At 46.7% G+C, this 144,179-nt stretch overlaps 2 protein-coding genes across 4 annotated transcripts; both read left to right on the top strand.

The window, feature by feature from the left end:
* Nucleotides 1-5,476: 5,476 nt before the first annotated feature.
* LOC136633342 (ribonuclease inhibitor-like) lies at nucleotides 5,477-27,724 on the top strand. Its single transcript, XM_066609015.1, has 5 exons — nucleotides 5,477-5,751; nucleotides 11,637-11,807; nucleotides 13,587-13,757; nucleotides 22,178-22,348; nucleotides 26,229-27,724. Exons 1-5 carry the CDS (start codon nucleotides 5,477-5,479, stop codon nucleotides 26,314-26,316), a joined length of 876 nt encoding a protein of 291 aa, XP_066465112.1. The 3' UTR covers nucleotides 26,317-27,724.
* A 37,398-nt stretch (nucleotides 27,725-65,122) lies between these two features.
* LOC136633338 (class I histocompatibility antigen, F10 alpha chain-like) lies at nucleotides 65,123-129,610 on the top strand. Of its 3 annotated transcripts, none has more exons than XM_066609001.1 (8): nucleotides 65,123-65,263; nucleotides 99,406-99,666; nucleotides 106,491-106,769; nucleotides 111,012-111,284; nucleotides 122,357-122,449; nucleotides 126,858-126,887; nucleotides 128,107-128,149; nucleotides 128,584-129,610. In XM_066609001.1, exons 1-7 carry the CDS (start codon nucleotides 65,206-65,208, stop codon nucleotides 128,145-128,147), a joined length of 1,035 nt encoding a protein of 344 aa, XP_066465098.1. In that variant the 5' UTR covers nucleotides 65,123-65,205; the 3' UTR covers nucleotides 128,148-128,149; nucleotides 128,584-129,610. The 3 variants fall into 3 exon arrangements, with proteins under 3 accessions (XP_066465098.1, XP_066465096.1, XP_066465097.1); XM_066608999.1 differs by having other exon boundaries at nucleotides 122,351-122,449; XM_066609000.1 differs by lacking the exon at nucleotides 65,123-65,263 and adding an exon at nucleotides 84,701-84,816 and having other exon boundaries at nucleotides 122,351-122,449.
* Nucleotides 129,611-144,179: the final 14,569 nt, after the last annotated feature.

Raw genomic sequence — 144,179 nt, 5'->3', positions numbered from 1 at the left:
ACACACACGTGACACACGTGACACACACGTGACACATGTGACACACGTGACACACGTGACACACACACATGACACACGTGACACACGTGACACACCTGACACACGTGACACACACACTTGACACATGTGACACACACGCGACACATGTGACACACACATGCGACACATGTGACAGACACACACACGTGACACACATGTGTCACACACACACGTTACACACACACACGTGTCACACACACGTGACACACACACGTGACACACACGTGACACACACGTGACACACACTTGACACACATGTGACACACACATGTGACACACACATGTGACACACACACGTGACACACACACGTGACACACACACACACGTGACAAACACACACACGTGACACACGTGACACACACACGTGACACACATGTGACACACACACGTGGCACACACATGTGACATACGAGACACACACACGTGACACAGACACGTGACACGTGACACACACACATGGCACACCTGACACACACGTGACACACACACGTAACACACGTGACACACACACGTGACACACGTGACACACACACGTGACACACACGACACACGTGTCACACACGACACACACACGCGACACACGTGACACACACACGACACATGTGACACACACACACAACACATGTGACAGACACACACGTGACACACACACGTGACACACATGTGTCACACACACACGTGACACACACACGTGTGACACACACGTGACACACACGTGACACACACACACGTGACACACAAACACACGTGACACACACATGTGACACACACACACGTGACACACACACGTGACACACACGTGACACACACACGGCACACACACACACGACACACGTGACACACACACAACACACATGACACACACACATGACACACACGTGACACACACACACAGGTGACACACACACGTGTCACACACACACGTGACACACACACACGTGACACACACATGACACACACACACGTGACACACACACGTGACACACACGTGACACACGTGACACAAACACACGTAACACACACGTGACACACGTGACACACACACGTGACACACACGTGACACACACGTGACACACGTGACACACACACGACACACACACACGACACACACACACGACACATGTGACACACACATGACACACGTGACACACACAACACACGTGACACACACACGTGACACACACACGTGACACACACACGTGACACACACATGTGACACACACACGTCACACACATACACACGTGACACACACGTGACACACACACGTGACACACACACATGACACACACACGTGTCACACACACACGTGACACACACACACGTGACACACACACACATGACACACACCCGTGACACACACACATGACACACACACGACACACACGACACACACACACGACACACACATGACACACGTGACACACACACGTGACACACACGTGACACACACAAACACGTGACACCCACACGTGACACCCACACGTGACACACACACATGTGACACACACGTGACACACACGTGACACACACGTGTCACACACACACGTGTCACACACACACGTGTCACACACACACGTGTCACACACACATGACACACACACGTGACACACACGTGACACACACGTGACACACACGTGACACACACGTGACACACATACGACACACACACACGTGACACACACACGTGACACACACGACACACGTGACACACACACGACACACGTGACACACACACGTGACACACACGTGACACACACACGTGACACACACACGTGACACACACACGTGACACACACACGTGTCAAACACACGTGACACACACACACGTGTCACACACATACGCACGTGACACACACAAACACACACACGTGACACACACACACGTGACACTCACACACGAGACACACACACGTGACACACACACACGTGACACACACACGTGTCACACACACGTGTCACACACACGTGACACACACGTGACACACACACGTGACACACACACGTGACACACACACGTGACACACACATGTGACACACACACACGTGACATACACACACACGTGACACACACACACGTGACACACACACACAGGTGACACACACATGTGTCACACACACACGTAACACACACACACGTGACACACACGTGACAAACACACACGTGACAAACACACACGTGACACACACACACACACGTGACACACACGTGACACACACTTGACACACACGTGACAAATGTGACAGACACGTGACACACGTGACACACGTGACACACACACACGACACACACACACGACACACGTGACACACACACACGACACACGTGACACACACGCGACACACGTGACACACACACACGTGACACACACAAACACGTGACACACACGTGACACACACACACGTGACACACACACGTGACACACACGTGACACACACACGTGTCACACACACACACGTGTCACACACACATGACACACACGTGACACACACACGTGTCACACACGTGACACACACGTGACACACACACGTGACACACACGTGACACACATACGACACACACACACACGACACACGTGACACACACGACACATGTGACACACACATGACACACGTGACACACACAACACACGTGACACACACGTGACACACACACGTGACACACACGTGACACACACACACGTGACACACACACACGTGACATACACACGTGACACACACACATGACACACACACGTGTCACACACACACGTGACACACACACACGTGACACACACACACATGACACACACCCGTGACACACACCCGTGACACACACACGTGACACACACACGTGACACACACGACACACACACGACACACACATGACACTCGTGACACACACACGTGACACACATGACACACACACGTGACACACACGTGACACACACAAACACGTGACACCCACACGTGACACACACACATGTGACACACACACGTGACACACACGTGACACACACGTGTCACACACACACGTGACACACACACACGTGTCACACTCACACACACATGTCACACACACATGACACACACACACGTGACACACACACACACGTGACACACACGTGACACACACGTGACACACACATGTGACACACACACGTGACACACACGTGACACACATACGACACACACACATGGCACACGTGACACACACACGTGACACACACGACACACGTGACACACACACGACACACGTGACACACACATGTGACACACACACGTGACACACACGTGACGCACATACAAGTGACACACACACACGTGACACACACACGTGACACACACAAGTGACAAACACACGTGTCAAACACACGTGACACACACACGTGTCACACACATACACACGTGACACACACACGTGACACACACACGTGACACACACACGTGACACACACACACGTGACACACACACGTGACACACACACACGTGACACACACACGTTTCACACACACATGACACACACACACACGTGACACACACACATGTGTCACACACACGTGACACACACACGTGACACACACACGTGACACACACGTGACACACACACATGACACACATACACATGACACACACACGTGACACACACATCTGACAAACACACGTGACACACACACACATGTGACACACACACAAACACGTGACACAGACACACATGTGAAACACACACACGTGACACACACACGTGACACACACACGTGACACACGACACACACGTGACACACACGTGACACATGTGACACACGTGACACGACAAACGTGACACCAAAACACGTGAAACACACACGTGACACACACACACGTGACACACACGTGACACACACACGACACACACACACAACACACACACATGTACGTGACACACACGTGTGACACACACACGTGTGACACACACGTGACACACACACGTGACACACACGAGACACACACACGTGACACACACACGTGACACACACACGTGACACACACACGTGACACACACACACGTGACACTCACACACGTGACACTCACACACGTGACACACACGTGACACACGTGACACACACATGACACACACGTGACACACGACACACACACGTGACACACACACGTGACACACACACGTGACACACACATGTGACACACACACGTGACATACACACACACGTGACACACACACACGTGACACACACACACAGGTGACACACACATGTGTCACACACACGTGACACACACGTGACACACACACGTGACACACACACGTGACAAACACACACGTGACAAACACACACACGTGACACACACACACACACGTGACACAGACACACACGTGACACACACACATGACACACATGACACACGACACACACGTGACACACGTGACACAAACACACGTGACACACACACGTGAAACACACGTGACACACACACTTGACACACACACGACACACACACACGTGACACACACACACATGACACACACACGTACGTGACACACACACACGTACGTGACACACACACACGCACGTGACACACACACGTGTGACACACACACGTGACACACACACACGTGACACACACACTTGACACACACGTGACACACACACAAACATGACACACACGTGACACACACACAAACATGACACACACATGTGACACACACACGTGACACACACACGCGTGACACACACGTGACACACACGTGACACACACACGACACACACACGTGACACACACGTGACACACACATGTGACACACGAGACACACACATGTGACACACATGTGACACACACACGTGACAAGCACTTCTTTTTGATTATTTTTTCAGAAATTAAAAACCAGTTAAAGCACTTTTTTTCTCCCCTGTCCTCCTGCACACAGGACCTCCGACACATCCTATACATCTTTGGAATCATGTCACCCCTAGGCATCCTGTTGTCCTATCCAGCCGAACTGACGAAGGGGTTCTTCCCCGAAACGCGTATTCCATTGCTGGTTTTTAATTTCTGAAAAAATAATAAAAAAGAAGTGTTTTCACCATCACACATTGGACTTTGATCTACATCTTCTAGTAGCTTAGAGTGTTGCGCCTCCATACCAGTTCTTTTCACATCCTTTTCGCTACACTTACGCCCACACTGGTGGAGCGTCATCTGGTTGGCAGCACCTCCACCATTCAAAATACTCAATCATTGAAAACTCTGTGTACTCCATAAATATTCCACTACCCTCACTGGGTCTTGCTCCACCCTTTTTTTTCATTTCTTTTACTCACATATGCCATAAAGTGAGGACATTACTCGGGGATTCTGTATTTCTAGACCATGGATTTGGTGTCCCGGAAACTATTATAAAGCTGCCACCATTGCTGACATCCACCACACACTAGAGGCGGCTTCTAGTGATGACATTTATGGATGTTAGTAGCAGCCAGGGACATTTTCTCTCCATATTCACCATGTACAGATTTTATACTAACAGTCTGTGGACACGTCACCCTCATCTCATCTTCTTCTTACAGTTTGGCTGGTACTCATCTATCAGACACATCCTGCACCCAGTTGGCATCTGGAATAAGGAATAACCAGTCCCTGAAGATACTCGACTTGTCTAATAACCGTCTGTATGGTCCTCAGTTCAGTGACTTGATGGACGCTCTGTCCAATCCACCCTGCGGGATAGAAAAATTAAAGTGAGTGTAAGAGACATGTACAGGTTGAGACATGTGGAGTTACAAGTTATACATGTACAGGATGAACCATATGGGAGGCACAAGTTATACATGTACAGGATGAGCCATATGGGAGGCACAAGTTATACATATACAGGATGAGACATGTGGGGGGGGGGTGCAAGTTATACATTTATCAGATAAGACATACGGAGGGCATAAGTTACACATGTACAGGATGAGACATGTGAAGGTCACAAGTTATATATGTAAAGGATGAGCCATGTGGGAGGCACAAGTATTACATGCATAGGATGAAACATTTGGGGGGAACAATTTATATGTACAGGATAAGACTCCTGGGGGTACAATTTATACATGTGCAGGATGAGACATGTGGGCAGCACAAGTTATACATGTACAGGATGAGACATGTCAGGTTACACGTTATACATGTACAGGATGAGACATGTGGGCGGCACAAGTTATACATGTATAGAATGAGACATGGGGAGGGTGTACAAGTGCTACATGTACAGGGTGAGGCTCACAGGAGTACAAGTTATACATATACAGGATGAAACATTTGGGGGGAGCAATTTATATGTACAGGATGAGACTCACGGGGGTACAATTTATACATGGACAGGATGAGACATGTGGGCGGCACAAGTCATAAATGTATAGAATGAGACATGTGGAGGGTGTACAAGTGCTACATGTACAGGGTGAGGCTCACGGGAGTACAAGTTATACATGTACAGGATGAAACATTTGGGAGGGCACAATTATAAATGTACAGAGTGAGACTCATGGGATTATAAGTTATATACATTTACAGGATAAGACATGTGGGGGGCACAAGTTATACATGTACAGGATGAGACATATGGAGGATGTACAAGTGCTACATGAATAGGGTGAGGCTCACGGGAGTACAAGTTATACATGTACAGGATGAAACATTTGGGTGGCACAATTATATATGTGCAGGGTGAGACTCATGGGAGTACAAGTTATACATGTACAGGATGAGACATGTGGGGGGAACAATTTATACATGTACAGGATAAGACGTGGGGGGCACAAGTTATACATGTACAAGATGAGACACTTGGGGGGCACAAGTTATACATGTACAGTATAAGACATGTGGGGGGAACAAGTTATACATGTACAGGATAAGACGTGGGGGGCACAAGTTATACATGTACAGGATGAGACACTTGGGGGGCACAAGTTATACATGTACAGGATGAGACACTTGGGGGGCACAAGTTATACATGTACAGTATAAGACATGTGGGGGGAACAAGTTATACATGTACAGGATAAGACATGTGGGGGGAACAAGTTATACATGTACAGGATAAGACATGTGGGGGGGCGTACAAATTCTACATGTACAGGGTTAGACGTATGGGAGTACAAATTATACATGTGCAGGATGAGACGTGGGTGGCACAAGTTATACATGTACAGGATGAGACCTGTGGAGGACAAAAGTTATGCATGTACAGAATGAGACATGTGAGGGCACAAGTTATACATGTACCGAATGATATATGTGGGAAGTACATGGGTTTGTCCTATTTTATTCTCCACACAATTGTTATGTCTATGAGATATGTGACATCTCTACTAATGTCTCTCTCATCTCCTCCTATCACTTCTGTCTATGGTGTAAATAGGCTGAACTGGATGGACATTGTCTCCATTCGGCCTTACATACTATGTTACTATGTAATTACAGGGGGCTGCCACAAAGTCAGAATATGACCAATGCTATCAATATGCCCCTCATTGCTTTCCTAAGGGGACATCACACCCAGAAGAAAGAGGGATGATGCAGCACCATGGAATGAGGGAGCATTCTGTATGAATAATCTAGTAAAATCCAAGAAGGTTAAACTGATACCCAAACACAAAACGGGTTTCAGAATCTTCATGTGTTTTTAATTATATTGTTTGACTAATAGATCCTGACAACCATTTAAAAAATATTGTAGCAAATCAGAAATTTACAATAAAGTCACATGACCAGAAACATCACAGAAAAGTGATTCTACTGCATATTCATAAATGAGCCTGACACATGGGATGTTCTCAGAAAATAAGGCCTGTTGCAAACAGAACACCCTGAAAACCAGGATAATATATGCTTAACTTATGGAAGGTCCTTAGAGGAATATTAGAAAGATATGGACATCAGGTACAACTATTAACATGTTAAATTAATACTGATAAAAACTGCACAAAATAAAGAATAGCAAATAACAGCAGCAGATTGTCAATATACAGAAGAGAAACAAAAAGATCAGCAATGGAAAAGGTTATAACTAGAGATGAGAGAATCAAACCTGTAGAACCTGACTTTGCTGAAAATTCGGTTTCTGCCAAACTTGAAGTCCAAATACTGAACACTTGTGTGGTGGTTAGCACTGTTGCCTTGTAGAGATGAGCAAGCATGCTCGGATAAGTTAGTTACTCGAGCGAGCATCGCTCTTCTTGAGTAACTTCATTCTCGTCCGAGCAGGCTTGGGGGGGCCGCGGGGGTGAACAGGGGGCGTGCTCGCTCATCTCTATTGCCTAGAAGTGTTGGTTCGAATTTAGGGACATCTGCATGGAATTGGAACACGATGTTATCTTTAGTCAGATTTGAACATGGTACTCAACCACTGCATGGCAACAGTGCTAAATATTTAGTCACCATTCTTCTTACTGTAGAAAGAGAAACACAAAGAGAAAATAGGAACTCTATGCAGAGGTTGTCATTGTCAGATCTGAACCTAGGAACACACCTCTGCAAGGCAACAGTGCTGACCACTAAATCACCATATTTCGTCATCCTTCTTTCTGCAGAGGAAGAGAAGCAGAGCAAGAAGAAGCAGAAAGAACATATAGATGTTGTTCTTGGTCAGATTTGAACCTGGGACTCCATTGCTGGAAGGCAACAGTGATAAACACTAAAAGACCATACTCCTTTCTCCAAAGGAAAAGGAGAAGAACTAGAAATATAAAGAGGGCATACAACCTCCATGCAGATATTGTCCTTGGCCAGATTGAACCAAATACTTCAGCATGGCAAGGTAACAGTTTAAACCTCTAAACCATTGTGTTCCCCCTTTCTTTTCTGCAGAATGACAACAGAGAGAAAAAACATAAAGGGAGAATGAACATACAAACTCTATTGAGATGTTGCCCTTGGTCAGACTTGAAACTAGGACTCTAGCACTGCAAAGCAGCAGTGCTAATAATTGAGGTACCAAAAGTCTCTTTTTTCTTCTCCGAAAGAGGAAAGCAAAGGAGCAAAGGGCACAAAGAGTACATACAAACTCCATGTAGAAGTTGTCCGATTAGATTTTAATCTACAACTCCAGCACTACAAGACAACAGTGATAACCACTTAGTCACCATGCCGCTGCTACTTTTCTTCTCATCCTCCTTTCTCTTGCCCCTTCTTTCTATTTCTCTCTTGTCCTGGAGAAGAAGAAGAAAGTGAATAAGAACAAGGAAGGGGTGAAGCAGAAGGAGGAAGAGAAGAAGAAAGTGAATAAGTAGAAAGTTGAGAAGAACAATGAGAATGGAAAAGAGAAGATCTCCTGTTCCTTTTTCTTTTCTGTCATGCAGAGCTGGAGTCCTAGGTTCAGACCAGGATGGATGAACACAGAACTTAAACACACGCTAAGAAAGAAGAACTGCAATGTTTATGAAATGGAAAGATGGGGGTGGGGGTATCTATTGAAGAACATAATGCAGCTTGCAGAAACTCTAGGGCAAGTGTCAGAAAAACTAAAGCCAAGAATGAATTGAAGCTTGCAAAAGAAGCCAAAAGCAATAAAAAAGGATTTTGAGAGTATGTCCAAAGCAAAAGAAAAGTCAAAGATGCTATAGGATGTTTACAGGATGAAAATGCTTAAATGGTTAAAAATTATGTTGAGAAGGCAGAACTCTTAAATCCCGATTAAATATGTTTTCTTTCAGAAAGTAAATGTAACATCAGCTGATTTTCCCTGTGCTATTGAAGGGATAAAATAATGCAGGCTATTGATAAGCAGAGAGATGGTGAGGGAACATTTAGCTAAATTACATGAATTCAAGTCTCCATTTTGAGATGAATACTAGGGTACTAAAGGAAGTAGCTGATGTTATTGCCAAACCACTCGCCATAATCTTTGAAAATTCCTGGAGAATAGGAGAATTCTCAGAAGGTTGGAGAAGGGCAAATGTTATCCCTACATTCAAAAAAGGGAAGAAGGTGGACCCAGGAAACTACAGACCTGTGAGCCTGACTTCTATACCAGGAAGGATCTCTCAACAAATTATTAAACAGCATATATGCAAGTTCTTGGATGAGAATGGAGTGATTAGCCAGAGACTGCAGTGGTTTTGCTATCTTTAGGGTAAAAATACGGCTGTATAACGGGACAAAAGGAAACTACTAATTTCAATAGGCGTTCAGTGGTTTTGTTTTCACTATTGGGATTAGTCAGCTGTGAATACTATAGCCGAGAAAAGATAGGACATGTTCTATAAACCCCACACACAGTGAATACATCATGTAGGGAAGATTGGGCAGCATCTATCTTCCCACAGTTATTTTAAAAGTCCTGAGCTCTGGCGCAGATTTTGAAAAGCCGATGAAGGAGAGGAAATTCCCCTAGTTCAAACGCAACTTCGCTTCGTACTGCCAAGCATAGTTCCGCCTTCAGGAGTGTGGTTTGGCCCTTAGGGTGACTACCCACTAGCGGTTTTTTTTTCTGCTGCAAATTTGCTCCTATTTTTTCTTCCAATTGTCAATGGGACTTTCTAATGTTCAAAACGCAAAGTTGCGTTGCGTCGCGATGCGTCACGTTGCGGTTTTAACATTAGGAAGTCCCATTGACAATTGGAAGAAAAAATAGGAGCAAATTCGCAGCAGAAAAAAAAACGCTAGTGGGTAGTCACCCTAAGGGCGCCCACCCACTGGTGTTTGCAATTTTCGTGCGTGAAAAATGCAGCGTTTTCCGCGCGTTTTTTGCGGCATTTTTGCGGCTTTTTCGCGCCTTTTCCGTTAATTTCCATTGACATTCATGGGTGCATTAAGAGAAAAATAAGGACACATATGCAACTGACAGTTCCTATGTTAAAAATTACAACGGACTGAAAAAAAACGCAAGTGGACAGGAACACATTCAATTCTAATTGCTCTTGAGAAAAAATGCAAAACGCAAAGGAAAAAAAATCGCCAGTGGGTGGGCGCCCTTAGACTGAATGATTGTCATTAAGATAATCGTTCATATGATTGAAACAATGACATGCAGGCAACAGTTGAATATTGAACAAGACTCGTAACATTATTAAGTTTCAGCTGGCAGAAAAATCAGCGCCACCTTGTTTACTTACTGGGCACTTTAAACACTGCTCATTCAGTATTACACATAGGAATGTGAAACACTGAATGAAAAGTGAGCGAGTACTGTATGATTCTCAATGAAAATCATGCAGTCTAAACACGCTGGCTAAGTGTAAACAAGCTGGTGACATCATCACCAGCCTGTTCACACTCGGGCAGCGTGTTTAGACTGCATGATTTTCACCAGCTGACGTTACCAGCTTGTTCACTCAGGCAAATGAGATTTGTCCCATTGAAAAGGGGTTACTCACAGAAAAAAAGGCCAAAATGCACCATTTGATAAACTGCAAGGCAGGCTCAATCACCAGTAAACCCTGGTAGAATGCAGAAGGCCAGGTTGCAACATGAGTAAACCTTGCCGTTGGCCCGCCAGCTTATGTAGCTTCTAGTGATGACATTTATGGATGTTACTAACAACCGGGGACATTTTCTCTCCACATTCACCATGCACAGGTTTTGTACTAACACTCTGTGAACATGTCACCCTCCTCTCATCTTCCCATTCTTACAGTTTAGGTTATAATTATCTACCAGACACGGCATGCACCCAGTTGGCATCTGGAATAAGGAATAACCAGTCCCTGAAGATACTTGACCTGACTGGTAGTCATCTGTCTGGCCCTCACTTCAGTGACTTGATGGATGCTCTGTCCAGTCCAGCCTGCAGGATAGAGAAATTAAAGTAAGTATAAGACGTGTACAGGATGAGACATATGGGGGGCACACTTTATACATGTACAAGATGAAACATGTGGGGGGCTCAAGTTATACATGTACAGGATGAGACATGTGGGGGGCATAAGTTGTACATGTACAGGATGAGATGTGGGGGAGCACAAGTCATATATTTACACAATGAGACATAATGGGGGTATAAGTTATACATGTACCGGATGAGACACATGGGTGGCACAGTAAAGAGGAGTCATTCATAGATTGAGTGTTGCCTGTTTACACTAAGCGAGAAGCAGTCACTTCTTTTCAGTGATCTGAAACAGAACAAGTAGCAACAACTGAGCGACACCTTGCTCATTTCTGCGTTGGGGCGATTGAGTGATTATTTGGGCTATCAACCCATAAGAAGGTACCTTTATACAGTGCTGTGTGTACACGGGACAATAGACGACACAAATCGCTCATTTGAGTGATTTGGGCAAGTATTGGTCTGTGTGAAGCTACCTTTATAGAGCACCTATAAAGTCTTGGGAAAATCCATGAAGTAATAGGAAACCAAAATAAAATCTTCCTCCAATATCTATAATTAAAAGGTAAAACATTTCTGTAGAGCAGAGACATCTTCAGCTCTCTACACACACAAGTGGTCATACACATTAGATGGAAGTAAAGTACATGATTGGACAATCGCTGAATGAATGATCATTTTACAGACTTGGCCATACGTTTTAGTTTATTTTGCCCATCATAGTCCATCAAACTGTCCGTACATGTTTAGTGACTCTGGTTGATGGACAAAAGCTCTCTTGAGGGCATTCTTCCAAAGAAAGATCTTTTGTCTAAGTACTGAGTGAAAATCTTAAACTTGTACAACTTCTTTCTGCAGGATGACTGTCAGCTCAATTAATTGTTCCTTCTTAAATTTAACTCAGCAAAAGAGTGTTTAGGCTGAAATCATCTTTTTAAATTATTTTTAGCATTTCTAAATCAAAAGCTGGCAGATAATGGGCTGGTAACTGGTCTTTCATCTGCTCATCATAATAATGACAGCTCTGGAGGAGGATATAAACATTAATGCAGCCTTGGCTCCATGTGTGCCTCAAACTGAAATCTACGCCAGCTATGTGCTCTCCACTATCATTTACACTAGAAATTGGCTGATAGTAATTATGATGGGCTATGGTAGGCCACATCCCGACTACTAATCATTCCCACAAAAACTGCTTCCATGATATTAGTGTGCCAATACAGTATATTTATTAAATCCCAAACTGCGTACAATAAAGTTACCGTATGAACATGCTGACATTGTGGAAGATTTTTTGTGGGCATGCAGAAGGTGGGATGAATAGACCAGGCAATTGATATTCTGCTCCATTCCTCTGGTGAGCGGCAAGATGAGACATCTGGTACTATGGGCCTCCAATATGAATTTTACTTGTAGATCCTGGACAACCCAGTGTGACACTGCGTAGAGCTCTACAAATGTTTGGATCACCTCTTATGGGCATGAGGCTTGGTGGATGGACAGTGCAGGGATGTTATAGGGATGATGCTCCCCAGTATTGGGACTCTATTTCTACACCATGGATTTGGTGTCAGTTGATATATCATATAGCTGCCGGAATTCCTAACATCCACCACACACAAGAGGCAGCTTCTAGTGATGACATTTATGGATGTTACTAGCAGCTGGGAAGATTTTATCTCCACATTCACCATGTACAGATTTTATGCTAACACTCTGCGGACATGTCTCCCTTATCTCATCTTCTTATTCTTACAGATTGACTGGTAATAATCTACCAGACACGTCCTGCACCCAGTTGGCATCTGGAATAAGGAATAACCAGTCCCTAAAGACACTTGATCTGTCTGGTAATCATCTGTCTGGTCCTCACTTCAGTGACTTGATGGATGCTCTGTCCAGTCCAGCCTGCAGGATAGAGGAATTACAGTGAGTATAAGAAATGTGTACAGGATGAGACATGTGGGGGTGATGAGTTATAAATGTACAGGATGAGACATGGAGGGCACAAGTAGAGGATGGGATGTGGGGTGTACAAGTTATATATCTCCACAGAGATTCAAGCTTCAGAGCATAGTAGTTCTGTAGAAACTGTTTGGGTAAGAATATAAGGAGAGAGCAAGAGAAATTAATTGTAGGAATTTACTATAGACCCCCTGGACAAATGGAAAATATGGATGAACTCTTTCTACATCAGATTGTCAAGTTCTCAAAAAGGTACAATACAGTGGGAACTTTTAACTATCGAGACGTTTGTTGGGAAACTATTGCAAAAGTAATGGGTCCAACAAATTCTTATTCACTGGCAACTTTATCATTCAAAAGGTAGAAGAGAAAACAAGGGGATCTGCTATCTTGAAACTAATTCCTAGAAACAGAGAGGAAGTGATTGAGGAAGTAATAGTGGCTAGGACATTAGAAGGCAGTGATCATACTATCATTGAATTTTGAATAACAAGGGGAGAAAGACCAGAGAGGACTAATAAAGGCCCATTTACACGGAGCAATGATCACTCACAAATCGCTCAAACGACAGTTTAAGTGACAGCTTTGAGCAATCATTTTGCATAAACTATTAACAAGCTACTCAGCTACTTAACAGCTTATTAGCATGCAAATGAAGCCTTTAGCTGAATGCAGTTAATAGCTGGAGGTCTTTTATCTGCATTCAGCTCCTTTGTTCTCTGGCGGGTTAAATAGTTGAAACAATGTTATCAGCACTACCCGCAGAGAACTCAGCATGCGGTCCTAATAAGACCTCACAATGATTTTTAGGCTAGCTTGAACTTAATGATCAATTAACAGTTCACAAAAAGTGCTTGATTGCCGCGTGTTTAGACGCAACTATTATCGCTCAAAAGATCATTTAGAGCGATTTTTCAGCAACCATCGCTCTGTGTAAATGGGCCTTTAGACTTCAAAGTTGGATCTCAGAAAGGCAGACCTTAATGGACTCAGAAAAAAAGTTAGGAAAAATCCAATGGCTTGATGTTCTTAATGACAAAAATGACCAAGAAGGTTGGGAGATATTGTGAACTGAAATTCTCAATGCAGAATCATTAACAATCTCTAAAAGAAGGAAGAATAGGAAGCATTTAAAGAGATGAGGATGGATGAACACAGCTTAAGTACATGCTATAAAGGAAGAACAGAGGGGAGCATATCTAAAAAAGAATATAATGGGGTCTGCAGAAACTATAGAGCAAGTGTCAGAAAAGCTAAAGCTAATAAAGAATTGAGGCTTGCTGTAGAGGCCAAAAGCAATTTAAAAGGATTTGGGGGGTATGTCAAAAACAAAAGAAAAGTCAAAGATGTTTTAGGATGTTTACAGGATGAAAATGGTGAATTGGCTAAAAATAATGTTGAGAAGGCCGAACTTTTAAATTCAAATGTTGTTTTCTCTTAGAAAGTAAATGCAACATTAACTGATCTGCCCTGTACTATTGAAAACATAAAGGAATGCAGGCTATTTATAAGCACAGAGATGGTAGCTAACTTACATGAATTTATTCTCCGGTTACAGAAGGATTACATCCTAGGGTAAAAAAGGAAGCAGCAGCAGTAATTGCTGAACCACTCGCGATGATCTTTTCCTGGAGAATAGGAGAAGATTGAAGAAGGGCAAATGGTGTTCCTATCTTCAAAAAAGGGAAGAAGGTGGACTCAGGAAACTACAGTTCAGTGTGCCTGACTTTTATACCAGGAAACATCTCTGAACAAACTATTAAATAACATATATGCAAGTAATTGGATGGGAATGCAGTAATTAACAAAAGCTAGCATCGATTTACTACAAACAAGTCATGCCAGACTAATCTAATTTCCTTCTATGAAAGAATCACCAACTGGGTTGATCAGGGAAATGCGGTGGATATAGTACATCTTGACTTTAGTGAAGCATTTGATAAAGTATCTCATACCATCCTTATTGAAAAAATAACCAAATATAGGATCGACAAGGCAACTGTTAGGTAGATTCACAACTGGCTAAGTGAATGTACTCAAAGTGTTGTCATAGATGGCTAAACATCCAATTGGAAGAATGTCTCAAGTAGGGTACCACAAGACTCTGTCCTGGGCCCAGTGTTGTTCAACATTTTTATAAATGATCCAAATAAGGGAGAAATGAAAGAAAAGTAATTGCATTTGCCAACGGAAAAAAGCTAGGAGGAATAGCTAACACTAGAGAATAGAGAGAGGATTCAAAAAGATCTGTACAAGCTTGAAAGTGGGTAGTGACTACCAATTGTATTTAACAGGAGAAATGCAAAGTCCTACACTTGGGCAAGAAAAATAAAAAAGCACATACAAAATGTGAGGAACTGGGATAAATAGCAGCACATGTGAAAGAGACTTGGGTATACAAATAGATCACAGACTGAACATGAGTCAGTGACACAATTCTGGGATGTATTACGAGAAGCATAGAGCCTAGATCACATGAGGTAATTATCCCCCTCTACTCTTCCTCAGTCAGACCTTATCTGGAATATGGTGTCCAGTTCTTAGCACCCTAATTTTAAAAAAAAGGGTGATAAACTGGAGCAAATTTAGAGAAGACTTACACGGATGGTGACCAGTCTGTAATCCATGACTCATGAGGAATGAATAAAGGATATGGGAATGTTTTGCATGCAAAAAAGAAAGCTGTGAGGAGACTAAATAGCTGCCAATATCTGTCAAAGTGCAGAGGGATCAGCCCTATCGCATTTACACAAGGAAAAACTAGGAATAAGGGTATGAAATTGAAAAGGAGCAGACAGATTATATTTTAGAAAAAAGTTTCTGACAGTGAGGGTGATCAATCAGTGGAAAATGTTGCCATGGGAGGTGATGAGTTCTTCTTCAATGGAAGTCTTCAAACAAAGGCTGGACAAATATCTGTCTAGGATGATTTAGTGAATCCTGCACTGAGCAGGGGGTTGGACCCGATGACTCTGGAGGTTCCTTACAACTTTATGATTTTTTAATTTTATGTACAAGATGAAACATGTGTGAGGCACAAGTTATACATGTAGATAAGACCTGTGTAGGGCACAACTCATAAATGTGCAGGATGAGACGTGGGATATACAAACTATACATGTACATCATGAGACATGAGGAACACAATTTACACATATACAGGATGAGACAGGTGTGGGCACAAGGTATAAATGTACAGGATGGGACATGTGGAGGCACAGGTTATGCATGTATAACTTGTGCCTAATCACGTCTCATGCTGCACATTCATAAATTGTGTCTCCCACACATCTCATTCTGTACATGTACAGTATAAGCCATGGAGAGGGCACAAATTATGCATGTAAAGGATGAGACGTGTGGGTGCACAAGTTACACATGTAGAGCTTGAGACTTAGGGGTTAAAATCTATACATGCACAGGATTAGACATATGAGAGGCATAAGGTATGCATATATAGGATGAGACATATGTAGGGCACACGTTATGTATACAATGAGACATGTGAGATCCGCAAGCTATATACGTACATATATAACTTGCACCCCCCACATGCCTCATCCTGTACATAATGAGACTTGTGGAGGGCAAAAGGTTAACATCCACATGATGAGATATATAGGGGGGGGGGAGATATACATGTACTGGATGAGACATGCAGGTGGACCAAGTTATACATCGATATGATGAGAGATGGGGGAAGTACAACAAATACATGTACAGTTTGGGACATCTGATGGACACATGCATGAGATATATTGGGAAGGGGAAGTGCATAATGAAACATTTTGGTGCCAAAAGTTATACATGTATATGATCAAATAATTAGGGGGCACAAACTATAGATGTACATGGCAGGACATGGGGGGCAAAAGTCATTCAAGTACAGGATGAGAAATGCATGGAAAAGTAATATTTGGACAGGATAACACATGTAGGGGACACAAATTACAGATGTACAGGATTAGACAGGGCAGAGCAAAAGTTATATATGTACATGATGAGACATGATGAAGCAAAAGTTATTAATGTACAGGATGAGACATGGGGGTCACAAGTTATACATGTATCGTTTGAGACATGGTGACACAAATTATGCATGTACTAGATCAGTCATGGGAGGGGCATAAGTTATATATGTACAGGATGAGATGTGGGGGGCGCAAGATTTACATGTAGATGATGTAAAATCGGGGTGGTGCAAAAGTTATACATCTAGAATTAACAAGTTGGGTACGCTAGTTATACATGTACAGGATGAGACTTGGGGGAACACAAACTATATATATATACAGGATGACACATATGAGGGATACACGTTATGCAAGTATAGGAAAATATGTGGGGGCACAAGTTATACATATAAAGGAAAAGATAAGGAGGTGCACAGGTTTTATATGTACAGGATGTGATGTATGTGGGGCATAAGTTATGTGTAGGATAAGACATGAGTGGGCTACAAGTTACATATGTACAAGATGGGATGTGGGGGACAGAAGTTATACATGTACAAGATGAGACAGGAATAAGTACTTGGGGGGCACAAGTTATCCATGTACAGGGCAGGTGGGTGCACAAGATATACATGCACTGGTTGAGACGTGTGGGGGCAGAAGTCATGTATCACAGGATTAGACATGTGAGGGACACTGGGTATAACTGTACATGATGAGACATATCGGGGTGACAGGTTATACATGTCCAGGATGAGGGACGGAGGCACAAAGCATGCATATACTAGATGAGATATTGGAGGGCGCAAGTCATGCATTATAGGATGATGCATGTATAAGTTGTGTTCCACTCATGTACAAGATGAGACATGTTAGGGGCACAAGCTATATATGTACAGAATGAGATATGTGGGTGACACAAGCTATACATGTAGATATTGAGACTTGTGGACGGCAAAAGGTTAATATGTCCATGATGAGACATGTGGGGGGCATGTTCTACATGTACAGGATGAGACATGTGGGGGATACAAGTTATACATGAATAGGATGAAACATGTGGGGGGTACAAGCTATACATGTACAGGATGAAACATGTGGGGGGTACAAGTCATACATGTACAGTATGAGACATGTTTGGATCCCAAGTTATACATGTACAGAACGAGCCATGTGAGGGGTGCAAGGTACATATATCCCATATATCAATGAGATAATCCACTGGCTGCACTGTGATATTTGACATCTCTAATAATGTCTTTCTCATCTCCTCCTATCACTTCTATGGAGTAATTACAGCTGGCGCTGCCCTAATCACTGGTGTGAATATGCCCCATGTTATCAATATGTCCCTCAATGCTCTCCTTAGGCGAAATCGCATTTATGTTGGGGTCATATTCTTTAACCTATAAGTGAACACATCACGTAAGAGGAGTGACTGTACAGGCATTGCAGAGATTAATATAAAGCCACAAAGATAAGTTACCTTTACACAATATGATTGTCAGACGATAGTCATTAACCCCTTATGGACCAGGCTGTTTTGTACCTTAAGGACCGGACACTTTTTAGGGATTTTACCCATGTGGTGGTTTTACTGCCTTATTTTTTTCCTTTAGCTACCAAAATTATTTTTGCTGCATTTTTTTTTCCGTGACATATAGAGCTATTTTTTTTTTCACTGACCTTTTTTTCTGTTTTTTAGTTTTATTGGGGGTTAGAAGCTAAAAAGTATGATTTTTTTAACATTTATAGTTGTTTTTTCAAGTTAGTATATCTACGCTAAAATAAAGAATAGGAATGGGTTCCTTATTTTGTTTTGGACGTTCTGATATATAACGTGTTTGCTTTCAGATTGCAGGACGCATATGATGACGGTTTTGGTTTGCGTCAGCTTTGGGTAATTTTCTTTTTTATGTATATATTTTTATTTTATTCTACAATTTTTTTTACTTATTCATTTAACTATTTTTTTTACCATCTATAACCCTCATAACATATAAGATGTAAGAACTCTGGGGGTCATTCACATAGCTTTTTTTTATTGCACACTTTTTCACTGTAGTTGGGGCATCCATAGGAGCCCCAGTTACAGGGGGAAAAAAACCCTCTGTAGTTACAATAGTCACTAATAGAGCTGATCAGGGTCTGCTAGGACCCTACAGCTCTGCTGTGCCAGGGGGCTCCCAGTGGTCATGTAATCATCGGCTCGCCTAGTAGAAGCTATACCTCCACTTTTACTTGCTAGTACATAGTGCTCATTGAGGGCTGTATACCCAGGAAAGGAGAAGTCAGAAACTGTTAAAAACTGCTTTTCCCTTCTCCTCCAGGTTCTCAGCTGTGACTAACACCTGAGAACCCAATCTGCTCCTGATTGATTGTAGGAGCAGAGGCTCTAATCTCACACCGTAGTTTTGCTATCGGTGGGATTAAAGCCCAGGGCCAAGCGCCGTATATTTACCACGCTTGGTCCTTAAGAGGTTAAAGTGATTGGGGGTGGAGTGGGTCGGAGATCATTTCAGCTGCCTGCCTTCATGCACAGTTAAGAGGAGTCATTCATAGATTGCGTGACTCCTGTTTACACTGAGTGAGAAGCTGCACAGCAGTCGTTCCTTTTCAGTGAGCTGGAACAGAACAAGTAGCGACAACTGAGCGATTTCTTGCTCATACCGTGTGTACAAGGCCCAATAGTCAACAAAAATCACTCATTTGAATGAGTATTGGTCTGTGTGAAGCTACCTTTAGAGGGGACCCATGAATTCTTGGGAAAATCCATGAGGTAATAGGAGAGCAAAATATAAACTCTTCCTCCAATATCTATCATTGAAAGGTGAAACATTTCTGTAGAGCAGAGATATTTTCAGGTCTCCACATATAGAAATGACTGTACATATTAGATGGAAGTAAAATGCATAGTTGGACAATCGTTGAATGAATGATCATTTTACACACTCGGCCATACATGTTTTAGTGCATATTGGACATCACAGTCCATCAAACTAGCCGTACATGCTCATGTACTCCGGCCAATGGACAAAAGTTCTTTTTTGGAGAAGATTCTTCCAAAAATAATTCTTTTATCTGAGTACTGAGCAAAAATCTCAAATTTGTCCAACTTCTTTCCACAGAATGACTTTCAGTTGAAATTATTGTTCCTTCTTAATTTAACTCAGCAAAAGAGTGTTTTGGTTGAAATAATCAGTTTTCATAATTTTTAGCCTTTCTAAATAGAAAAGTGGCAGGTAACGAGGCACATTTACTAAGATTGGTGTTTCATCTGCTCGTCGTCATAAACACGTCACTGGAGAAGGATATATAAATTAGTGCATCTCTGGCTCCATGTGTTTCTCAAACTGAATTCTATGCCATCTATGTGCTCTCAGAGATTTCCACTATAATTTACACCATGAATTGGCTGATAGTAATTCAGATAGGCTATGGCAGGCCACATTCACACTGCTAAGCCCTTCCCTCTGAACTCTGCATGTTTCAAAAGTGGAAAAATGTAAAAGTAACAAATGTTGGTGCAAACATGGTGTGTGTCTTCTTACAGTATGATCACATTCAGTGCACTATAAGGACTCTGGTTCTCCCCATCGCAGTATAATTATGTCCGGCCCCCTACTCTCACACAGTATAACTACATGTAGCGCTCTTTCACCTTACCATAGTATGACCACATCCGGCTCTCCCCACCTTGCTGCACAGTGTAATCACATCTGGTCTTTCACTTCATAGTACAATCAAATCCATATCCTCATACCCATTTCCCCTGCAGTAATCATTCGGAGCTCCCAGAACAAGGGTCATCCAAATTGGACCAGACTTTAATTATTATCAATGGCTAGCACCTTAATCATTCCCATCTGCTTCCATGAAGTCAGCATGTCCGTACAGTAACGTTATAAAATCCCAAACTGCATGCAATCAAGTTACCATATGGACATGTCAACATTCTGGAAGATTCTTTTAGTGGGCGTGCAGAAGGTGGGATGAATTGAGCAGAGAATTGATTTTAGCTGCATTCCTGTGGTTACTGGTTAGAAGGGACATCTGGTGCTGTTGGGCAATATGAATTTGACTCATAGATCCTGGACAACCCAGCATGACACTGCTCAGAGCTCTACAAGTATAGATATCACCTCTTATGAGCATCTCTCCCCGGGGCTCGGTGGACGGGTAGCGCAGGGATGTCCTAGGGATGATGCTCCTCAGATTCTGTTTTTAACCCATGAATTTGGTGTCAGTGGACACATTATATATCTGCCGCCATTCCTAACATCCACCACACACAAGAGGCGGCTTCTAGTGATGACATTTATGGATGTTACTAACAGCCGGAGACATTTTATCTCCTCATTCACCATGTACAGATGTTATACTAACGCTCTGTGGACGCATCACCCTCATCGCATCTTCTGACTCTTACAGATTGATGGGTAATAATCTAGCAGGCACATCCTGCACCCAGTTGGCATCTGGAATCAGGAATAGCCAGTCCCTGAAGATACTTGACCTGTCTCTTAACCATCTGTCTGGTCCTCACTTCAGTGACTTGATGGCCGCTCTGTCCAGTCCAGCCTGCAGGATAGAGAAATTAAAGTAAGTATAAGACGTGTACAGGAAGAGACATATGGGGGGCACACTTTATACATGTACAAGATGAAACATGTGGGGGGCTCAAGTTATACATGTACAGGATGAGACATTTGGGGGACATAAGTTGTACATGTACAGGATGAGATGTGGGGGAGCACAAGTCATATATTTACACAATGAGACATAATGGGGGTATAAGTTATACATGTACCGGATGAGACACATGGGTGGCACAGTAAAGAGGAGTCATTCATAGATTGTTGCCTGTTTACACTAAGCGAGAAGCAGTCATTTCTTTTCAGTGATCTGAAACAGAACAAGTAGCAACAACTGAGCGACACCTTGCTCATTTCTGTGTTGGGGCGATTGAGTTATTATTTGGGCTATCGACCCATAAGAAGGTACCTGCAGGATAGAGAAATTAAAGTGAGTATAAGGGTATGTTCATACGGGGTGGAAATGCTGCAGAATGTCAGAAGCGAATCATCCCAAGGGATCCTTACAGGGTAATATGGATCCTATACTTCAAATTTAGCAAAATACTTCAGTGGCGATTAAGGTGATAAATAGCGATAATAGTGATGAATCCTACCTTCTGTAGACCCATCCATATGTTTAGGTAGGATTTGTCATGAATACTGCTGGCTGTCAATGGGAGCTCCCTCTTAAGGGCTTTTAGCCACTAGCATTTTTTTTAACGCTGCGATATCGCTGCGTTTTTTCAACTGGACTTTCTAATGTTAATATTGCATCGTACAAAAATCGCAAGTTTGTGCTTCAGCGATTTTAACATTAGAAAGTCCCATTGGAAAAAAAAGCAGCGATATCGCAGCGTTAAAAAAATGCTTGTGGATAAAAGTTCTTAATGACAGAAAATCCCAACACGTTTCATCCAGTACACAGACTCATCAAGGAACCAATAGAGGATGAAAGCAGCACCAAGTCAATGAGTAGCAGAGAAACATTTAGTAAAAAAAAACAATTATTCAAAAAAAGTTTCTTAAATTGCATATAATGGCTGCACAGCACCCCATGGAGAGTGACAATGCCGAAAAACAATTATACAGCATCTAGTAGATACAAACCACAAATCTAATAAAGTCATATAACAACCAACTCAGTAAACCTGCAGGTATGTGGCAGTAGTGAGCACATTGCATATGCTAGTGCTTCATAGAAAAGTCACCATAATGGCCAAGATGAGCTGCATATGGCAGCAAACAACCGCATATAGCAGTAAAAATAGAATAGAAGAAAACATCCCTACATGTGGCAAAGGAAGTATAATGGCAACTCCACTCCGTAGGGTTGCACCATTTGTGTGATCACATGTCAGACACATCACTTCCGGGCAACTAGGTGACATCAGAGCTGGGAGACATGAGTTTGTAGCAACCCGCATCTCATGTTTTCGAAGTGCCATTGAATTCAGTTATTGCATGATAAAGCCCCATACACACACAAGGGCATTCCTAGGCTGGTTCTCGCATCCGCTGGTCAACTCACATTAACAGCCAAGATCAAATTAACTGGGAAATTGTCAAATTCACCATCAGTGATTTTACAAAAAGCACCGAAAGTTCAATCATAGTATGTAAGGTGTAAATCCAAACATCTCTCATAGACAGTCCTAGTATTTCAACTTTTACCTGTTCATGATGACTGTTTCCACCTCCTTGGTTTTCAGGTAGATGGTTTTGCTTATTATATGTGCCATCGGCTGCTTGAGTTCATGGTTTTATTTTGAGGGTTTTAGTTCCTTTTTACAGTGGGTGGTCTGTTGCAAGACAGCATCTAACATGATGACCCGTTACAAGGATGATTTTCTCACTGTGGGCCCCAGGGATCCCTGATGGTGTGGTTTTTCTGTGAGACTCTTTTTGTTTTGTTATGGATAAATTTGGCGTTCCCTTAACAGCGAGTAAAACAGAAGGTCTATTGTTGGTGTTATCCTTTTTGGGTATCGAATCCGATTGCATCAAAATCTTTTTTCGTCTTCCTGTAGTGAAAGTGGTTAAACTGCGGGTCAAACTTGACACCTGTTTAGCCACCAAGAAAGTGCAACTCTGTCAGATATAACGGACTCTATGTATTTGCGCACAGGGTTATGCCAATGATTCAGAAGTTGCATCACCTGACCCGCAGCACTGCACTTGCTAAAGGCCGCCAAGTACTAGATGAAAGGAATTGAGGGGGAGCGCTGTATATACTAAAATCAGCTGCATATTTTGAGTCTAAATCCGCACCCCTGGTTTGGTTACAGAAATGCTGCGGCTCTTGCGGACTGATTTTCCATTGAGGTAAATCTGCAACATTTCCACTATAAGTGAACGTACCCTAAGAGACGTGTGAAGTGTTTTTAGGTGTTTCATTACTCTCTGTTGGCCTACAAAGACTATCTGGCCACGGAGTATTTTCTGGCAAAACATTGTTATAATTAACAGTGAGAAATGTGGAGTTTTTCCATGGAACACCGTGGAAATCACCCAAAGGAAGGCTGCGCAGGTAATCACATGCTATGATTGAATTGTGGCTAAAACCACATTAAAGAATACATTGTAAAATAACTTGCGATTTTGCTAGTTTTTCAATGTGGTTGCAACTTTTTTTAACTACAGTCACATATAAAACTGCAGTAATACTGTGTGCAGCTTCTTTATATGACTTTTTCTTGCAGTTTTAGCCACACTTCAGCTACATCGCCCCTATCATTCTTTAGTTTTCTAGATTTCACCCACTTGCAGAATTTCAGGTCTAGATGAATTGGTGGAGGTCCTCGGGCAAAGAATTTGGTGAAATCCACCATAATTGTAATATCCCTCAAGAGGAGCTGTCCCGCCCTTTTGTCAGGGTTTGTGCCTGCAACAAGAAGGCAGCAGTTGGAGCCGCATTATGGAGATGCTGCTTGATACCAAGGAGGCCAATAGTCACCTCTGCCAAGGAGCTTCTTATTTGCATCATTTTAGGCTCACACTATGAAAGCATCACTCAGTGCTGGATCATCGCATGACGGCACCAATGAGGATAAAAATGAAAGTGTGTTTAAGAAATGTACAAAGTAAAGAAAAAAAGGGACAAAAAAGGGCACACTTGGCGGCTTAGTTATATTTTTTAACGTGACTCGCCACTAAACCATCTCCTTGCTGTAGAGAAGTGTTCCTGGCTATTGTTTTTCCTTTCCTCTTACCACAATGTACTTTAGAAGAAATAAATAGTGTCTTGCCAAGCACTTAGGTTCGGGAATCATGCACTGAGCGGACTGGAAGTCCATTTGTCACTGCATTCCCATGAGAGTCTCAATGTGGCAAAAAGTATTGATGACCCATCCTCAGGATCATCCGTCTCGCTGTCAGTGCAGCAGGGACTGACATCATCATCAGGGATGTGAGCAGAAGTGCCATAGCAGGCTTCACTCCCATTGACATTAATGGGAGCTGAAGCCTCTTATTACACTTCCGAGTCTTACCCAAGTGTCAGAACAGGAAATTCCAGAAGTTTAATAGCCAGCTTAAGCTCACAGTGATTTCTCTATGCTACGTCCACTCCTGTCACCGTTGATGACATCCATTCCTGCTGAACTGACAGTGAGCCACACGATCAGCTGTTTGCCGGTGATCCAAGCTGCAATCCCTTGGTGATTAACTATGCATGACCTATGCTGAGGACACTTCATCAATAGTTTTTGCCTGGAAAACCCCTTTAGGCCTCTTATAGAGCTGGTAAATGTTCATACTTAAGAGGGGGCATTTAAAACGTTGCTATGTGGTGGAGACTTTTCTTCTTACACTCAAGTTTAGGCAAATCAATTCACTGACTAATCTGAGGTTCTGAGAAAATCCTCACTTTAAAAAGTAACATATTATTTTTGTTTTTTTTGTTCTAGCTTGTTGTCATGCAGACTGTCTAACAATGAGAAGAAAAAATTAAGTGAGCTGAGTACACACAAACCGAAAATGAAGATCTCCAACTAAAAAAAAATCTGTGCCGAATAAAGGAGCTCATGTGCTCCAAGCGAGAGCTCTCCCTTCTGAACTATCCAGCCTTCTGTACAACTCTCCTGATGAACCTTAGCCTTTTTCCCAGCTCCTGCAATCCAGTTCATGTTTTGTTTCCACCCTGATTGCTAATTGGACATGCTATAAAAACCTAGCCCTGTCCCTCTCCCAGTACATGGTTATTGAGCTCCCAGCCTGTGATCAAGTTCCTCTTTTTCCTGCACCTTTATTTCCAAACAATTGCTCTGTGTACAGACTCCTGGCTTCCCCTGACATGGCTACCTGCCTGCTCCTCTTGTACTGCAACTGACATTACCCAGATACTCACCACTGGCTTCCCCACAACTCCACTTCCTGTCTGCTTTTCTTGTTTTGCAACAGATACTGACTACTGGCTACACCCTGACTATGCTACCTGCCTGCTCCTCTTGTACTGCAACCAATAGTACCTGGATACCGACCCCAGGCTTACACTGACTACACTACCGAACCACACCAGTTATGACAAGGAGACTCCAACCCAGAACCAGATCGTTACAATCTGTCTCTATGATGAGGAGACAACTTTTGATGGTTACTACTTCTTCAGAGCTTCAGTATGAAGTATTTCATGGTGCATTGTGGGTAATATCACTAATATATAATCTACACATTGTCATTATCACTTCTCAAGCAAATTAAATGAAAGTGGGTGCCTTTTAGAGTCTTGTTGGTCATTGCAGAAAAATCCTTAGACGTGGTTCTTTGGAGAGTTTTTTTAGTCTCTCTTCAACAGATTGACCTGAGGTTTTGTTTTGTAGATCAAGTGGTGGTGCTCTATTCTTCACTGATGGCAAGAGTGAGAGCCAATGTTATATTGTCTAAAACATTTAATATTGAAAATGGCACTTGTAAAGGTTATCCCTTGTCTTCCTTGCTTTATATCCACACATCACCATGGAGCACCTGGCGGTGGCATTATGTGAGAGTCCGGATGTCTCCGGGTAGGATCACCACAAGTTGGCTCTTTATTAATGACCTACTCTTATACGCATCATCACCTCACATATTCTTACCTTCAATTTGCAAATAAGTTTGACCGTTTAAGCAATTTCAAAGCAAATCTTACGAAAACTGAAGCATGGAATATTTCCCATCAGACTCTGACAAATAATTATGTATGAAGTGTTATTTTGCATGTTTGGTATCCAAATTCCAACCCAACCTCATCTGCCTTTTCCCTTAATTACCTTCCATTACAGAGGAATATGCTAGAAGATTAACAAAGGAATAAGAAAAAGCATAGCTTTTGGTTTGGCCACATGAATGCAGTGAAAATGTTGATCCTCCACAGATTTCTATACTTGCTTCTGTTCCTATTTGTGTACTTTTTTAAACTTGTTTTTCTGGGGGATTCGTTAGAAAAATTATGAACAATAAAAGAAACTGATACAAACCAGAAGCGATCAGTGCTGTCATTGATGGAAACACACAGTGCTACATGGAGATTATCACATACACCAAAGTGAAGTGCCCTATTTTCACATCTGTGCTGAGCATTTACATCTGTGCTGAGCACGGACTCAAGGCAATGTTCACACAGGTCATAGAAATCCAGAAAGTCCCACATAAAAACAATAAAACTCCTTCGAAGTCCACACCCTGCGACTCTTCCGCCCACTGCCTCTGCGTGTCGCAGTTATTTACCGCCCCCCAGGTCCCACCCGCCTGTTCCTAGACCACTTTGCTGCCTGGCTCCCCCACTTCCTTTCTTATGAAATCCCAACCCTCATCCTTGGTGATTTCAACATCCCTAATAATGACTCTAGCTCCTCATCTGCTTCCCGGCTTTTAACACTTACCTCCTCCCTTGGCTTATCACTAATCTCTGACTCCCCCACTGATGGTAACACTCTCAATTTAGTTTTCCTCCTTCTCTGCTCTGCTTCTCACTTTACTAACTCCCCCCTTCTACTCTCAGATCACAACCTTCTCTCTTTCTCCATCAGGCACCCTAGCATCTCTCCTGACCCTCCTATCTATCGCACCTCTAGGAACCTCCAGTCCGTCCGCACCAAACAGTTTGCCGAAACTATTCAGTCTTCCCTATCCCCTATCTCTCTCCTCCCCTGCCCTAACCTGGCAGCCGAATACTACCACACCACCCTGAGCCGTGCCCTGGATGAAGTGGCACCACCCGTGACTCGAGCCGTCAAGCGCAGACCACGGCAACCCTGGCTCACGTCCCAAACGTGCTTCATCCGACGGTGCTCTAGGTGCGCCGAGTGGCTGTGGAGAAAGTCAAAGCTGCCGGCAGACTTCCTCCACTTCAAATTCATGCTTAAAACTTATAACCTAGCCCTTCACCATGCCAAACAAGTTTATTTCACCTCCCTTGTCTCCTCACTATCCCACAACCCCAAACAACTCTTTGAGACCTTGCACTCCCTCCTCAGCCCCAAAGAACAGGCCCCTGCGACAGACCTGACTGCTGGAGAAATAGCTGCCTATTTCAAAGAAAAAATCGACAACATTCGAAAAGAAATCTCTCAAAGCTGCATGGTTAGCCCCGATCCCAGTTTCATCAGCACTGCATCCAGCACCAACTCACTATCTACGTTAGAACCAACGACAGAGGAAGAAGTCTCCAAGCTCCTTTCCGCTGCCCGCCCCACCACCTGCGCTAGCGACCCTCTCCCCTCTCACCTCCTCCGGTCCCTTTCCCCAGCTCTCATTACTCACCTCACTACAATCTGCAACCTCTCCCTAACCTCTGGCACTTTCCCCTCCTCATTCAAACACTCCATTATATCCCTTCTGCTTAAAAAACCAACCCTGGACCCAACTGATGCTGCCAACTACCGACCCGTCTCAAACCTCCCCTTCATCTCTAAATTACTGGAACGCCTGGTCTACTCCCGCCTTACTCGCTTTCTCTCTGACAACTCACTCCTCGATCCCCTCCAGTCTGGTTTCCGCTCTCTACACTCGACCGAAACTGCCCTTACAAAAGTAACAAATGACCTGATGACTGCAAAGTTGAGAGGTGATTACTCCCTACTAATCCTCCTTGACCTGTCTGCTGCATTTGACACTGTCGACCATAATATCCTTCTCACTATGCTCCACTCTATTGGTCTAAAGGATACTGCTCTCTCCTGGTTCTCTTCCTACCTCTCTGACCGCTTTCAGTGTTTCCTTTCCTGGTTCTATCTCTGCTCCACTTCCTCTTGCTGTTGGGGTACCCCAGGGCTCGGTCCTTGGTCCCCTTCTCTTCTCTATCTATACTGCCCCAATTGGACAAACCATCCACAAATTTGGCCTCCAATACCATCTCTACGCTGATGACACCAAACTATACACCTCCTCTCGTGAGATCTCTGGACCATTCCTCCAAAATATCACTGACTGTCTGTCCGCTATCTCTAACACTATGTCCTCCCTTTTTCTCAAACTAAACCTCTCTAAAACTGCCCTCCTTTTCTTTCCACCTTCTAACCAACCTCCCCTCAACATCTCCATTCCAGTGTCTGGCACCATCATAACCCCCGGACAGCATGCCCGATGCCTTGGGGTCACACTGGACTCTGACCTCTCCTTTACCCCCCACATCCAATCTGTGGCCCAAACATGCCACATGCACCTCAGAAATATTGCTAAAATACGTCCGTTCCTAACCACGGACACGCTAAAGACACTCGTGGTTGCCCTCATCCACTCCCGGCTTGACTACTGCAACTCGCTACTCATCGGCCTCCCCCGCACTAGACTCGTTCCACTCCAATCCATACTAAATGCAGCAGCTAGACTCATTTTTCTATCCAGTCGTTATTCAGATGCCTCTGCATTATGCCAGTCGCTGCATTGGCTGCCCATCCACTGCAGAACTAAATTTAAACTCCTCTACCTCACTCACAAAGCTCTGCATGGCGCTGCGCCACCATACATCGCCTCCCTACTGTCAGTACACCACCCAGCTCGCTCACTCCGATCGGCTAACACACTCAGACTAAACACCCCTGTAATACGAACCTCACATGCTCGCCTACAGGACTTCACCAGAGCAGCACCCATTCTCTGGAACGCTCTACCCCAAGGCATCCGGACAATTCCTGATGCACGAAATTTCAGACGTGCCTTAAAAACGCACCTCTTCAGGGAAGCATACCAAATCTCCTGATCTAGTCCCTCGCCCCTCCCTATGGTGCCCCACCCTGTTTGCCTTCTAATAAATGATCTGTACATGAAATTTCCTATTGCCTGTGTTCCCCACCCCCTGCACCTCCTGTACCACCCTCAACCCATTTGTGTCTAACCCAATGTACCTCACATTGTAATTGTTGCAATTGTTGTATTGTTTTGCATTTATCCATGCCTGAAAGCACTGCGGAATAAGTTGGCGCTATACAAATAAAGATTATTATTATTATTATTATAAAACCACTACCAAAACACAAACGGGGGGGAGGGGGAAAACTAGCCCCAACAGTCAAAAGAGGGCCAGATAGAGATGACCCAACACTGGAACCTAGACCACCTGTACTGACCTTGGGTAGATTCAGGAAAATAAGGTGGTAACAACTAAAGGCAGTAGAAGCAATGGCAGAAACACTGTTATAATAAAAATCAAGTAGAAAGGTGAAAAAAATCAAAAATGGGGGTGCAACCACCTGGATGGGTTAGTGAGTTGAAAAAATTATAGGTAGAGGAACATGCAGAAGATGTGATTGTTCTATCTCGTTAAGATGGTGGGTTGTGGAAAAGACCTAGTTGTTTGGGTGCAGCCAACCCAATGATAGGTGTACGGACAGGTGAGACTATTCTGATGGGTTAGTGAAGAAAAAAAATGTGATGGGTGTAGGCACAGCTGACCGAGATATAAGGTTCAGTACAATACAGAAAGTAAGCTCAGCTTCTCCATTTTATTTTAAACCAGCATAAAAAGACACGTTTTGGGCGACACCCCTTCCTCAGTTATAACTGGGGATACACCTTGTGTTGGTTATTGGTATGTGCATGATGTATTGTACTGAACTTTATATTTCAGTCAGCTGCGCCTACACCCATCACATCTTTTTCTTCACTATAATATAAATCAATGCAGGAACAACTCCAATATAGAAATAAATCAATACACCATCTACTTAGCTTTACCTGGATGGCAGAACCTAGGTAAAAAGGACTAGACTAACTTCATCCAGGAGAGATGAATAATAATCAGCAATTAGTGAGAGCAGGAGTTGAAATATATAAACCCCTTAACAAAGAGTTCGCCAGCCAAGAAAACACAAACCACCCAGGGGAATTTCAACATATGACTTCAATGACTTTTTATCAACAACAGGGAAGCCCAAGGGTATAACAAATGTACAACCTCAAAAGTGTCATAACGTGGCTCGGACTAACCTAGTACCACTGCTCCGTTTCTGCCTTGCGGCTGGTATAGTATGGCTCTGTCACGCCCATCAAGCCATGACAGTAGCCTCAGGACGTGGTTTAGTAGGATTTGTGGAAACTCTTAATAAGACAGTCAGCATTCACATCTGAGGCTGGAACCCAAGTCCTCTTTAGGACTATACCGTTGCCAATGTAACAAATACTGCAGTGAATTCCTATCATGACATGAATCTATTTGGCTGACCCCAAACTAAAGACTCTTATCCACAACAACTGTAGGAGGGCAATATTCCCCATTTACAGGATTAACGTACTTCTAAATTAACGATTTGTGAAAGACATCAGTAATCTTAAAGGAACTGGGAATCTCTAACCTGAAAACAACGGGGTAATTACCTGTTTGATTTTGAATGGACCAATGAAACACAGATCAAGTTTAAAAGCAGTTTAAGCTTAATGTACCTAGTAAACAATCAAACCAAATCTCACACACACAATTTAACATCCTCCGACTGATTTGTGTCTGCCATCCTCTTGTAATTTCTCACTGACCTCCTGAAATGGGATGAAAATTAATTCTCATCAGGTACCTGTGGTGCAAATATAATTGGTAGAGATGAGCGAGCTTGCTTGGATAAGTCAGTTACTCGAGCGAGCCTCGGTCTGCTCGAGCAACTGCATTCTTGTCAAAGGGGGTGGAGAGAATACAGTTCCCAGAGAAGAGCTTGGCTCGCTCGAGTAACTGACTTATCCGAGCTATTTGTAGCCTTCCATCACATAATCTTGTGCCACAGTTACTAACTCTAGCAACTAAAAGAAGGAAAACACTAATATACAAACAAAAACACCACCGTTTTATAGCAGAACTCAAACCACCACGAATACGTCTTCTACACCAAGACTGAGAAAATAATCAGCAACAATCAGACCCAGAAGCAGACTTAAATAATGACAGAGGAAATGCAATTGGACAGGCACAGAGTTCCACAAACACCAGTGTAAAATCCACATATGAAACAAGAGAACAAAATCAATGACAGGGGAAACACTTAGGGAATATTAACAAATGACTAAAGTAACACTTAAGGAAAAAATAAACCACAAACACGTAAACATCAACCTGTTGGACAGACTTAAACAGTGCAGCCAGTCCAGCTACGCGTCAAGACCACCATGCCACGACCCCGTCGCATCTAACAGACCGTGACAGTATTTTTTCCTTCTTTTAGGATTCCGCTGATGAAAAAGCCAGTCACTGGAGAGTAGCCAGAATAGCCAGGTGATAAAGCGTAGGACAGAAATGCACAAGGCTCGTTGTGACAGGATAGCTCCTATTGCAGAGTCGGAGGCATCCACCTCAACAACAAAAGGCACTTCTGGTCTTGGTTGAATCAGACTCTTTAGTTTCTCCAAAGCGACTTGTGCCTCCGGGGACCAGGAGACCGTGTGTGCTTTCTTCGTGAGGTAGGTGATGGTAGAGATGACCTTTGCGAAATCCTTAATAAATTTTCTGTCCAGGATAGCTTTAATCTTGCTGGGGTCCATACTCAGGCTGTCTGGGGAGATAATGTATCCCAGGAATTGTATTTGGGTCTGTTTGAAATCACACTTTTCTAGTTTAATGTAGAGTATTCTCTTGAAGTCGCTCCAGGACCGCCCAAATGTGTAGTATTCGAGCTGTTCACTGGAGAGTAGTCAGAATAGCCAGGAGTCATTATCGGGAAGTCACGGTATGCAGTACAATGGGATGAGATGGAAGAATAGTAAAATGGAAACCAAAGGTCAGCAGGAGGAGGTATTGGTATGCTTGTAGAGGAGCAGGAGGAAGAGGAGTAGAGCACAATACTCACACACTGAAGGAATGGCAAAGCCAGGCTTTTATAGGAGATGCAATCAAGGCAAGAGGTGGGGTCAGGAACAGGAGGCAGGAGCTAGATAACTGGGATCAGAGAACAAGGCTGAGAGTTATGCAGGGATAGCTCAATAGGAAGGGTCAGTGCTTGCAGTACAAGAGGTTCCTGGTTCAAGTCCTGATAGAGGCAGTAAAGCCTAGTAGCATCATGCTGGTGGAGGGGCGACCGGTCATAGTGGATGAAAACCTGATCTAGAGCGCAAGGGACCTCAGACTGGGCAGAATGTTCATCTTCCAACAAGGCAATGACCCAATCCCCCAAAGCACACAGCCAAGATAAGAGAGGAGGGACTTAAGGCCCATTTACACAGGACGAGAGTCAGGCAAATGATGCCTGACACTTGTCCCTGTGTCTCCGTGCCCCACCCCCCATGCTCCTCTGTGAGCAAGCCAGCACCAGTAGCTCTTATGTGACAGGGAAGGAGGAAACACAGGGACAAGTGTCAATGCCTATTCTCCCAGGTCAAGATGGCCTGAAAACCTTTCATGGCACGCAACAGCACAATCAAAGGCAAAAACGGGAAGGAACTGAATGATCACCAGAGTATCAAGGAACTATATGCCTGCAACCACATACCTGTACCATTGCATGAGGTGGAGCCTGCGGACTTGGAGCCTCCATTATGGAGTCAGAAGTGGTTATGACAATGATATGGAAATTATAGTACCAGTGTCTCTGGTGGCGCAATGCGCCACACAGCTCTGCTACATGGTACATGCATTTTGACCCCCGCAAATCACACACACAGCAGCTTGATTCCCTCACATCACACACACACAGCTTGGCTCCTCCCACAGCAGTGACATCACCACAGGTCCTTCATCCCATTGGATCTCTGTGGTGGTGGTAGGTCAGTGTGCGCACTGCTGAGTTGTGTCTGACAATAACGGTTTAGTTGTATTCTCATTTTGTTATTTTTGTCCTCCCCTTCCAAGAGCCCTCTTTTGTTCTTCTGTAGGTCAGACTTTGTGTTTTATATATGTTGTAGGACCTTTGATGGCGTCACCAGGGGGCGGAGCAATGATGTTACCAGGGGTGGAGCATAAGAATCACTCACACACATATAAACAGACAAGTGGTCATTAGTAGTTTGATGGCTCTCGATGTTCATACTAAGCTTATTTGGAATTACTTTGAAGACCTTGCGGTATCAGATATGTGGCTCCACCGTTTACAAGAAAGCATACAATTAACAGAATATTTACTTTCTCAAATGCCATGCCCACCAAGTCAACCATTACAATTTCCACACTTATCCAAAACCCTCTCTGTTTAATGAAATGTATTTATCTACCCATCTACTCTCGGATTTGGAACATACTTGAACACATTTGGTGTTTTTTCCCAGTTATACGACCTATATGACCTTTCTGGAGTCAGATTGAAGGTTCCATACGTAACATTTGTGACAGCTTCTTTATGCTCACTCCAGAGGTTGTTATCCTATCAAAATCTTCTTCAATTTACAAACCCTCAAAAACTAATCTAATCTCACACATGATTGCTGTGGCAAAATCCCTAATTCCTACTGTGACTTGCTAGAATTAACATAATTAGAAGACTTGAAGAATTTACTAGCTTGGCTAATAGATCACATGATAAATTTAGAGCTACCTAGCACCCTTGTCTAATCTGGTTTCAATTTGAATGCTCCCCGAGCACTATACAGGACCAATGCTAATTTGTAATTGCTGTATTGCTGAGTTTTGTCTTTACTTTGCTGCTATTTTGAGAATGTTCTACTCTGTAAGCCCTCACTGACTCACTGACTCACTCACTAACTGACTGACTGACTGACTGACTCGCCAAAAGTTCTCCAACTTCCCGATGTCATAGAGACATGAATTTTGGCACAAGCATAGATTATCTGCAAAATAGGAAAAGTAATTGGGTCCCAACTCGATTATTCAATTCTAGCGCAAAAGAATTGGCGTCGAAATTTAACGTACATAATCTAAATCTCTCACTTCCCAATGTCATAGAAACTTAAAATTTGGCACGCGCATTGAATATGTCATAAATAGGAGAAGTTAATGGGTCCCAACTCCCAATTATTACCTTCAGCCCTGATTTACTACCACACTGTTTGGAGGCATACAAACCCTAGAATTATGCTTAATAGCCAGGAGGGTGTTCCCATTGTACATGCCACCGCCCTCCGGGGCTCCCAATTGGCCGGATCATATAACACCTCCCCCAGAGGAGGAGTTAGACCCCTTTTTAACCACTGTCAGAAGCTCCAGCACCTCATAGCCGGCCGCTCACCATCAGAGCCACAGGCACCACTTCTTTCTCTCTGTCCCTGCTATATACCCCGGTCCAATCCAGCTTGGAAAGACACTCTAGGGGTTCTGTCCTTCTCTGCTTCTTTGCAGTGATCACAAATGGGATATTATCCCCCGATCTAGCCTGGATAGCTTTTTTCTTTGTGTCCGCCTTAACCGCTACCTGACTGGGGCATGTATCGCCTATGATCTCAGCCATCCGTCGCTAAGGGCATCACTCCCTGATAGACACAGACTGGTTGCATACCAACTGTCTAATAGCGGATCTTTATAGACTAGAGAGCACTATCTGATACAGCAGCCATCAGATGACTGCATGTCACAGATAAACCTCTAGCCTAAACAAATGGGTGTCACATTAACCCATATCTATCCTAGGAACTTGTAGACGGGGAATACTACTTTGACTGTTATAGCAGGAAAACTTCAGGGGGTCACCACTTGGCATCGTTCTAACAGCGAGTGGCCAAGCTAGACTTGAGGCTGTCAGGTTTCCCTCATCTGCTGTCTCAAGGTGCAACGTGACACACCCGTAACAATACTGGCACATTCTAGACCATATGCCAGTATTAACCAAATATCCTCTGAAGAGAAAATCCGGCAGCGGTATTGACTCTGATACCGCGTCGGAAATTGAAACGAAGTGGTAACCGTGATTTTACGGAAAACATCAAACAGGCGGTATTATCCATATAGGATCCTACCATCTATATCTTCCTAACGAATTACCGAACCTTGGTGTTTCATTGTTTTAATTAACAATCACGATACATGAACCAATGGGTGACAACTGCCCTTGCTCCTGATGAACTGCCCTTTACCAGGACAGGGAAACGCGTCGAGCTTTTTGAGCTTTTTTGTTCAGCACTTTTGACATGCAATAAGCCCGCTTATCTAGCACCCTTATGTGTAAAATAACACAGTGCTACTAACTGGGTATCTATAGAAATTTGTTTAGCACTACTAATATGCGAAACAACATAGTGTTATAATTGGGTATCACTCATGTACCGCACGACTATCCAAATATCCATTATCTGGACTTGGATACAATTTAGGTGAACTGCTGGATCTTTACCTATACACATTAGCGGTATATAAAAAGACGCACACAACTACATCTATGACGTCTTAAGCTTACTAGAAAGTGAATACATAAATTCATAGCGATCCTCCTCAAATGTTTGGGAGACGTGCTACCCTACACGATTACCAACCAGGGTCGATCCCTCGTATCCTTGTTACTTGTTTCTTTTTAGTATCGTCTCAAATTGTCTGTGAGTGTTATATGTGTGCCCACGTTTTTATAAATTAATTAATAAAAGTTATTAAGTTTTAATATCTATATCTGTCATAAATAGGAAAAGCTAATGGGTCCCAACTCCATTATTCAATTCTATGCGCAAAAGAATTAGCGTCCAAATTTTACGTAAGGAATCTAATTTTCTCACTTTCCGGTGTCATAGAAATGTGAAATTTGGCACGAGCATTGATTATGTCATAAATAGGAAAAGCTAATGGGTCCCAACTCCATTATTCAATTCTATGCGCAAAAGAATTAGCGTCCAAATTTTACGTGCGGAATGTAATTTTCTCACGTTCCGGTGTCATAGAAACGGGAAATTTGGCACGAGCATTGATTATGTCATAAATAGGAAAAGTTCATAGGTCCCAACTCGATTATTCAATTCTAGCGCAAAAGAATTGGTGTCGAAATTTTACGTGCGGAATGTAATTTTTTCACTTTCCGGTGTCATAGAAACGTGAAATTTGGCACGAGCATTGATTATGTCATAAATAGGAAACGCTAATGGGTCCCAACTCGATTATTCAATTCTATGCGCAAAAGAATTAGCGTCCAAATTTTACGTGCGGAATGTAATTTTCTCACTTTCCGGTGTCATAGAAACGGGAATTTGGCACGAGCATTGATTATGTCATAAATAGGAAAAGCTAATGGGTCCCAACTCCATTATTCAATTCTATGCGCAAAAGAATTAGCGTCCAAATTTTACGTACATAATCTAAATCTCTTACTTCCCAATGTCATAGAAACGTGAAATTTGGCACAAGCATTGATAGTGTCATAAATATGAAAAGTTAATGGGTCCCAACTCGATTATTCAATTCTAAGCGCAAAAGAATTAGTGTCCAAATTTTATGTACGTAATCTAATTCTCTTACTTCCTGATGTCATTTTATATAATGGAATTGTCGCATGGTTACCTTCAAGTGGTGTTTCCTGGGTAACGCAGAGAATTATGCAAAATAGTGAACATATGTTTTTCCTCAGAATTTCTAAAGTAACCACGACTTCATAAGATTTTCTGTGTGAACACCAGATAAACAACAGTACCAAGTTAACTCGGGCGAAGCCGGGTATATCAGCTAGTCTATTATAAGTCCTTCCTTTGGTCCCCCTCTCCTTATGTGATCTCACCCCCCCCCCCCCCCTTCTTCCTTCTTGGCTTAATCAATTATGATATGCTAATACATTGTTATTCACCTTATACTGAAGGTAAAGTCCCCTGGTGCAAGCACCGAGTTATGATTGACTCCTAGGGAGCCACAGTGGAAAAGAAAACCCCACTCAGCTGAGAAAAGATGTTCCAAAATAAATGAGGGTATGGCAGCACACCTCTTTGAGAAAGAACAACACCTGATTGAAACATTGCTGCCTGTGACATTTTATAGAGGAATAAAGATTATTTTCTTATTTTTGCATCTTGTGTGCTGCCATACCCTCATTTATTTTGGAGTATCGCATATAGGTTTTGGTCCAAACCCAATTGTTTGTGGCGAGCACAGTCCTTGAATACTAGCATCCTCACCCTAGTCGTTATATTATTGTATTTGCTGCTGACCACCTTTTGGTATACTGAGAAAAGACGTTGTCGGCCGACAGCTGATAAGAGAAGAAGAAAAAAGCTACATATGAGAGGAAGGCCCCCTGCACACAGGCGCAAATTCTGCGGGATTTCACACAGAATTTTCGCCCCTGGACGCCTGCATAGGATTGCATTACAATACACAATCCTATGCAGACTGCCATGATTTGTCCGCTTGAAAATACACGCGGAAAACAAATTGCTGCATGCTCTAATTCTGTGCGGGTCTCACAGAGGCACGCACAGAAATGTCTCTCCTGGCGATCCAGCTCTGCTTTGCGCCGGCTGGCCGGCAGCCGGCACATCAAAGAGCCGGAGCCACGGGAGAGGTGAGCGCTGCACTGGTTCCTGCAGGGGCTCGGGTCGGGTCCCGCTGCGAGAATTCTCGCATCGGGATCCGACTTGGCCGTCTGCAGGTGACCGAAGACTTCTCATGCTGCAAAGAAGAGCCTACGCCATTGAGAACTGAGCCGCAAGTCTAGAGCCTGTACACAAGTTATCAAAACCTTCTTTGTAGGCTAACAGCAACCCATATCTGGGCTACTGTTGCAGTAGGGGCAGGCAACACAGGAATCAGACTATGATATGGACACTAGGCTTACAAAATATATATACGTTTCATTGTGCACATAAACTTGGAGATGAAGTTGCTGTAGTAACTTCTGTTAATAGATAAGTAATAGAGATGAGCGAGCACCAAAATGCTCGGGTGCTCGTTACTCGAGACGAATTTTTCGCGATGCTCGAGGGTTCGTTTCGAGTAACGAACCCCATTGAAGTTAATGGGCGACTCGAGCACTTTTGTATATCGCCGATGCTCGCTAAGGTTTTCATTTGTGAAAATCGGGACAATTCAAGAAAGTGATGGGAACGACACAGCAACGGATAGGGCAGGCGAGGGGCTACAGGTTGGGCTGCATCTCAAGTTCACAGGTCCCACTATTAAGCCACAATAGCAGCAAGAGTGCCCCCCCCCCTTCCAACAACTTTTACATCTGAAAAGCCCTCATTAGCAATGCATACCTTAGCTAAGCACCACACTACCTCCAACAAAGCACAATCACTGCCTGCATGACACTCCGCTGCCACTTCTCCTGGGTTAAATGCTGCCAAACCCCCCCCCCCCCACGACCCAGTGTCCACAGCGCACACCAAACTGTCCCTGCCCAGCCTTCAGCTGCCCTCATGCCACGCCACCCTCATGTCTATTTATAAGTGCGCCTGCCACAGGAAAAGCAGGCATACACTGCAGAGGGTTGGCACGGCTAGGCAGCGACCCTCTTTAAAAGGGGCGGGGCGATAGCCCACAATGCTGTACAGAAGTAATGAGAAATCCAATCCTGTGCCACCTCCATCTGGAGCTGCACACGTGGGCATAGCAATGGGGAACCTATGTGCCACACACTATTCATTCTGTCAAGGTGTCTGCATGCCCCAGTCAGACCGCGTTTTTTTATATATAGTCACAGGCAGGTACAACTCCGCAATGGGAATTCCGTGTGCACCCACAGCATGGGTGGCTCCCTGGAACTCACCGGCGGTACATAAATATATCCCATTGCAGTGCCCATCACAGCTGATGTAATGTCGTGCTTAATGCAGGTGGGCTTCGGCCCACACTGCATGCCCCAGTCAGACTGGGGTTCTTTAGAAGTGGAAACAGATGCATTTACAGCTCCCTGTGGACCCACAGCATGGGTGGGTGCCAGGAAGCCACCGGCGGTACATAAATATATCCCATTGCATTGCCCAACACAGCTGAGGTAGTAATGTCATGTTTAATGCAGGTGGGCTTCGGCCCACACTGCATGCCCCAGTCAGACTGGGGTTCTTTAGAAGTGGAAACAGATGCATTTACAACTCCCTGTGGACCCACAGCATGGGTGGCTCCCTGGAACCCACCGGCGGTACATAAAAATATCCCATTGCATTGCCCATCACAGCTGAGGTAGTATTGTCATGTTTAATGCAGGTGGGCTTCGGCCCACACTGCATGCCCCAGTCAGACTGGGGTTCTTTAGAAGTGGAAACAGATGCATTTACAACTCCCTGTGGACCCACAGGATGGGTGGGTCCCTGGAACCCACCGGCGGTACATAAAAATATCCCATTGCATTGCCCATCACAGCTGAGGTAGTATTGTCATGTTTAATGCACGTGGGCTTCGGCCCACACTGCATGCCCCAGTCAGACTGGGGTTCTTTAGAAGTGGAAACAGATGCATTTACAACTCCTTGTGGACCCACAGCATGGGTGGCTCCCTGGAACCCACCGGCGGTACATAAATATATCCCATTGCAGTGCCCATCACAGCTGATGTAATGTCGTGCTTAATGCAGGTGGGCTTCGGCCCACACTGCATGCCCCAGTCAGACTGGGGTTCTTTAGAAGTGGACACATGTAGTTACAACTCCCTGTGGACCCACAGCATGGGTGGGTGCCAGGAAGCCACCGGCGGTACATAAAAATATCCCATTGCAGTGCCCAACACAGCTGATGTAACGTCAGCTGTAATGCAGGTGGGCTAAAAATTATTTTGATTACACTGTAGGCGAGGGCCCCCAAAAATTGCTGTATCAACAGTACTAATGTACCTCAGAAAAATTGCCCGTGCCCAACCAAGAGGGCAGGTGGAACCCATTAATCGCTTTGGTTAATGTGGCTTAATTGGTAACTAGGCCAGGAGGCAGCCCAGTTAAAATAAAAATTGGTTGAGGTGAAAGTTTCAACGCTTTAATGAGCATTGAAACGTATAAAAATTGTTTAGAAAAATTATATGACTGAGCCTTGTGGGCCTAAGAAAAATTGCACGTTCGGCGTGATTATGTGAGGTTTCAGGAGGAGGAGCAGGAGAAGGAGGAGGAATATTATACACAGATTGATGAAGCAAAAAGGTCCCCGTTTTTGATGGGGATACAGAACGATGCTTCCATCCGCGGGTGCAGCCTACGTATTGCTTAGGTATCGGTGCTGTCCGCTGGTGGAGAAGAGAAGTCTGGGGAAATCCAGGCTTTGTTCATCTTGATGAGTGTTAACCTGTCGGCACTGTCGGTTGACAGGCGGGTACGCTTATCTGTGATGATTCCCCCAGCCGCACTAAACACCCTCTCTGACAAGACGCTAGCCGCAGGACAAGCAAGCACCTCCAGGGCATACAGCGCGAGTTCAGGCCACGTGTCCAGCTTCGACACCCAGTAGTTGCAGGGGGCAGAGGCGTCACGGAGGACGGTCGTGCGATCGGCTACGTACTCCCTCACCATCCTTTTACAGTGCTACCGCCGACTCAGCCGTGGCTGGGGAGCGGTGACACAGTCTTGCTGGGGAGCCATAAAGCAGTCAAGGGCCTTAAAGAGTGTTGCCCTGCCTGTGCTGTACATGCTGCCTGATCTCCGCGCCTCCCCTGCTACCTGGCCCTCGGAACTGCGCCTTCGGCCACTAGCGCTGTCGTATGGGAATTTTACCATCAGTTTGTCCGCCAGGGTCCTGTGGTATAGCAACACTCTCGAACCCCTTTCCTCTTCGGGTATGAGAGTGGAAAGGTTCTCCTTATACCGTGGGTCGAGCAGTGTGTACACCCAGTAATCCGTAGTGGCCAGAATGCGTGTAACACGAGGGTCACGAGAAAGGCATCCCAACATGAAGTCAGCCATGTGTGCCAGGGTACCTGTACGCAACACATGGCTGTCCTCACTAGGAAGATCACTTTCAGGATCCTCCTCCTCCTCGTCAGGCCATACACGCTGAAAGGATGACAGCCCAGCAGCATGTGTACCCTCACCAGTGGGCCAAGCTGTCTCTTCCCCCTGCTCCTCATCTTCCTCCTCCTCCTCCTCACCACACTGAGATATAGACAGGAGGGTGCTCTGACTATCCAGCGACATACTGTCTTCCCCCGACTCTGTTTCCGAGCGCAAAGCGCAGGGAACTTCTCAAGAGGCATAGCAGAGGAATGGTGACGCTAATGATTGCAGCATCGCCGCTCACCACCTGGGTAGACTCCTCAAACTTTCCAAGGACCTGGCAGATGTATGCCAACCAGGCCCACTCTTCTGAAAATAATTGAGGAGGCTGACTCCCACTGCGCCGCCCATGTTGGAGTTGGTATTCCACTATAGCTCTACGCTGCTCATAGAGCCTGGCCAACATGTGGAGCGTAGAGTTCCACCGTGTGGGCACGTCGCACAGCAGTCGGTGCACTGGCAGATTAAACCGATGTTGCAGGGTGCGCAGGGTGGCAGCGTCCGTGTGGGACTTGCGGAAATGTGCGCAGAGCCACCGCACCTTTCCGAGCAGGTCTGACAAGCGTGGGTACCTTTTCAGAAAGCGCTGAACCACCAAATTAAAGACGTGGGCCAGGCATGGCACGTGCGTGAGGCTGCCGAGCTGCAGAGCCGCCACCAGGTTACGGCCGTTGTCACACACGACCATGCCCGGTTGGAGGCTCAGCGGCGCAAGCCAGCGGTCGGTCTGCTCTGTCAGACCCTGCAGCAGTTCGTGGGCCGTGTGCCTCTTATCTCCTAAGCTGAGTAGTTTCAGCACGGCCTGCTGACGCTTGCCCACCGCTGTGCTGCCACGCCGTGCGACACCGACTGCTGGCGACGTGCTGCTGCTGCTGACACATCTTGATTGCGAGACAGAGGTTGCGTTGGAGGAGGAGGAGGAGGAGGAGGAGGAGGGTGGTTTAGTGGAGGAAGCATACACCGCCACAGATACCACCACCGAGCTGTGGCCCGCAATTCTGGGGGTGGGTAGGACGTGAGCGGTCCCAGGCTCTGACTCTGTCCCAGCCTCCACTAAATTCACCCAATGTGCCGTCAGGGAGATATAGTGGCCCTGCCCGCCTGTGCTTGTCCACGTGTCCGTTGTTAAGTGGACCTTGGCAGTAACCGCGTTGGTGAGGGCGCGTACAATGTTGCAGGAGACGTGGTCGTGCAGGGCTGGGACGGCACATCGGGAAAAGTAGTGGCGACTGGGAACTGAGTACCGCGGGGCCGCCGCCGCCATCATACTTTTGAAGGACTCCGTTTCCACAACCCTATACGGCAGCATCTCCAGGCTGATAAATTTGGCTACGTGCACGTTTAACGCTTGAGCGTGCGGGTGCGTGGCGGCGTACTTGCGCTTGCACTCAAACACTTGCGCTAGCAACGGCTGGACGCTGCGCTGACAGACATTGCTGGATGGGGCCGAGGACAGCGGAGGTGAGGGTGTGGGTGCAGGCCAGGAGACGGTAGTGCCTGTGTCCTCAGAGGGGGGTTGGATCTCAGTGGCAGGTTGGGGCACAGGGGGAGAGGCAGCGGTGCAAACCGGAGGCGGTGAACCGCCTTCCTCCCACCTTGTGGGGTGCTTGGCCATCATATGTCTGCGCATGCTGGTGGTGGTGAGGCTGGTGGTGGTGGCTCCCCGGCTGATCTTGGCGCGACAAAGGTTGCACACCACTGTTCGTCGGTCGTCTGCACTCTCAGTGAAAAACTACCAGACCTTTGAGCACCTCGGCCTCTGCAGGGTGGCATGGCGCGAGGGGGCGCTTTGGGAAACAGTTGGTGGATTATTCGGTCTGGCCCTGCCTCTACCCCTGGCCACCGCACTGCCTCTTGCAACCTGCCCTGCTGCTGCCCTTGCCTCCCCCTCTGAAGACCTGTCCTCAGTAGGCGTAGCAAACCAGGTGGGGTCAGTCACCTCATTGTCCTGCTGCTCTTCCTCAGAATCCTCGGTGCGCTCCTCCCTCGGACTTAATGCCCTTACTACTACCTCACTGATAGACAACTGTGTCTCATCGTCATCGGCCTCCTCACCCACTGAAAGGTCTTGAGACAGTTGCCGGAAGTCCCCAGCCTCATCCCCCGGACCCCTGGAACTTTGCAATGGTTGGGCATCGGTCACGATAAACTCCTCTAGTGGGAGAGGAACCACTGCTGCCCAATCTGAGCAGGGGCCCGAGAACAGTTCCTGGGAGTCTGCCTGCTCCTCAGAATGTCTCATTTTCATGGAGTGAGGAGGCTGGGAGGAAGGAGGAGCAGCAGCCAGAGGATTCTGAGTTGCAGCAGTGGACGGCGCAGAACTCTGGGTGGACGATAGGTTGCTGGAAGCACTTTCTGCCATCCACGACAGGACCTGCTCACACTGCTCATTTTCTAATAAAGGTCTACCGCGTGGACCCATTAAATGTGCTATGAATGTGGGGACGCCAGAAACGTGCCTCTCTCCTAATCCCGCAGCAGTCGGCTGCGATACACCTGGATCAGGAGCTCGGCCTGTGCCCACACCCGGACTAGGGCCTCCGCGTCCTCGGCCGCGCCCACGTCCTCTAGGCCTACCCCTACCCCTCAGCATGCTGTATTACCAGGAATGCAGAAACACAACGCTGTAATTAAATGTGCCGCTTATTGGCCTGTGGTTGGAGGCTGACTTCCTTTACGGAACCCCAGGAAATAATTTGGCGCAAGCCTGCTGTAACACTTAGCTGGCTGCGTATTTATTTGGAGAAATACTACCCCCAGCAGACACGGACCCAGAACACTGAGCAGAGTGACAGGCAGGCCAAATAGATTTTTTCCAAATATTTTTTTCTAAAGGACCACTGCGTATATTCAATCTATAATATATATCTTCTGGCCCTGCCTACACAATTCTGTCCCTGATGTGTGTGTCACGGAACTGCAGTGTTGCACTGTTATTAACTGCAACAGACCGGTGATTTCAGAGCCAGGAAATAATTTGGCGCAAGCCTGCTGTAACACTTAGCTGGCTGCGTATTTATTTGGAGAAATACTACCCCCAGCAGACACGGACCCAGAACACTGAGCACAGTGACAGGCAGGCCAAATAGATTTTTTTTCAATATTTTTTTCAAAAGGACCACTGCGTATATGCAATCTATAATATATTGTTAAGGACCGTTACACATGACCGGTCACATTAACCTTTCAAGCCTTGGGTTCCAAATTAGTTCATACCTGGATGCATCAGAGAGGCCAAAAACTATATGATTTATAGTAATTAGCTCTCACAGATATGTAGAGATGAGCCGCGGCAAGTATTCAGCCCACTCTGCTTAAGGCGCGTACACTGAATCTTTATTGACGGAGTATAGTTCTAATACAGGAAAAGAATACGTCATTAGTCACGAGGTTAATCTTATTGGGTTAGAAAAACATCAAGAATTGTGCTTTGTTGAACAATCAGCGCAGTAAGAATAAATATGTGAAATGTCCTTCAAATGATTATTCTCTCTTGTGAGTTTGGATGATCGCAGCGTCTTATCAGCACGATTTGCTCTTTTCCCAAAGCTCAGGACATGGGGGAGTCTTTTCTGATAGCAGCTGTACCAGGCAAATGTTCTCGGATGAATAGAAAGAAAAAAAAACAAAAAACAAATCATTAGACATTGCACCGAATACCCTGCTGTAAAGTTATTTCTGCTTTAATTATTGTTTCACTACGCACAAGCTTATTTACATCTTATAATGCTCCATTTTGTATCTAGCGGCCATTTCGAGACAGATTCTTCCATTTTATGGACCTGTACTTTCTCAATATGTCTTCTGGCCCTGCCTACACAATTCTATCCCTGCCTACACAATTCTATCCCTGGAGTATTACTGCAGGGCGCAATGCTCTGCACGGCCGATATACCAAAAAAAAAAAATGTGCAACACTGCTAAAAGCAGCCTCCACACTACTGCACACGGTTAGATGTGGCCCTAAGAAGGACCGTTGGGGTTCTTGAAGCCTACAATAACTCCTAACGCTCTCCCTGCCTACACACTTCTGTCCCTGGACTATTACTGCAGGGCGCAATGCTCTGCACGGCCGATATACCAAAAAATAAAAAATGTGCAACACTGCTAAAAGCAGCCTCCACACTACTGCACACGGTTAGATGTGGCCCTAAGAAGGACCGTTGGGGTTCTTGAAGCCTACACTAACTCCTAACACTCTCCCTATAGCAGCTCCGGCACCAACAGCACTGTCCCTCAGCTATCTCACAACGCATCTGAGGCGAGCCGCGGGAGGGGCCGATTTTTATACTCGGGTGACACCTGATCTCCCCAGCCACTCACTGCAGGGGGGTGGTATAGGGCTTGAACGTCGCAGGGGGGAGTTGTAATGCCTTCCCTGTCTTTCAATTGGCCAGAAAAGCGCACTAACGTCTCAGAGAGGAAAGTGAAAGTAACCCGAACATCGCGTGGTACTCGTTACGAGTAACGAGCATCTCGAACACGCTAATACTCGAACGAGTATCAAGCTCGGACGAGTACGTTTGCTCATCTCTAATAAGTAATATGCCGTTATTCAGAAATGTTAAATGACCTGACTGACTAAGAGTATGTTTAACTCTGGCATGAGGGGAGGATGGTAACAATCTGTTATACATCACAAAGGTTAGTAACACACATCTACTGTAAGACACATGGTAGTAGCACCCAACATTTCATCCCAGCAATGGTGGTCGTTCTTACAAAGTCTTCCAGATCTCCCACCTGACCTCTGTAGCCAATGGAAAGTCACATACAACACTCTGTAGAGAAATACACAAACTGCAGTAATGTATGATAGCCAGCAGATGTCTTGCTTATGCCATCCAAATTGCATAACTATAGGAACCATAACCAAGCTCATTACAGAACAAACGTGAACTTGGGCTCCCTCCTTACATTACCAAAGGCCTATGTTTGGACTGAAGCTGGGCCCAGACTACTAATAACTGCAGATTCCAGAATGTCCAGCAGCAGGGGCTTCCTGGTGAGTGAGAGGGGCTGAAATCCACAGAGCAAGAAAGAAAGCCTCGACCACTATACTACAGGGAAAACCAAAGAGAACGTCCATCTAATAGTGACCAGACACTGCAGAAGTTCTTAGTCATTCATCTCCTATGCGAAGAGGCCACACTGTGTACACAGCACCGCACAGAGCTATACTTCTCTACAGGATTGTTATAATCCTTCTACATTTGATGTATCTGGGGGACAAGAGACAGAAATGATTAAAAACTGTAGAACTGTACAAGTGTATAGTTACAGATGTTTGTTGTGAGAGATCTATCTTCACATCATAAAGATACTATTATATTCTGAAACAACCCTCCATTTTGTGAGAGAATAGTAGATGTTCAAACAACAGGCCACCATTTTGTGATACTTCAGGAATAGGCCTCCATTTCATAAAAGGTTATCATATGTCAAATTAAAAGTCTTTCATCTTCTAGGTTTCTGGTACATATATAGTTTCAAGAACTGTATTGTCCAGTATACACTTTCTCAGCACGTGATCCTTTATTCCTCGAGTTATTTTGGGCTTCTATGGTATTCATTGAATTTTACATTTTCAAAACCAGTTATAAACACGCTAAGTGAATATTTTGTCATGCAAAATGGCTAGCATATGGTTTGTTTTAAATAAGAATATATAGAAACAGTTTACTTATAGACTAAGTAGTTATAAGTAGTTACCCAGTGAAAGGAGATTTCTACAGTCGGAGCCCAAGATATTTGAGAGTGGATTAGTAGTAGCACATGGGCCTACAGTGGAAGAAGAAAGTGCAATCACTTCTATAAACAATGGCGACTACATGAGCAGGCTCCCCAAATATATTGAAACTTAGAAAGTGTAAAAGTATTGCATGCTAATATTTTTTCGAAAACATACATCTGAGTAATCAAAGAAATGGTTTCTCCTATTTTGGAAATTCTCCACTTTTCCAATGTTGCAATATAACTAGATTGAACAATACTAACACTTTGCATCTCAAGATTTGAAATTTCGGTGGAATTGTGTGCACCAATCTTCATCAATGCTAAACACAGGGTTTTCGCAACCATGTATCCAAACAAAGGGGATAATAGTGGCAAAACAGAGATCCAGTATTGTTGAAGAAGAGAGCAGCTCCACAATATATTGACCAATGTTACTCTATCGCCACATCCTCTCAACAATCAATTGTGTTATTAGGGTACATTTGGGCTAGTCAAACTGGTGTGTAATACCATCGCAGTGCAATTTTCATATTGGTTTCTACATGCGGACTAGAATCATAGAATGGTAGAGTTGGAAGGGACCTCCAGGGTCATCGGGTCCACCCCCCTGCTCAGTGCAGGATTCACTAAATCATCCCAGACAGATATTTGTCCAGCCTTTGTTTGAAGACTTCCATTGAAGAAGAACTCACCACCTCCCGTGGTAACCTGTTCCACTCATTGATCACCCTCACTGTCTAATATCTAATCTGTGTCTCCTCCCTTTCAGTTTCATCTCATTGCTTCTAGTCTTTCCTTGGGGAAATGAGAATAGGGCTGATCCCTCTGCACTGTGACAGCCCTTCAGATATTTGTACACAGCTATTACGTCTCCTCTCAACTTTCTTTTGCAAGCTAAAGATTCCCAGATGCTTTAACCGTTCCTAATAGGACATGGTTTGCAGACCACTCACCATCTTGGTAACTCTTCTCTGAACTTGCTCCAGTTTTTCTATGTCTTTTTTAAAGTGGGGTGCCCAGAACTGGACACAGTATTCCAGATGACGTCTGACCAAGGAAGACTAAAGGGGGATAATTACCTCACGTGATCTAGACTCTATGCTTCTCCTAATACATCCCAGAATTGTGCTTGCCTTTTTGCTGCTGCATCACACTGTTGACCCATGTTCAGTTTGTAATCTATTAGTACACTCAAGTCTTTTTCACATGTGCTGCTGCTTGGCTCAATTTTTCCCATTCTATATGTGCTTTTTTTATGTTATTTGCCCAGATGTAGGACTTTACATTTCTCCTGTTAAATACCATTCTGTTAGTCGCCGCTCACTGTGAAAGCTTTTCGACATGTTTTTGAATACTTTCTCTCTGTTCCCTAGTGTTAGCTATCCCTCCTAGCTTTGTGTCGTCTGCAAATTTGATCAGTTTCCCATCACTTTCCTCCTCCAGATCATGTATAAAAATGTTGAACAGCACTAGGCCTAGGGCAGAGCCTTGTGGTACCCCACTTGATACATTCTTCCACTTGGATGTGCAGCCACCTATGACCACTCTTTGAGTGTGATCACTCAGCCAGTTGTGAATCCACCTAACAGTTGCCTTGTCAATCCCATATTTGGTCATTTTTTCAATAAGTATGGTAAGAGATACTTTGTCGAATGCTTTACTAAAGTCAAGATAAACTATATTCATCACATTTCCCTGATCAACCCAGTCGGTGATTCTGTCTGGCATGACTTGTTACAAACCCATGCTGGCTCTGGTTAATTACTCCATTTTCATCCAAGTACTTGCATACATGCTGTTTTTTTTAATGTTTTCATTGAACGATCAAGATACATATCTCACAGTATATCAAAATAACCAAAAGGACAAACAGAACAAACCAAAAAAAAATAAAATAAAGACACGTAGAACAAACTTAGACCTGTGGTGACCTCTGAATTATGGGTCATCTACCTCCTTTCATCTCCTTTTTTCCCCCATTCATCACTTTTTAAGGGTTGCTCTTCCCACGGCACCGGCACGACAACTGTGATACCCTAAAGGGGAGGATCCCCCAGTATCATCTGTTCCTGAAACCAGCAGGTGTGATAGCAACAGTTCCTCAACTTCTCTTTTATTCTCTGCGGAAGCATTTCAACAAAGTTCCCCCAAGTTTAAAAAAAGAACTGGATCATCTTTTCTTTAAACAACGATGTTTCAGCCCAATCCATTTGGAATAGGAATGTTAACTTGTCCAAAAACATTCTAAATGGAGGGGCTGTATCCCACATCTGTAGGATAGCTTGTAGTCCTGCCGCTGCCACAAAATGTAGAAGTTTGCATACACCTCTCAACCAATGATATGTATTTGGGTCTAGATACCCAAAGATTGCCCATATAGGCACCTGCAGACAAAAATTTGTCAAGTGTGTAGTGGTGTATTCACAGATTCGTGACCAAAAGGTTTGTATTTCAGGGCACGCCCACAGACTATGGTATAGATTGGCACCTGGAGTCTTGCATTTGAAACAGTTTGATGTAGAATATATTCCCATTCGATATCCCTTTGTTGGGGTTAGGTATGTGGCATCTCTAGAAACCTGGCTGAAGGTAGATATTTGTGGGCTGACAATATGGACTTTGAGTATTCTTGGTGTGAGATCTGAATCGTCTGATGCCAGCCTCCCCACCCCCACGTCTATGTCCTCTTTCTCACGCATATTTCGAATTGCTCTATATATTTTGGAGATCATGCCCTTCATGCTTCTCGATCTAGAAGTCCATGCACTGCCGTTTGTATCCAATCGCATTCTCTGAAATGTGGTAGGAGCTGTTGGATATAGTGTCTTGCTTGCAGGTAAGAGAATAGTGGGACTGGTAGTTCAGGATATTTTTGTTTCATCCCCTCATATAACAGAATTAGATTTTTATATAGCATTTTATCTATAGTGTCAACCCCTTGTCTCCGCCAAACAGAACAGATCTCGTGAGGATTGTTATTCTGAAAATTGGGGTTGTTTGTGAACGTTATATGTGGGGATGCATGTGGGGATGTCTGGCTGTCTCTGCAGAGTCTATTCCATGATCTCCAGGCCACAATGACCAGGGGGTTACATTTGGTTGTTTCTGATAGTGCTGCGTATGGGAGATGGAGGATATTTTGTAGTTGTATCCGGCTGGACATTTCCTGTTCCAATTGTTTGTTAGTAAAGTTTTGTTGGGGATAAATCCAGCCGTGGATTATTTGGGCCTGTGCTGCTAAATTGTAGTCTTTTATATAGAGAAGATTAATTCCGCCATTTTCTTTATGTTTGTGTAGTGTTTTAAGTGCTATACTTGGTTGTTTTCTTCCCCACACAAAGTTTCTGTAAAGATAATTTATCTTTTTTATGGGGAAATTCCGTCATTTTTAGAAGATTAGCTCTCCCCGAGAAAGAGATCGTGAAGTTTTTCCATGTGTCTAAGGTAATTTCTAGCTTTCTAATATAGGGTTCTACGTTTGTGGTGTATAGCCTAGAGGAGTTTCTCGTGACCCTGACTCCCAGGTATTTTATGCAATGTGTTTCCCACTGGAAGGGATACTGATTTTTCCATAGAGGTTTGACTGGTCCTTTAAGCAGTAAGGCTTCAATTTTGTCTAGGTTTAGGGTATATCCTGAGAGCCCCCCCAATCTCTTTATATCTTGTAGTAGTGGTGCCAGGGTCTCCTTAGGGTTGCTAACTATCAATAAGATGTCGTCTGCAAACGCTTCTACTTTGACCTATATGTTTCCACAGCGGGCTCCTACAAAAAGCGTGGTTTTCACTAAATGTCTAAGTAGCGGGTCTATTGATATTTTAAAGAGTAGGGGGGAAAGAGCGCAACCCTGGCGGGCCCCTCTGACTAAGTCGATTGTTGTAGTATTAAGGCTGTTAATTGTTATGGTAGTGGTGGCGTTCGTTTGTATTGTGTTTATATAATTTGCAAATGTCTATCCACAATTGTGTTTCCCCAGAACTGTATTCACAAGTGGCCATGCCTTCTCGGCGTCTAGACTCAAAAGCATCATCACAGGGCTGTCTCTGTTTTGAGCTATGACTGTTCCTGCTATGGCGGCCCTGATATTTTTTAAGGCATTTCTGCCCTGTGTGAAGTCCTTCTGTAATGTGTCTAGTGTTGAGGGGAGGATAGACTGGAGTCTGTTGGCCAATATTATTCATAGAAATTTGTAGTCATAGTTTAGTAATGCTATTGGTCTGTATGAGTTTGGATTGTTTAGGTCTTTGTTAGGTGCCCACACCCTTGTAACATTTACGTGGCAGCAGTATAAGCTGATCCCTGTAACGTTTTGGTAGCAGGAGTATAGGCATACCCCTGTAACATTTAAGTGGCAGCAGTATAGGCAGACCCCTGTAACATTTATTCAGCAGCAGTATGGGCAGACCCCTGTAACATATATGTGGCAGAAGTATAGGCAGACCCCTGTAACATTTTTGTAGCAGCAGTATAGGCAGACCCCTGTAACATTTACGTGGCAGAAGTATAGGCAGACCCCTGTAACATTTATGGAGCAGCAGTATAGGCAGACCCCTGTAACATTTACGTAGCAGAAGTATAGGCAGACCTCAGTAACATTAAAGTAGCAGCAGTATGGCAGACCCCTGTATCAGTTCTGTAGCAGCAGTATAGGCAGACGCCAGCACCATTTCTGTAGTAGAAGTATAGGCAGACCCCTGTAACATTTACGTGGCAGAAGTATAGGCAGACCCCTGTAACATTTATGGAGCAGCAGTATAGGCAGACCCCTGTAACATTTATGTGGCAGAAGTATAGGCAGACCCCAGTAACATTCTTGTAGTAGAAGTATAGGCAGACCCCTGTAACATTTAGGTGGCAGCAGTATAGGCAGACCCCGGTAACATTTACGTGGCAGAAGTATAGGCAGACCCCTGTAACATTTATGTGGCAGAAGTATAGGCAGACCCCTGTAACATTTAAGTGGCAGCAGTATAGGCAGACCCCTGTAACATTCACGTGGCAGCAGTATAGGCAGACCCCAGTAACAATCTTGTAGCAGCAGTATAGGCAGGCAGACCCCAGTAAAATTTCTGTAGTAATAGTATAGGCCAACCTCTGAAACATTGGGGTACCATGCGTGTAGGCGAAGGCCGGAAAAATTAGTTGGATAAGAGTGTAGGTGTGGGCCCAAAAAATTAGTGTACCAAGAGTACAAGTGTACCTCTGAAAAATTTATCAACCGAGAGGGCAGGTGAAACCCATAAATATTTTTTGAAAGATACAGCTCGCTGTTGCTTAATTTGTAACAGAGTCTGGAGGCAGCCCTGTTGAAAAAATTGGTTCATGTTAAAGTATCAATACTTTTGAAACTTTTAAAAATTGTAAAAACATTGCTAGATGAGCCTTTTGGGCCGCAGAAAAATTGGCAGTTCAGCGCGATGACATGTTGTTTCTGGAGGGGGAGTAGCAGGAGAAGGACTAATATCAGAGACAGATTGACAAAGCTAAATGACCCGTTTTTCCGGTGATTGAGAAGAGTGCTTTTATCTGCGGTTGCAGCAAAAAGAATCTTTAGGTTCCGCTGCTCTCCGCCGGTGGAGAAGAGAAGTCTGGGGAAATCCAGGCTTCGCTAATCTTTATGAGTGTAAGCATGTCGGCACTGGCAGTTTACAGACGGGTACGCTTGTCCGTGATGATTCCCCCAGCTGCACTAAACACCCTCTCTGACAAGACGCTAGCGGCAGGGCAAGCCAGCACCTCCAGGGCATACAGCGCAAGTTCGTGCCACGTGTCCAGCTTTGACACCCAATAGTTGTATGGAGCAGAGGCATCACAGAGGACGGTGGTACGATCAGCTACATACTCCCTCACCATCTTTTTACAGTGCTCCCTCCGACTCAGCCTTGACTGGGGAATGGTGACGCAGTCTAGCTGAAGAGCCATAAAGCTGGCAAAGGCCTTGGAGAGTGTTCCCCTGTCTGCGCTGTACATGCTGCCTGATCTCCGCGCCTCCCCTGCTACTTGGCCCTCGGAACTGTGCCTTCTGCCGCTAGCGCTGTCAGATGGGAAGTTTAGCATCACTTTGTCCACTAAGGCCCTTTGTATTGCATCACTCTCGTAGCCCTTTCCTCTTCTGGAATGAGAGTGGAAAGGTTCTACTTGTAACGTGGGTCGAGAAGGGTGTACACCCAGTAATCCGTGTTGGCTAGAATGCGTCTAATGGAGGGTCACGAGAAAGGCAGCCTAACATGAAGTCAGCCATGTGTGCCAGGGTGCCAGTATGCAAGACATGGCTGTCCTTGCTAGGAAGATGACTTCCAGGATCCTCTTCCTCCTCCACAGCCCATACACGCTGAACAGATGAGAGGCAAGCAGCATGGGTACCCTCTGCAGTGGGCCCAGCTGTCTCTTCCCCCTCCTCCTGCTCCTCCCCGTCCTCCTTCTCCTCTAAAACGCGCTGAGATATAGACATGAGGGTGGTCTGGCTATCAAGCGATATACTGTCATCCCCCGTCTCCTGTTCCAACCGCAAAGTATCGGCCTTTATGCCTTGCAGCGAACTTTTCAGCAGGCATAGCAGCGGGATGGTAATGCTAATGATTGCAGCATCGCCGCTCACCATCTGGGTAGACTCCTCAAAGTTTCCGAGGACCTGGCAGATGTCTGCCATCCAGGCCCACTCCTCGGTAAAGAATTGGGGAGGCTGACTACCACTACGCCACCCGTGTTGGAGTTGGTATTCCACTAATGCTCTACGCTGCTCATAGAGCCTGGCCAACATGTGCAGCATAGAATTCCATTGTGTGAGCACGTTGCACAGCAGTCGGTGCTCTGGCAGATTAAACCGGTGTCGCAGGGTCCTCAGGGTGGCAGCATCCGTGGTGGACTTGCGGAAATGTGCGCAGACGCGGTGCACCTTGCCGAGCAGGTCAGATAAGTGCGGGTAGTTTTTCAGAAACCGCTGAACCACCATATTGAAGACGTTGGCCAGGCATGGCACGTGTGTGAGGCTGCCGAGCTGCCACCAGGTTACGGCCGTTGTCACACACGACCATGCCCGGTTGGAGGCTCAGTGGCGAAAGCCAGAGGTTGGTCTGCTCTGTCAGACCCTGCAACAATTCGGGGGCCGTGTGCCTCTTGTCACCTAGGCTGAGTAGTTTCAGCACGGCCTGCTGACACTTGCCCACTGCTGTGCTGTGGCGCCGCGCCACACCAACTGCTGGCGACGTGCTGCTCACATTTCTTAATTGAGAGGTAGAGGTTGTGTAGGAAGGGGAGGAGGGGGAGGGTTTAGAGGAGGTGGCATAGACCGCCGCAGATACTAGAACCGAGGAAGGACTTGCTATTCTGGGTGTGGGTAAGACGTGTGCGGTCCCAGGCTCTGACTCGGTCCCAGCCTCCACCAAATTCACCCAATGTGCCGTCAGGGAGATATAGTACTTGTCCACGTGTCCGTCGTTAAGTGGACCTTTTCAGTAACCTCATTGGTGAGGGCACGATTGATGTTGCGGGAGACGGCTGGTTTAGGGCTGGGACGGCACACCGGGAAAAATAGTGGGGACCGGGTAGCGTGGGACCGCCGCCATCATGTTTTTGAAAGCCTCCATTTCCACCAATGGTGGTGGTGAGGCTGGTAGTGGTGGCTCCCCGGCTGATCTTGGCGCGACACAGGTTGCACACCACTGTTCGTCGGTCGTCCACGCTCTCACTGAAAAACATCCACACCTTTGAACACCTAGGCCTCTGCACGGTGGCTTGGAGCTGCACACGTCTTACCCACACTCAGAATAGCAAGTCCTTCCTCGGTTCTGGTATCTGCGGCCGAAAAAGAATACAGGGTATATAGCGTGTATATGACTTTCCCTCTATCAGTGGCCGTGGCCGTACGCTGTGCGTTAAGTTCACTGCAGACACAAACCAGTGTAAAAAATTATGGAATTATTGGCATACAGTTTGAGGCTGACAGCGGTATTGTAACACAAACTGCAGGCAGAAAAAAAATATATGGAAGGCTGCAAACAGGCCTAGCTATGCAATAGTGATGCACTGCAACTCCCACCAGACACCCTGTACATTTCAGACGGTCAGAGGTAGCCCAACGAAGGAGCATTTTTTTTTTTTAAATTTTTTAAAAAGAATACAGGCTATATAGCGTGTATATAATTTTCCCACTACCAGTGGCCGTACGCTGTGCGTTAAGTTCACTGCAGACACAGACCAGTGTAAAAACTTATGGAATTATTGCCGTACAGTTTGACGCTGAGAGCTGTATTGTAACGCAAACTGTAGCCAGAAAAAAATTATATGGAAGGCTGCAAAAAGGGCCTAGCTGTGCAATAGTGATGCACTGCAACTCCCACCAGACACCCAGTAAATTTTAGACGGTCAGAGGTCGCCCAACGATGGAGCTTTTTTTTAAAGATTTTTTGAAAAAGAATACAGGCTGTATAGCGTGTATATGACTTTCTCTCTATCAGTGGCTGTGGCCGTACACTGTGCGTTAAGTTCCCTGCAGACCCAGACCGCTGCAAAACATTATGGAATTATTGGCATACAGTTTGACGCTGAGACCCGTATTGTAACGCAAACTGTAGCCAGAAAAAAATTATACGGAAGGCTGCAAAAAGGGCTGGCTGTGCATTAGTGATGCACTACAACTCCCACCAGACACCCTGTAAAATGCAGACGGTCAGAGGTAGCCCTAAGAAGGACCGTTGGGGTTCTTGTAGACAGGATCCTACACTACCACTGTCCCTGTTTCAGCACCACTTTCCCTATACTGTGTATTACAGACTGCAGACTTAGAACGCTATAGCTGTAATAGCCCGCACAGCCCGAGATGAAAAATAAAATTTTGGTGCAAAACTGCTCCCAGCAGCCACAACAGTAATGCACACGGTCAGATGTGGCCCTAAGAAGGACCATTGGGGTTCTTGTAGACAGGATCCAACACTAACACTCTTCCCATAGCAGCAGCAGCACTTTCCCTATGCTCTCCGAGTGTGTGTCTGAGGCGAGCCGCGGGCGGGACCGCTTTAAGTACTCCGCGGTCACTTGATCTTGCCAGCCACTCACTGCAGGGGGGTGGGATAGGGCTGGCACATCACAGGAGGAAGTGGTAATGCTTTCCCTGCATGTCTATTGGCTAAAAAATGGCGCTAAACATGCGGGCAAGGAAATGGAATTGACTCGAGTACCGTGTGGTGCTCGTCTCGAGTAACGAGCTTCTCGAACACCCTAATGGTCGAACGAGTTAGTGCGCCCTATGTAATGTAACCTCCCGCTGTCATACAAACGTGAAATTTGGCATAAGCATTCTTTAGGTCCTAAATAGGAAAAGTAAAGGGGTCACTATTCGATTATTCAATGCTATGTGCAAAAGTAAGTTCACCCCTATGTAATGTAACTTCCTCGCGTTGTACAAGTGTGAAATTTGGTACAGCAATCTAACTGATATCTGTGTGCATATACTGAGGAGAATCTACCTCACCTCTATGTGTATATACTGAGAACAATCTAACTGACCTCTGTGTGTATATACTGAAAGGCTGTAAAGTACATAAGGAAGCGACCATGAACTGCAGAGATGGAGCATGTCTCTAAGGCTAAGAAAGGGCTGCAACCTCCAGTCTGGGTTTAAATTTTAATAAAAGGGATGTTAACTTTAAGAGTAAAAAGTGAGGCAAGTGGGAGGGGTGGCACATTCTGCAGAGGGACATCGGTACATGCAGTCTGAGGAGAATCTAATGCTCGTCTATGTGTATACATATTTTATTCCTCAGTTCTTCTGAAATAACCACGACTTTATCAAAATTTTCCATGCAAACAACACTAACACCTGTACCAAATTAATTTGGGCAAAGCTGGGTATATCAGCTAGTTTATTTTATATAGGCAGGGATACAGACTCCTTCATCTGCTCTGTCTTACCCTATACTGTTATATAGGAGCTGTTGCTTTTTATGCAAGGTCACTCATTAATTGCACCGTAGTCTGTCAGGTGTTATTTGGGGGGCTTTTAAACTTTATGCTCCAATTTTTTCCCCCTATTTTGGAGCATCATTCACAATCTACCACTGGTGTAGGTCATTACCAGTTTTGAACTCTTCATATGATACCCCTGATAAAATCGAACAGGGTAGAAACACATTGGGTCTATTCATAAGAGTCTTGATTTTTTTTTAATTTTCCTCACCCCATCATTGGCCCATCTTGTGGGTGTAGTAGGTCCCAAACATACTGACCAGTACCCTTACCCCTTCCCAGTTTTAACTGTGGCGATAGAGGTGGAACGTCTTTGTGTTCTTTTCATTGTTGTATATTCTAATGCATATACACTGGGCTTGTGTGCGCTATTTTTAATGTTCCCCATAAAGTTTGGTCTTATCTACATTATTTTTCAGAGAATTTACCAATATTCAAAAAGGGGTCAGAAAGTGAACTTGCAAATTACAGGCTGGTAAGACCCAATATTTACAAAATCAGTAAAATGCTGTTGGAAGAATGATATTACAAATGTATTTCATAACTTCTTACAGATCCTACTTGGTCGTGCCATGTTTTTGTTGCAGAAAAAAACGTATCACATGGCCGCGTATACTCTCTTTCTTCTCTTGTCTCTCTTTTTTTCTTGCTCCTGCTTGTTCTGCTCTCTCTGCCTCTTCTCTCTCCTGCCTGACACTTTCTTTTGTCCTTGTCACTCCTCTTTCTGGCGGTTCACTTTCTTGTCACTACTCTGCCTCCTGTGACTGTTGTCTGGTTATTTGTCGCCTCTGTCACCTGACTAGTTTATCTGCAGCCAATCACAAACTATCTGGTTGTTAGGCTACCTGCATCATCTGAGTCTCTATGCATTTTTTCTATCTGATGCAATTGGATAAAAACGACTAACTGGTTATTAGGTTACCTGCAACAGCTGTATAAAAAGACTCAGATAACCCCTTGGGCTGGTTATTATATTACCGATCCCCACAGCTAAACAGCGCTATGTAGTGCCTTTTTTTCAGGCTACTACATCAAATGCAGATAATAGAAATTGTCTTGTACTTCTTGCTTCACGCATAAAACAGGACGCTACAGGCGAGGGTCCTGAAGACTTTTGCAAAGGAAGACCGGAGCATCTTCTCCAAGTTGCAGATCAGCTCTCGGCTTTCAGAGGGTCTGCGCAAAATAAAAGGCAGCGACTGGGCTTATTGTTCTAGAAAACCGCAACACTTTTCCATTGCACTGCTTTTGATTCATCTCATAATAACAATGTAAATCGTGGACCACAACGTTGAATTTCCTTTCTGTCCAGCAGGTGGCAGTATAATGCTGTTTTCTCTATCAGTGAGTCATGTAGCTTCCTGGAAATCATCTGATTTCTTCTCAGACGTGTAATTCAGGTTTGTGTGGTAGAGGGAGCAAAACCTGTAAGAATATACTCCTCGGAAGATTCGTTGTCCGTATTAGAGGGAGTGGAAAAAAGGCAGAAGTGCAGATTGTGTCCCATTAGTATTATAACACCTCCATTATTACGGCCTCATGTGCTGATATTAGTACAATGTACTAATTCATATCTGTCTTATATCGCAACCCACTCTCAATTCAAGTAAAACAAATCTACAAAACAATTGGACATATCTTAGTAGCCAAAGAGCTGACAGTTTCTGTAAAGTGGTCATCACATCGGAGGTCCGACTGCTGAACCCTTCAGAGGGGCTACAGGTGGCCGATGTGGGAGAGATGTGATATTACAGGAACCCGTCGCATCCTACGAGCCCCGTAAACTGAAGTTATCGGCTCATAGAAGGAGCGCTGAATGCGGGTGTGCGACCTTTATACTCACCTGCCTCCCATTCTCTCCCCATCAGCCCGCAGAGCCTTTGCTTGGTGCGTTGAGCGCCGTCCTCCTGCATGTGCGCACGCTGTGCTTTTATAGTGACATAATGAGGCACCTTTTCCTGCAGTTCTGTGTAGCTTCTTTCCCATCATCCCCCTATCAGTCACTTATCTGAGTGCCCGTTTCTGTTTGGATGTCACATTATTATATATTATGTTATATGCTTCTCTTTTTAGGTCCAATGTCCACAGGTGAATCTGATTTGTGGGTCACCTACGCGGAAGATCCGCTAATCAAGCCACCCATAGAAATACATGGGTGTCCGCAAGTGAAATAGAGCATGCAGATTTGATTTGCGGACATTTTGGTCCAGAAAAAAAAACCCACACAAAACAGGGACCAAATACAGAGCTCAAATACGCTCATCTGAAAGAGACTTAGTTGTTTTTATGGATTAGGGGTTACATTTTTAGGATTTTTTTTGCTAGTACTTGTTATTTCCTGACCCATCCCTATTAGGGTTCTTTCACATGAAAGTATTTAAGTCAGTATTTTGTATCAGTATCTGTAAGCCAAAACAAGAAGCGTATCCAAAATCCCAGATTGTCCAAATATTCCACCAGGCCGACCGTCCCTGAGTACATGCTAAGCCGCCACTGTGATTTATTATATACAGGGGGGCTACTTCACTGATAAATACCGGTAAGTAGTAGCGGCCGCCCCTCGGTATTATGAGCTGCAGTGGTCCACTACCGGAGGGGGGGAGGAAGCAAAGGGTAAAGCAACATGCGGCTTCTTCTCCTTCCCCTCTATGTCCACCAAAATAAGTGAGCCTCGTTGATTGGTTGACAGAGAGGGGAGGGAGGAGTCTGCTACTCCACCAATTGGCTCTATCTGTATGTATAAAACTGCTAAAACTATGTATGTATAAGGAGCCCTTCACACGGAATTGTCCGCAGGACACAGCGCAGATGTGGATTTAGTCAATGAAGGCGGCCTCACACAAGCATAATCACAAAAACTTATGTGATAGCACATCATTTTTGCGTTGTGACCGTTGTGCTTTCGTGCACGTATCTACGCATTTTACTGTACATTTTGTGGTGTCGGGTACCGTTTCCATTGGTGTGGGACACACCCGTGCCACGATTTAAAAGGCTGTGCAGCCTAATTTGTAGCAGATGTGTTTGATTTCCTGCGAAATTGTGCAGCGTATTGCACAGTCACGCAAGTATCGGGTGTGCATTTGTACACACGCTATAGACTCCTATAGCAAATGCGCACTAAAATAGGGTGTGCAACATCAGGCTGTCTGTTCGATTTCTAACGTTTCTAGTATTTTTCTTATTGATTTCAAAGGGTTTAAAAAAAAACCTGAAAGTTTTCTAGTTGCTTCTGTTCTATTATGATTATTTCTTCAGGCCTCATTCACACAAGCGACAAAATCACAGTGATATCGCATCGCTGTTGTTTCTTGTGGTGATACCGCGACTTTGTAGCGCTACAAAGTTGCATGACTTTTGTAGTACTACATTTGAGGATTTTTGGGAGCGGGGGTTGTTTGAAATATAAGCCCTACCCTGAAAATAAGCCATAGCTGAAGGGAAAAAAAAGTATACATCACCTAGAAGCGCTGTCCGTGGCTCTGCTGTAGCTTCTCCTGGGTCACCAGCACTGGTCTTCTTCTTCTCTTCTGGCCGGGAATTGAAAAATTTTCCCGCTTCCTGGAAGCGCTGGTTGTGATTGACTGACGCTTAGCCAATGACAGCCAGAACCCGATGAACCAAAGTTGCATCGCGCCGCACGATGCAACAGAGAGGAAGGCTCTTTTATCCCATTACGTGGCCATGAAAATCCTGGCCGCATAACGGGACGAAACAAAACCATTGATTTCATTGGTTTGTTTCCACTATCGGGATTCTGGCGCATTAATAGTTCGATCTAGAAAAGACAGGGCTTGCACTATCTATCTTGCACGTAGTGAATACTACATGAGAAAAAGATATGGCAGGACCAATCTTTGCGCTTTCTTTTTCAAACTCGCGCACTATAGCATGGAGTTTGAATAGTGAGAAAAAACAAACAAAAAACCACGGTTCCTGTGCTAATATGCTCCATTGCAGTGAGCGTATTAGCGCATGCGCCCATGTGTTTTTGCCATCAGAGGAATATCTATTGTGAATACTGCTGTGATTCCACAACAAAAATCAGCAGCAAAATCCGTGTGTAAGGCCGCCTGCAGACGAGCGGAAATCCCGCCGCGGGATTTCCCGCGGGATTTCCGCCGCTGAAAGTCTGCATAGGAGTGCATTACAATACGCACTCCTATGCAGACGGCCGCGGTTTGGCCGCGCGAAATCTCGCGCGGCAAACAAACCGCGGCATGTTCTAATTTTCTGCGGGGCACGCACTCACCTGGCCGCCGGCTCCGGTCTGCGCATGCGCCGGCTGCGCGGCAGCCGGCACATCAAAGAGCCGGGGCCGCCAGGCGCGGGTGAGTACGCGCTCGTCCCTGCAGGCTCTGGGGTCGGATCGCGCGGCGAGATTTCTCGCTGCCGGATCCGACCCGCTCGTCTGCAGGCGGCCTTACTTGTGGATTTACTGCAGGTTTTGTTGCAGATTTCACGCCTCCTCTGAAGAGCTGAGCCACAGTGAGAATCCACAGAATAAGGCCGCCTGCATACGGGCGGAAATTCCACGGGATTTCCGCCACTGAAAGCCTGCATAGGAGTGCATTACAATAGGCACCCCTATGCAGACGGCCGCGCAAACTCTTGCGCGGCAAACAAACCGCGGTATGTCCTATTTCTGTGCGGGGCTCTCAGAGAAACGTCACTCACCCGGCCGCCGGCTCCGGTCTGCGCATGCGCCGGCTGCCCGGCAGCCGGCACATGAAAGAGCCGGGGCCGCCGGGCGCAGGTGAGTACACGCTTCTCCCTGCAGGCACTCGGGTCGGGTCCCGCGGCGAGAATCCTGTTCTCGGGTCAGCGGGAACGTATGTCATCCTACGGCCTTCTGTTCTTGGGTCAGCGGGGACATATGTCATCCTACGGCCGCTGTTCTCGGGTCAGCGGGGACGTATGTCATCCTACGGCCGCTATTCTCGGGTCAGCGGGGACATATGTCATCCTACGGCCGCTGTTCTCGGGTCAGTGGTGACATATCTCATCCTATGGCCGCTGTACTTAGGTCAGCGGTGGCGTATCTCATCCTACGGCCGCTGTTCTCGGGTCAGCGGTGGCGTATCTCATCCTACGGCCGCTGTTCTCGGGTCAGCGGTGGCGTATCTCATCCTACGGCCGCTGTTCTCGGGTCAGCGGTGGCGTATCTCATCCTACGGCCGCTGTTCTCAGGTCAGCGGTGGCGTATCTCATCCTACGGCCGCTGTTCTCGGGTCAGCGGTGGCGTATCTCATCCTACGGCCGCTGTTCTCGGGTCAGATGTGGCGTATCTCATCCTACGGCCGCTGTTCTCGGGTCAGCGGTGGCGTATCTCATCCTACGGCCGCTGTTCTCGGGTCAGCGGTGGCGTATCTCATCCTACGGCCACTGTTCTCGGGTCAGCGGTGGCGTATCTCATCCTACGGCCGCTGTTCTTGGGTCAGCGGTGGCGTATCTCATCCTACGGCCGCTGTTCTCGGGTCAGCGGTGGCGTATCTCATCCTACGGCCGCTGTTCTCAGGTCAGCGGTGACGTATCTCATCCTACGGCCGCTGTTCTCCGGTCAGCTGTGACGTATCTCATCCTACGGCCGCTGTTCTCGGGTCAGCGGTGACGTATCTCATCCTACGGCCGCTGTTCTCGGGTCAGCGGTGGCGTATCTCATCCTACGGCCGCTGTTCTCGGGTCAGCGGTGGCGTATCTCATCCTACGGCCGCTGTTCTCGGGTCAGCGGTGGCGTATCTCATCCTACGGCCGCTGTTCTCAGGTCAGCGGTGGCGTATCTCATCCTACGGCCGCTGTTCTCAGGTCAGCGGTGGCGTATCTCATCCTATGGCCGGCGTTCTCGGGTCAGCAGTGGCGTATCTCATCCTACGGCCGCTGTTCTCGGGTCAGCGGTGGCGTATCTCATCCTACGGCCGCTGTTCTCGGGTCAGCGGTGGCGTATCTCCTCCTACGGCCACTGTTCTCGGGTCAGCGGTGGCGTATCTCATCCTACGGCCGCTGTTCTCGGGTCAGCGGTGGCGTATCTCATCCTACGGCCGCTGTTCTCGGGTCAGCGGTGACGTATCTCATCCTACGGCCGCTGTTTTCCGGTCAGCGGTGACGTATCTCATCCTACGGCCGCTGTTCTCGGGTCAGCTGTGACGTATCTCATCCTACGGCCGCTGTTCTCGGGTCAGCGGTGGCGTATCTCATCCTACGGCCGCTGTTCTCGGGTCAGCAGTGGCGTATCTCATCCTACGGCCGCTGTTCTCAGGTCAGCGGTGGCGTATCTCATCCTACTGCCGCTGTTCTCCGGTCAGCGGTGGCGTATCTCATCCTACGGCCGCTGTTTTCTGTACAGGACATCACATGGATGTCAGCAGTGATTATCTAGCAGGAAATGGTGTCCTCAGCGGTGACATTAATCCCACTGGTGACAGTGCTGCCCATAGGGCTGTGGTTGCTGCTGTCCGCACTGCTCTGGTCGCTGCTGTCCGGATGGCTGTTCTGACAGGTACATCACAGCCATCATCATTCTCCTTCATCATCGCTCAGATATCGCTCGTTGTGACTGGATAGAACCGCTTAGCAGAGGAGAGCGGACACAATGGTGGACAGAGGTTTATTACACATCACCATGGTGACCACACCAGCCCCCACACAACCAGCAGACCTCCCTTTCCGTCTTATTCCTCATTAGCACCAACTTTTACCTCACACTTTCTTATAAATCGTCATTATTTCTATAATCTCCCAACATGTTACTTTCGCTTTCTCCACCATCTAACCTCTCCAGCCTCACTCTGCCCGGTAACTGATGAGCAGCAGCAGGGGGATTTTTCTATTGGAGGAGAGGATACCTACCGTCCAATCAGAGCTGAGCTCCTCCTGCAGTGTTCGGAGTCACTGACTGACGGCTCCAGTTGTGTTTGTCAGAGGAGAAGTTCTTCATGTTCTCCTAACTCTGGGCCCCAATATATCAGGATGAGGAGGATGTTCCCCCTCATTGTGCTTCTCCTTCGCTTATCTGCAGTGTATTCTGGTGAGTATGGGGGGAAGGGGGGGTCAGTTATTATATCACTTATCTGCGGTGTATTCTGGGGAGTATAGAGGGGATCAGGTTTTATATCACTTATCTGTGGTGTATTCTGGTCAGTATGGAGGGGATCAGTTATTATATCACTTATCTGTGGTGTATTCTGGTCAGTATGGAGGGGATCAGTTATTATATCACTTATCTGCGGTGTATTCTGGTCAGTATGGAGGGGATCAGCTATTATATCCCTTATCTGCGGTGTATTCTGGTCAGTATGGAGGGGATCAGTTATTATATCACTTATCTACAGTGTATTCTGGTCAGTATGGAGGGGATCAGTTATTATATCACTTATCTGCAGTGTATTCTGGTCAGTATGGAGGGGATCAGTTATTATATCCCTTATCTGCAGTGTATTCTGGTCAGTATGGAGGGGATCAGTTATTATATCACTTATCTACAGTGTATTCTGGTCAGTATGGAGGGGATCAGTTATTATATCACTTATCTGCAGTGTATTCTGGTCAGTATGGAGGGGATCAGTTATTATATCCCTTATCTGCAGTGTATTCAGGTCAGTATGGAGGGGATCAGTTATTATATCACTTATCTGCAGTGTATTCTGGTCAGTATGGAGGGGGATCAGTTATTATATCACTTATCTGTATTCTGGTCATTACGGAGGGGATCAGTTATTATATCACTTATCTGCAGTGTATTCTGGTCAGTATGAAGGGGATCAGTTATATCACTTATCTGCGCTGTATTCTGGTCAGTATGGAGGGGGTCAGTTATTATATCACTTATCTGCAGTGTATTCTGGGTAGTGTGGAGGGGATCAGTTATTATATCACTTATCTGCAGTGTATTCTGGGGAGTATAGAGGGGATCAGTTATTACATCACTTATCTGCAGTGTATTCTGGTGAGTATGGAGGGGGATCAGTTATTATATCACTTATCTGCAGTGTATTCTGGGGAGTATGGAGGGGATCGGTTATTATATCACTTATCTGCAGTGTATTCTGGGGAGTATGGAGGGGATCAGTTATTATATCACTTATCTGCGGTGTATTCTGGTGAGTATGGAGGGATCAGTTATTATATCACTTATCTGCGGTGTATTCTGGGGAGTATGGAGGGGATCGGTTATTATATCACTTATCTGCAGTGTATTCTGGGGAGTATGGAGGAGATCGGTTATTATATCACTTATCTGCAGTGTATTCCGGTGAGTATGGAGGGGATCAGTTATTATATCACTTATCTGCGGTGTATTCTGGGGAGTATGGAGGGGATCGGTTATTATTAGAGATGAGCGAACACCAAAATGTTCGGGTGTTCGTTATTCGGAACGAACTTCCCGCGATGTTCGAGGGTTCGTTTCGAACAACGAACCCCATTGAAGTCAATGGGCGACCAGAGCATTTTTGTATTTCGCCGATGCTCGCTAAGGTTTTCATGTGTGAAAATCTGGGCAATTCAAGAAAGTGATGGGAACGACACAGCAACGGATAGGGCAGGCGAGGGGCTACATGTTGGGCTGCATCTCAAGTTCACAGGTCCCACTATTAAGCCACAATACCGGCAAGAGTGGGCCCCACCCCCTCCCAACAACTTTTACTTCTGAAAAGCCCTCATTAGCATGGCATACCTTTGCTAAGCACCACACTAGCTACAACAAAGCACAATCACTGCCTGGATGACACTCCGCTGCCACTTCTCCTGGGTTACATGCTGCCCAACCGCCCCCCCTCCCCCCCACAGCGCACACCAAAGTGTCCCTGCGCAGCCTTCAGCTGCCCTCATGCCACGCCACACTCATGTCTATTTAGAAGTGCGTCTGCCATGAGGAGGAACCGCAGGCACACACTGCAGAGGGTTGGCACGGCTAGGCAGCGACCCTCTTTAAAAGGGGCGGGGCGATAGCCCACAATGCTGTACAGAAGCAATGAGAAATAGAATCCTGTGCCACCGCCATCAGGAGCTGCACACGTAGGCATAGCAATGGGGAACCTATGTGCCACACACTATTCATTCTGTCAAGGTGTCTGCATGCCCCAGTTAGACCGGGCTTTTTAATTCATAGACACAGGCAGGTACAACTCCCTATTGTGAAGTCCCTGTGGACCGACAGCATGGGTGGGTGCCAGGAAGCCACCGGCGGTACATAGAAATATCCCATTGCATTGCCCAACACAGCTGAGGTAGTAATGTCGTGCATAATGCAGGTGGGCTTCGGCCCACACTGCATGCCCCAGTCAGACTGGGGTTCTTTAGAAGTGGACACATGTAGGTTAAACTCCCTGTGGACCCACTGCCTGGGTGGGTGCCAGGAAGCCACCGGCGGTACATAGAAATATCCCATTGCATTGCCCAACACAGCTGAGGTAGTAATGTCGTGCGTAATACAGGTGGGCTTCGGCCCACACTGCATGCCCCAGTCAGACTGGGGTTCTTTAGAAGTGTACAGATGTATTAAAAACTCCCGTGTGCACCTACAGCATGGGTGGCTCCCTGGAACCCACCGGCGGTACACAAAAATATCCCATTGCATTGCCCAACACAGCTGAGGTAGTAATGTCGTGCGTAATACAGGTGGGCTTCGGCCCACACTGCATGCCCCAGTCTGACCGGGGTTCTTTACAAGTGGACACATGTAGGTTACACTCCCTGTGGACCCACTGCCTGGGTGGGTGCCAGGAAGCCACCGGCGGTACACAATAATATCCCATTGCATTGCCCAACACAGCTGAGGTAACGTCAGCTGTAATGCAGGTGGGCTAAAAATTAATTTGATTACACTGTAGGCGAGGGCCCACAAAAATTGCTGTATCAACAGTACTAATGTACATCCCAAAAATTGGCCATGGCCAGCCAAGAGGGCAGGTGAAACCCATTAATCGCTTTGGTTAATGTGGCTTAAGTGGTAACTAGGCCTGGAGGCAGCCCAGTGTAACGAAAAATTGGTTCAAGTTAAAGTTCCAACGCTTTTAAGCGCATTGAAACTTATAAAAATTGTTCAGAAAAATTATTTGAGTGAGCCTTGTGGCCCTAAAAAAAATTGCCCATTCAGCGTGATTACGTGAGGTTTCAGGAGGAGGAGCAGGAGGAGGAGGAGGAATATTAGACACAGATTGATGAAGCAGAAATGTCCCCGTTTTGGATGGTGAGAGAGAACGTAGCTTCCATCCGTGGGTGCAGCCTACGTATTGCTTACGTATCGCTGCTGTCCGCTGGTGGAGAACAGAAGTCTGGGGAAATCCAGCCTTTGTTCATCTTGATGAGTGTTAGCCTGTCGGCACTGTCGGTTGACAAGCGGCTACGCTTATCTGTGATGATTCCCCCAGCCGCACTAAACACCCTTTCCGACAAGACGCTAGCCGCAGGACAAGCAAGCACCTCCAGGGCATACAGCGCTAGTTCAGGCCACGTGTCCAGCTTCGACACCCAGTAGTTGTAGGGGGCAGAGGCGTCACCAAGGATGGTCGTGCGATCCGCTACGTACTCCCTCACCATCCTTTTACAGTGCTCCCGCCGACACAGCCGTGACTGGGGAGCGGTGACACAGTCTTGGTGGGGAGCCATAAAGCTGGCCAGGCCCTTAAAGACTGTTGCACTGCCTGGGATGTACATGCTGCTCGATCTACGCACATCCCCTGCTACCTTGCCCTCGGTACTGCGCCTTCTGCCACTAGCGCTGTCGGATGGGAATTTTACCATCAGCTTGTCCGCAAGGGTCCTGTGGTATAGCAACACTCTCGAACCCCTTTCCTCTTGGGTAATCAGAGTGGGCAGGTTCTCCTTATACCGTGGATCGAGCAGTGTGTACACCCAGCAATTCGTCGTGGCCAGAATGCGTGCAACGCGAGGGTCACGAGAAAGGCATCCTAACATGAAGTCAGCCATGTGTGCCAGGGTACCTGTACGCAACACATGGCTGTCCTCACTAGGAAGATCACTTTCAGGATCCTCCTCCTCCTCCTCCTCCTCAGGCCATACACGCTGAAAGGATGACAGGCAATCAGCCGGTGTACCGTCAGCAGCGGCCCAAGCTGTCTCTTCCCCCTCCTCCTCATCCTCCTCATGCTCCTCCTCCTCCTCCTGTTTGCGCTGAGAAATAGACAGGAGGGTGCCCTGACTATCCAGCGGCATACTGTCTTCCCCCGCCCCCGTTTCCGAGCGCAAAGCAGCTGCCTTTATGATTTGCAGGGAATTTCTCAAGATGCATAGCAGAGGAATGGTGACGCTAATGATTGTAGCATCGCCGCTCACCACCTGGGTAGACTCCTCAAAATTACCAAGGACATGGCAGATGTCTGCCAACCAGGCCCACTCTTCTGAAAGGAATTGAGGAGGCTGACTCCCACTGCGCCGCCCATGTTGGAGTTGGTATTCGACTATAGCTCTACGTTGTTCATAGAGCCTGGCCAACATGTGGAGCGTAGAGTTCCACCGTGTGGGCACGTCGCACAGCAGTCGGTGCACTGGCAGCTTAAAGTGATGTTGCAGGGTGCGCAGGGTGGCAGCGTCCGTGTGGGACTTGCGGAAATGTGCGCAGAGCCGGCGCGCCTTTACGAGCAGGTCTGACAAGCGTGGGTAGCTTTTCAGAAAGCGCTGAACCACCAAATTAAAGACGTGGGCCAGGCATGGCACGTGCGTGAGGCTGCCGAGCTGCAGAGCCGCCACCAGGTTACGGCCGTTGTCACACACGACCATGCCCGGTTGGAGGCTCAGCGGCGCAAGCCAGCGGTCGGTCTGCTGTGTCAGACCCTGCAGCAGTTCGTGGGCCGTGTGCCTCTTATCGCCTAAGCTGAGTAGTTTCAGCACGGCCTGCTGACGCTTGCCCACCGCTGTGCTGCCACACCGCGCGACACCGACTGCTGGCGACATGCTGCTGCTAACACATCTTGATTGCGAGACAGAGGAGGAGGAGGAGGAGGAGGGTGCTTTAGTGGAGGAAGCATACACCTCCGCAGATACCAGCACCGAGCTGGGGCCCGCAATTCTGGGGGTGGGTAGGACGTGAGCGGTCCCAGGCTCTGACTCTGTCCCAGCCTCCACTAAATTCACCCAATGTGCCGTCAGGGAGATGTAGTGGCCCTGCCCGCCTGTGCTTGTCCACGTGTCCGTAGTTAAGTGGACCGTGGCAGTAACCGCGTTGGTGAGGGCGCGTACAATGTTGCGGGAGACGTGGTCGTGCAGGGCTGGGACGGCACATCGGGAAAAGTAGTGGCGACTGGGAACTGAGTAGCGCGGGGCCGCCGCCTCCATGATACTTTTGAAGGACTCCGTTTCCACAACCCTATACAGCAGCATCTCAAGGCTGATGAATTTTGCGATGCGGACGGTTAACGTTTGAGCGTGCGGGTGCGTGGCGGCGTACTTGCGCTTGCGCTGGAACACTTGCGCAAGCGACGGCTGGACGGTGCGCTGAACTACACTGCTGGATGGGGCCGAGGACAGCGGAGATGAGGGTGTGGGTGCAGGCCATGAGGCGGTAGTGCCTGTGTCCTGAGAGGGGGGTTGCATCTCAGTGGCAGGTTGGGGCACAGGGGGAGAGGCAGTGGTGCAAACCGGAGGCGCTGAACGGCCTTCGTCCCACCTTGTGGGGTGCTTGGCCATCATATGTCTGTGCATGGTGGTGGTGGTGAGGCTGTTGGTGTTGGCTCCCCGGCTGAGCTTTGCGCAACAAAGGTTGCACACCACTGTTCGTCGGTCGTCAGGCGTCTCTGTGAAAAACTGCCAGACCTTAGAGCACCTCGGCCTCTGCAGGGTGGCATGGCGCGAGGGGGCGCTTTGGGAAACACTTGGTGGATTATTCGGTCTGGCCCTGCCTCTACCCCTGGCCACCGCACTGCCTCTTGCAACCTGCCCTGCTGATGCCCTTGACTCCCCCTCTGAAGACCTGTCCTCCTGAGTAAGCGTTGCACACCAGGTGGGGTCAGTCACCTCATCGTCCTGCTGCTCTTCCTCCGAATCCTCTGTGCGCTGCTCCCTCGGACTTACTGCCCTTACTACTACCTCACTGCAAGACAACTGTGTCTGATCGTCATCGTCCTCCTCACCCACAGAAAGTTGTTGAGACAGTTGGTGGAAGTCCCCAGCCTCATCCCCCGGACCCCGGGAACTTTCGAATGGTTGGGCATCAGTGACTATAAACTCCTCTGGTGGGAGAGGAACCGCTGCTGCCCAATCTGAGCAGGGGCCCGAGAACAGTTCCTGGGAGTGTTCCCGCTCCTGAGCAGGTGTCATTGTAGTGGAGTGAGGAGGCTGGGAGGAAGGAGGAGCAGCAGACAGAGGATTCGGATTTGCAGCAGTGGACGGCGCAGAACTGTGTGTTGACGATAGGTTGCTCGAAGCACTTTCTGCCATCCAGGACAGGACCTGCTCACACTGCTCATTTTCTAATAACCGTCTCCCGCGTGGACCCATTAATTGGGCGATGAATGTGGGGACGCCAGAAACGTGCCTCTCTCCTAATCGCGCAGCAGTCGGCTGCGACACACCGGGATCAGGAGCTCGGCCTGTGCCCACACCCTGACTTGTCCCTCCGCGTCCTCGGCCACGTCCACGTCCTCTAGGCCTACCCCTACCCCTCAGCATGCTGTATTACCAGTGATTTGATTTCACAGGCAGGAAATAAATTGGCGCAAGACTGCAGGCCAAATATAATTTTTTCCCTTTTTGGAAAACGAAAGGCCCCACTGCCTCTAGTGAATAAATAATCTAAGTTTAATAACTGTGCTGTGTCCCTGCTAATGTGTCACAGAACTTGAGGGTAGCAGAGTTATTATAACTCTGGCAGAGCAGGTATTTTTTTCCCAATTAAGGAAAGCAAATGGCGAAGCCAGCAGTAAAGCGTAGCTGGGTGCGTCTGATTTTTCAACGTTGTTCACGCAGCTCACACGTGTCCACAGCCCTTAGGACGGACAGAGGCTGGACAAATAGATTTGTTTTCAGTTTTTTTCAACCAAAAGGCAGCACTGCGTATATTCTATGAACATGAGAAGTTTAATAACTGTGCTGTTTTCCTGCTAATGTGTCACAGAACGTGAGGGTAGCAGAGTTATTAACTGTGGCAGAGCAGGTATTTTTTTTCCCAATTAAGGAAAGCAAATGGCAAAGCCAGGAGTAAAACGTAGCTGGCTGCGTCTGATTTTTACAGGTTGCACACGCAGCCGACACGTGTCCACCGGCGTTAGGACGGACAGAGGCAGGACAAATAGAATTATTTTCCGTTTTTTGGCACCAAAAGGCAGCACTGCGTATATTCAATGAATAATAACTGTGTTGTGGCCCTGCCTATACAATTCTTTCCCTGCAGTATCAATGGAGGGTGCAATGCTCTGCAGAGGCGATTTTGAGAAGCAAAAAAAAATGCAGCACAGCTAACAGCAGCCTGGACAGTACTGCACACGGTTAAATATGGCCCTAGAAAGGACCGTTGAGGTTCTTGAAGGCTACACTCACTCCTAACACTCTCCCTGCCTATGCAGCACTTCTGTCCCTAATGCCGGGTGCAACGCTCTGCAGAGCCGATTTTGAGGGAAAAAAAATTTGCCACTGCTAACAGCAGCCAACACACAGCTATCAGTGGCCCTAATAAGGACCTTTGGGGGGTCTTGAAGCCTACACTAACTACCAATTCTTTCCCTACAGCAGCTCCGGTACAAACAGCACTGTCCCTCATCTAACTCACACGGCATCTGAGGCGAACCGCGGGAGGGGCCGACTTTTATGTTCCGGTGACACCTGATCTTCCCAGCCACTCACAGCAGGGGGGTGGTATAGGGCTTGAACGTCACAGGGGGAAGTTGTAATGCCTTCCCTGTCTTTCAATTGGCCAGAAAAGCGCGCAAACGTCTCAGGGAAGGAAGTGAAAGTAACCCGAACACCGCATGGTGTTCGTTACGGATAACGAACATCCCGAACACCCTAATATTCGCACGAATATCAAGCTCGGAAGAACACGTTCGCTCATCTCTAGTTATTATATCACTTATCTGCAGTGTATTCTGGGGAGTATGGAGGGGATCGGTTATTATATCACTTATCTGCAGTGTATTCCGGCGAGTATGGAGGGGATCAGTTATTACATCACTTATCTGCAGTGTATTCCGGTGAGTATGGAGGGGATCAGTTATTACATCACTTATCTGCGGTGTATTCTGGTGAGTATGGAGGGATCAGTTATTATATCACTTATCTGCAGTGTATTCTGGGGAGTATGGAGGGGATCGGTTATTATATCACTTATCTGCAGTGTATTCTGGGGAGTATGGAGGAGGATCAGTTATTATATCACTTATCTGCAGTGTATTCTGGTCAGTATGGAGGGGGATCAGTTATTATATCACTTATCTGTGGTGTATTCTGGTGAGTATGGAGGGGATCAGTTATTATATCCCTTATCTGCAGTGTATTCTGGGGAGTATGGAGGGGATCGGTTATTATATCACTTATCTGCAGTGTATTCTGGTGAGTATGGAGGGGATCAGTTATTATATCACTTATCTGCAGTGTATTCTGGGGAGTATGGAGGGGATCGCTTATTACATCACTTATCTGCAGTGTATTCTGGGGAGTATGGAGGGGATCGGTTATTATATCACTTATCCGCAGTGTATTCTGGGGGGTCTGGAGGGGATCAGTTATTATATCCCTTATCTACAGTGTATTCTGGTCAGTATGGAGGGGGATCAGTTATTATATCACTTATCTGCAGTGTATTCTGGGGAGTATGGAGGGGATCAGTTATTATATCACTTATCTGCAGTGTATTCTTGTCAGTATGGAGGGGATCAGTTATTATATCACTTATCTGCGGTGTATTCTGAGGAGTATGGAGGTGATGATATCACTTATATATAGTGTATGTTGTAGATTATGGAAGGGTATCAGTTATATCGCTTATCTGTGGTGAATTCTGGGGAGTATAGAGGGATATCAGTTATTATATCACTTATTTGCAGTGTATTATGGGAAATATAGGGGGGGCAGCTGTGAAATCGCTTATCTGCTGTGTATTCTGAGTGGTATGAATGGGGATCAGTGTAATGACTGAGGATGTGGAACCACTGTGTCAATCTACCGGGTAGGTGATGACCCAATCCAGCACGGCTGACAGCCGACCTCGGCGTTGGAGGTAAGATATACCAGATGTACAAAGATGGAAGCTGAGGAAAGTATCTTGCCCTGAGCTGGTAACAGGGAGAGGGAAGACCCTGCCTATAAGGAGGGCTGGCGTCCTAATAACATAGTAACATAGTATGTTAGGCTGAAAGGAGACAATGTCCATCTAGTTCAGCCTGTTTCTACCCCCCCCCCCTCCCGTTGTTGATCCAGAGGAAGGCAAAAAGAAAAAAAAACGGGGCAGAGGCCAATTTAGCTAACTTGGAGGAAAAAAATTCCTTCCTGACTCCATAATGGCAGTCAGAATAATCCCTGGATCAACATTTGAGTTCTACCTGACTCCAAGACCCGGATCAATAACCCTCTTGGTCACCTAATCTCTATATACTGTAATATCATAGCGCTCTTTCTGTGTTGGTGATGAAACCCGCTTTCTTCTAGACGTAGCGGATGCCCTCTTGTTACCGTCGCAGTCCTGGATATAAACAGATCCTGGGAGAGATCCTTGTATCGTCCCCTCATGTATTTATACAGAGTTATCTGATCGCCCCTTTGGGTGCCTTTCCACTTGCGTTTTTTTAACACAATTGTCAATGGGACTTTCTAATGTTAAAAACTAGAGATGAGCGAGCACCAAAATGCTCGGGTGCTCGTTACTCGGGACGAAATTATCGCGATGCTCGAGGGTTCGTTTTCGAGTAACGAACCCCATTGAAGTCAATGGGCGACCCGAGCATTTTTGTATTTCGCCGATGCTCGCTAAGGTTTTCATGTGTGAAAATCTGGGCAATTCAAGAAAGTGATGGGAAAGACACAGCAACGGATAGGGCAGGCGAGGGGCTACATGTTGGGCTGCATCTCAAGTTCACAGGTCCCACTATTAAGCCACAATACCGGCAAGAGTGGGCCCCCCCCCTCCCAACAACTTTTACTTCTGAAAAGCCCTCATTAGCAATGCATACCTTAGCTAAGCACCACACTACCTCCAACAAAGCACAATCACTGCCTGCATGACACTCCGCTGCCACTTCTCCTGGGTTACATGCTGCCCAACCCCCCCGCACGACCCAGTGTCCACAGCGCACACCAAATTGTCCCTGCGCAGCCTTCAGCTGCCCTCATGCCACGCCACACTCATGTCTATTTATAAGTGCGTCTGCCATGAGGAGGAACCGCAGGCACACACTGCAGAGGGTTGGCACGGCTAGGCAGCGACCCTCTTTAAAAGGGGCGGGGCGATAGCCCACAATGCTGTACAGAAGCAATGAGAAATATAATCCTGTGCCACCGCCATCAGGAGCTGTACACGTGGGCATAGCAATGGGGAACCTATGTGCCACACACTATTCATTCTGTCAAGGTGTCTGCATGCCCCAGTCAGACCGGGCTTTTTAATTCATAGACACAGGCAGGTACAACTCCCTATTGTGAAGTCCCTGTGGACCGACAGCATGGGTGGCTCCCTGGAACCCACCGGCGGTACATAGAAATATCCCATTGCATGTTTAATGCAGGTGGGCTTCGGCCCACACTGCATGCCCCAGTCAGACTGGGGTTCTTTAGAAGTGGAAACAGATGCATTTATAATTCCCTGTGGACCCACAGCATGGGTGGGTGCCAGGAAGCCACCGGCGGTACATAAAAATATCCCATTGCATTGCCCAACACAGCTGAGGTAGTAATGTTGTGCTTAATACAGGTGGGCTTCGGCCCACACTGCATGCCCCAGTCAGACTGGGGTTCTTTACAAGTGGACAGATGTAGTAACAACTCCCTGTGGACCCACAGCATGGGTGGGTGCCAGGAAGCCACCGGCGGTACATAAATATATCCCATTGCATTGCTCAACACAGCTGAGGTAGTAATGTCGTGCTTAATACACGTGGGCTTCGGCCCACACTGCATGCCCCAGTCAGACTGGGGTTCTTTACAAGTGGACACATGTAGGTTAAACTCCGTGTGCACCTACAGCATGGGTGGCTCCCTGGAACCCACCGGCGATACACAAAAATATCCCATTGCATTGCCCAACACAGCGGATGTAACGTCAGCTGTAATGCAGGTGGGCTAAAAATTCATTTGATTACACTGTAGGCGAGGGCCCACAAAAATTGCTGTATCAACAGTACTAATGTACATCCAAAAAATTGGCCATGGCCAACCAAGAGGGCAGGTGAAACCCATTAATCGCTTTGGTTAATGTGGCTTAAGTGGTAACTAGGCCTGGAGGCAGCCCAGTTTAACGAAAAATTGGTTCAAGTTAAAGTTTCAACGCTTTTAAGAGCATTGAAACATATAAAAATTGTTTGGAAAAATTATATGAGTGAGCCTTGTGGGCCTAAGAAAAATTGCCCGTTCGGCGTGATTACGTGAGGTTTCAGGAGGAGGAGCAGGAGGAGGAGGAGGAATATTAGACACAGATTGATGAAGCAGAAATGTCCCCGTTTTGGATGTTGAGAGAGAACGTAGCTTCCATCCGCGGGTGCAGCCTACGTATTGCTTATGTATCGCTGCTGTCCGCTGGTGGAGAAGAGAAGTCTGGGGAAATCCAGGCTTTGTTCCCCTTGATGAGTGTTAGCCTGTCGACACTGTCGGTTGACAGGCGGGTACGCTTATCTGTGATGATTCCCCCAGCCGCACTAAACACCCTTTCCGACAAGACGCTAGCCGCAGGACAAGCAAGCACCTCCAGGGCATACAGCACTAGTTCAGGCCACGTGTCCAGCTTCGACACCCAGTAGTTGTAGGGGGCAGAGGCGTCACGGAGGACGGTCGTGTGATCGGCTATGTACTCCCTCACCATCCTTTTACAGTGCTCCCGCCGACTCAGCCTTGACTGAGGAGCGGTGACACAGTCTTGCTGGGGAGCCATAAAGCTGGCAAAGGCCTTGGAGAATGTTCCCCTGCCTGCGCTGTACATGCTGCCTGATCTCTGCGCCTCCCCTGCTACCTGGCCCTCGGAACTGCGCCTTCTGCCACTAGCGCTGTCGGATGGGAAGTTTACCATCAGTTTGTCCACCAGCGCTCTGTGGTATAGCATCATTTTCGAACCCCTTTCCTCTTCGGGAATGAGAGTGCAAAGGCTCTCCTTATACCGTGGATCGAGCAGTGTGTACACCCAGTAATCCGTAGTGGCCAGAATGCGTGTAACGCGAGGGTCACGAGAAAGGCATCCTAACATGAAGTCAGCCATGTGTGCCAGGGTACCTGTACGCAACACATGGCTGTCTTCACTAGGAAGATCACTTTCAGGATCCTCCTCCTCCTCCTCTTCCTCCTCCTCAGGCCATACACGCTGAAAGGATGACAGGCAAGCAGCCTGGTACCGTCAGCAGTGGGCCAAGCTGTCTCTTCCCCCTCCTCCTCATCCTCCTCATGCTCCTCCTCCTCCTCCTCAACGCGCTGAGATATAGACATGAGGGTGCTCTGACTATCCAGCGACATACTGTCTTCCCCCCGGCTCTGTTTCCGAGCGCAAAGCGTCTGCCTTTATGTTTTGCAGGGAACTTCTCAAGATGCATAGCAGAGGAATGGTGACGCTAATGATTGCAGCATCGCCGCTCACCACCTGGGTAGACTCCTCAAATTTTCCAAGGACCTGGCAGATGGCTGCCAACCAGGGCCACTCTTCTGTAAATAATTGAGGAGGCTGACTCCCACTGCGCCGCGCAAGTTGGAGTTGGTATTCCACTATAGCTCTACGCTGCTCATAGAGTCTGGCCAACATGTGGAGCGTAGAGTTCCACTGTGTGGGCACGTCGCACAGCAGTCGGTGCACTGGCAGATTAAACCTATGTTGCAGTGTCCGCAGGGTGGCAGCGTGCGTGTGGGATTTGCGGAAATGTGCGCAGAGCTGGCGCATCTTTCCGAGCAGGTATGACAAGTGGGGGTAGCTTTTCAGAAAGCGCTGAACCACCAAATTAAAGACATGGGCCAGGCATGGCACGTGCGTGAGGCTGCCGAGCTGCAGAGCAGCCACCAGCTTACGGCCGTTGTCACACACGACCATGCCCGGTTGGAGGCTCAGCGGCGCAAGCCAGTGGTCGGTCTGCTCTGTCAGACCCTGCAGCAGTTCGTGGGCCGTGTGCCTCTTCTCTCCTAAGCTGAGTAGTTTCAGCACGGCCTGCTGACGCTTGCCCACCGCTGTGCTGCCACGCCGCGTGACACCGACTGCTGGCGACGTGCTGCTGACACATCTTGATTGCGAGACAGAGGTTGCATTGGAGGAGGAGGAGGAGGGTGCTTTAGTGGAGGAAGCATACACCGCCGCAGATACCACCACCGAGCTGTGGCCCGCAATTCTGGGGGTGGGTAGGACATGAGCGGTCCCAGGCTCTGACTCTGTCCCAGCCTCCACTAAATTCACCCAATGTGCCGTCAGGGAGATATAGTGGCCCTGCCCGTCTGTGCTTGTCCACGTGTCCGTTGTTAAGTGGACCTTGGCAGTAACCGCGTTGGTGAGGGCGCGTACAATGTTGCGGGAGACGTGGTCGTGCAGGGCTGGGACGGCACATCGGGAAAAGTAGTGGCGACTGGGAACCGAGTAGCGCGGGGCAGCCGCCGCCATCATGCTTTTGAAAGCCTCCGTTTCCACAAGCCTATACGGCAGCATCTCTAGGCTGATCAATTTTGCAATGTGCACGTTTAACGCTTGAGCATGCGGGTGCGTGGCGTCGTACTTGCGCTTGCGCTCAAACTGTGGCACTAGCGACGTCTGGACGCTGCGCTGAGAGACATTGCTGGATGGGGCCGAGGACAGCGGAGGTGAGGGTGTGGGTGCAGGCCAGGAGACGGTAGTGCCTGTGTCCTCAGAAGGGGGTTGGATCTCAGTGGCAGGTTGGGGCACAGGGGGAGAGGCAGTGGTGCAAACCGGAGGCGGTGAACGGGCATCGTCCCACCTTGTGGGGTGCTTGGCCATCATATGCCTGCGCATGCTGTTGGTGGTGCCTCCCCAGCTGATCTTGGCGCGACAAAGGTTGCACACCACTGTTCGTCGGTCGTCAGGCGTCTCTGTGAAAAACTGCCACACCGTTGAGCACCTTGACCTCTGCAGGGTGGCATGGCGCGAGGTCGCGCTTTGGGAAACAGTTGGTGGATTATTCGGTCTGGCCCTGCCTCTACCCCTGGCCACCGCACTGGCTCGGCCTGTGCCCACACCCTCACTTGGCCCTCCGCGTCCTCGGCCGCGTCCACGTCCTCTAGGCCTACCCCTACCCCTCAGCATGCTGTATTACCAGTGATTTGATTTCCCAGGCAGGAAAGAAATTGGCGCAAGGCTGCACTCAACCGTAGCTGGTTGCGTCTGATTTTTTTACGTTCTCCACGCAGCACACACGTACCCAGAGCCCTTAGGACTGACAGAGGCAGGGCAAATATACTTTTTTCCCTTTTGTTTAAAAGGATAGGCCCACTGCGTCTATTCACTGACTAATATAACTGTGTTGCGGCCCTGCAAAAGTGTCACAGAACTTTACTGTTGCAGAGTTATTAACTGTGGCAGAGCAGGTATTTCCCAGGCAGGAAAGAAATTGGCGCAAGGCTGCACTCAACCGTAGCTGGTTGCGTCTGATTTTTTTAGGTTCTCCACGCAGCACACACGTACCCAGAGCCCTTAGGACTGACAGAGGCAGGGCAAATATACTTTTTTCCCTTTTGTTAAAAAAGAAAAGGCCCACTGCGTCTATTCAATGACTAATAACTGTGTTGTGGCCCTGCCTACACAATTCTGTGCCTGTAGTATCAATGCAGGGTGCAATGCTCTGCACCGCCGATTTTGAGAAGAAAAAAAAAAAAGCAACACAGCTAACAGCAGCCTGCACAGTACTCCACACAGTTAAATGTGGCCCTAGAAAGGACCGTTGAGGTTCTTGAAGCCTACACTCACTCCTAACACTCTCCCTGCCTAAGCACCACTTCTGTCCCTAATACCGGGTGCAATGCTCTGCACTGCCGATTTTGAGAAGAAAAAAAAAATTCTCCACTGCTAACAGCAGCCTGCACACACGTAGATGTGGCCCTAAGAAGGACCGTTGGGGTTCTTGAAGCCTACACTCACTACAAACACTCTCCCTACAGCAACTCCAATAGAACAGCACTTTCCCTCAGCTAACTCACACGCCATCTTAGGCGAGCCGCGGGAGGGGCCGACTTTTATACTCGGGTGACATCTGATCGCCCCAGCCACTCACTGCAGGGGGGTGGTATAGGGCTGGAACATCACAGGGGGAAGTTGTAATGCCTTCCCTGTCTTTCAATTGGCCAGAAAAGCGCGCTAACGTCTCAGAGAGGAAACTGAAAGTAACGAGCATCCCGAACACCCTAATATTCGCACGAATATCAAGCTCGGACAAGTACGTTCGCTCATCTCTATTAAAAACGCAACACACCGCAGCACAACTTGTGTTTTTGGTGCAATGCGTTGCATTTTTAACATTAGAAAGTCCCATTGACAATCGCGTGAAAAAAAAACGTAGCGATAAAAAAAGGCTAGTGGAAAGGCACCCTTAGGGCTCCCTCACACTTGGGTTTGCGTTTTTTGTTAACGTGATTGTCAATGGGACTTTCTAATGTTAAAAACACAACATAATGCAACTTGTGTTTTTGGTGCGATGCGTTTTTAACATTAGAAAGTCCCATTGACAATCGCGTTAACAAAAAACATAAACGCAAGTGTGTGGGAGCCCTTAGCCGTCTTTTTTCTAGAGTAAATAATCCCAGTTTTGATGCCTCTCTGGGTATTCCAGTCCCGTCATTCCATGTATTAGTTTAGTTGCCCTTCTTTGAACCCCCTCAAGCACTGTGACATCTTTCCTGAGCACCGGTGAACAGAACTGTACGCAGTATTCCATATGGGGCCTGTCAAGTGCCTTATATAATGGAAGGATAATGTTCTCGTCCTTCGCCCCTATACCTCTTTTAATGCACCCCAAGACTTTATTAGCTTTTGCAGCAGCTGACTGGCATTGGTTACTCCAGTTTAGTCTACAGTCCCCTAGTACCTCCAGGTCTTTTTTCCATGTCACTTTTCCCGAGCAGCACCCCATTTAGTGTATATTGGTGACATCCGTTTCTCCTGCCCATGTGCAAAACCTTACATTTATCAACATTGAACTTCATTTGATTTTTTTTTTAACCCAAGCCCCCAACTTATCTAGGTCCATTTGTAGCCACATATGCTGATGAGGAGTTATGCTGTTTTTCCTTGAGGTATTCTAGGATGGCAGCTCTCAGAGATCCCTCAAATGTTTTTCCAATTATTGAGGTGAGACTTACCGGCCTGTAGTTACCAGGCTTTCTTTTAGACCTCTTTTTGTATATTAGAACCACACTGGCAATGTGCCAATCTAGTGGTACAACCCCAGTCTCAATGGTGTCCCTAAATATAAGAAATAGTGATCTATCTATCATGTTACTTAGTTTCCTTAGAACTCTTGGGTGTATTCCATCTGGGCCCATCAATTTTAATCCTCTTTAACCAGCTCTGCACTTCCTCCTGTGTTAGGCATGCAATATTAAGCGCGCGGGAGGGGGGGGGGGGGCGGCCTTCTGTCTGCCCTCTGACAGAAGAGGGCAGACAGCGCAAGCGCCTCTAATCCAGGCAGAAGAAGGCTTTGGTCGGTGCCATGGAGACGGGGACGCCAACACCGGAGGGGGTAAGTGTATAACTTCTGTATGGCTAATATTTAATGCACGATGTATAGTACAAAGTGCATTAATATGGCCATACAGAAGTGCTTAACCCCACTTGCTTTCGCGGGACAACCCCTTTCAGGACTGGGTTGGCAAAAACGTTCTTTTATACTTGCCCCCCTCACCTAATTGCCTGTTATACTCTGGAGGTCTCTATGTATTTCAGGCACCTCCCTGCAGTGCAGCCCCCTTTCTGATAATTATTAGTCAACATCTTGAGACTGTTTTTCTTACTTTCACTTTCAATCAATCCCATGATGCATCAGCACTACATTAGCTGAGGCTATACCATTTTTGCCTGCAAGTGGGTGAGGGGCAGTTTAATTATCATTAGGGCTTCTGTCCTTGGGCATATGTTAACATCAGCTTTGCCGTCAAGTAGTTAGAAGAGACTGCGTATGGCTGAGTGTGCACTGCGCATGCTCGTGTATCACACGGACATGAGCAATGTGACTCTTTACTTTAATGTTTCAGAGCAGGGATGCATATGAAAAAGCTCCCATATGCAATAGATTATGTAGCATATACAAAAGTATAGGGCTCACACTGTGTGGTATGCAGAGATGAACAGCATGCTGCCATCTATTTCTTGTATATGTATCGATAAGCAATGGCCACACGCATGTGCATGGATAAGTAGATGTCCATTGACTTCATTCGCCACATATTATGCGTCCATGTGTAATCCGCTGTGAAAACACAGTTATGGACATGAGCTGTGATCTCCTCTATTATACCTGTGTGACAGGAGCTTCGTGATGATGTCTGTGCCCCTCTTGCAAGCAGCTTTAGTAATAGCTACATGTAAGAGCATCACACAGACTGAGAATCTGACTTGAAGATGAATACAAAACCCTCAATCAGATCTGAGCTGTGAGAATGAGATCACATGACCGTCTGAGGAGAAAGAAAGGAATAACTAACCAAGGCAGCACTCTGTGACTTATATATACTGGAGGACAGCTGCATCATGAAGGTATATAAATATCACCGGAGTGGCCTGTTATATTCTGCTGGCAAGCAGTGGCGCTCGGTTCCGCTTTGCTTGGATCAACATAAATTCTGACATCAACTACACCATCACTTTTGTCAGCAATCACCAGGGCTGTATGTGCGGGGCTAATGGCGAGCTGCGCCCGAGATTCATGTGCGCGAATCGTATCACACAGACACCCCGCTCGTGTCCCGTGCGATGTGACGGAGACCGCATGTTTGTATGTCATATTCTCATGTGAGACTCACAAGAAAATAGAACTGCTGGGATTTTATTTTTTTTTTACAAATCCTGCAGCATCATTACGAATAAAGGAACCGACTTGTGCGCCGCGCAATAAAACCGTTCATGTAAATACAGCCTAAGGTCTCCTTCACACGGCCATGAAGTAACTCTTTGTCACGCTTGAGTCTCGATCTTAATTTGCGTATTTCCAGTCATTCACCCGCGGCGCTGCTGCGTAAATAGTAAAAAAATACGCAAAAGTGATGGCGAGCAACGATCGGAATAGAACGACAAATTATGCTGAATTTGGGTGAGCTGTCTCTTGTTTAACCCTTGTACGCCGGTAACTCTCCCCCCCCCCCCCCTCACGTTTTGCTGCGTATCACAGACCTATCTTCACACGCCGTATAAAAAAGACTGCCAAAAATTGTTGCGTGTCCTTTTTTTTTTCTTTCTTTCTTTTTTTTCATGCGCTTCAATTTTACGTGGGAAAATACATTAATCTGAATGAAGCCATTGAAATCCAATGCTTCGTATGGCCGCGTTTTTAGGTGCTTTTTTATTTTATTTTTTATACACGAAATACCTGTGTAAATACGGTCTGAATAAGCCCTAACAGCATGTCTATACGGGACGAGTCTGTTGTGGATTTATGTACAAAAATACTTCCCCAGCGGAGGTTTTTTTTTTTTCTGGGAGATATTCTGTGGATATCCCGCCTGTGCGGACGCACCGAGTGCGCCATTATGTAGTTATTGCTGACTGTTTCTATAGGGGCAGGTACGGCTGCGGTTCTCGGGTCAGCGGTGACGTATCTCATCCTACAGCCGGACCCCACAAAACCAGCAGACCTCCCCGCCCCTCTTATTCCTCATTAGCACCAACTTTTACCTCACACTTTCTTATAAATCGTCATTATTTCTATAGGGGCAGGTACGGCTGCGGTTCTCGGGTCAGCGGTGACGTATCTCATCCTACGGCCAGACCCCACTGAACCAGCAGACCTCCCCCCCCCCTCTTATTCCTCATTAGCACCAACTTTTACCTCACACTTTCTTATAAATCGTCATTATTTCTATAGGGGCAGGTACGGCTGCGGTTCTCGGGTCAGCGGTGACGTATCTCATCCTACGGCCGGACCCCACAGAACCAGCAGACCTCCCCGCCCCTCTTATTCCTCATTAGCACCAACTTTTACCTCACACTTTCTTATAAATCGTCATTATTTCTATAATCTCCCAACATGTTACTTTCACTTTCTCCACCATCTAACCTCTCCAGCCTCACTCTGCCCGGTAACTGATGAGCAGCTGCAGGGGGATTTTTCTATTGGAGGAGAGGATACCTACTGTCCAATCAGAGCTGAGCTCCTCCTGCAGTGTTCGGAGTCACTGACTGTTGTGTTTGTCAGAGGAGAAGTTCTTTATGTTCTGGTAACTCTGGGCCCCAATATATCAGGATGAGGAAGATGTTCCCCCTCATTGTGCTTCTCCTTCACTTATCTGCAATGTATTCTGGTGAGTATGGGGGGGGGGATCAGTTATTATATCACTTATCTGCAGTGTATTCTGGTCAGCATGGAGGAGATCGGTTATTATATCACTTATCTGTGGTGTATTCTGGGGAGTATGGAGGGGATCAGTTATTATATCACTTATCTGCAGTGTATTCTGGTCAGTATGGAGGGGATCAGTTATTATATCACTTATCTGTGGTGTATTCTGGTGAGTATGGAGGGGATCAGTTATTATATCACTTATCTGTGGTGTATTCTGGTGAGTATGGAGGGGATCAGTTATTATATCACTTATCTGCGGTGTATTCTGGTCAGTATGGAGGGGGATCAGCTATTATATCACTTATCTGTGGTGTATTCTGGTGAGTATGGAGGGGATCAGTTATTATATCACTTATATACAGTGTATTCTGCTCAGTATGGAGGGGATCAGCTATTATATCACTTATCTGCGGTGTATTCTGGTCAGTATGGAGGGGATCAGCTATTATATCCCTTATCTGTGGTGTATTCTGGTCAGTATGGAGGGGATCAGCTATTATATCCCTTATCTGCGGTGTGTATTCTGGTCAGTATGGAGGGGATCAGCTATTATATCCCTTATCTGTGGTGTATTCTGGTCAGTATGAAGGGGATCAGTTATTATATCACTTATATACAGTGTATTCTGCTCAGTATGGAGGGGATCAGCTATTATATCACTTATCTGCAGTGTATTCTGGTCAGTATGGAGGGGATCAGTTATTATATCCCTTATCTGCGGTGTATTCTGGTCAGTATGGAGGGGATCAGTTATATCACTTATCTGCAGTGTATTCTGGTCAGTATGGAGGGGATCAGTTATTATATTACTTATCTGCGGTGTATTCTGGGGAGTATGGAGGGGATCGGTTATTATATCACTTATCTGCGCTGTATTCTGGTCAGTATGGAGGGGGATCAGTTATTATATCCCTTATCTGCTGTGTATTCTGGTCAGTACGGAGGGGATCAGTTATTATATCACTTATCTGCAGTGTATTCTGGTCAGTATGGAGGGGATCAGTTATTATATCACTTATCTGCAGTGTATTCTGGTCAGTATGGAGGGGGAGCAGTTATTATATTACTTATCTGCAGTGTATTCTGGTCAGTATGGAGGGGATTAGTTATTATATCACTTATCTGTGGTGTATTCTGGTCAGTATGGAGGGGATCAGCTATTATATCCCTTATCTGCGGTGTATTCTGGTCAGTATGAAGGGGGATCAGTTATTATATCACTTATCTGCGGTGTATTCTGGTCAGTATGAAGGGGGATCAGTTATTATATCACTTATCTGCGGTGTATTCTGGTCAGTATGGAGGGGATCAGTTATTATATTACTTATCTGCGGTGTATTCTGGGGAGTATGGAGGGGATCAGTTATTATATTACTTATCTGCGGTGTATTCTGGGGAGTATGGAGGGGATCAGTTATTATATTACTTATCTGCGGTGTATTCTGGGGAGTATGGAGGGGATCGGTTATTATATCACTTATCTGTGGTGTATTCTGGTCAGTATGGAGGGGATCAGTTATTATATTACTTATCTGCGGTGTATTCTGGGGAGTATGGAGGGGATCGGTTATTATATCACTTATCTGCGGTGTATTCTGGTCAGTATGGAGGGGGAGCAGTTATTATATTACTTATCTGCAGTGTATTCTGGTCAGTATGGAGGGGATCAGTTATATCACTTATCTGTGGTGTATTCTGGTCAGTATGGAGGGGGATCAGTTATTATATCACTTATCTGTGGTGTATTCTGGTTAGTATGGAGGGGATCAGTTATTATATCACTTATCTGCGATGTATTCTGGTCAGTATGGAGGGGATCAGTTATTATCACTTATCTACGGTGTATTCTGGTCAGTATGGAGGGGATCAGCTATTATATCACTTATCTGCGGTGTATTCTGGTCAGTATGGAGGGGATCAGTTATTATATCACTTATCTGTGGTGTATTCTGGTGAGTATGGAGGGGATCAGTTATTATATCACTTATCTGCGGTGTATTCTGGTCAGTATGGAGGGGGATCAGCTATTATATCACTTATCTGTGGTGTATTCTGGTGAGTATGGAGGGGATCAGTTATTATATCACTTATATACAGTGTATTCTGCTCAGTATGGAGGGGATCAGCTATTATATCACTTATCTGCGGTGTATTCTGGTCAGTATGGAGGGGATCAGCTATTATATCCCTTATCTGTGGTGTATTCTGGTCAGTATGGAGGGGATCAGCTATTATATCCCTTATCTGCGGTGTGTATTCTGGTCAGTATGGAGGGGATCAGCTATTATATCCCTTATCTGTGGTGTATTCTGGTCAGTATGAAGGGGATCAGTTATTATATCACTTATATACAGTGTATTCTGCTCAGTATGGAGGGGATCAGCTATTATATCACTTATCTGCAGTGTATTCTGGTCAGTATGGAGGGGATCAGTTATTATATCCCTTATCTGCGGTGTATTCTGGTCAGTATGGAGGGGATCAGTTATATCACTTATCTGCAGTGTATTCTGGTCAGTATGGAGGGGATCAGTTATTATATTACTTATCTGCGGTGTATTCTGGGGAGTATGGAGGGGATCGGTTATTATATCACTTATCTGCGCTGTATTCTGGTCAGTATGGAGGGGGATCAGTTATTATATCCCTTATCTGCTGTGTATTCTGGTCAGTACGGAGGGGATCAGTTATTATATCACTTATCTGCAGTGTATTCTGGTCAGTATGGAGGGGATCAGTTATTATATCACTTATCTGCAGTGTATTCTGGTCAGTATGGAGGGGGAGCAGTTATTATATTACTTATCTGCAGTGTATTCTGGTCAGTATGGAGGGGATTAGTTATTATATCACTTATCTGTGGTGTATTCTGGTCAGTATGGAGGGGATCAGCTATTATATCCCTTATCTGCGGTGTATTCTGGTCAGTATGAAGGGGGATCAGTTATTATATCACTTATCTGCGGTGTATTCTGGTCAGTATGAAGGGGGATCAGTTATTATATCACTTATCTGCGGTGTATTCTGGTCAGTATGGAGGGGATCAGTTATTATATTACTTATCTGCGGTGTATTCTGGGGAGTATGGAGGGGATCAGTTATTATATTACTTATCTGCGGTGTATTCTGGGGAGTATGGAGGGGATCAGTTATTATATTACTTATCTGCGGTGTATTCTGGGGAGTATGGAGGGGATCGGTTATTATATCACTTATCTGTGGTGTATTCTGGTCAGTATGGAGGGGATCAGTTATTATATTACTTATCTGCGGTGTATTCTGGGGAGTATGGAGGGGATCGGTTATTATATCACTTATCTGCGGTGTATTCTGGTCAGTATGGAGGGGGAGCAGTTATTATATTACTTATCTGCAGTGTATTCTGGTCAGTATGGAGGGGATCAGTTATATCACTTATCTGTGGTGTATTCTGGTCAGTATGGAGGGGGATCAGTTATTATATCACTTATCTGTGGTGTATTCTGGTTAGTATGGAGGGGATCAGTTATTATATCACTTATCTGCGATGTATTCTGGTCAGTATGGAGGGGATCAGTTATTATCACTTATCTACGGTGTATTCTGGTCAGTATGGAGGGGATCAGTTATTATATCACTTATCTGTGGTGTATTCTGGTCAGTATGGAGGGGATTAGTTATTATATCACTTATCTGTGGTGTATTCTGGTCAGTATGAAGGGGGATCAGTTATTATATCACTTATCTGTGGTGTATTCTGGTCAGTATGGAGGGGATCAGTTATTATATTACTTATCTGCGGTGTATTCTGGGGAGTATGGAGGGGATCGGTTATTATATCACTTATCTGCGGTGTATTCTGGTCAGTATGGAGGGGGAGCAGTTATTATATTACTTATCTGCAGTGTATTCTGGTCAGTATGGAGGGGATCAGTTATATCACTTATCTGTGGTGTATTCTGGTCAGTATGGAGGGGGATCAGTTATTATATCACTTATCTGTGGTGTATTCTGGTTAGTATAGAGGGGATCAGTTATTATATCACTTATCTGTGGTGTATTCTGGTCAGTATGGAGGGGGATCAGTTATTATATCACTTATCTGTGGTGTATTCTGGTGAGTATGGAGGGGATCAGTTATTATATCACTTATCTGTGGTGTATTCTGGTCAGTATGGAGGGGGATCAGTTATTATATCACTTATCTGTGGTGTATTCTGGTCAGTATGAAGGGGGATCAGTTATTATATCACTTATCTGTGGTGTATTCTGGTCAGTATGGAGGGGATCAGTTATTATATTACTTATCTGCGGTGTATTCTGGTCAGTATGGAGGGGGATCAGTTATTATATCACTTATCTGTGGTGTATTCTGGTGAGTATGGAGGGGATCAGTTATTATATCACTTATCTGCGGTGTATTCTGGTCAGTATGGAGGGGATCAGTTATTATATCCCTTATCTGCAGTGTATTCTGGTCAGTATGAAGGGGATCAGTTAATATATCACTTATCTGCGGTGTATTCTGGTCAGTATGGAGGGGATCAGTTATTATATCACTTATCTGTGGTGTATTCTGGTCAGTATGAAAGGGGGTCAGTTATTACATCCCTTATCTGTGGTGTATTCTGGTCAGTATGGGGGATCAGTTATTATATCCCTTATCTGCAGTGTATTCTGGGGAGTATGTAGGGGATTAGTTATTATATCACTTATGTACGGTGTATTCTGGTCAGTATGGAGGGGATCAGTTATTATATCACTTATCTGTGGTGTATTCTGGTCAGTATGGAGGGGGATCAGTTATATCCCTTATCTGCAGTGTATTCTGGGGAGTATGGAGGGGGATCAGTTATTATATCACTTATGTGCGGTGTATTCTGGTCAGTATGGGGGATCAGTTATTATATCACTTATCTGCAGTGTATTCTGGGGAGTATGGAGGGGGATCAGTTATTATATTACTTATCTGCGGTGTATTCTGGTCAGTATGGAGGGGATCAGTTATTATATCACTTATCTGCAGTGTATTCTGGGGAGTATGGAGGGGATCAGTTATTATATCACTTATGTGCGGTGTATTCTGGTCAGTATGTAGGGGATCAGTTATATCACTTATCTGTGGTGTATTCTGGTCAGTATGGAGGGGATCAGTTATTATATCACTTATCTGCAGTGTATTCTGGGGAGTATGGAGGGGATCAGTTATTATATCACTTATCTGTGGTGTATTCTGGTCAGTATGGAGGGGGATCAGTTATATCCCTTATCTGCAGTGTATTCTGGGGAGTATGGAGGGGGATCAGTTATTATATCACTTATGTGCGGTGTATTCTGGTCAGTATGGGGGATCAGTTATTATATCACTTATCTGCAGTGTATTCTGGTCAGTATGGAGGGGATCAGTTATATCACTTATGTGAGGTGTATTCTGGTCAGTATGGGGGGATCAGTTATTATATCACTTATCTGTGGTGTATTCTGGTCAGTATGAAGGGGGGTCAGTTATTACATCCCTTATCTGTGGTGTATTCTGGTCAGTATGGGGGATCAGTTTTTATATCCCTTATCTGCAGTTTATTCTGGGGAGTATGGAGGGGATTAGTTATTATATCACTTATGTGTGGTGTATTCTGGTCAGTATGGAGGGGATCAGCTATTATATCCCTTATCTGCGGTGTATTCTGGTGAGTATGGAGGGGATCGGTTATTATATCACTTATCTGTGGTGTATTCTGGTCAGTACGGAGGGGATCAGTTATTATATCCCTTATCTGTGGTGTATTCTGGTCAGTATGGAGGGGGATCAGTTATTATATCACTTATCTGCGGTGTATTCTGGTCAGTATGGAGGGGATCAGTTAGTATATCACTTATCTGCAGTGTATTCTGGTCAGTATGGAGGGGATCAGTTATTATATCACTTATCTGCAGTGTATTCTGGTCAGTATGGAGGGGATCAGCTATTATATCACTTATCTGTGGTGTACTCGGGACGATCGGGGAGATACTTGGCTAAGGCACATTACTCGAGCGAGTAGTGCCTTAGCGAGTATACTCGCTCATCCCTAATTATATCACTTATCTGTGGTGTATTCTGGTCAGTATGGAGGGGATCGGTTATTATATCCCTTATCTGTGGTGTATTCTGAGGAGTATGGAGTGGATCCGTTAAATCACTTATCTGTGGAAAGGGAGACAAAATAATGGAGTACATGACGCGCGACAAACTTATTATGTGATACAGAACATATTATGTAGGGGAGCAGCTAAGAATCATAGAATGTGCTAAATGTATTAAAAATGTTTGTCCGTTTTTGGTGCGAGTTGTTGGTGTGTTTGTACATCAGCCATGAGGTTGTGTGAGGGAAGATGATAACTCTCATCCGCACACCAAGTCCAACAGACACACATCTCCCCCGCACAGACTGCACACCCTCCTACAGCCTCGCCCCACCCCTCCCATCTTCTCCATCACTTGGCTCTACCATCTCACACCCTTCATAGAATTCATAGACCTACATTGTACAATACAGACACAGCTGCTGCAGAACAGCTTTCTGATGAAGCAAACAGAGGCTGCTTGTAAATCCTACACGTGTCTCATCCACCCCCACACCATAGATTCATGATGGGGTGTTACTTATTAGGCAATTCCTGCAGCTGCCATAGGTGAGGCTCCCAGAGGTGGGCGCTGCGCCCGTCCTGTGGAAGCGCCATAAATGTTTATGATGGTAATACTCCTATAACAGTGATTGGCATTAAGCTCCTACATTCTATTCAAAATGAGGTTCTGCAGCATCTGAGGCCTATAACACTATCTCCTACTGTAGTCACTGATTATATAATACTATCAGGGACTGTGGAGCGCACATTATATCACATATAGAGTTCCTCTTGTAGTTCTTCCTGGCAGCGCAGTGAGAGACGAGAACATCATAACATACAACACAGAGAAGATCACATCATGTAATAACTGCTGCATCTCATATACACACCCGAGACCCTGTCACCTATACGCTGTACATACATGACTGAGCCCGTTACCTACACACTATGCATACATACGTGACTGAGCCCCTGTTACCTACACACTATGCATACATACATGACTGAGCCCCTGTTACCTACACACTATACATACATACACACTATGCATACATACATGACTGAGCCCCTGTTACCTACACACTATACATACATACACACTATGCATACATACATGACTGAGCCCCTGTTACCTACACACTATACATACATACACACTATGCATACATACATGACTGAGCCCCTGTTACCTACACGCTATACATACATACATACATGACTGAGATCCTGTCGCCTACACACTATGCATACATACATGACTGAGCCCCTGTTACCTACACACTATGCATACATACATGACTGAGCCCCTGTTACCTACACACTATACATACATACACACTATGCATACATACATGACTGAGCCCCTGTTACCTACACGCTATACATACATACATACATACATACACACTATGCATACATACATGACTGAGCCCCTGTTACCTACACACTATACATACATACATACACACTATGCATACATACATGACTGAGCCCCTGTTACCTACACGCTATACATGCATACACACTATGCATACATACATGACTGAGCCCCTGTTACCTACACACTATACATACATACACACAATGCATACATACATGACTGAGCCCCTGTTACCTACACGCTATACATGCATACACACTATGCATACATACATGACTGAGCCCCTGTTACCTACACACTATACATACATACACACTATGCATACATACATGACTGAGCGCCTGTTACCTACGCGCTATACATGCATACACACTATACATACATACATGACTGAGCCCCTGTTACCTACACGCTATACATGCATACATACATGACTGAGCCCCTGTTACCTACACACTATACATACATACACACTATGCACACATACATGACTGAGCCCCTGTTACCTACACTCTATACATGCATACATACATGACTGAGCCCCTGTTACCTACACACTATACATACATACACACTATGCATACATACATGACTGAGCCCCTGTTACCTACACGCTATACATACATATATACATACATACACACTATGCATACATACATGACTGAGCCCCTGTTACCTACACACTATACATACATACATACACACTATGCATACATACATGACTGAGCCCCTGTTACCTACACGCTATACATGCATACACACTATGCATACATACATGACTGAGCCCCTGTTACCTACACACTATACATACATACACACAATGCATACATACATGACTGAGCCCCTGTTACCTACACGCTATACATGCATACACACTATGCATACATACATGACTGAGCCCCTGTTACCTACACACTATACATACATACACACTATGCATACATACATGACTGAGCCCCTGTTACCTTCACGCTATACATGCATACACACTATACATACATACATGACTGAGCCCCTGTTACCTACACGCTATACATGCATACACACTATGCATACATACATGACTGAGCCCCTGTTACCTACACACCATACATACATACACACTATGCATACATACATGACTGAGCCCCTGTTACCTACACGCTATACATACATACATGACTGAGATCCTGTCGCCTACACACTATTCATACATACACACTATGCATACATACATGACTGAGCCCCTGTTACATACACACTATGCATACATACATGACTGAGCCCCTGTTACCTACACACTATGCATACATACATGACTGAGCCCCTGTTACCTACACACTATACATACATACACACTATGCATACATGCATGACTGAGCCCCTGTTACCTACACGCTATACATGCATACATACATGACTGAGCCCCTGTTACCTACACACTATACATACATACACACTATGCATACATACATGACTGAGCCCCTGTTACCTACACACTATACATACATACATACACACTATGCATACATACATGACTGAGCCCCTGTTACCTACACGCTATGCATCCCTACATGACTGAGCCCCTGTTACCTACACACTATACATACATACACACTATGCATATATACATGACTGAGCCCCTGTTACCTACACGCTATACATGCATACATACGTGACTGAGCCCCTGTTACCTACACACTATACATACATACATGACTGAGCCCCTGTTACCTACACGCTATACATGCATACATACATGACTGAGCCCCTGTTACCTACACGCTATACATGCATACATACATGACTGAGCCCCTGTTACCTACACACTATACATACATACACACTATGCACACATACATGACTGAGCCCCTGTTACCTACACTCTATACATGCATACATACATGACTGAGCCCCTGTTACCTACACACTATACATACATACACACTATGCATACATACATGACTGAGCCCCTGTTACCTACACGCTATACATACATACATACATACATACACACTATGCATACATACATGACTGAGCCCCTGTTACCTACATGCTATGCATACATACACACTATGCATACATACATGACTGAGCCCCTGTTACCTACACGCTATACATGCATACATACATTACTGAGCCCGTTACCTACACACTATACATACATACACACTATGCACACATACATGACTGAGCCCCTGTTACCTACACGCTATACATGCATACATACATGACTGAGCCCCTGTTACCTACACACTATACATACATACACACTATGCATACATACATGACTGAGCCCCTGTTACCTACACGCTATACATACATACATACATACATACACACTATGCATACATACATGACTGAGCCCCTGTTACCTACATGCTATGCATACATACACACTATGCATACATACATGACTGAGCCCCTGTTACCTACACGCTATACATGCATACACACTATGCATACATACATGACTGAGCCCCTGTTACCTACACACTATACATACATACACACTATGCATACATACATGACTGAGCCCCTGTTACCTACACGCTATACATACATACATACATACATACACACTATGCATACATACATGACTGAGCCCCTGTTACCTACATGCTATGCATACATACACACTATGCATACATACATGACTGAGCCCCTGTTACCTACACGCTATACATGCATACATACATGACTAAGCCCCTGTTACCTACACACTATGCATACATACATGACTGAGCCCCTGTTACCTACACACTATGCATACATACACACTATGCATACATACATGACTGAGCCCCTGTTACCTACACACTATACATACATACATACACACTATGTATACATACATGATTGAGCCCCTGTTACCTACACGCTATACATGCATACACACTATGCATACATACATGACTGAGCCCCTGTTACCTACACGCTATACATGCATACACACTATGCATACATACATGACTGAGCCCCTGTTACCTACACACTATACATACATACACACTATGCATACATACATGACTGAGCCCCTGTTACATACACGCTATACATGCATACACACTATGCATACATACATGACTGAGCCCCTGTTACCTACACACTATACATACATACACACTATGCATACATACATGACTGAGCCCCTGTTACCTACACACTATACATACATACACACTATGCATACATACATGACTGAGCCCCTGTTACCTACACGCTATACATACATACATACATGACTGAGATCCTGTCGCCTACACACTATACATACATACACACTATGCATACATACATGACTGAGCCCCTGTTACATACACGCTATGCATCCCTACATGACTGAGCCCCTGTTACCTACACACTATACATACATACACACTATGCATACATACATGACTGAGCCCCTGTTACCTACACGCTATACATGCATACATACGTGACTGAGCCCCTGTTACCTACACACTATACATACATACACACTATGCATACATGCATGACTGAGCCCCTGTTACCTACACGCTGTACATGCATACATACATGACTGAGCCCCTGTTACCTACACACTATACATACATACACACTATGCATACATACATGACTGAGCCCCTGTTACCTACACACTATGCATACATACATGACTGAGCCCCTGTTACCTACACACTATACATACATACACACTATGCATACATGCATGACTGAGCCCCTGTTACCTACACGCTATACATGCATACATACATGACTGAGCCCCTGTTACCTACACACTATACATACATACACACTATGCATACATACATGACTGAGCCCCTGTTACCTACACGCTATGCATCCCTACATGACTGAGCCCCTGTTACCTACACACTATACATACATACACACTATGCATACATACATGACTGAGCCCCTGTTACCTACACGCTATACATGCATACATACGTGACTGAGCCCCTGTTACCTACACACTATACATACATACATGACTGAGCCCCTGTTACCTACACGCTATACATGCATACATACATGACTGAGCCCCTGTTACCTACACGCTATACATGCATACATACATGACTGAGCCCCTGTTACCTACACACTATACATACATACACACTATGCATACATACATGACTGAGCCCCTGTTACCTACACGCTATACATGCATACACACTATACATACATACATGACTGAGCCCGTTACCTACACGCTATACATGCATACACACTATGCATACATACATGACTGAGCCCCTGTTACCTACACACTATACATACATACACACTATGCATACATACATGACTGAGCCCCTGTTACCTACACACTATACATACATACACACTATGCATACATACATGACTGAGCCCCTGTTACCTACACGCTATACATACATACATACATGACTGAGATCCTGTCGCCTACACACTATACATACATACACACTATGCATACATACATGACTGAGCCCCTGTTACATACACACTATGCATACATACATGACTGAGCCCCTGTTACCTACACACTATGCATACATACATGACTGAGCCCCTGTTACCTACACACTATACATACATACACACTATGCATACATGCATGACTGAGCCCCTGTTAGCTACACGCTATACATGCATACATACATGACTGAGCCCCTGTTACCTACACACTATACATACATACACACTATGCATACATACATGACTGAGCCCCTGTTACCTACACGCTATGCATCCCTACATGACTGAGCCCCTGTTACCTACACACTATACATGCATACATACATGACTGAGCCCCTGTTACCTACACACTATACATACATACACACTATGCATACATACATGACTGAGCCCCTGTTACCTACACGCTATGCATCCCTACATGACTGAGCCCCTGTTACCTACACGCTATACATGCATACATACGTGACTGAGCCCCTGTTACCTACACACTATACATACATACATGACTGAGCCCCTGTTACCTACACGCTATACATGCATACATACATGACTGAGCCCCTGTTACCTACACGCTATACATGCATACATACATGACTGAGCCCCTGTTACCTACACACTATACATACATACACACTATGCATACATACATGACTGAGCCCCTGTTACCTACATGCTATGCATACATACACACTATGCATACATACATGACTGAGCCCCTGTTACCTACACGCTATACATGCATACATACATGACTGAGCCCCTGTTACCTACACACTATACATACATACACACTATGCACACATACATGACTGAGCCCCTGTTAACTACACGCTATACATGCATACATACATGACTGAGCCCCTGTTACCTACACACTATACATACATACACACTATGCATACATCCATGACTGAGCCCCTGTTACCTACACACTATACATACATACACACTATGCATACATACATGACTGAGATCCTGTCACCTGCAAACTATACATACATACACACTATGCATACATACATGACTGAGCCCCTGTTACCTACACGCTATACATGCATACATACGTGACTGAGCCCCTGTTACCTACACACTATACATACATACATGACTGAGCCCCTGTTACCTACACGCTATACATGCATACATACATGACTGAGCCCCTGTTACCTACACGCTATACATGCATACATACATGACTGAGCCCCTGTTACCTACACACTATACATACATACACACTATGCATACATACATGACTGAGCCCCTGTTACCTACACGCTATACATGCATACACACTATACATACATACATGACTGAGCCCGTTACCTACACGCTATACATGCATACACACTATGCATACATACATGACTGAGCCCCTGTTACCTACACACTATACATACATACACACTATGCATACATACATGACTGAGCCCCTGTTACCTACACACTATACATACATACACACTATGCATACATACATGACTGAGCCCCTGTTACCTACACGCTATACATACATACATACATGACTGAGATCCTGTCGCCTACACACTATACATACATACACACTATGCATACATACATGACTGAGCCCCTGTTACATACACACTATGCATACATACATGACTGAGCCCCTGTTACCTACACACTATGCATACATACATGACTGAGCCCCTGTTACCTACACACTATACATACATACACACTATGCATACATGCATGACTGAGCCCCTGTTACCTACACGCTATACATGCATACATACATGACTGAGCCCCTGTTACCTACACACTATACATACATACACACTATGCATACATACATGACTGAGCCCCTGTTACCTACATGCTATGCATCCCTACATGACTGAGCCCCTGTTACCTACACACTATACATGGATACATACATGACTGAGCCCCTGTTACCTACACACTATACATACATACACACTATGCATACATACATGACTGAGCCCCTGTTACCTACACGCTATGCATCCCTACATGACTGAGCCCCTGTTACCTACACGCTATACATGCATACATACGTGACTGAGCCCCTGTTACCTACACACTATACATACATACATGACTGAGCCCCTGTTACCTACACGCTATACATGCATACATACATGACTGAGCCCCTGTTACCTACACGCTATACATGCATACATACATGACTGAGCCCCTGTTACCTACACACTATACATACATACACACTATGCATACATACATGACTGAGCCCCTGTTACCTACATGCTATGCATACATACACACTATGCATACATACATGACTGAGCCCCTGTTACCTACACGCTATACATGCATACATACATGACTGAGCCCCTGTTACCTACACACTATACATACATACACACTATGCACACATACATGACTGAGCCCCTGTTACCTACACGCTATACATGCATACATACATGACTGAGCCCCTGTTACCTACACACTATACATACATACACACTATGCATACATACATGACTGAGATCCTGTCACCTGCACACTGTATATACATACATCAAGACCCTGTCACTTACACGCTAATGATACGACTGAGCCCCCGTCACCTACACGCTGTACATACATGATGTCTCTTCCTGTGAGTGCAGTACATGTGTGATATGTAACACTCTGTATCTCTCTTAGACAGTCACTCTCTTCGCTACTATGAGACTGCGGTCTCGGCTCCGGGGTTCGGGATACCTGAATACTCTTCCGTTGGATACGTGGATGATCGGGAGATTGCGAATTATAACTCAGACAGCAGAATAGACCGACCGAGCGTGGAGTGGATGAAGAAACTGGGAGACGACTTCTGGGAGAGAAATACACAGATTGCTAGAAGAAATGAGGCTAGAGGCAGACGTAATGTGAAGATAGCGATGGAGCGCTTCAACCAGAGCGGAGGTGAGAGACAGATACTGTATATACTGCTATACACTGCACTACATACTATATACACTAACACATACACTATATACACTGCACTGTATATACACACTACTGTATATACACTATACACATTGTGCAAACACACAAGACACACTGTACTGTATATACACACTAATATACACTATACACACTGCATACACACACGCTATATACACACCAACTGTATATACACTGTACTGCATATACACTATATATACACTGCACGGTATATATACACAATACACACTGTACTGTAAATACACACTGTACATATGCATAATGCACACTGCACTGTATATACTCTATACACAATACACACTGTACTGTATATACACACTATATACAAAATACACTGTATATACACTATATATACACAATGCACCCTGTAGTGTATATACACACTATACACTGCACTGTTTATATACACAATACACACTACTGTATATACACTGTACTGTATACACATTATATACAGAATACACACTTCACGGTATACACACTCTATACACACTGCACAGTATATACACACAGCATTATATAAAATCACACAATATATACACTGCACTGTGTATTTACACACTATGTATACACTATACACACTACTATCTTTACACACTGTACTGTGTATATATACACGATACACACTGCACTGTATACACACATTCTACACTGTACTGTATATACACTATATAAATATATTTTTATATATATATATATATATTACTGTACATACACACTATATACCCAATACACACTGCACTGTAACACATGAGATATATATCTGTATATGCACACTATATATACAATACACTACTATATACACACTGTACTCTATGTATACACACTGTACTGTATAAACACACCATATACACAATACACTACTGTATATACCCAATACACACTGCACTGTAACACGCAGTAATATATTATACCCACTGTATATACTCTATATACACAACACACTGTACTGTATATACACATATATATATATATATATATATATATATATATATATATATATATATATATATATATATATAATACACACTACTATATATACACACTGTACTGTATATACACACTATATACACAATACACTACTGTATATACCCAATACACACTGCACTGTAACACACATGAATATATTGTACCCACTGTACATACACACTCTACATACACAACACACTGTACTGTATGTACACACTATATATACAATACACTAATATATACACTGTACACAATACACACACTGTACTGTATAAACACTATATACACACAATACACACTGCACTGTATATACACACTATATATACACTGCACTGTCTATATACACACTATATATACAATTCACACTACTATATATACACTGCACTGTATACATACATAATACACACTGCACTGTATATACTCCCTATATGCACTGAATATACACACTTTATATACACATTACATAACTATTGTACATACACAATACACACTGTACTGTATACACACACTATATATACACTGTACTGTATATACACACAATGTACACCACACACTGTCAAACCACTAACAATCACTTGTCCGTTAGTATTTATGTATGTTTGTGGGTGCTTCTCATGCTCCGCCCCTGGTGACGTCACCACAGGTCCTATAACATATATAAAACACAGAGCCTGACTGACAGAAGAACAAAATGAGAATACAACTAAGCGAGGTATTGTCTCAGACACAACTCAGCAGTCCTGACAGAAGACACCCACCTACCTCCACCACAGAGATCCAGTGGGCTGAAGGGCCTGCGGTGACATCACTTCTGTGGGAGGAGCCATTGTGCAGTTTCATAGAAAGTACTGTATGCTGGAAAAGCCAACAGCCCCCACTAAGACCTGTGATGACGGGGATCACATGACCAGGGGCTGATCACTGTATCCAGGAGTCTGCTGAGCTGGTGATATCTGAAAATCAGCATGGATGTAACACATCTGTATGTGTGAATCAGGATGCATGTAGTAGAGCTGTGTGTGTGATGTGTGGGAATCGGGATGGATGTAGCAGAGTTGTGTTTGTAATGTGTGGGGTCAGGATGCATGTTGCGGAGCTGTGTGTGAGAATCAGGATAGATGTAGTAGAGGGGTGTGTGTGTGTCTGTCATAATGGATGTACCATGTAAGCACAGCTGTGTGGCGTATTGCGCCATCAGAAACACCGGTACTATAATTTCCTAATAATTACTAGTCAAGCTACTATCGACCATTTGTTCGTTGGTTTGTAAGTATGTGAGTGATTCTCATGCTCTGTGCCCTGACTGTGTCATAGCTCCGCCCCATGGTGACATCATCGCAGATCCTAACACACTGAGAATACAACTAAGCCGTTGTCAGACACAACTCAGCGGTCCTGACAGGAGACACCGACCTACCGCCACCAGAGAGCTGGTGGGCTGCTGTGGGAGGAGCCATTCTGGTGTTTGGGAGTGCTGTATACTGAATAAGCTAACAAACTACCATCATGTGATCACCTTGTTGGTGGAGTCAAGGATCACATGACCAGGGGCTTATCACTGTATCCAAGAGCTGTGCGTATCTTGTGCAGTCAGTACAAATGTAGTAGAGCTGCGAGTGGCTGTTTGTCTGATGTCTGTGTATGTAATGTGTATAGTTAGCATGGATGTATGTCATGTAGCACAGCTGTGTTTGTGACTCCCATGTCATGTAGCAGAGCTGAGTTTCTAACATGCGCATGTACTGTGGCACAGCTGTGTCTGTCACGCACATATAATGTAGCAGAGCTGTATTTTTAACATGCGCATGTCATGTCTGTCAGGTGCATGTCATGTAGCAGAGCTGAGTTTGTAACATGTGCACGTACTGTGGCACAGTTGTGTTTGTCACACGCATGTCATGTAGCAGAGCTGTGTGTGTGCTGTGATGCGCATGTCAAGGAGTCTTTGCATGAGTATTTTTTTTTTTTTCACAATGACGCAGTTCGTGCCGCTTGTTGCTGTTACTGAGGAGCGGATCCTACAGGAGGAGGTGGATATGGTGTATCTGCACCACTGATCTTCCCATGCCAGTTCTGCCCATATCGAAAATAACCCACGGATGTCAATGGTTAACTTACACAAGTGATTTTCTTCGCTCGCCCCTATAGTACGTGATGGAAATATCGCGGCATGTCCTATTTGGGGTGACATCACTAATATGTGACGCCATTTTCATGCGAGAGGATTTTAACATTTTTCCTTTTGAAACTTTATGTGAATTAAAACAATGTGTGAAAATCGTATGAGTAGCGAAACGCGTCGCACTCGCAGGCAAAACCACAGGTTTACAAGTGCGATATTACAAGTGTCTCAGACCGATATCACACTCGCCCGTGTAAATACGTGATTAAGGCTTCTTCAGATGAGCGGATGTGCAAAAACACTCAATATATATTTGTGCGGTGAATGAGATAAGTTTGTATCGGCGCACAGTGCTGCACTTTCTGCACTCAGTGGCTGTTCACATGTCCGCGACACCCGACCCCACCGTGATTTGAGGTCCAGATATATTTTTTTCCACAAAATTGCGCAGCGTACTGTACAGCGGGTCCTACTTGTTTCTGCATGTGCAAAAAGTGAAAATAGGAATGCAAACCTAGAAATCAATGGGTTCTCTTTCCTGTGGATTGCAGATCCGTCCGTCTGAAGGAGCCGCAGGCAGCGGCCGAACGGAGTGAAATAAATGTAAACTGTCTTTAGCAGACGCTGCAGCAAGATTAACCCTTTACATGACATTGTGCTGCCAACAGCAGAGCATCTTCATGAGGCCTTAGACTGCATAAGACCAGGGCTACACGGCGATACGAGACGCGCGGCTGCTTCAGACTGTGTGTTAGACATCCATCACAGGACAGCTGCCGTCACGAATAACTTGCAGTACTTTTACACGGGACGACCTGTCGGATGTAAGATGTCATACAGGTCGGCGCCGCGGTAATCGTTACTGTGATGTTCCGCAGCTGCTGTGTCGCCAGTCATAATGTGACAGCATCAGCTATCATTAGAAGACGTTACCTGCGACACATCGCCGTGCGACCCGAACCTACGAGATCCGCTCAGCCGAAGACGGAGGAACTGTGGGGATTTCTGTAAGTGCTGAGCAGGAGCCGTACGGACGCGATTACACGAGCGGCGCTGACACTGGGCGCTAATTGTGCGGCTCTATGTAGACTTGCAGCTTCAGCCCGACAATTGGTAAATCATCGGCAGTCATGTGATGATATTCTAAGGCCGATTCACACGGGCGTATTTGCGCATAAAAGGTTTGCACGTTCCATAAGGAGAAAATAGAATACATTGAGTTCAACCGGTTCGTTCACGAGCGCGGCATTGTCCTGCGTGTTTCAGTAGCGCAAAAAAGAACACATCTTGAACTAATTGGCCATCGCAACGGCTGGGAGTCCTGGGGAGGATTTTTTTGCACGTACAATTGTGTATGCCTTGTGTGCGTAATAAGTTAAGTAAAATATGCAAAGAGCCCTAGGGCACCCTGGAAATATGGTGGGGATTTGTCAAAAATATATTTAGGTTTTTTTGTACTTTTCTGAACGGTTCTCAGTTTTAATCTTTATCTTGTTACTTTTTTTTTGCTAAATGAACCAAAAAAATAAATCCCCATCGCGGCCTTGTTGTTTTTGTGGGAGGAGTTGTCCTTTTTAATGGCCCCACTTCGGGATACATATGGTTCCTTAATGTTTAGGCTACATTCATAGGAGTCTGAATCTCACGCTTGTTTTGTGCCTTGCAAAACAAATAAAATTCGCACAAAAATGGACTCCCTTCTTTTGAGTCATACACAGGAGCGATTTGATTATTATTTATTTTTTCCCCGCGTCCCTCGGAACGCATCGCTCGCTGTCTTCAATGGGACTGTCATAGACATCGCCTGCCGTGTGAGGTACACAGGAGTGCGATGTGATGCGAGACGTTTCTGCATGAAGACCTCCTCACATCCGCGGATGCGATACACGCTGACAAGTACGATATCAGGAGTCTCTGGGCCCCGTATCGGCTCGCCGGTGGGAATATAGACTTACATTTGTTTTTTGGGGGGAGAAGTAGATGGCAAAAAAAACCCCAGAATGACATCACTGCGGAGCACAAGTGACCGTTGTCTTTATTCCACAGAACATCACGGTTCCTGCGCTGCCACATTTATGGTATCTCCCACAACAGACTATTAACCCCTTGAGTGGCGGGTTTCCTACCACCCTGTCGTGCCCACCAGGGCAGGTTTTTTTAAAATGGTCTAATCATTGAATTTCAACTAGTTTTGCAGTTGCGTCTCAAGAGCCATAACTTTTTCATTTTTCCATTGACATGGCCATATGAGGGCTTGTTTTTTGCGGGACAAGTTGTGATTTTTTAAACAGGGGGGAGGAAAAAAAGAAATGGGAAAAAAAGAAATGGGGAAAAAAGAAAAAAAGGGGCCATGTCATTAAGGGGTTAAATAATGTATTAACTTCCTTCTCTGGGTCATTACGACGCACATGGATACCACATGTGTGATTGTATTTTTGATTTTTTACAAAGTAAAGGGAGACAAGTGTTTTTTTTATTTTTTTTAAATATTTTTTTACTTTTTTTTTTATAATTTTTTTTTAAATTTTTTTTTTTTCTTTTGTCCCTTTAGGGGACTTCCACAGGGACCCATCAGGACCCCTGATCACATTCCGGGGGTCCGATGGTGACAGCCCTTTACATGCTGCAGTGACAACCCTTTACATGCTGCAGTCACATAGACTGCAGCATGTAAAGGGTTAACACAGCAGAGATCGGAGGTTTTCTCTGATCTCTGCTGTAAGAGCTAGTACCTAGGTGTCCTCTGACAGCCAAGCACTAGCCCTCCCTGCCACAGAGACCATCGGCTTGCTTCTGACAAGCCGATGGTTTCTATGGCAACTTGTAAACAAAGCAGGAGGTTGCCGACATGTCGGCAATATCTTCTGCTGGTTTTTCAAAGCCCTTGCACTGCTCTGTGTGGGTCTGTGCAGGCAGAGCACACTGTCACAGCTTGTGGCATTGTGCTCTGCAGCTCCCATAGTGATACATAGCCCGGAAATCTTCCGGGCTATGTTGCTATGAGCAGTGGAGCTCGTCCCCGGAAATTTTCCGGGCGTGCCACTCAAGGGGTTAAAGAATAGTTCATGTATTGCGTCGCGGCGTCCGCAAACCCGGGAGGGGTTTATTCTGCTGCCCCCAGAGCTGCGTGCGGTCTGGTTTTTTTGCGGGATGAGCTGTAGTTTCCATTGGTACCATTTGGGGTATATAAGGTGATTTTATAACTTTTATTGCATTCTTTTAGAGGCAAATGAACAAAAAATAGCAATTCTGGCCTTTTTTTTTTTTCATTGTTGTTTTCTGTTCTGTTACGTCGCTCCCTGTGCGCTATAAATATGTGCGCTCTATCTGTGTATACAGCTCTGTGACATCATCTGTACCGCCCACACTGATGCCCAATCACCAGCGTCTTCTATACCTGCTGCTGTGATGCGCCCCCCCCCCCCCCGTGGAGAAGACCCGCCCCTTGTCTCTACTGTGTTGCAGCCCACTGAACTACAACTGGTAGATGGGGGGGCATGCTGGGGATTGTAGTTCACACACAAGTGTTAGTAAGCCGTGTTATAGACTGTATATAGAACATGTGAGTGTTCTGTGTATATAGTATATAGAGCATGTGTCACACACCCTGTATAGAACATGTCACACGCATACACTGCACATATAAGCTGTACATACGTGTTCTGTGTAACGTGTTCTGTGATGTCTGCAGGTTTCCATTCCTACCAGTGGATGGTCGGCTGTGAGCTGGATGATGACGGCAGCATCACAGGATACAATCAGCACGGATATGATGGAGGGGAGTTCATGGCGCTGGACACACGGACCTGGACATTCATCGCCACCATGAGCCAGGCGCAGATCAGCACACAGAGATGGAACAGTCCGGAGGTACAAGCGGGGGAGAGCTACAGGAATTATCTGGAGAATGAATGTATAGAATGGCTGAAGATCTACGTGGAGAACGGGAGAGAAGATCTGGAGAGGAGAGGTGAGGCTCATCATCACGTGTCACATATATGTGTGTGGAGCTGCGGCCATCGCACATCCGTCTACACAGCGGGTTATCAGCGTCAGGACAGTCAGAGATTGTTTATTCCCACCTTCCAAGAGCCGCCGGCAGACGCAGCCGGACGAGGACTTTGTTTTAGCGAGATGAGTTGTACTTTTCTGTAACGGCACCATTTTGTATACATTATAATGTAATATATAACTTATTACAGGGGTTTTCACCAAAATACCATTGATGAACTGCAGGCTGGGGTCCTTTTTATATCCATGTGGGCTACATCTGCAGTTACAAGCGCCGGCCACCAAACGGGGGCAGAACAGTGGCTTACACTCCACCTCCAAAATGTAGCACCGCCGTCAGCGGGCCCTGACCGGTCAACTTTTCATGAACTATCCCGAGGACTCGTCATCAGTAGTAGTTTCGTGGAAAACCCCTGCATCCTTTTTTTTTTTTTTGGAGTAGGAGAGAAATGGGGGGGGGGGGGGGGGACAGGAATTCCACCATTTCTTGTTTGGCTTTTCTTTTCGCCGTGCGGTATACAGTATACATGACCTGTTAGGCCGGTCTCACACCACCAGATTTGAATTGCGGATCCCGCAATAGTCGTCCGTGTGGATGATCCGCGGTAAAACACAAGTGTTGAAAGGCATATATTTTCAAAGTTCCCCTCACACCCGCGGATACAAATTACATATTACGCAAGCGGGAGAAAAATCTCAGCATGCTGTATTTTAGTGAGGATTCCTTGCGGACGGCCTCCATTGATGTCTATGGATGCGTGCGACCCAGAGCCGGTACGTAACTAACATTGCGTAGGAGCGGCGAATTGCTTGTGACTTCATAGGAGACGAGAGAAAATAAGAATGACTATCGGGGCGGTGTTGTCCTACTTTCTGATGCCATTCCGTGCCGACAATACGCTGTGTATATGCGCAATTCATGGCTCAGATATGAAGCTGCTGTTGGTGATTTATTATAAAGGGATATTACGGTCCAGACCCCCCCCCATCCCACTCAGTATATAATACAGGTAGACTAGCACAGCGCCATCTGGTGGTGCAGTATGTGACATACAGAACAGCCCCCAGCTCTTACTGTAAGGCCGCTCTCACACATAATACTCTTTACAGCGTTTACCGCGGCGTTTCAGACTTCAGTGGGGCCTCGCAGACTAGTGTTAAAAATGCCGTGATTTTCGGGCGCCGTCTGCTCTATTACGCGTTTTAGCGCTTTTTTACGTATCTCATCACCCATCTGAATGACGGGGTGCGTTAAAGAACGCTGTATAATGCATTCAAAGGTGAGGTACAACACCGCTTTAAAACACAACGTTTTCCCAACGGTGTGTGAGAGCGGCCGGACTGATGTAGGCTGAAGACCGGGACACATTCTGGCTTATCTCCTCCCCAAGGCAAAAAGGTGAACTGACGCCCCACTAACGCTGCCATCGGGATACGGTCCTCGCTGCGGGGTCCCCACACCATCACTCATCCAGATCATCCTGGTAGTGCGGCTGCTGACGCTGCGCTGGGCCGAGGTGGTCTGACCAGGAGTCTTCCAGTAATACAGGCTACAGTCAGGCAGGTTCATTAACGAGGTCCCGGCTGAAGATCAGGACTGGCAGCAAACCATAAGTCGGAGTCAGGCAAGAGCCCGAATATACACAAATGGGGGCTCCATCACAAGTGATAGTAGGAGAGCGATTGCTTCAGTATCCTCCCTGAGGGAAAGATATCAGATATAGCAGGGAATGGCTGGTGATTGATGGGGGATGGGATTAAGGAGCGCACGGTGGCCCTTCACAAATGGGGAGGGAGAATGTGGGAGCCCTATGGTCAGATGACGGCAGCGAGCAGAGTCAGAGGTGCAGCGTTGGGCACGAACAGGTGGCTGACTGCAACCCCAGGAACAGGTGAGCAGCAGCGGCGCGCCATGACTAAACTGGCTAGGTGGCAAACCGACCCGCCATCATGTTCTAAATCTGTGTAGTCCAACACTATCCGCTCCACCAGGGGGCAGCACTAGTACCCGAGATTACACTGGCTGATCGGTGTAAGAAAGCCCCACTGATCCCCCTGCTACTGTATCAGTCGGTGACGGCACTAGTACTAGAGATCACACTTACTGATCGGTGTAAGGGACCCCTACCTATCCCCCTGCTATCAGACAGGGACGGCACTGGTATCGGAGATCACACTTGCTGATCGGTGTGAGGGACCCCCACTGATCCCCCTGCTATCAGCCGGGGGCAGCACTAGTACCAGAGATCACACTTACTGATCAGTGTAAGGGACCCCCACTGATCCCCCTACTATCAGCCGGGGGCAGCACTAGTACCAGAGATCACACTTGGGGTCGTTCAGAGCCTCCGTTGCTGAATTCTGTGATAATAGTGCAGCATGCTGCGAGGACTCATCCTGTTGAAGTCGGGTTTTATATAATTATATTTAGCACAAAACTCAGTTGCCTTAAGTGCATTTTAACCCCTTGATGACTTAGCCAATTGTAGCCCAGAACCAGTAGATCATTTTCCTTCCTCTTCCAGCAGTTATAGGTATTCTAAGTGTTTTAGTGTCGCTCTGACACCTCAGAGGGGTAAAAACACGTCGATTCCCTTTAAGTGAGTTTGGTCCCCGGCTGCCATAGCAGCTCATCATCTCCCTGAGATCACATAGTGAGGGCTGCCGATGGTGTGACCAATGGAGTCCTCTCCCTATTAGGTGCAGCTGTCCCTATTCAGTGTAGTATGTAAGGGGTTAAACTCCTTAAATCGTAGTTCTGCTGGTTGTATGGAGCAGACCTGTTCTTATATGAGGTGTAGAAGGGCCTGAGTGTTATACACGGTATGGGGTCTGGTTGCATGGAGGATACCTGTTCTTATATGAGGTGTAGAAGGGCCTGAGTGTTATACACGGTATGGGGTCTGGTTGCATGGAGGATACCTGTTCTTATATGAGGTGTAGAAGATCCTGAGTGTTATACACGGTATGGGGTCTGGTTGTATGGAGGATACCTGTTCTTATATGACGTGTAGAAGGGCCTGAGTGTTATACACGGTATGGGGGGCTGGTTGTATGGAGGATACCTGTTCTTATGATGTGTAGAAGGGGGTACTGAGTGTTAGGGCTCCTTCCCACGGACGGATTTCCCGCAGCTATTGGGTTCTATTGAACCTAATAGCACAATGCTTACGGTGCAGGATTCCACCGCGGAATTCCGCACCGTAAAATCACCCGTCCTCACCCGCGGCATGCTCTATTTGCCGCAGGTGTATGCGCGGAAGGCTTCCATTGCAGTCAATGTAGCACAGCGGAAGATAGCGTGAAACCGCTTTCCTGCCTACCGCCAGCCGCATCATATGACGCTGCGGCGCATCACGCGCTCTATTGTGCATGCGCGCCGAAGCGGGACGTAGGACGCCAGATCCGGAGGTAAGTACTGGAGTCTATGGGGGGGCGCCGTGACGGCCGTGTGAAGCCGGCCTAACACACAGTATGGGGGACTATACTGATTGTACGGAGGAGACCTGTTCTTATATAAGGTGTAGAAGGGGGTCCTGAGTGTTATACACAGTACAAGGCTCTGCTGATTATATGGAGGAGATCTGTTATGTGTTATAGAAGGAGGTCCTGAGTGTTATACACAGTACGGGGGGCTGATTGTACGGAGGAGACCTGTTCTTATATAAGGTGTAGAAGGGGGTCCTGAGTGTTATACACAGTACGGGGGGCTGATTGTACGGAGGAGACCTGTTCTTATATGAAGTGTAAAAGGGGGTCCTGAGTGTTCTTATATGAGGTGTAAAAGGGGGTCCTGAGTGTTACACAGTATGGGGGGCTCTGCTGATTGTATGGAGGAGACCTGTTATGAGGTGTATAGGGGGGTCATCAGTGTTATACACAGTACAGGGGGCTCTACTGATTGTACGGAGGAGACCTGTTCTCATATGTGGTGTAGAAGGGGGTTCTGGGTGTTATACACAGTACAGGGGGCTCTACTGATTGTACAAAGGAGACCTGTTCTTATATAAGGTGTAGAAGGGGGTCCTGAGTGTTATACACAGTATGGGGGGCTGATTGTGCGGCGGAGACCTGTTCTTATGAGTATAGAGGGTCCTGAGTGTTATACACAGTACGGGGGACTGATTGTACAGAGGAGAAGACACATCAGATCTGCGCTGCAGGGGGTCACTTACATTCTCTTTTCTTCTTTCCCCCTCAGTTCGGCCGCAGGTGAAGGTATCCGCTCGGGATGAAGAAGACGCCATGACGCTTCACTGCCTGGTGTACGGCTTCCATCCCAGGCATGTGGATGTGAAGTGGATGAAGAACGGGGTGGACGACGTTCCTTCATATCACACCACACATGTCCTCCCCAATCCTGATGGCACCTATCAGATCAGGGTCAGTGCAGAAGTGATCCCCAAAGAGGGCGACAGCTACTCCTGTTATGTGGATCACAGCAGCCTGGGGGCGCCGCTGAGCATTGTGTGGGGTAAGTTGCATCCTTGCGGTGTGGATGATGGGAGTAGACTATAGAATATGTCAGGATTAGTGATCAGTATTGTGATATGTAATTATTAGAGATGAGCGAACGCGTTCGTCCGAGCTTGATATTCGTGCGAATATTAGGGTGTTCGGGATGTTCGTTATTCGTAACGAACACCATGCGGTGTTCTGGTTACTTTCACTTCCTTCCCTGAGACGTTTGCGCGCTTTTCTGGCCAATTGAAAGACAGGGAAGGCATTACAACTTCCCCCTGCAACGTTTAAGCCCTATACCACCCCCCTGCTGTGAGTGGCTGGGGAGATCAGGTGTTCGCCTAATATAAAAGTCGGCCCCTCCCGCGGCTCGCCTCAGATGCGGTGTGAGTTAGATGAGGGACAGTGCTGTTTATACCGGAGCTGCTGTAGGGAAAGAATTGGTAGTTAGTGTAGGCTTCAAGACCCCCCAAAGGTCCTTATTAGGGCCACTGATAGCTGTGTGTTGGCTGCTGTTAGCAGTGGCATTTTTTTTTTTCTCAAAATCGCCTCTGCAGACCGTTGCACCTGGCATTAGGGACAGAAGTGCTGCATAGGCAGGGAGAGTGTTAGGAGTGAGTGTAGCCTTCAAGAACCTCAACGGTCCTTTCTAGGGCCATATTTATCCGTGTGCAGTACTGTCCAGGCTGCTGTTGGCTGTGCTGCATTTTTTTTGGGCTTCTCAAAATCGCCTCTGCAGAGCATTCCACCCTCCATTGATACTGCAGGGAAAGAATTGTATAGGCAGGGCCACAACACAGTTATTATTCATAGAATATACGCAGTGCGGCCTTTTGGTGGGAAAAAACTGAAAAGAAATCTATTTGTCCAGCCTGTGTCCGTCCTTACGGGCGGTGGAGACGTGTGAGCTGCGTGAAATACATTGCTAAATCATACGCACCCAGCTACGCTTTACTGCTGGCTTCGCCATTTGCTTTCCTTAATTGGGAAAAAAAATACCTGCTCTCCAAGAGTTATAATAACTCTGCTACCCTCACGTTCTGTGACACATAAGCAGGGACACAGCACAGTTATTAAACTTCGCAGGTTCATTGAATATACGCAGTGCTGCCTGTTGGTGGGAAAAAACTGAAAAGAAATCTATTTGTCCAGCCTCTGTCCGTACTAACGCCTGTGGAGACGTGTGAGCTGCGTGAAATACATTGCTAAATCATACGCACCCAGCTACGCTTTACTGCTGGCTTCGCCATTTGCTTTCCTTAATTGGGAAAAAAAATACCTGCTCTCCAAGAGTTATAATAACTCTGCTACCCTCACGTTCTGTGACACATAAGCAGGGACACAGCACAGTTATTAAACTTCGCAGGTTCATTGAATATACGCAGTGCTGCCTGTTGGTGGGAAAAAACTGAAAAGAAATCTATTTGTCCAGCCTCTGTCCGTACTAACGCCTGTGGAGACGTGTGAGCTGCGTGAAATACATTGCTAAATCATACGCACCCAGCTACGCTTTACTGCTGGCTTCGCCATTTGCTTTCCTTAATTGGGAAAAAAAATACCTGCTCTCCAAGAGTTATAATAACTCTGCTACCCTCACGTTCTGTGACACATAAGCAGGGACACAGCACAGTTATTAAACTTCTCATGTTCATTGAATATACGCAGTGCTGCCTGTTGGTGGGAAAAAACTGAAAAGAAATCTATTTGTCCAGCCTCTGTCCGTACTAACGCCTGTGGAGACGTGTGAGCTGCGTGAAATACATTGCTAAATCATACGCACCCAGCTACGCTTTACTGCTGGCTTCGCCATTTGCTTTCCTTAATTGGGAAAAAAAATACCTGCTCTCCAAGAGTTATAATAACTCTGCTACCCTCACGTTCTGTGACACATAAGCAGGGACACAGCACAGTTATTAAACTTCGCAGGTTCATTGAATATACGCAGTGCTGCCTGTTGGTGGGAAAAAACTGAAAAGAAATCTATTTGTCCAGCCTCTGTCCGTACTAACGCCTGTGGAGACGTGTGAGCTGCGTGAAATACATTGCTAAATCATACGCACCCAGCTACGCTTTACTGCTGGCTTCGCCATTTGCTTTCCTTAATTGGGAAAAAAAATACCTGCTCTCCAAGAGTTATAATAACTCTGCTACCCTCACGTTCTGTGACACATAAGCAGGGACACAGCACAGTTATTAAACTTAGATAATTCATTCACTAGAGGCAGTGGGGCCTTTCGTTTTCCAAAAAGGGCAAAAATTATATTTGGCCTGCAGTCTTGCGCCAATTTATTTCCTGCCTGGGAAATCTAATCACTGGTAATACAGCATGCTGAGGGGTAGGGGTAAGCCTAGAGGACGTGGACGTGGACGTGGCCGAGGACGCGGAGGGCCAAGTGAGGGTGTGGGCACAGGCCAAGCTCCTGATCCAGGTGTGTCGCAGCTGTCTGCTGCGCGATTAGGAGAGAGGCACGTTTCTGGCGTCCCCACATTCATCGCCCAATTAATGGGTCCACGCGGGAGACGGTTATTAGAAAATGAGCAGTGTGAGCAGGTCCTGTCCTGGATGGCAGAAAGTGCTTCGAGCAACCTATCGTCTACCCGCAGTTCTGCGCCGTCCACTGCTGCCAATCCGAATCCTCTGTCTGCTGCTCCTCCTTCCTCCCAGCCTCCTCACTCCACTACAATGACACCTGCTCAGGAGCGGGAACACTCCCAGGAACTGTTCTCGGGCCCCTGCTCAGATTGGGCAGCAGCGGTTCCTCTCCCACCAGAGGAGTTTATAGTCACTGATGCCCAACCATTCGAAAGTTCCCGGGGTCCGGGGGATGAGGCTGGGGACTTCCGCCAACTGTCTCAACAACTTTCTGTGGGTGAGGAGGACGATGACGATCATACACAGTTGTCTTGCAGTGAGGTAGTAGTAAGGGCAGTAAGTCCGAGGGAGCAGCGCACAGAGGATTCGGAGGAAGAGCAGCAGGACGATGAGGTGACTGACCCCACCTGGTGTGCAACGCTTACTCAGGAGGACAGGTCTTCAGAGGGGGAGTCAAGGGCATCAGCAGGGCAGGTTGCAAGAGGCAGTGCGGTGGCCAGGGCCAGGGGTAGAGGCAGGGCCAGACCGAATAATCCACCAAGTGTTTCCCAAAGCGCCCCCTCGCGCCATGCCACCCTGCGGAGGCCGAGGTGCTCTAAGGTCTGGCAGTTTTTCACAGAGACGCCTGACGACCGACGAACAGTGGTGTGCAACCTTTGTCGCGCAAAGCTCAGCCGGGGAGCCAACACCAACAGCCTCACCACCACCACCATGCGCAGACATATGATGGCCAAGCACCCCGCAAGGTGGGACAAAGGCCGTTCACCGCCTCCGGTTTGCACCCCTGCCTCTCCCCCTGTGCCCCAACCTGCCACTGAGATGCAACCCCCCTCTCAGGACACAGGCACTACCGCCTCATGGCCTGCACCCACACCCTCATCTCCGCTGTCCTCGGCCCCATCCAGCAGTGTAGTTCAGCGCACCGTTCAGCCGTCGCTTGCGCAAGTGTTCGAGCGCAAGCGCAAGTACGCCGCCACGCACCCGCACGCTCAAACGTTAACCGTCCGCATAGCAAAATTCATCAGCCTTGAGATGCTGCCGTATAGGGTTGTGGAAACGGAGTCCTTCAAAAGTATCATGGAGGCGGCGGCCCCGCGCTACTCAGTTCCCAGTCGCCACTACTTTTCCCGATGTGCCGTCCCAGCCCTGCACGACCACGTCTCCCGCAACATTGTGCGCGCCCTCACCAACGCGGTTACTGCCACGGTCCACTTAACTACGGACACGTGGACAAGCACAGGCGGGCAGGGCCACTACATCTCCCTGACGGCACATTGGGTGAATTTAGTGGAGGCTGGGACAGAGTCAGAGCCTGGGACCGCTCACGTCCTACCCACCCCCAGAATTGCGGGCCCCAGCTCGGTGGTGGTATCTGCGGAGGTGTATGCTTCCTCCACTAAAGCACCCTCCTCCTCCTCCTCCTCCTCTGTCTCACAATCAAGATGTGTTAGCAGCAGCATGTCGCCAGCAGTCGGTGTCGCGCGGTGTGGCAGCACAGCGGTGGGCAAGCGTCAGCAGGCCGTGCTGAAACTACTCAGCTTAGGCGATAAGAGGCACACGGCCCACGAACTGCTGCAGGGTCTGACACAGCAGACCGACCGCTGGCTTGCGCCGCTGAGCCTCCAACCGGGCATGGTCGTGTGTGACAACGGCCGTAACCTGGTGGCGGCTCTGCAGCTCGGCAGCCTCACGCACGTGCCATGCCTGGCCCACGTCTTTAATTTGGTGGTTCAGCGCTTTCTGAAAAGCTACCCACGCTTGTCAGACCTGCTCGTAAAGGCGCGCCGGCTCTGCGCACATTTCCGCAAGTCCCACACGGACGCTGCCACCCTGCGCACCCTGCAACATCACTTTAAGCTGCCAGTGCACCGACTGCTGTGCGACGTGCCCACACGGTGGAACTCTACGCTCCACATGTTGGCCAGGCTCTATGAACAGCGTAGAGCTATAGTCGAATACCAACTCCAACATGGGCGGCGCAGTGGGAGTCAGCCTCCTCAATTCCTTTCAGAAGAGTGGGCCTGGTTGGCAGACATCTGCCATGTCCTTGGTAATTTTGAGGAGTCTACCCAGGTGGTGAGCGGCGATGCTACAATCATTAGCGTCACCATTCCTCTGCTATGCATCTTGAGAAATTCCCTGCAAACCATAAAGGCAGCTGCTTTGCGCTCGGAAACGGGGGCGGGGGAAGACAGTATGCCGCTGGATAGTCAGGGCACCCTCCTGTCTATTTCTCAGCGCGTACAGGAGGAGGAGGAGCATGAGGAGGATGAGGAGGAGGGGGAAGAGACAGCTTGGCCCGCTGCTGACGGTACACCGGCTGATTGCCTGTCATCCTTTCAGCGTGTATGGCCTGAGGAGGAGGAGGAGGAGGAGGAGGATCCTGAAAGTGATCTTCCTAGTGAAGACAGCCATGTGTTGCGTACAGGTACCCTGGCACACATGGCTGACTTCATGTTAGGATGCCTTTCTCGTGACCCTCGCGTTGCACGCATTCTGGCCACTACGGATTACTGGGTGTACACACTGCTCGATCCACGGTATAAGGAGAACCTGCCCACTCTGATTCCCGAAGAGGAAAGGGGTTCGAGAGTGTTGCTATACCACAGGACCCTTGCGGACAAGCTGATGGTAAAATTCCCAGCCGACAGCGCTAGTGGCAGAAGGCGCAGTTCCGAGGGCCATGTTGCAGGGGATGTGCGTAGATCGAGCAGCATGTACATCCCAGGCAGTGCAACAGTCTTTAAGGGCCTGGCCAGCTTTATGGCTCCCCACCAAGACTGTGTCACCGCTCCCCAGTCACGGCTGAGTCGGCGGGAGCACTGCAAAAGGATGGTGAGGGAGTACGTAGCGGATCGCACGACCATCCTTGGTGACGCCTCTGCCCCCTACAACTACTGGGTGTCGAAGCTGGACACGTGGCCTGAACTAGCCCTGTATGCCCTTGAGGTGCTTGCTTGTCCTGCGGCTAGCGTGTTGTCGGAGAGGGTGTTTAGTGCGGCTGGGGGAATCATCACCGATAAGCGTAGCCGCTTGTCAACCGACAGTGCCGACAGGCTAACACTCATCAAGATGAACAAAGGCTGGATTTCCCCAGACTTCTGTTCTCCACCAGCGGACAGCAGCGATACGTAAGCAATACGTAGGCTGCACCCGCGGATGGAAGCTACGTTCTCTCTCACCATCCAAAACGGGGACATTTCTGCTTCATCAATCTGTGTCTAATATTCCTCCTCCTCCTCCTCCTGCTCCTCCTCCTGAAACCTCACGTAATCACGCTGAACGGGCAATTTTTCTTAGGGCCACAAGGCTCAGTCAAATAATTTTTCAGAACAATTTTTATAAGTTTCAATGCGCTTAAAAGCATTGGAACTTTAACTTGAACCAATTTTTCGTTACACTGGGCTGCCTCCAGGCCTAGTTACCACTTAAGCCACATTAACCAAAGCGATTAATGGGTTTCACCTGCCCTCTTGGCTGGCCATGGCCAATTTTTGGGATGTACATTAGTACTGTTGATACAGCAATTTTTGTGGGCCCTCGCCTACAGTGTAATCAAATTAATTTTTAGCCCACCTGCATTACAGCTGACGTAACCTCAGCTGTGTTGGGCAATGCAATGGGATATTTTTATGTACCGCCGGTGGGTTCCAGGGAGCCACCCATGCTGTAGGTGCACACGGAGTTTTTAATACATCTGTACACTTCTAAAGAACCCCAGTCTGACTGGGGCATGCAGTGTGGGCCGAAGCCCACCTGCATTAAGCACGACATTACTACCTCAGCTGTGTTGGGCAATGCAATGGGATATTTCTATGTACCGCCGGTGGCTTCCTGGCACCCACCCAGGCAGTGGGTCCACAGGGAATTATAAATGCATCTGTTTCCACTTATAAAGAAACCCAGTCTGACTGGGGCATGCAGTGTGGGCCAAAGCCCACCTGCATTAAGCACGACATTACTACCTCAGCTGTGTTGGGCAATGCAATGGGATATTTTTATGTACCGCCGGTGGGTTCCAGGGAGCCACCCATGCTGTAGGTGCACACGGAGTTTTTAATACATCTGTACACTTCTAAAGAACCCCAGTCTGACTGGGGCATGCAGTGTGGGCCGAAGCCCACCTGCATTAAGCACGACATTACTACCTCAGCTGTGTTGGGCAATGCAATGGGATATTTCTATGTACCGCCGGTGGCTTCCTGGCACCCACCCAGGCAGTGGGTCCACAGGGAATTATAAATGCATCTGTTTCCACTTATAAAGAAACCCAGTCTGACTGGGGCATGCAGTGTGGGCCGAAACCCACCTGCATTAACCCTTTCCAGTCCACTGTGTGACCTGTGAAGACATTAGGGTTTAAGGCTGTACAGCTCCGTTGTTGGTAGACGTCCGTCGGGGTTCTCTTACTGTATATTGCCAGCCTCTCTGCTGTCGGAGCCTATCCTACGTGTCAGCTCATGCAGTACTGGCTTTAGCCAGCATATAGCGCCGTTGTATAACGGCAGAAAAAGAGTAAGCCCCCTAGGAAAACCATATACAAATTGGATTGGAAAGGGTTAAGCACAACATTACTACCTCAGCTGTGTTGGGCAATGCAATGGGATATTTCTATGTACCGCCGGTGGCTTCCTGGCACCCACCCATGCTGTAGGTGCACACGGAGTTTTTACTACATCTGTACACTTATAAAGAACCCCAGTCAGACTGGGGCATGCAGTGTGGGCCGAAGCCCACCTGCATTAAGCACGACATTACTACCTCAGCTGTGTTGGGCAATGCAATGGGATATTTCTGTGTACCGCCGGTGGGTTCCAGGGAGCCACCCATGCTGTGGGTCGACAGGGACTTCACAATAGGGAGTTGTACCTGCCTGTGTCTATGAATTAAAAAGCCCGGTCTGACTGGGGCATGCAGACACCTTGACAGAATGAATAGTGTGTGGCACATAGGTTCCCCATTGCTATGCCCACGTGTGCAGCTCCTGATGGCAGTGGCACAGGATTCTATTTCTCATTGCTTCTGTACAGCATTGTGGGCTATCGCTCCGCCACTTTTAAAGAGGGTCGCTGCCTAGCCGTGCCAACCCTCTGCAGTGTGTGCCTGCGGTTCCTCCTCATGGCAGACGCACTTCTAAATAGACATGAGTGTGGCGTGGCATGAGGGCAGCTGAAGGCTGCGCAGGGGCACTTTGGTGTGCGCTGTGGGGGGGAGGGGGGGCGGTTGGTCAGCATGTAAGCCAGGAGAAGTGGCAGCGGAGTGTCATGCAGGCAGTGATTGTGCTTTGTTGTAGCTAGTGTGGTGCTTAGCAAAGGTATGCCATGCTAATGAGGGCTTTTCAGAAGTAAAAGTTGTTGGGAGGGGGGGGGGCCCACTCTTGCCGGTATTGTGGCTTAATAGTGGGACCTGTGAACTTGAGATGCAGCCCAACATGTAGCCCCTCGCCTGCCCTATCCGTCACTGTGTCATTCCCATCACTTTCCTGAATTGCCCAGATTTTCACACATGAAAACCTTAGCGAGCATCGGCGAAATACAAAAATGTTCTGGTCGCCCATTGACTTCAATGGGGTTCGTTGTTCGAAACGAACCCTCGAGCATCACGGGAAGTTCGTTACGAATAACGAACACCCGAACATTTTGGTGTTCGCTCATCTCTAGTAATTATGTAATCTATTGATGGCCAGCATCTCAGTAAGGGGAACCTGTTGACCCTGAGCACAACTATAAACTAAGTTATGATGTTCCAGGAGGTGATGATAGGGGGGGAAGGGGGGGGGGCTTCGGAGTACAAAATATACTTCTCTCAGCTCCCCATCACCTTCCCTGATACCATAACTTCGTGGTGATGTTTGGAGGTGACCGGTTCCCCTTAACCCCTTAATGCCATAAGATGTAAGGTTATGCCCTGGCAGGGTGGTAGTTAACACAACAGGACATAAACTTGTGTCCGGTGGATAGCGCGGGTTCAGATAGCAACAGCAGGGATTGATGAGAACACTGATCCCTGCTGCTAAGCCCTTACATGCCGCAATTAATGTACACTCTGCAGCATGTAAAGTGTTCACCAAGGGAGCGCTCTCTCCCTGTCTTGTCATCGGCCCTCCACGATTACATCACCAGACTCTGGTGTCCGGGCCTGCCATGGCCTATGATCACTATTGTGAGCGATAAGGCATTGCAGTACAGAAGTATTGCAATGTATTATCATAGTGATCATAGCTATTATGGTTCAAATCCCCTACAGGGACATAAAATACACTATATATACTCAAAAATGGTACCAATAAAGACTACAGTTCGCCATGTAAAACGTAAGACCTCATATGGCTGATGGGAAAATAAACAAGTTCTGGCTTTTTAAAAGTAGAGATGAACACACCCCCCCCCCCCTCTTTGTTTTTTACTGCTTAAACATCGCACTATTATACATGGGAAAACAGCAGGGAGAGAAGGCAGAACTGATCTTTTTTTTTTTTCCTCGCGCGTAGGAATATCTTCCTGTTGTTCTTCTCAAACTCTCATACTATGGCGCATAAGGGTAAAAACACGCGGGCACAAGCACTAATACGCTTGCTGCTACGGAGCGTATTGGAGCATGAACCGCTTCTTTGTTTGGACTCTTCAGACTCCGGGCTATAGTACATGGGATCTTACGCTTTATTAAAACCTTACCAAACTCTTATAAATAACCGGCACAGACCCCAATATTGGATAAAGAAGGCCGCGGTGTTTATTAACGGGGTTACAAACATTGGGGAGAAATGTAACCAATCAATAACCATTACAGTTCATGTAAACTCTGTCTTAGGCTCCATAGAGAGTGACATATCATCCATCCATCATGTACATAAAGCTCCCAGATCCCATGAGGCTCCATAGAAGGTGACATATCATCCATCCATCATGTACATAAAGCTCCCAGATCTCATGAGGCTCCATAGAAGGTGACATATCATCCATCCAACATGTACATAAAGCTCCCAGATCCCATGAGGCTCCATAGAGAGTGACATATCATCCATCCGTCATGTACATAAAGCTCCCAGATCCCATGAGGCTCCATAGAGGGTGACATATCATCCATCCATCATGTACATAAAGCTCCCAGATCCCATGAGGCTCCATAGAAGGTGACATATCATCCATCCATCATGTACATAAAGCTCCCAGATCCCATGAGGCTCCATAGAGGGTGACATATCATCCATCCATCATGTACATAAAAGCTCCCAGATCCCATGAGGCTCCATAGAGGGTGACATATCATCCATCCATCATGTACATAAAAGCTCCCAGATCCCATGAGGCTCCATAGAAGGTGACATATCATCCATCCATCATGTACATAAAGCTCCCAGATCTCATGAGGCTCCATAGAAGGTGACATATTATCCATCCATCATGTACATAAAGCTCCCAGATCCCATGAGGGAAGCTGGACCCCATCCTGTCCTACCTTTCTGGTATGTAGGATAAACACCTAATAATCCCGCGAGTGAAACCAAAACCATTAAAATAAGTGGTTTTGTTTTGTACCTCTCTGCGGTCGGGAGAATATCGCAGTTTTTTTTCTAATCTCCTGCTTTCCAGCAGATCCGCGGCACGTCCTGTCACAGCTGCAGGCAGCCGCGGATCAGACAGCTTCCATTGACTTCAGTGGAAGCCGTCCCTGTGGGATCTGCAGAAAAATGGAGCATGCTGCGATTTCTTCCCGTGTGTGCGATCCGCACCCTGGGGGGGGGGGGGGGGGGAAGAATCACATCCGTATGCTTTAAATTGTTTTGCGGATGCTAATGCATTCCTGTGGGCAGCAAGAGGTGCGGATCTCCTGAATGGGGGCCGCAAATCAAATCCACCTGTGGACGTTGGGCCTAATGCAGATGGCCTGAGAATACCGTCATGTGAATGGCTATGAAGGGGATATAACTAGATCCTGCACATGTATGTAATACTATTACACTACATACATGTCATTACTGCGGCGGGGAGACTCTAATGTGAGGCCTGAGGGACAGTTAGGAGAGAAAGCCTGATGGAATCTGGGAGCATTAGGTACAGGATGGATGATATGTCACCCTCTATGGAGGGGCTTCTGGTTAACCAACATATGTTAGAGTCCATGACAAGCTCAGATGAGATGGAAGAGAGGGAGTTCTGCTCAGTGATGGACTGGCTAGCAACAGCAGCAGATTGGCTGAAGGAAAATGGCGGGAACATGCCTGTGGTTGTCGGGCAGAATCAGGTGACCTGACAGTGGCTGGTGATTGGTCCAGAGGAACAAGCTGGGAGGAGCAGCAGTGAGATATGGAGGTGCAGAGATGTGGGACCCCATTGTTGGTAACCCCATTTAAATAAACACTTTGACCTTTTCTATCTATTATTGGTGTCTGTTATTTATGAGTTCAGTAGGTTTTAATAACCCGTAAGATTCCATGTGAAGCTCTCAGTATAATCCGCAGCTCATAGTTACGTTTTTCTCTCCAGAACCAGAACAGCGGAGCGCCTGGGTGACACCGGTGGTCGTAGCTGTGGTGGCCGTCGCGGCTGTTCTTCTAGGAGGTCTTGGATTTCTCCTATATAGAAGTAAGTATCAGTATATACTATATACACACCGCCACATCCAGGTTGTGCAAAACCCATCAGAAAGCAGATGATGGTCACGGACCCCTCACATTGTGGGTGCTCTTCAGATCTGTGATAATGGATGAGGATGGGACACGGAGACTTATTACACACGGGCCGTTAGTCCATGAAGAATCGGCCTTGTGAATCGCCTCATTGGGGGCTCAAACAGACAAATGTGATTTTGTCCCATTATACGGCCACGATGATCACGGCAGCAGAATGGGACAAAAGGATAACACTGATTTCAGTGGTTTAGTTTTCACTATTGGGATTCTTGCCTGTTAATTGTACAGACGAGAAAAGATAGAACTATATATAGTGTTAACTACGTGCGGGAAAGATAGGGCAGGACTTCTCTTGAGGCAGTTTTTTTTTTCAACCTCCTGAGCAATAGCGCCAAGTTTGAAAAGTCTGAGAAGGAAAAAAAAAAATCTGTCCATGTACAACAACGCTTCGTAGCGGCGAGTGTGGTTGGGCATACGGCCGTCTGACACCGCCCCGAGGGCGATATCACATGATCTCCGATGTAATACTTGGTGAAATAACCCCGAGGGCTCATGTCTACGGGCGTTTAAACAGATAGGTGTGATTTAGTCCTACTATACAAATAATCACAGCCATATGACGGGATGGAACAAAACCACTGATTTCAATGGTTTCATCTTCACTATCTGTATTCTCGGCTGTTAATACTACATGCGAGAAAGATCGGGCAGGACCAGGAAATATGTTGCCGCTTTTTTTTTTTTCAAACTTGCGCGTTATAGTGTGGAGTTCAAATACTCCAAAAAGCAAATCAAACCCTGTTTATGCACCAGTGTGCTCCGTAGCGGTGAGCGTAGCTGCGCATGCTCCCATGTATTTTTGCCTTAGTGCTGCATACGCATTAAGGGTGCATTCACACGAACGTATATCGGCTCGGTTTTCACGCCGAGCCGATATACGTCGTCCTCATCTGCAGGGGGGGAAGGCTGGAAGAGCCAGAAGCAGGAACTGAGCTCCCGCCCCCTCTCTGCCTCCTCTCCGCCCCTCTGCACTATTTGCAATAAGCAGAGGCGGGACAGGGGCGGGGCTAATTATTGGAACTTAGCCCCACCCCCATCCAGCCTCCTTTCATTGCAAATAGTGCAGAGGGGCGGATAGGGGGTGGAGAGGACGCAGAGAGGGGGCAGGAGCTCAGTTCCTGCTCCTGGCTTTTCCAGCCTTCCCACCCCACCCCCCCTGCACATGAGGACAACGTATATCGGCTCGGCGTGAAAACCCAGCCGATATACGTTCATGTGAATGCAGCCTAAGGGCTTCAACACACATTTTTCTCCCCTTCTAGAGCTGTGATGTTACCGGCCCTATAACAGGACAATTGAATAATCAAGTTGTGACCCCTTTACTTTTCTTATTTAGGATGTAAAGAATACTCGTGCTAAATTTCACGCTTCTACAGCAGCGGGAAGTTAGAGAATTAGTGGCGAGTGACTGATAATCACAGCCATCTGCCTATCACTATGGTGTACATTTAAGGGCAAAAACACATGGGGTATGCCCTAATACACTCACTAATACTGTGCTAAGGAGTGCATTAGCACAAGAACCAAGTTTTGTTTTTTTCTACTATTCACACTCCACGCTGGGATGAAATGGGAAGCTAGACCCTTCCCAGAATCTATCCTCACTCGTTGGAAACCTTGGTAATACTACGAGAATCCCGATACTGAAAATGAAATCATTGGTTTCACTTCTTCCCATTATGTGGCTGTGATTTTTCACGCCCATCTGAACAAGCTCTGACACCCCCCTCCCCCCCATGGCTCGGAAATAGTCATCTGAATGGGCCTTAGGGTGCATTCACACGAACGTATATCGGCTCGGGTTTTACGCCGAGCCGATATACGTTGTCCTCGGGTGCAGAGGGGGGGGGAGGATGGAAGAGCCAGGGCCAGGAACTGTGCTCCCGCCCCCTCTGCCTCCTCTCCGCCCCTCTGCACTATTTGCAATGGGGAGAGGCGGGACGGGGGCGGGGCTAATTCCCGGACTTTAGCCCCGCCCCCGTCCCACCTCCTCTAATTGCAAATAGTGCAGAGGGGCGGAGAGGAGGCAGAGAGGGGGGCGGGAGCTCAGTTCCTGCACTTGGCTCTTCCATCCTCCCCCCCCCCTGCACCCGAGGACAACGTATATCGGCTCGGCGTGAAAACCGAGCCGATATACGTTCGTGTGAATGCACCCTTAGTGTCAGTAATAATGCAGCGCTGCTTCTCTTACAAACACAGTTTTGTATGTAGTTTACATATCGGGGCAGATTTATGATTGAAAAGCTGCCAATATCTGGGGGGCAAATTTCGCTAAAACCCCAGTCTTACACACTTTGCAGCATAATCACGTTTTAGACCTTTTGGACCTCATCTGAAAAAGGAGTTTGGCTTTGTGGCAAAGGAGGGCGGCCAAAGTGACAAACACTTGCGTTCTTCTTGTGCGTTTTTTTTCAGGCGATTGTCAGTGGGACTTTCTAATGTTAAAAACGCATTGCACAAAAATCTCAAAACACCAACTTGTGATGCGTTTTTACCATTAGAAAGTCTCATTGACAATCGCGGTAAAAAAAACACAAGTGGGTGTGAGCCCTAAGCCAGATTTTTCAACCAGCATGAGCCACTGTGATAAATCCAGCCCATTCTCAGGCAGGAGCCATAAGACTAACGTTCACATGTGCGAGCATGATGTGCAGCCGTGAATCCCGCCCTCATATCACGCTCCCCACCATGTGAATTCCCCAGGGATTCAAGCCATTTTCATTGCAAAACCGCTTCGCAGCACTCCGGGGTTCCATGCAGGAAAACATCCCTCGTGTCTCGCAACGCACCGATTTCGCATGATTTTCTTGCCCGTGTGAAGCCGGCCTCAAGCCTCATTGGGTCACGCAGCGTTTTATGGTAGTGGGAGCCAGCGATGAGCCAGCTATTTCTGCATACGGCAGGTATAGTTCAAACTGCGCATAACAGCGTGTGACTTTTGTGTTTTTTGTTTTGTTTTTTTTTAATTCCCCGCTCTGTTTCATAGCGGGGTTGCCGACCAATCGTCACCCCCATGCACCATGTATTGAGTATAGACTGTGTTGCACACACTACCCATACACAAGTTTAGGGCTCACGCTGCGCGGTACGGGAGAAAGCCTAATTTCACCTGACTGTATTTGCTGAAGCATTTCCACAAGTGTAAAAGTCACAAGTATAACGTGACCGAGCAATGCCTTCAATATAAATGGATTCATCCAAACAAACGGGTTCTATCTGCGCAAAATCTTAGTCTGCCAAAAGGTAGGCCTTGACCTATCCCTGTCCGTGCTACGCAGAAAGCTGCCATAGACCGCTATGGCACCAGAACAAAGGAGGGGGGGGGGGGAGTTACCTGCTTACAACCCAAGAAAAAGAAGGCAGCTTGCCCTAATTAGGCATTTAATAACCATTCTATTCCATGGGAAGGTGTTACACCCAAGTGTGTCAACGGGCATTTTGATTGCAAAAAACAGTTGATGGTCTAGCAGGGACGTGTCATCCTGATTTTTGCTATCTCCTTCTTCATGCGAATATACATTCCGTAACGGCGTACATATTAATGCACATGTCCATGTGAAGAAGTCCAAAAATAGATCCCTTACACACGCTTACTTACATGCAGTGCTTACACACTAAGGGCTTATTCAGACGACCGTATATCGGCCGTGTATTCACGTCGGCCGATATACGGCGTCTCTATGCAGGGGGGAAGCCTGGAAGAGCCTGGAGCAGTGATCTGAGCTCCTGCCCCTTTCTGCCTCCTCTGCACCCCCTCTGCACTATTTGCAATGAGAAGAGGCGGGATGAGGGCGGGGCTAAGTTTCGAGAATTAGCCCCGTCCTCATCCCGCCTCCCCTCATTGCAAATAGTGCAGAGGGATGGAGAGGGGGCGGGAGCTCAGAGCACTGCTCCCGACTCTTCCAGCATCCTCCCCCTGCAGAGAGGGAGGCTGTATATCGGCCAGCTTGAATACGCGGCCGATATACGGTCGTCTGAATAAACCCTAAGGTGAACGGATCAATGACAGTCCATATACGTTCACTGACTCCATTCACCGCATATCACGTGGCTGTAATACGTGCCGGATTCACGGAGGTGTGAATGAGCCCTTCGTTTCCTCAGGATAAAGATAATCAACTAAATATCCAAGATGACTAACGATGATTAAGAGCCCAATCTGTCCCCAACAGGAGCAGGCTGTGACCGGACGTTTCCATAGGAGTTGGCTGATTCTTCCATGAATTGTTCTTATCTCACCAATTATAATAATGGACTCTTTAGGTTTCTGCTCCTAATTTCATCTCCTGTTATTATTTTAGGAAGGAGCGCCGGCTACAAGACAACCAGCAGTGAGTATTGTGTACACGCGGCTCCGCTGTCTCACTATTGGTGATGATGACTAATGTACTGTTAGTGATGGGAGGGATATGGAGGACAGTATATGATGTATATAGGAGCGGGCTGGGACTGCTGGTAACTTCCATTCACGTCTGAGAGTTACAGAAAGACACAGAACATCCATCTGGACTGTTCCTCTAATCTGATTCATCTCTGGCTACGGCTTACAGATGGGTATTCCCATATGGGCCATGGCTGACTGAGATGAGAATTTTGTAATCTACAGTTTAAAGGTATTGTTCCACCACGGACTTCACTGTTAATATGGGAGCCCCCATCCCAGATCTGCTGGGTGAAGTCATGGCCGGTCAGATATCTCCCCACCAATGTCAGGACAATACAGTGCATGGATGACTTGTATCCGCCAGATGGGGGACAACTCCAAGACTCGGTCCGCACACCACAGCTAGCTCCACTGCAAATCCAGAGTGACACATAAGACAATCCGCATGTTACATGTGGGAACTGTTACAGACTCACCCCAGATTTCATCCCACTGAAAGGGGGGAAAATCCCCAGAGAAATTGACAAGCTGCCGATCCTTAATTTCCAACTTCCTATTGTATTTTGATCTGCAGGTAAAATCCATGTCAATTCTGGTGCATGTGGGCCTCCCTAACAGCACGGCTCATAGAGGGGGGTCCTAAGCCTTGAACTCTTTATCAATTCCATGTGCTCTAATCTGACATGTGGGCAGGGCTTGTCTTCATGAGATTGTTCAGGGTTAGAAAAACAAGGCTGCTTTCTTCTTTAAACAGCGCCACAGCCGTCCACAGGTTGCATGTGGTATTGCAGCTCAGCCCCATTGACTACAATAAAACTGAGGTGCAATACCACATATGGACAGGTGTGGCGCCGTGTTAGGAAGAAAGCAGCCATGTTTTTCTAATCCCATATGATCGCTTTAATTTTGCATAAAATATTCTGTAACTTAGTCATGTGGCGTCACAAGATAAATACAATTAACAGTCTTCAGAATAGAGATAATCGCTGTCTGTACTAAACAAAACCAGAAGAATGTTTGGCCGGCCACGAATGAGGAAAAAAATGAAATCACTAACAATCTGTAAATTCTTTGCTTTACAGTTTTTGTGTAAAGTTTCTAAACTTTTCATTTTCGCTGTGAATTAAATGTGGAATGTCACTTAAACAATTTTCCTATGTTTCCAGCTTCAGACACATCATCTGAGTCTAATAGCGCCAAAGCCTAACGGTGAGTGATAATGTCTCATATAAATGCTGTCGCCGTGTAATGAAATGTGAAATGTGCTGCTGCTTAGGACATCCAGGAAAGCACTGAGTGTTTTTGACTGAATGCTAGAAGTTCAGCTCTTGGAGGGGTTTGTTGACAGTTCCCAATGAAAACCAGCTTGGCACAAGAACATGGCTAAGGCCAGTGCAAAGTATGTAGAGTAATATCGAATATCTATAGTTATGTCCATTACATATCCACTATAAGAACCGCTGCTCCGAGCTGTTGTGTCCTTTATAATATGTTGCTTCCTACTTTCTGCTGTAATAAAACTTGTACATATTATTATATTGTGGTGTTTCCTGTGTTATAGAAGGGTATTGGGCATTTAGGATATTATTACACCCCTACAATGACCTCTGATGGGAATGTTTTCTACTATTTTGTCATTACAGAACCGGACAAGTTTTTTTTCTGGATGCAACAAATCTCAGCTATAAATCCGTCATTATATCCTTGTGTGTAATATAAAGGGAACCTGCCGGATACAATAATCTGAGTCTGCAGCCGAATCCTCGTATAAGACAGCCTCGCAGGCAATATCACCCACAGAAACCTCTCCAAAAGCTGAAGAAAGTGGATGTTCCTAAATTCTTCTACCTCAGTCCTCCAGAGAGGTCACTATACTACTGAGATCTGTAGTGTTCATCGTCCAGCCGGTGCCGGACGGGTCACTGATATGATGGGACACTGATGTAAATATTCATCTGATAAGTTCCTAATAATCACTGTGCTGTCAGGCTGCCACCTGAGGTCTCCACTACCTGGTCTTGGCCATTTCAGTCTGAGGACAGATCAGAAGGAGGGGTAGTTTGTGTGTGTGGAAAGGTCTTAAAAGAAGCTGATTTAAAGGGCTTGTCCCAACTTGACCTTTGACCCTATGCTCTGCTATAACACACGGATATCATATAAGGTGGCCCCTTAGGGCTGTGGAGACTATGTCCGTTTTGGGTGGAGTTGATAAAAATATGCCAGCTCCAACCTCAAAATAAAAATGTTATATATTAGCATATAATAATCCTGATATCACCATTTCACTGCAGTAAATGTATTACTATTTATTATACATGCACCATTTATGAAGGAGTCAAAACCGGAGTCAGACGTTTGGCCAACTGCCTCCACGGCCCTTACTGAGAAGCCCCTATATCAGCCATAAAGGAAAGATCCGCTGCAGGGAAATGTGTGACATCAGCAAATCCTCAGCAATAATGGCTGATCATCGGTGGTTTCAGCCGTCGGACCGGGAGATCAGCTTTCCTGAGAGAACTCCTTTATTAGATGGGCTAATAAGAGGATCCGACAGTAAATGACTTGACATTTGTGATAATTTGTGATACGGCAGGTTTTCTTCTCTTGTTCTTCTGATCTTTCCTTTACATGGGCTTGATGATTTTAATAAGATTTCGGGGTTCTGGCTTACAGGTTTCAGTGTCTTACTTATTTGCCATAAAAGTGCATTACATTATATGGCGGATCAGCTTATATAATATTATATGGAGGATCGGTCTATATAATATGTCACTTTATTTCAGGCTTTTCATATCTTCAGGGAGGATTTCATTTTATTGTAGTTCATGTTTTGCTGTAATTTAGTTGATTTGTATTTGTCCAGTAAAGTGCAGTTATCCGTTCTTCCATATCACACGGGGGAATATCTGGTGTAAATACACTAAAGTGGTGTTCTTCATCCCTCCACTCCTCACACCGCAGATCCCATACAAGATACGGCTCAGGAGCGCTCCCCGCTGGCTGCTCCGCACAGATTAGTAATTTCTTATTTACAATACAGGGAACAGAGCTCTTTGCATCTTACGTTCCCGTATGAAGTGGGTGAGTGGGGGTTGGGTTACTTAGGACCCCTGATATCAGTGGACCAGGAGACTAATGAGAGGGCAGTCAGCCATCATTGTGCAGCAGATATTGGTTGCGAGTATGTGTGACTCTTACTGCATTATTTTCGCATTGGAAGAGGCAAATTGGCTTGTTGTACACAACATATAGCAGGATTATGTGTCTCCTGTGAAGGAACGAGCTCCGGTTGGGCAGAATGTGAGCAGTTCTGGGGACAGAAAGTGAGTATTCAGGAGTTCATGAAAACTCTACAAACTGCACACAGTTCTCATGGACGACCGCCATTTTTTCTGATGATTCCATACATCTGTGCAAAGAAAGTCATCCATGTAGCTGCCGTCTTATGGAATGGTTGTCTGATACAAGCAGTAGGTCTGGCTAATGCCATTATATCCCACACTATATACAGGGTTGGACTGGAGTGCCTAGGGCCCACCAGTAAAACTAATACTGGGGGCTCACAGTACTGATACATGCAAATAATAACTCATCGCCATTTGCAAACTCTCAGTCACGAAATTCTCTATATACTTCAATGAAAAGAAAATGGGAAGTGGGGTTCATGATGGGAGAATAGCGTCTGGTCTCCAGCTGCCCCTAGATGTCATCTTAGCCACTCATGTGTCTATAGAGATAGCCAGTTTATTGTATGGATGTATAGGCCTGCTGAGGTTCTGCCTATCTGTATGTACTGCAGTAGTGTACCGGGCCATGTACAACTGGTGTGGCCCACTCTTGGCTCTGGGACCACCGGTGGATTCTCCTGTTACCCTGTTGGCTAGTCCGATCCTGACTATACATGTATTAGAATAGACACCCTATAAATTAGGTCACTGTCCAGCCATATTGTTGGTTCTTGGATGAATATAATGTAGTCAGCATTCAGAAAGAGGAGATAACAGCACTAAATAATTTCCAGTCAATAAAGAGTGTAAATCATGAAGAAGTGTGAGATCCCGGACTGCCGGCACCAACCGCTTGTATCTCTTCACCCGGAGAATGGGAAAGTTTCACCTGATTTCCCTGCTATGATGACCTTCTGGGCTGCGGTCCATGGTGTTAAGATAAGAGGACAATAACTTTTGAATGACATAACGTGCCTAAGAAATAAGTCACATTACACCTGGCTACATCTGTAAAGCAGGATGACAATGTAACGCCTCTACTGTGTGGGTTTGTAATACACACACACGCACGTATGTGACACACACATGTGACATACACACACACGTGACACACACATGACACACATATGACACACACACACGTGACACACACACGTGTAACACACGTGACACACACACGTGACACACACACGTGACACACGTGACACACACAAGTGACACACACACGTGACACACGCGACACACACACGTGACACGCCTCACACACACGTGACACACACACACGACACACACGTGACACACACACGTGACACACGTGACACAGACGTGTGACACACGTGACACACGTGACACACACGTGACACTCGTGACACACACACGTGACACTCGTGACACACACACGTGACACACGTGACACTTGTGACACACACACGCGACACTCACGTGTGACACACGCGACACACATGTGTGACACACGCGACACACCTGCGTGACACACGTGACACACCTGCGTGACACACGTGACACACACGCGACACGCACACACGTGAAACACACACATGACACGTGTGTGTGTCACGTGTGTGTGTGACACACGCGCGCGCGACACACACTTGACACACACACGTGACACACGCACACACACGTGACACACACGTGACACACACACGTGACACACACACACGTGTCACATGTGTGTCACGCGTGTTTGTGTCACGCGTGTGTGTCATGCGTGTTTGTGTCACGTGTGTGTCACGCGTGTGTGTCACATGTGTGTGACACACACACGCGTGACACACACGTGACACACACACACGTGACACTCGTGACACACACGTGACACACATGACACACATGACACACACGTGACTCACATGTGACACACACATGTGACACGCATGACACACACGTGACACACATGTAACACGTGACACACACGTGACACACACATGTGACACACATGACACACACGTGACACACACGTAACACACACACGTGACACGTGACACACGTGACACACACGTAACACACACACGTGACACGTGACACACACATGTGACACACACACCTGACACACGTGACACGCACACGTGACACTTGACACTCACAGGTGACACACGTGACACATGACACACACACGTGACACACACACGTGACACACATGACACAGACATGTGACACGTGTGACACACGCGACACACACGTGACACGTGACACACACACGTGACACTCGTGACACACACACGTCACACTCGCGACACACAGACACGTGACACTCGCGACACACACACGTGTGACACACGCGACACACACGTGTGACACACGCGACACACACGTGTGACACACGCGACACACCTGCGTGACACACACACGTGACACAGACGTGTGACACACGCGACACACACGCGACACACGTGACACACACACGTGACACTCGTGACACACACACGTGACACTCGTGACACACACGTGACACACACACGCGACACACACACGCGACACACACATGTGACACAAGTGACACACACACACGTGACACGTTACACACACATGTGACACACACGTGACACACACGTGACACACGTGACACACATGACACACACGTGACACACACACACGACACACACGTGACACACACACACGTGACCCACACACACGTGACACACACACGTTACACACACGTGACACACACACGTGACACACACACACGTGACACACACACACGTGACACACACACACGTGACACACACACACATGTGACACACACACACATGTGACACACACACGTGACACACGTGACACACACGTGACACACACACGTGACACAAACACACGTGACACACACGACACACATGTGACACACACACACGACACACACGTGACACACACACACGTGACCCACACACACGTGACACACACACGTTACACACACGTGACACACACGTGACACACACACGTGACACACACACACGTGACACACACACACGTGACACACACACACATGTGACACACACACACATGTGACACACACACGTGACACACGTGACACACACGTGACACACACACGTGACAGACATGACACACACACGTTACACACACGTGACACACGTGACACATGTTACACACACACGTGACACACACACGTGACACGCACGTGACACGCACGTGACACACACGTGACACACATGTGACACACACTCGTGACACACACTTGACACACGTGACACACGTGACACACACATGACACACACGTAACACACACATGACACACACGTGAAACACACACGTGACACACACATGACACACGTGAAACACACGTGACACACACGTGACACACGTGACACACACACGTGACACACACACGTGACACACACATGTGACACAGACACACATGTGACACAAACAGACACACGTGACACATACACACGTGACACACACGTGACACACGACACACACGTGACACATGTGACACGACACACGTGACACAAACACACACGTGACACACACACACGCACGTATGTGACACACACATGTGACATACACACACACGTGACACACATGTGACACACACGTGACACACATACGTGACAGACACACACATGTGACAGACACACACGTGAAACACACACACGTGACCCACACACGTGACACACACGTGACACACACACGTGACCCACACACACACATTACACACACACGTGACACACACGTGACACACACACGTGACAGACACACACACGTGACACACACACGTGACAAATGTGACACACACGTCACACACGTGGCACACACACGTGACAGACGTGACACACACACGTGGCAGACGTGACACACACACGTGACACACACACGTGACACACGTTACACACACAGGTGACACACACGACACACGTGACACACACGACACACACACACACGACACACACACACACGACACACACACGACACACGTGACACACACACACGACACACACACACCACACACACACGACACACACACGTGACACACACTTGACACACGTGACACACACACGTGACACACACACGTGACACACGTGACACACACGTGACACACACATGACACGCATGAAACACGTGACACACACATGACACACACACGTGACACACACATGACACACGTGACACATACGTGACACACACACGTGACACACACATGTGACACACACACGTGACACACACGTGACACACATGTGACACACACACATGACACGTGACACACACGTGACACACGTGACACACACATACACACGTGACACACACACGTGACAGACATGACACACACGTGACACACACGTGACACACACACGTGACACATGTTACACACACACGTGACACACACACGTGACACACACACGTGACACACACGACACACACACACGACACACACACGACACACGTGACACACACACGTGACACACGTGACACACGTGACACACACACGTGACACGCACACGTGACACACACGTGACACACACACGTGACACACGTCACACACGTGACACAGACTTGACACACGTGACACACACGTCACACACGTGACGCACACATGACACACACGTGACACACGTGACACACGTGACACACACGTGACACACACATGACACACGTGACACACACGTGACACACACGTGACACACACACACGTGACACACAAGTGACACACACATGTGACACAAGACACACATGTGACACAAACAGACACACGTGACACATACACACGTGACACACACACGTGTGACACAAGACACACACGTGACACACGACACACACGTGACACATGTGACACGACACACGTGACACACACGTGACACACACATACGTGACACACGTCACACACGTGGCACACACACGTGACAGACGTTACACACACAGGTGACACACGTGACACACACACACACCACACACACGACACACACCACACACACGACACACACACACACACACGTGACACACACTTGACACACGTGACACACACACGTGACACACGTGACACACGTGACACACATGTGACACACACATGACACGCATGAAACACGTGACACACGTGACACACACACGTCACACACATGACACACACACGTGACACACACATGACACACACGTGACACACACACACGTGACACACACACGTGACACACACACGTGACACACACACATGTGACACACACACGTGACACACACACATGTGACACACACACATGACACGTGACACACACACGTGACACACGTGACACACGTGACACACACACACACGTGACACACACACGTGACACACGTGACACACGTGACACACACACACACGTGACACACACACGTGACACACACGTGACACACACACATGTGACACACACACACGTGACACACGGGACACACACGTGACACACGGGACACGACACACGCGACACACACACACGCGACACACACGTGACACACACGTGACACACACACGTGACACACACGTGACCCACACACACGTGACACACACACGCGACACACACACGTGACACACACACGTGACACACACGTGACAGACACACACGTGACAGATACACACGTGACACACGTGACACACACACGTGACACACGTGACACAAGTGACACACACACGTGACACACGTTACACACACATGTGACACACACACTCGCATGTGACACACACGACACACAAATGAGACACACACACACGTGACACACACACACGTGACACACCCGTGACACACACGTGACACACGCACACATGTGACACACGCACACGTGACACACACGTGACACACACACATGTGACACACACACATGTGACACAGACACACTAGACACACACACGTGACACACGTGACACAAGTGACACGCACACCCGACACACGTTACACACACATGTGACACACACACACACGTGACACACACGACACACACACACGTGACACACACACAACACACGTGACACTCACGTGACACACGTGACACACACACACGACACACACACACATGTGACACACACATGTGACACACACACGACACACACACACATGACACACACGTGACACACACACGACACACACTACACATACGTGACGCACACACGACACACACGTGTGTGTGTCGTGTGTGTGTCACTCGTGTGTCACGTGTGTGTCACGTGTGTGTCACATGAGTGTCACGTGTGTGTCACGCGTGTGTCACGTGTGTGTCACGTGAGTGCGTCACGTGTCACGTGTGTGTCACGTGTGTGTCACGTGTGTGTCACCTGTGTTGGTGTCACGTGTGTGTGTCACGTGTGTCACATGTGTGTCACGTGTTTCACATGCGTGTCACGTGTTTCACGTGTGTGTCACGTGTGTCTCATGTGTGTTTCACGTGTGTCGTGTGTCACGTGTGTGTCGAGTGTCACGTGTGTGTGTCATGTGTGTGTGTGTCACGTGTGTGTGTCACGTGTGTGTGTGTCACGTGTGTGTGTCACGTGTCTGTGTGTGTCACGTGTGTGTCATCTGGTGTCACGTGTGTGTGTCACGTGTGTGCATCACGTGTGTGTGTCACGTGTGTGCATCACGTGTGTGTGTCACGTGTGTGTGTCATGTGTGTGTGTCACATGTGTCATGTGTGTGTCACGTGTGTGTCGTGTGTGTCGGTGTCACGTGTGTGTGTCACATGTGTGTCACGTGTGTCACGTGTGTGTCATGTGTGTTTCACGTGTGTCATGTGTGTGTTTCACGTGTGTCATGTGTGTGTGTCACGTGTGTCACGTGTGTGTGTCACGTTTGTGTGTCACGTGTGCGTGACACGTGTGTGTGTCACGTGTGTGTGTGTGTGTCACGTGTGTGTCACGTGTGTGTGTGTCACGTATGTGTCATGTGTGTGTGTCACATGTGTCATGTGTGTGTCACGTGTGTGTGTGTCGTGTGTGTGTGTCACGTGTGTGTCACGTGTGTCACGTGTGTGTCACGTGTGTCACGTATGTGTCATGTATGTGTCATGTGTGTGTGTGTGTCACGTGTGTGACACGTGTGTGTGACACGTGTGTGTGTGTCACGTGTGTGTGTCACGTGTGTGTGTCACGTGTGTGTGTGTCACGTATGTGTAGTGTGTGTCGTGTGTGTCACGTGTGTGTCGTGTGTGTGTGTCACGCGTGTCTCACGTGTGTCACGTGTGTCTCACGTGTGTCACGTGTGTGTCACGTGAGTGTCACGTGAGTGTCACGCGTGTGTCACGCGTGTGTCACGCGTGTGTCACGTGTGTGTCACGTGAGTGCGTCACGTGTCACGTGTGTGTCACCTGTGTGTCACCTGTGTGTCACCTGTGTGTCACCTGTGTTGGTGTCACGTGTGTGTGTCACGTGTGTCACGTGTGTGTCACGTGTTTCACATGCGTGTCACGTGTTTCACGTGTGTGTCACGTGTGTCTCATGTGTGTGTCACGTGTGTCACGTGTGTCGTGTGTCACGTGTGTGTCGAGTGTCACGTGTGTGTGTCATGTGTGTGTGTGTCACGTGTGTGTGTCACGTGTGTGTGTCACGTGTCTGTGTGTGTCACGTGTGTGTGTCACGTGTGTGCATCACGTGTGTGTGTCACGTGTGTGCATCACGTGTGTGTCACGTGTGTGTGTCATGTGTGTCACGTGTGTGTGTCGTGTGTGTGTGTGTCGTGTGTGTGTCACGTGTGTGTGTCACGTGTGTGTGTCACGTGTGTGTGTGTCACGTGTGTGTCACGTGTGTTAGTGTCACATGTGTCATGTGTGTGCGTGTGTCACGTGTGTGTGTCACATGTTTGTGTGTGTAACATGTGTGTTTGTCACTTGTGTGTGTCACGTGTGTGTGTGTCACGTGTGTGTCATGTGTGTGTGTGTGTCGTGTGTGTGTCGTGTGTGTGTGTCACGTGTGTGTCGTGTGTGTGTGTCACGTGTGTGTCGTGTGTGTGTGTCACGTGTGTGTCGTGTGTGTGTGTCACGTGTGTTTGTGTCACGTGTGTCACGTGTGTTTGTCACGTGTGTCACGTGTTTGTGTGTGTCACGTGTGTGTGTGTCACGTGTGTGTGTCTGTGTGTCACGTGTGTTTGTGTCACGTGTGTGTGTGTCACGTGTGTGTGTCACGTGTGTGTGTCACGTGTGTGTGTGTCACATGTGTGTGTTTGTCACGTGTGTGTGTTTGTCACGTGTGTGTGTCACGTGTGTGTGTGTGTGTCACGTGTGTGTGTGTCACGTGTGTGTGTCACGTGTGTGTGTGTCACGTGTGTCGCGTGTGTGTGTGTCGCGTGTGTGTGTCGCGTGTGTGTGTCGCGTGTGTGTCACGTGTGTTTGTGTCACGTGTGTGTGTGTCACGTGTGTGTGTCACGTGTGTGTGTCACGTGTGTGTGTGTCACATGTGTGTGTTTGTCACGTGTGTGTGTTTGTCACGTGTGTGTGTTTGTCACGTGTGTGTGTCACGTGTGTGTGTGTGTCACGTGTGTGTGTGTCACGTGTGTGTGTCACGTGTGTGTGTGTCACGTGTGTGTGTGTCACGTGTGTCGCGTGTGTGTGTGTCGCGTGTGTGTGTCGTGTGTGTGTGTCGCGTGTGTGTGTCGTGTGTGTTTGTGTCACGTGTGTTTGTGTCACGTGTGTGTGTGTGTCACGTGTGTCTGTGTCACGTATGTGTCTGTGTCACGTGTGTGTGTGTCACGTGTGTGTGTGTCACGTGTGTGTGTGTCACGTGTGTGTGTGTTTGTCACGTGTGTGTGTCGCGCGCGTGTGTGTGTCGCGCGCGTGTGTCACGTGACACAGGCGCGCGCGCACGTGACACACGCACATGCGACACACACTAGTGACACACGTGACACACACACACGTGACACACACACACATGACACACACACTTGTGTGTGTGTCACGTGTGTGTGTGTCACGTGTGTGTGTGTCACGTGTGTGTGTCACGTGTGTGTGTGGTTGTCACGTGTGTGTGGTTGTCACGTGTGTGTGGTTGTCACGTGTTTGTGTGTGTCACGTGTGTGTGTCTGTGTCACGTGTGTGTGTGTCACGTGTGTGTGTCACGTGTGTGTGTGTCACGTGTGTGTGTTTGTCACGTGTGTGTGTGTCGTGTGTGTCGTGTGTGTCGTGTGTGTGTCGCGTGTGTGTGTCACGTGTGTTTGTGTCACGTGTGTTTGTGTCACGTGTGTGTGTGTCACGTGTGTGTGTCACGTGTGTCTGTGTCACGTGTGTGTCTGTGTCACGTGTGTGTCTGTGTCACGTGTGTGTGTCACGTGTGTGTGTCACGTGTGTGTGTGTCACGTGTGTGTGTGTTTGTCATGTGTGTGTGTCATGTGTGTGTGTCGCGCGCGTGTGTGTGTCGCGCGCGTGTGTGTGTCGCGCGCGTGTGTCACGTGACACAGGCGCGCGCGCACGTGACACACGCACATGCGACACACACTAGTGACACACGTGACACACACACACGTGACACACACACACATGACACACGTGACACACACACTTGACACACACACACACGTGACACACACGTGTGTGTGTCACGTGTGTTTGTCACGTGTTTCACGTGTGTGTGTCACGTGTGTGTGTCACGTGTGTCACGTGTGTGTGTGTCACGTGTGTGTGTCATGTGTGTGTCAATCACATGTGTGTCACATGTGTGTGTCACGTGTGTGTCACGTGTGTCATGTGTGTGAAAGTGATGGAAACAACACAGAAACGGATAGGGCAGGCGAGGGGCAACATGCAGGGCTGCATCTCAGGCTCCCAGGTCTCACTATTAAGCCACAATAGCAGCAAGAGTGCCCCCCCCCTCCTAACAATTTTTACTTCGGACAAAGCCTCATTAGCAAGGCATACCTTAGCTAAGCACCACACTACCTCCAACCAAGCACAAGCACTGCCTGCGGGTCACACCACTGCCTCTTCTCCTGGGTTACATGCTGTCCAACCCCCCACACGACCCCACGTCCAATGGGGACTCCATGTGTCCACACACTACTCATTCTGTTTGGGTGTCGAATACCTCATCGACAACGCAAGGGGTAAACCATCTGCACTCTGAACCCTACCCAAGTCTGTCAGTGTTTTGGGGACAGACAGGTAAAACACCGATGAGGAGGAACCGGAGGCACACACTGTAGAGGGTTGGCAGGGCCAGGTAGCGACCCTCTTTAAAAGGGGGAGGGGGGGGCGATAGCTCACAATGCTGTTGAGAATTAATAGATTGACGTTGGATCTTCATTCCAATCCTGTGCCACCTCCGTCATGAGCTGCAAACGTGGGCATAAAGGGGAATCAGCTGCCAGCCCAGCACTTCTACACATCTCCACAATGCAGCAATACTCGGTGTGGGAAGTATGTGAGCGGGCCCTGGGTCAGCCTCTGTCCCAGCAAACACCTTGTGTGGCCCAAGGTGCTGCAAGTGACATAGCAATGGGGAATCCATGTGTCAACACACAACTCATTCTGTTTGGGTGTCGGATACCTCATCGACAATGCAAGGGGTAAACCATCTGCACTCTGTCCCCAAAACACTGACAGACTTGGGTAGGGTGCAGACAGGTAAAACACCGCTATGGGAAGTCTGTGTGCAGCCACAGCATAGGTGGCCCCCAGGAACCCACAGATGGTACATAAAGATATCCCATTGCAGTGCCCCGGATAGCTGAGGTTACGTGCGAGAAAATACATGTTGGCTTCGGCCCACACTCCATGCCCTAGTCAGTCTGGGTTTTTTTAAAAGTGCCAGGCAGGTACAACTCCGCTATTGGAAGTCTGTGTGCAACCGCAGCATGGGTGGCTCCCAGGAACCCACAGACGGTATATAAAGAAATTCCATTGCAGTGCCCCGGATAGCTGTGGTAACGTGAGAGAAAATACATGTTGGCCTCAGCCCACAATCCATGCCCTAGTCAGTCTGGGTTTTTTTGGGGGCCAGATAGGTAGAACACCGCGATGGGAAGACTTAGTGCACCCATAGTATACACAGACCCCTGTAATATTCCTGTAGCAAAGGTATAAGCTGACCCCAGTAACATTTCAGTAGTAACAGTATAGACAGACCCCAGTAACATTTCTGTAGTAACAGTATAGACAGACCCCAGTAACATTTCTGTAGTAACAGTATAGACAAAGCCGAGTAACCTTTCTGCAGTAACAGTATAGGCAGACCCCAGTAACATTTATGTAGCAGCAGTATAGGCAGACCCCTGTAACATTTCAGTAGCAGGAGTATAGGCAGAGCCCAGTATTAGTAACATTTCAGTAGTAACAGTATAGACAGACCCCAGTAACATTTCTGTAGTAACAGTATAGACAGAGCCGAGTAACATTTATGTAGCAGCAGTATATGCAGACCCCTGTACCATTTCTGTAGTAACAGTATAGACAGATCCCAGTAAAATTTCTGTAGCAGAAGTATGGCAGACCCCTGTAACATTTATGTGGCAGCAGTATAGGCAGACCCCTGTAACATCCTTGTGGCAGCAGTATAGGCAGACCCCTGTAACATCCTTGTGGCAGCAGTATAGGCAGACCCCTGTAACATTCAAGTGGCAGCAGTATAGGCAGACCCCTGTAACATCCTTGTGGCAGCAGTATAGGCAGACCCCTGTAACATTCAAGTGGCAGCAGTATAGGCAGACCCCTGTAACATCCTTGTGGCAGCAGTATAGGCAGACCCCTGTAACATTCAAGTGGCAGCAGTATAGGCAGACCCCTGTAACATTCAAGTGGCAGCAGTATAGGAAGACCCCTGTAACATTCAAGTGGCAGCAGTATAGGAAGACCCCTGTAACTTTCTTGTAGCAGAAGTATAGGCAGGCAGATCCCAGTAAAATTTCTGTAGTAATAGTATAGGCCAACCTCTGAAACATTGGGGTACCATAAGCATAGGCGAAGGCCGGAAAATTTGGTTGGATAACAGTGTAGGCATGTGAGAGGGATACATATATATCCTTGTAGGTAGAAAAGAAAACACTGGAATATATACATTTATATAGATATAGTTATATGCCTTTCTTTTTATGTATACTAACTTTATTCTCATTTGTACTAACTATAAAAAACTTAATACGTCGCCTTAAATCAGATATGCCAAGGTTTGCAAGAGATGTATCTTAAATTCAGAGAAGAAGAACCAGACACAAGGCCGCATGTACTTGGCCGATTTCCCAGAAGCGCAGAAACAAGATATCAAGATGTTCAAATGTACATAATTTTGACTGTCTTAGGCCAGAAATCCGGACTTCCCATATATGGATGTTAGGCCGGACTTCTTAGAATTGTGTGGGTAATTCTTTGTACTGGAGTTAATTGAATACGTGATTTTCTGTATAAGCCAGAGGCGCCTCACTGTCTAAGGCGGAAATCCGGACTGTCCATATATGGTTATGAGCCCATCACCCCCTAGTGGTGAGAGGGCAGAGGGTATAAGATCTCATGTAATCTGTAATAAAGTGCGCAGTTTTTTTCTCCCGTGTGAGGAATGATACCAGATCCCTGTGTGGTGTCTCTTCTTACCGCCGGCAGCGGGGCAAGTGGGGTGGGGCCGATTGGTGTTGCACTTAGAATTTTAACCCTCATAAATGGCGCCCGAAAAGGGACGGTAAAACCAGGAGCTTACAGCGCAATTCACCCGGATCCACGTCACGGAGAAAGCATCCTGCTGCAAACCGAGCCTGATCAACTCACAAGAACTCCAGGTAAGACAAACATATATTTATGTTGTGTTTTACTGCGAGTCTTGCAGCAGGATGGACTATCTGTGGTTTGTGACCGGACGGGTTGGGTTAAGAGTTCTACACGGTAACTCGTGTGGGCTCCGGGTTTGCCGTCATGGACCACTGACCGTGATATGCGCACCAATGGCTCACCCAGAAACTAGTCTGTAGTTTATTTGTACTTTGAAGTTTTAACGTTTTAATAATAGTGGAGATTGTTTGTTGTATCTGCAGAATTTTTTTTTCCTCTTACTTTTCATTTGGTCTCACAGAAGGAGGAACCCTCGGTTAGTTTAGTTGTTAATGGTTTAGAGGAGAGGGAAGCACTCTGTAAGACAGGTCCCATTGACGAAGGAACCCTCCGTTTTAGTTTAGTTTAGTTGTTGATGGTTTAGCTGAGGAGAGGGATGTACTCTTTGGGACTGGTTCCATAAGAAGAAGATGCCTTCGGTTGTATTGCCATATATAAGGGGCTGACAATTCGGGTCAGAAGGATGCACTCTATGGAGCGTGTTATTATTATTATTGTTGATGTTCTAATATGCGTAAGATCTTATTAAAGAAGATAGAGCCCCTCAAGGGCTGCCGCCGTGTGGATGAATCTGTAGAATGTAAGAAAACTCTAATGAAAATGTGTGACACCGACCGCATGGCAGATTACAAAATGGTGTCTGGGAGGAGGTCTTTAGGACCGAGAGGTGCCTTGGAAGACCAAGGTTTGCTAGGAGCAGAGAGAGAGACAGTCAGAGTAAGTTACGTATGTACACATTATTTGTTTAAGAAAGTATCCGTAAGTGAAATGTTGAAAAGTACAGTAAGTGATCAAGAGGGCGTCAGGAGAGTGTCTATTGAAGGTTATATTGGCAGTTAGGTAGGGGAGAGAAGTATAAGGTACAAGAAAGTCGATAAGAACGTTACAATGCATGTGATTGGTTGGTAAAGAGAAATGGAAATGTGTATAATACAAGATAGATAATAGATAATATGTATAATCCATACTAGGTGGATGTATATGTATATATATATATATATACTGTAGTGCAAATAGTTAGCTGAAGGGGAGAAGAGTCTGTTGACATATAGCTGGAAGCTTGTGTTCAGTCTCCAAGGTCGGAAGATAACAGCGAGAGAGAAAATTCAATAACAACCTTGGTTAATATCTTTGCTTGCTTGCAATGAATTGAAATGAATTTAATTAGTTATACTGTCTTAGTAGGCAGGGAAATATAGCAATTTCTAATGTATATTCTTACTTATACAGGGGTTGAAAATGAATGTTGCAAGGTCCCAGCATATGTGTTAATTATGAGTTCAAAT

The sequence above is a fragment of the Eleutherodactylus coqui genome, chromosome 6 (genome assembly GCF_035609145.1).
Source record: "Eleutherodactylus coqui strain aEleCoq1 chromosome 6, aEleCoq1.hap1, whole genome shotgun sequence".
Lineage (NCBI taxonomy): Eukaryota > Metazoa > Chordata > Amphibia > Anura > Eleutherodactylidae > Eleutherodactylus > Eleutherodactylus coqui.
The sequence above is the reverse complement of the archived record's forward strand: the minus strand, read 5'-3'. Positions and strand labels throughout refer to the sequence as shown.

Excerpts from the sequence above, each read along its gene's own strand:
- LOC136633342 (XM_066609015.1), top strand. The coding sequence starts at position 5,477 with ATGTTAGTAGCAGCCAGGGACATTTTCTCTCCATATTCACCATGTACA. Across the intron at positions 5,752-11,636 it reads TGCGGGATAGAAAAATTAAA|TTTAGGTTATAATTATCTAC; the intron begins GTGAGTGTAAGA and ends CCATTCTTACAG. Across the intron at positions 11,808-13,586 it reads TGCAGGATAGAGAAATTAAA|ATTGACTGGTAATAATCTAC; the intron begins GTAAGTATAAGA and ends TTATTCTTACAG.
- LOC136633338 (XM_066608999.1), top strand. The coding sequence starts at position 65,206 with ATGAGGAGGATGTTCCCCCTCATTGTGCTTCTCCTTCGCTTATCTGCA. Across the intron at positions 65,264-99,405 it reads CTTATCTGCAGTGTATTCTG|ACAGTCACTCTCTTCGCTAC; the intron begins GTGAGTATGGGG and ends TATCTCTCTTAG. Across the intron at positions 99,667-106,490 it reads GCGCTTCAACCAGAGCGGAG|GTTTCCATTCCTACCAGTGG; the intron begins GTGAGAGACAGA and ends TGATGTCTGCAG.